General features: G+C 34.3%; 2 protein-coding genes across 3 annotated transcripts; one reads left to right on the forward strand and one right to left on the reverse strand.

Moving 5' to 3' along the window:
• Positions 1-393: 393 nt before the first annotated feature.
• On the forward strand, positions 394-6,344 carry LOC113493927 (BTB/POZ domain-containing protein KCTD1; the record flags this gene model as incomplete). Its single annotated transcript, XM_026871961.1, is given in 3 exon segments — positions 394-599; positions 2,808-2,962; positions 3,473-6,344. Coding segments are annotated over 2 exon segments (355 nt in total), but the record flags the coding sequence as incomplete, so codon positions are not given.
• A 4,976-nt stretch (positions 6,345-11,320) lies between these two features.
• Positions 11,321-81,621, reverse strand: LOC113493928 (neuronal PAS domain-containing protein 2-like). Of its 2 annotated transcripts, XM_026871963.1 has the most exons (11): positions 81,344-81,621; positions 68,683-68,866; positions 24,624-24,796; positions 21,227-21,384; positions 20,638-20,825; positions 19,161-19,329; positions 15,946-16,177; positions 13,846-14,114; positions 12,697-13,567; positions 12,542-12,612; positions 11,321-12,404 (listed from the first exon to the last, which is right to left on the reverse strand). In XM_026871963.1, exons 2-11 carry the CDS (start codon positions 68,853-68,855, stop codon positions 12,315-12,317), a joined length of 2,394 nt encoding a protein of 797 aa, XP_026727764.1. In that variant the 5' UTR covers positions 68,856-68,866; positions 81,344-81,621; the 3' UTR covers positions 11,321-12,314. The 2 variants fall into 2 exon arrangements, with proteins under 2 accessions (XP_026727764.1, XP_026727763.1); XM_026871962.1 differs by lacking the exons at positions 68,683-68,866; positions 81,344-81,621 and adding an exon at positions 63,571-64,670.
• Positions 81,622-120,943: the final 39,322 nt, after the last annotated feature.

Consider the following 120,943-nt stretch of genomic DNA (forward strand, 5'->3'; position numbering starts at 1 on the left):
GGATATGCCGCGCTCAGACCGCGCCCGCACCGCCGCCTTCGCCCCCCACACTTTTTCTTTTAATCAACTCACTTCAGGGCATAAATAAAATATTCAAGTCTAAAACTAAAGGGTAATTTTCCACACTAGTCCAGTGTTTGGCAACGTGCATCTAACCATTATTCTATTCACAGCAATAGCCTTTAATATGGTTGGAGAGCACTCAATCTGGAGCCATTATAAAATCTAGTTCACTCGAATCAACGAGTATAATATGAGCGAGTCACTGACGCACGAGCAATTTGCAACACTCGAGAATTGATCACACTGAACGTTCGAGATGTTAAACGACGGATGCATCGATTTGATGAAATGTATGTGCATGTATTGAGGGAGGTTGTTATTGGTGTGCAGCTACCCGGAGTCGCGGCTGGGCAAGATGTTCAACGGCACGATCCCGATCGTGTTGGACACGCTGAAGCAGCACTACTTCATCGACCGCGACGGCGGCATGTTCCGCCACATTCTCAACTTCCTCCGCAATAAGAAGCTGCTCCTGCCTGCTGACTTCCCATTCTACGAGCTGCTGCTCCACGAGGCGCATTACTTCGAGTTGGATCGTGAGTTTCACATTTATTTATTTTATTTATTTCTTTAGTCTACAATTTTATTTCAGTTGTTTTTATTGCTTTTTAAATTTTAAATTATTTTGTTTTTATTTTACTAATGCTTTATTTTATTAATTTCTTTAAATTAAAAATAATTTACAAAGCGATTACTAGTCAAAACTAACATTAAAAAAATATTTAGTGATTTTTAGTACATAAAAAAAGATTTTAAGGTTTATAGCTTTTTGACTTAGCTTTTGAGTGATTGTGTATCATCAAATTTTGAGTCTCAATCAAGCTCAATCTTAATCGATATACCTATTCGAACAGACACTGCTAAGATAGCAATAATTTGCGTGGATAACAAATATGCAGCAACCTCGACCAAACTGGCTTCGTTTCAAATACAATTTTATTCGGTGAAGGCCCTAAGTAATTAATATCCTAGCCTTTTATGTATTTACATGCAATTAAATGTTAATTATTTAGTGTTCGGAATAAATATCCACGCAGTTAATAGCAATATTACCGATAGGGTGTATGCTACTGCGATTTTAGGTAAACCTGCGATTTTTGTGTGTGCTATGTAATTATTTTGGCCGATTTATACGTGTACTTGCAAAGCCAGAAGAGCGATTGTCTATTTAAAAATTTGTAATTCTTTCGTATCTATTGTAAAAAGGTTATAAAATTACAAGGTACAAAATCCCGGGAACATTCGCCGCATTATAAATATAAGGAAATAATACCGAAATTGGAATTAGCACAGAAATTGTTACATATTTTGAGTATAGTTACTAAACTTCTGAGAATTTATTCTATTATAAAATTAAATATTTTATAACACACATTCAGTTGCTTAGGTTTTATTCAAATTTATATGGTGTTAATATTCCAGGTCACAAACCGAACAGGAGAGAAAACTGAAAATAGTTTTAGGTATAGGCTGGCTGTTAAATGGCATTGTTATAACTTTGTTCTATTTAATTGGCGCCTTCTGTAAACCAATTCGTGTTTTTTTAAGTTAGTATCGATAGGATGATAAACAATCTAGATAGGATCCTAGTTCCGCCAGCCTGTGCCCATGTCTATCATTTGCCAATTATAAGAGGCACCTCTAATCTTTCTATTATATAAAAAAAGTGGGAACATGAATCCCTATTTCCCTTGGTCAAGGCGGGAACGGCTGGACCGATTTTAAAAATTGCCCGGAAAATTTGAAAATACTTAAGCACCATAATATATTAGGCAATCCTGAGTTTTGCTTCGATAGTGTTCTGTTGGATCCATCTCCTCCCCCAATAATATGAAGGCACCGGGAACGAGACTTGTGTATGTATTCAAGCGGGTGAAACCGCGGGGCACAGCTAGTCACTTAAAATTTCTTGTGTCGTTAACGTCCATAGAAAACAATCACGTAAAAGTCACGTGAATTTTCGAAACTAAATGTCGTTTCCATACTTTTAACGGCTTTACTGTCGTAATAAATTACAATAAAAATGTCACTAAGCTATTTGATTTTAAATCGATCTGACTGAAAACAAATTTTGAAAAGCAATTGTTTTAAATACAGTATCGGGGTGACAGATTTGAATCGCTTAAAACTATTTTACCCATTTATTACTAGTTACAACCTTTTTACAAGGAACCTCATTATTAGCTAGTCGATCTGTATCCAACGGGTTTACATAACACAAATGGCTTACGAAAACTAAAAGAATGTTATAAATTTTAATAGTTAATACTCGGAAACAAGGCTGTGCGATGTTTTACTTACCTATAGAGTTTTGTTTCTGCTTCATCTGTTCTTTCTCTTTCTGTTTCTGTCTTCACTCATTGCGGTGTATTTTTTCTTGTGCTATGCTTTGCCTCAACTTTAAATCTGTTTCATAAGTTAAAAATGCTTGCGAAGGAATCAAATATATTCAACCTCTGCGCTACTTCAATTAGTGTACTAATAGCAGTAATGCCACTAGGCCATTAATGCCCACACCTGTGCAAAAGGCCGCTTCACGTATAGTGAAGGCTTAGCCAGTAATCACTACGCTTACTTTCTTTGGGTTGGTGATGCCAGCAATACTAGTTTAGACTTCATATATTGGAAGACTTAAGCATTCATCAACTCAATGTGAACAAGTGACATCAATGTGCCAAATCAAGATCCACTAAGCAATCTTAACCAGAAATCAATCAATTCATTGTTACCCTTGCAAATTCCAGATATGGTGTACGCTATAACTAAGGCTAAGACGGAGTACGAGACCATGAAGCACGACAGGGAGTGGCTGAGCCAGGCGACGGAGCGGCTGAAGCAAGAGACCGAGCTCTTCATACAGGAGCGAGACCGACTGCAGCAACGGTGGTCCTGAACGAAGGTATGACCTACTAAAATTTCTATCGTTAAGTCTAATGCTGTCAATAGAATTAATGGTATATCATAACAATAGCCTTTTTCTCTCTAGCCAACTGTGTTCCACTGCTGTTCAAAGGCCTCCCCCAAATCCTTCAACGATTCTCTATTCTGGGTCGCATGGAGCCAGCCCGTGGATAATATAAAGCATAGGATATTAAAATGTGACGAAAAATAATGATGTTCATTTGATAGATTTCCTCTTCTGGGAAGATGTGAAATGTAAAAAAAACGAATGATAGTCATTTAATTTTATTCGCGTCAACGCCATCTCGTTATTGTTTGGCAGCATTAATTTGCAACTAGCTCTAACTTACATGGGTAATTGAGTACTTCTCTCAATAGATGGCGTTAGCATCCGCGAACTTGTAGACATATCTTTACAAAAGTGACTTTTGTATTAGGTAAAAGAGAGAGCTTCCTATGTATTTAGTCAAATATTTAGTTTATTTAAAACCTGTATTTTCTTCTTCAGGAGTCAGGTTCGGGAGCTTCAGATACGGTGATGAAGAAACGTCGCTTATAAGTCGTTATCATATATTATATTATTTAATAACATTCCAAAGTGAATATTTTAGTTATAAAGTAACTTCAATTGTTATGGGTCAGGATTTCTCTTGTACCCTCAATGCATAGATAATATAATATACATATTCTTTTAAATATCGCAACCAAAGTGTTATCGTTTTTGTAATTGGAAATCTTGTTAGTTATTGCGTTTGTTGTTTAAGCTTTTCATAAAATTGACGATAAATATGACGTAGGTTATCATCAGATTATTTTATAATTATAATATAACGAAAAATATCTAAATATAAAGACATTCCATTCTAAAAAGACGTTGATTCAAAATTGGATTGTCAAATAAATATCCCGTACACTCCCGAATAACAAAAAAATGATGACTTGGATTGAAAATGGAAACTACTTTTACCTTTTAGCATTTAAGTAATTATAATCAAGAATTATATTCAATCAATATACAATAAACTAGACTAAGGATTTGGACAATGCATGCTGCAAAATTGAGTACTGTTTAAGATTTATAAATATCATGTAACCACATAATCAATTCATAATTTAAAACGCAACAAAGCATACCTCGATACGTAAAAGGTAGTCAAGCTATTCTTTTGTTTCCGTCTTCGTCTAAAACTGTCATTTCTACAAGAGGTATTCAAATGTATGGAATTGACATTTCTACAAAAGTCGCGTGACTTAGACGTGCCACTTCAATACATTGGCGAGATTCGTTCGTTCAATCCAGAGAACGATAACTACAATATGAAATGGTTAGTTCAAGATCATGTAACATCGTATATTAGATCGTTATCTACAAAATGAGGGCAAAAATGTTTGATCAGCAGAGACACAAGTAGAAATGACACTTATGTAATTCTATCTGTTAGTTACTCCTAGAAGCCTTTTTTTAGTTTTAGCTCTTGTTTTAGCTTTTAAGTGATAGATAGTTATTTTTTTAATATTTTCTTATTTTTTAAGTTAAGAATACAGAACGCTGTAAATATGTTTTGGACCCTACCATGACGAGATTGAAAGTAAAATTATTTCGATGTTAAAAGTATATAATGCATTTCTTCAGCATTTAAATAATATCTAATAATTGTTAAAAGAATTATAAGATGGAAGCAGTCATAAGTAGGCGTAAAAATGATTGATAACAAAATTTCTACTAATTTAAAAAAGTACGGCTTGACCCGATTAATTAAATGATCGATGATAGGAAAATCAAATTACCAATTCAAATGCATATCCTTATAGCTCTTGAAAAAATAAAACACCTTGTAAATAAAGCGGTAGATTTTGTCCCAGACAAAAGAGACCTAGTCCAAAAAGTTTCCAATTCACCATCTTTATAGGAACCTTGTATTATATAAGTCGTTATATTTTTTCAGTGGGTCTAATCATTTGAAGCAACGTTAACACATAGAATATGCAACGTTTAGTGAGCTTATAACATTTAGATCTAGGAGTTTTGTATTAAGTGAAGTTGGTAAAGTTTTAAAAGGCAAATCCTGTTTAATGAGTTGGACTGTTTAAAGCTAGAAAAAAAATGTGAATAAAAAAAAATAGCAATTAGTGACGTCACGCGAACTATTCGTGTAATACATGTTTGTGTCTGTAGTATTAAATATTAGTAGCATTTTCCACGGATATATACTCCAACCATTAAAAAGGTTTTGTATTCTGGCAGGCCGAATAACAGGGTCCAAGAAGAGAGAGTAGCAAAGCAGAGGAAGGAACATAATGATCTCATAGTTTTAAGTTAACCATCTAATTTTTAGATAGAGATACGCATTTACTAAATGTCACCTGAGAAGCGTACGAAATATGCAACATGAGCACATCTTTTTTATTAAGATAAGTTTAAGTTTAGTTGTAAGCCGTGATACCACAAAAAATTCTTACATTCAATCATATTGCTATCTGTGGCTATCAATTTTAAAAGAAAAAGAAGCTGACAATTTCAAAATTCAAATTGAATTAAATTATTTTTAAGTTAGAATAAGGCAAGCATCGAAAAAATAATTTTAATACTATAAAACTCGGTCAATGTTTTAGGAAAATTAAACTTTTGAGTTACTATCGGTTTAAAAAAAATTGTAGGCATAGTGTAAAATGATATTCAAAATTACTTTAGTTAAGTTTCATGATATTTAGTGTTTAGTCGTTGACGCAGAAGTCTTAAAAGCAGAACTATTACCGCTGTGAAAGCAAGAAGACGCTATTAAAAACTAAGAAATTGTATAGAATAAATACTTTTTAAATTTCGAATTGTATCTCATCAGTGTGCTGTATACGAGTTTGTGAGTGTGTGTGAGATGTGAGCTAGTTTTGAAAAAACTTTGAAAATTAGAGTAATTTTTATTTCTATAGAACTAATGTTATAAGTTAAATGTACATTTTTTAATGTACCAGTTGAAATGTGAAAGCTTTAATTTGTAGTGTCCCTAGTGATTTCCATCCTATAGAGGTGTGCGTTGTTGTGGTTCATTTAAAGTAAAAAAAAAATATCATTAAGAAAGCGTATTGTTAAATCCGAAGTAACATTTGATTTAAGTGATTAGAGGAAATGTTTTCAGATGATCTGCAATTACTAGTTTAGAACTTACCGGTGTCTAGGAGCCTAGCTATTCCAGTCACTCGGGATTTTGTCTCTGGATTTAAATTTCCAGTTTAGTACATCCTTATAGCAATTAAGATAAAGTTTAAGATTTCATTATAAGTTCGTGCCACATAGTGACACAATTTTGTTTCTTTTTTCATACATTGTATACTATATTCGATAATTATAACCATGTAATCTAAAATAAAACAATAATGCATGTTTTTTTTGTGTTTTTATTTACTACCCACAAAGATTACAGCTATTGATTAATCCAATGGTTTTGATTACATCTGTTTCTAATGAATAATTATAAATTGATACAATAGTTCAGGTAAGTGCGTCATATTGCAGGACTTTACTGGTTTACTGTATAAAAACAATGGCTGCAAACAAAAGCCTACTATAAAACCATAAAACTGATCTTTCTATAGTATTTTAGGGCCCCAATGAAAGCTATTTAATGAAGCATGAAAAAAGAGTAAAAGAATCGGGTCTTTCCCTCCAAAATGATGGGGAGACAAATATAAAAAAATACAGATGGATGGAGAACCTCCTCCTTCCCGAAGTAGGTTGAAACAAACTATTTTCAAAGGGCCATCGTTTAGTCAGACAGTTGTAGTAGTATCTGTGACGTTTTCAAGAGGTTTTCTCATCTTCTCTCTCTTTTGTAGCAGGATTCTTGCAGACGATATATTATGTATATTTCAGATAACCTTACAAAATTCTATCCTGACAATGAAAATTAGTGATTTTAAACAAAACAATCTAGAATATTTAAAAAAGAGTTAACTAAAAGGTTAAAAAACTATCCTTCCTTTGTCTTTTCAACTAAAGGAAAAATTGAAAACCAGTCGTGATACATGTTTGTTATGTTAGTAATTGGCAGTACTAATGTTTGAAAACCTTTCTTATATATTTCCGTACTAAACAATTGTTCAAATATGAAAAAAGACATTAAGGTTGTGCCTGACAAGGACTAGAGTCAATTAGAATTCTGTGAATATTACATAGATCTCATTTTCGAATGTTTTTAACTATGTTACCTATGCGACATAGGCATGCAGCATAGGGTCCAAAATTGAAAACTTCTTTAGACTAAGAATTTAGGCGAGTCAGATAAAAACCTGATTCTAAAAAAAAAAATACTTCTCTCATATGGTAATTCAGTGCTGTATTATTCAAAGAACACCGAAATAAAAATAGAAAACAAAAAGTTTGACTACAACTTGACATTTATGTAACAACGTCACAAGGATTAAAACAGAGTCAGGTTTTCAGCATTAGTACCCACAATTACACAATCCCATAGTCCCATAATATGGCACATTTACTGTAATTACAATACAACACGTAGATACATTTATAAGTCATAAACCATTGATGTATGAAACCCAAGAAAATCAGACTCCAACGAATGTAGCAATACACTGCCTTCAATACAGCGTCGGTTGTTAAACGAGCCCAGTTTTTTTGCAAATTCAATTTTATGAAGATGTCTTAAAGTTGTTTTTACGTTGTGAGATTTTTAGAGAAAAGTGACACAGATTTTACAGAATATTTGGACTTCTTGGTGAATTTAACGTTAGTAAGGTTTGTGTCGTACTGAGAATCTTGGGTTTATATACATCAATGTCATAAACACATATTATCGTAGGTAGATTTTTAATAATATTGTAATTCTTCACATTAAAAAAAAACAACCCGTCACATTCAGACTTTCCTCTATAAATTCCTCCGGACACAACCGTCCATGAAAATTCAATATTCGAATATTCCATCTCTTCAACATATTGCACAGACCAGAATGACATAAAAAACGAAGTTAGCCGTCAGTTTCAAATGACGTAAAGCCATTAGAAAGAAACATGTGTTTTTTAAACATTCTTCGGTGTTCGTCAGGATGTGCTGTATTACTTTAAGAAATGTGGGGTTACTCCAATCTGAACCTACTATGGGACAAATTTTGTGAACGTATAACTTCGTCCATACATTTCTCTGGCCTTAGCACCTATGTTACTTTTAAAAACGTTCCTAGCTACATTTCATTCTCAGTACAAATTTAGTATCAAAATTTCATCTCCACAAAGTTATTTAGGTACCTATTCTTTACATTTAGCCTTATCTTTACACATTAAAGCTTAACATTTTCAATTAGATGTTTTACCTTTTCTATCCAATTCCAGTCCCAGAGTCGCATTCTAATATATATTTATACATCGAATAAATCTTAATTATAAATTGTATGGCTACAATAATAGTGACACAACATCGTACTTACGGTAGACATCTACTGAGATACATCAATAACATCAATTTATTTTTATTCTAAGATACCTAAAAGCTCGAATAGCAAGTGATTGATTTGACGAGTCCGAAGGTCCCAATTAAAGTCTGTTAGATTTATTGGTGGCCAGCAATTTTAGGTATAGATCTAATTGACAACACGGGAGATAGCCAATCATGAAAATTGTTGTACATTGGCAAACTGTGAAGACTGTCGTCGAATCTTTTTTCGTGTTTTTATTATGTTCAGCTTGCAATCTCATCGAAATCCATTGATAAAATTACCAGTATACCTTAATTTGCGCGAAAACTGTGACACAATATTGTCATTATGATACCATTGTTTATTTCTGCGACAGACATCGAAGTTTCCAACGAAATGATGGTTGACCCTAGTGTGATTGATCGTGAGAAATGTTTTAGAATAACATACTTATCAAATACCTTATTGGGATCCTCGAATAAAGTGTGTTTTTTCTTGTCGGACATACATTATGGTCCGTATTACAGAAGGCTACTCAAGTCCAGTTTGATCTTAAATCACCTGATCATTGTTTAAATATTGAATCTGCACTTGAGGGTCATTCTTATTTCAGAACATTATTCAAACTTCACTCAGCTGAATCGGGATTCAAATATGTCTTGTCTATGAATCAGACTGTCTTCGTTTACAAATTAATCTTTCCCGAAATTCTGGTTCAACAAACGCAAAAAAAGAATTTAGTTTCAAACCGAATTAATAATTATATTGTGACTTAAAGACGATTAAGCTTTTTAACTGTAGGTTTTATTACAAAAACTAAATTATTGTTAAATAACGTTGCGTAACGTTAACGTTTAATAAATATCGTTAAATAAATTATCATAATAATCAAACTCTTCAAAAATATCTTTTATTTCTATTACAACACAATTATTTGCTTAACTCAAAGGAAAATCTCTGCTCAAGCGCTTTGTCGACCACACTTGAGTAATCACAGGTCAAATTTCTACTTGAGTATTAATCTAGAACTGAGTAATGATTTAGAATAAGATCTACACTCAGCTGAACTATGATCACCGAATCTATGCTTGAGGAGCATTCTAAAATGAAATCTCAACTCAAATCTAGTTTTAAACAGAGATTAGGACTTGAGTAGCCTTCTGTAATACGGACCTATAACTGAGAGGTGGATAAACTGTCCTTATGTGACTTTAAGTACCCAGTAAATTTGTTCTTCGAATTTTCTGGCCTATTTTAAGCCTTCGCAAATGTTATGTGGGTCGTAACTCGTTATTATTTGGTCCTCACTACTTGTAGTGACATTTAGGTAAGGTAGTTTGACTAAAAAAATGACAAAGTTCTTTCCCGTTTTTTAGTAGGATTCAGTATTTTATATTCAAACCACAATAACTATTCGAGCTTTCAGAGTTTATATCTACCGAAATTTCTACACAATTTGCACAAATAACAAACATACATTTAGATATATTTGCATATTGATGTCAATGACGAATATAGCTAACTGAATTGTTTATCTAGACACATAGTTTATAAATAACAACATAGTTGTCTACGGCATTAAACGGCTGGTATACGGCATTAAATTTAATGAAGTTTGACTCATCCGACCTTTTTGCTGCTAAACTACAGATAAACTGATATCGTAATTCCAGAACCGTCAAGTTACATTAGGTGCGTGATTAGGCGTTTTGTTATAAATTGTTTTTTGAAAGATAATTTGGAGTCATTTTACGAAATTCCCAATGATGTGTGCCCATAAAATGTACCACACTATACTTTCCACTTTTTTACCACGAATTTTAATGAAAGAGTCGGGTGGGAGCTTACATTTGTTGAATGATGAAGTGTTCTTAATTCAAAATTAGTCGTTTATTCTCCGTACCCTAAATTGGATCGTATATTTTGTAAGACTGTTGAAGGTAATTACTGATTAAGCAAAAATTTTCTGATTCGTAAACATGGCCACAAATTGAGTAAAAATTTCGTAAGTGCGATTACAAGCTACGTTAAACAATTGTCATCTTAGAAATTGATATTATCTACTTTTACACACAACGGTCTAATGTGAAATCTATTCTAATTTTATCCAAAAGATAGGTACCTACCTATTTTTTCATATATATATATTTGGTAAGGATAGAAGGATATCAAGAATAAGAGTTTTGTTTACTTTTGATCAAAAGATTAGAGTCTAAATTTCTAATAAAATATGTATTCATAAAAATACGTCAATAATAAAAATTGTCAGTGTATATTGTTATGAGATCTATACGTGTTTGTTTACACACTTAAAGGGGCCTAAGTCTCCAAAAATATGTAATTATACGCGTAAAATACGTTTTACACTTTATGGCTCATAACATTGGGGTTAAAATGCCAAAAATAAAAACAAAATGGCACATAGAGTAGGCCCCGGCTCCTTAACATTATCAACGATTGTACAAACTACGAATATGTTAGGTTTATGTCAAAGACGTGGCAATAACAGAAACAGTGGACTTTAACAAAAACCTTGAAAGGGCGTGACGTCATTATAATATTGAACTTATGAGTAGAAATAACACTTGTTTAATGAGAGGCAGACAAGACAACAAATTGTATAGTATTTGAAAACGTTGATTGAATATGTCTAACATACATTATAAGGTGATGGGTATCACTACATCGCTACAAGACCCAACTGTGCATGCGACGAAGCTCCAATGTTTTATAACTTAAAAACACATAACTTAACATGGAGTAATCAACTTATAAAGTACTTATTTCAATATCGTTGACCCTAAAATGGCTCAATGTAGGTACAAAATAAGGGACCCTAGAAAGGGTTACGAAAACCTAAAAACCTAAAATCAACTACAAAATGCTGAAACGTGTAAATCTAAATAAACACTTAAACATAATTTAAAATAACAATATCAAACAATTAAAAATACTCAGTCTTAAGATACGTAAAAAATAATATACGACAATCGAAGTTTTTTCACACAAAAGACTCGGATTATTGTTTTTTTTTTAGGTTATTATATCATCTTTTGTCTATAGGACAAGGTTACTGGTTGTCGTGACTAGGTTTTAAGTTCAACTTTGTTAAAAAAAAAAAAACAACTTTTTAAGAACTGTTCTGCTTTTCCAGGAGCAGTTTGATGTGAATGTAGTCGTATGGGCAGTTAGCTCGACATTACATAGGAGCGGCGTAGTGCACTCCAGGCATATCTAGTAATAATTTAAGCGATGTTTACGATAAATACGCGCTACAGCTACCACCTACACATTTATAATAAAATATATGCACGTCTACTATTCTAAATTCAAACAGTTTAAAGAGTGCCTGATCTATCTAATCCTTTGGTGTACATTAAACCGTTCGGGTTTACATTAACATTCAAACGTCTACTTGTCACTTAAGCTAACCAATGAATAGAGTACTAGACTACTATATTCTACTTCATAACGAATTTAATAAAATAGACAATGCTAAACATGAAGCGGTTACATATATTAAAACCTCTAAAAAACTTAATGTGACTATGAGAACCCGTAATTTTATCGTTTTGAAAGAAAGGGCAAACTAATTTTAATACGCTATGCTAACGAAACCTACCGTCTACCATTAATAAACCAAACATGATTTCAGAGATCTTTGCATGACTTTAAATAAAAGTATTTTTGATGACTAAACTCAGACATGCAATATTTTGAGTCAAAAACGTATTTTGTAGATACGATCGAAAAAACATTAACAAAATATCTTTTGGGGAAATTGGCTTGCGCTCATTTTCTCGGTATAGGTGTCCGAGACCCCTTGACATTTAACAAAATTCAAAAAGAACCATATTTCGTAGGTTTTTGATCGATCTAACATTTGTTCCAAAGCAATATTCACGTGCGATATCAGTTTGTCGTTTATTCAAAGCCAGTTCCGTTGAAATTTAGCTGCTCCAGTTCCGCGTCCTTTTCGAGTTCTCCCAAGATGCCCTGGATTTCGGTAGGGGTCTGAAATATTAGGGTTCTATGTCAGCAATATAGAAAACACAGTAGTGGTATTCATATGAATGTGGTTTTAACCAATCTGAGATTAAAATATTTTAAAATATTACAAAAAGTTGGCCGTAGGGAACCTAATAACTCACCAGTAAGCCGGGGAACGTCGGGTCGATGTTATCCAAAGAATCGATGGCCGATTCTATTTGGCTGTTGAATACTGAAATAAAAATAAAAATAATTTAAGCCATGTCAAAGAGAATATGATCAAAAATACCTTTTGATAGAAATAATAAATACTTACTTGTTTCATCAAAAAGCTGATCAAGGGTAGGAGAATCGAGACCCAAATTAAAATCTTCTGGCAAATTTTCCGTTATTTTCTTTTTGTATGTTATGTCCATTTCTTCGAATTCCCTTGGTCGTTTAGTGCCACATGCAAAGCCGTTCAGCGCTTGAAATTCACTTGATTCCTCGTCAAAGCTTGGCAGAGGAACATCTATTGACGAATTGGGTACTTCATAATTAAACTCATTAAAATCAGTTGTTACGGACGGCGGAATGATTTCCTCACCGTTCTGATTTATATTCGCAAATATTGAAGACATATTGGAATAGGTACTTGGGGAAGCATCGAAATATCCCAAATCAGGGGAAGATCCAGCATTGAAAATATCATCAGTGTTGAATTCATTTGCACAGTTACCGTTGTAGGCAATTGGCTCAATAGCGGGCGGCTCTAACGCTTGGGCGTAATTAACACAGTTATACTCTTGGTTCTGGTATGGTACTAGCACCTGGGGTTCGGGAGCCGGCAATAAATTTGTCGCATTGGATGTTGACGGAATCTCTGTAATCGACATTGGTTTTCGAGCCAGTTGAGCCGGCTCTACATCGCTGCTGGTGCTCTCAGCGCTCGATTCGTGTTCATTATCCCTTGGGAAGGTCTTGATGACGCTGTAAATCTTCTCGATGGCACTCACAATCCTTTCCTTGTTAGGAGGGATTATAGTAAGTCGATGTGTTGGAGACATGCTCTTCTCTGGTGATGCCGCTGTGAATGGGTCTTGGTCTTGGCCATCTGGTGGCGGCGATGGTAAGTTTGTAACCAAGTGTAGAATCACTTGCTCGAGGCGCCGAGGGTCTTCAACTGGAGCCGGCTGATTGTCATTGATCTGAAAATTTCGTTTTAAATATGAATTTGTCTGAGCGAAGTGGATTAGAGAAGATGTTTTGGAACCCGGTATAAAGAAAGCACTTATTGACGGTTTTCTTAAATAATGAGGTTTTAAACAAACCTTAATTTAATAAATAACATTTACTCTACAGTTTACCTCGCCTTTTAGTTCACCTTCTCAATGACAAGTGATTAAATAAACCGGTTTTACTAGCTAAACTTTAAAGAGCTACTCTATACCTAAATGTATTAATTAATATGAGTAAAAGAACGCACCTCATCTTCAGTTTTGATGTCATCTTCAATCTCTTCGATGGCAGCAGGCTTGGCATTATTCACCATCATCGTGAATTTTCGTCGCATCATTTTGATGAGGTGTCGACCTTCTTGTTCGGTGACCACCGTATTAGTGCAGACGAAGCTGGTGACAGCTCGAGAGTCCTGGTCAACATCGAGGCGACCGCGGGTCCTCATGTAGATGAACTGACCATTCTTGGTCATTAGTCGGTAGCAGGATTCGCCGAAGAGACGATGCTGGTCATACACTGATAACAAATAAACATCCACATTGAAGTTTACGTTATCAAATAATCAGGTGCAAAATAATCATCAATCGCATTAAGGCTATACGTAATTAATTCGCTAAGCTGCTCGGCAAATACACTACTGCGCAAAGTATTGAAAGTTCATTAAGATTACAAATTAGCATTGCAAACATAGCTTAACAAATATTGTGGTCGTACAAAGCGTAAAAGAATTATCAAAAGACATCTATATAAATAACTACTTATTATTCAAATGAATGCAGGAAGTCTAATACCTACCTAGTTTAGGTAGACACATAGGTATTTGTAATAAATGTCAACTGATAATGTGTGTATGTGTCTTGTAGATTATTATTCGTAACGTTGTCAATATGCAGTGCAATGGAAAAATAGAAATTAGTTATCTAAAGTTTACAGTTAATAAAATAGAGATAGACATGGCAGCTGTGCAGCTGGTAAACAAGTGCCATCAGATAATACAGCTCGCTTGATTAGCTAACTATTTACTTGGGCGTTAAGTAACCTTTCCATCTACTGTTTACAACGGAACTACGAATACTAAAGCAACTGTATTACAATAAATAAACAAAGGTGTCCAAATAAATAGAGCTATGATTCATGCAGATAAATGAAAATTCGCGAAACGCATAAAATATTTAGAAACAATAGTACTTTAGAATGATGTTCGACACCTATACAATATGAGGAATAAAGATTTGTTGCAGACGTAAATTATATGAGCACGCGGACTACAATAAGTTAACCAACTAGTCATTCTCTATTAGCGTATCTCTACAAGGACATGGGAAGTGTTTGTGCATCATGATCCAAGAGTGACAGAAAATCATCTACGAGGATAAGGTACCTTCTATGAAAGACAATACAAATGTTCCCAACAAATCCAATTATGGAATCCTCGGAACAAATCGTACGACGTAACACAACAAACCTTTTGAGATAGTTCTGTAATTAAATAATATTTGAACAGCTAATAATTGCCTCAAATTGTCTTCCAGGTTTCTGCTAAACATTAAAGGAGAATTTGTTGAAAACACGATTACTTTAATTCTTAGCTTCCTTAAGTAGCTCGCAGTTCTGAAGACTTCTTAATGTAATTACACTTCACCTAACTCTTACCTAACAGGTTACAAAAATCATTAAAACAAGTAACAACGTTAAAGCATGACATCATAATTTAAAGATAAAAGAAAAACAAGGACATTGGTGCATTCACCTTTAAAATAAATTACATATAAATGCAATTTTGAAATTCTATCTTGACACCTCACTGAAGTGTGATGCAGAGTGTATTTTAGTAATTTTCCATAGTATCAAAGATCGAAAGGTATACAAAGTAGGTAATGTAAATAGTATACCTACATTGCACATATTGCATTATCATTATGTCGAGATGATAACGTCGCAGACTGGTCACCTGTTGCTACTTTATGAGCCGTTGCACTGCCATTATTAACCTCCAGATGTCGATCCCACACGTGATAAAGTTATTCGCTTAGATACACGGATATAGATCATAACCCTAATTTGATGGACGTGCAATATTGGTAACTATGTTAGTAACTTTTTATTCCAGTCCACGTTTTTCAGATTCAATGTAAATCAGGCTTTGTAGGATAGTAAAGAGAGTAATCCTTTAAAAAGGTTTGATGTTTGTGTAGAGTTATTGGCATTTCTATGTTCTAAAAGTGGTGTTCGCAATCATGTTACTGAAATCATTGTTGGATGTTAGAGCGCTGCGTGGCGAGGGCGCGTGCTCGACGCAGCCTCGGCAGGCTTAGTTCACAATTGAGTGTTCGCCGGCGGCACTTACTCTCTCGCAGCGCGATGATAACCCAGCGTACGTCGTCTCGGTGCATGAAGTTCATCGCGTTGACCCCACTAACTTCATGCGTCATGTAACCCGTGACCAGGGCAATGCGCGACTCGCATTGAATAATCTCGCCGTCGATGGAGTGTCGTGTTCGGTACTCCATGCGGTAAGACTCCAGGGCACTCTCGTTGATGAATGTCTCGCTCGTGGGGCGCACGATACCTATAAACACCTAGAAGAGATTTCAATTATAGTAATTATCGATTAATACGCCGAGGTAACAATTTGTCGTTCATTAGTACAACAATAGGCAAGAGCATTCTTGTTATATGAAGCGTCATCCTTTGTGTAGCCTTGAGAAGGATTTATGTTAACAACTGATTTTATATCGCTTTACATATAAATACGGTTTAAAACATTTAAGTACATATATGGAGGTTGCGGTTTATTAATTTAACATATTCAACTGCGTAAAGAAAAAGCGCATACAGAAGGTACTATTTAGACATAGTATTACTATGTACCTAATGCTCATGTAGAAGAAGAGTTGTTTGCTAATGTATTTCATATCGCGGCGACGAGATTAATATGTTTTGAGACTTAGTTATACTGACGAGTTGAAGACTTTTTACACATGATAATAAAGTAATTTATTCAGTAGTTAAGTGGAAGGTCGTTGCATTTGTTATTGCATTTGAAACTCTAATTGTAATAGCATTGGGTCGGGGGATCGATAACAATTTCATACACATTATTTGATAAACTATCTAGAAAAGTTAGTGGATCAGACGGATAGAAGGTTCACCTCTGGTGCAAAAAGAATGTGATGCAAATAAAAAAAAAACCGTAAAGATAATAATCGTGAACTATTGACATCTAAGTCGAGTAGAACATTTAGATTAATTGCAATTTTATTTGATAAAACAAAAAAATAATAATCATTATATATTTAGGCAAGTTGAGATAACAGTCTTTTTATATGTTCATATAAAATTCTACTGTGCGTGTGTACGTTACTTAACTCCTAAACGGCTGAACCAACTTGAATGCGCCGAATCTGATAATACTGGGTACATATAACTTCAGCCTGTTGTTTTTCCATTGGGCAAAGGCATTACACGTTAAGAATGGATTAATGGCTAATTATTTTGAATATTATCCATGTTTTAGAGTAATTAAAATATTTTTTTTTCATTGTTACTATGCAAGTTCTAAAGGGTGACACATAAAAACTCTAAGGAACAGTTTCATTCATGACTATGATTGCTAAATAATGTAAGTAATTATACTCACCAACATAAATTCGGTTGGCATCTGACGTGTGACTATAAAAGTACTATTAAAACTAAGGGTGAGTACAGACTAGAGCATTTACTTTAACCGAATAACGAGCTGCTTTATGAGATGCCCTAGTGTTTCACCCTTTCATGAACAGCTCGCTCGCAGAACGCAGAGCAGCTCGCTGTTTTGTTACGACCTAATCGCACGTACAAGTTTATTGGTGTAACAGTTATTAGAGCATTTGCCTCAAGAGAAAGTAAATGTTAGGTATAAGAAATTGTGACTGGTAAATACATACTCGTTGAGAGCTTTACTCGAAATGAGCTCCGAACGTTCGCAAAGGTGTTACGTTGACTTAAACACTGAGCTTCTTCTTGTGATGTACCAGTCGTTAGAAAGGTGCATGAAATGGTAATGCTTTAGGTAATGCTCTAGTGTATATCGACCCTAAGGTTTCAAAATTTATTTTCATTTTCGGAAAAACCTATCAGGAAAACATACAGTCTTACTTAATGAATTGTACCATAGTATCATTTGCAGGTCAAATTCAGTTAAATAATAAATACATTAAACTATTAGCATTAGTACAAAGTATTTTATGATTGCCGCAATAGTTTTAATGTCAACTCTACTCAAGTACCTTCACTACTACACGACACGTTGAAATTCGATTCAAATAATAAAGGGAATCTACTAAAAGTTCCTGAAAATTACAAGTAATAAAAATATTTTTTTTTCTATACTTGACGTAAAAAAACATTTTGCTCTACAAATTTTTCGCTTTGTTCTAAATCCAATGCGTCAGGACAATTGGCTGGTGTAAAAATGCTGGCTCAGGAAAGGATTGACCGTAGCAATCCATCATGCCTTTCAAAGGGAATAAATAATACACGTGTCATCCGAGGCAGCCTAGACAATTTAGTACATACCATAGTTTGAAATGAGAACCGGACCTCTTTTGTTTACCCTTCAGCTATCCGTAGGTAAACGGATCCGAACGCATCTCCATACAAAATCGTTGTTTTCTATAGATTTTGCCCAGACCTGGTAAGTTCCTAACTTTAATCCAGTTACTGAAAAGAAAACTTAGAAAATTATCTTTAAATGTTTGTCAATATTCGCATGTGGTACAAAATAATGGGAATGTGGTTCCACTGACGATTTTAAGACATCACTCTAGGGACGAACGACGAAACTAAAAGTGCATCAGCTAGATGAGTGGAATGAGACGTATACGTTTATTTATTAGTGTAGATATAGTAGTGTAGGTACGTGAGAAGCTAATCGCAGACTGATTAACAATCGAATATTGAGCGCAAGAGCTTTGTTACCTAGACCGTCTTTTAATTCTAGCTACTTTATTCATTATCGATTCGTCGTCATCAGTCTAAAATAGTTCTTGGAGCTCTTCAAGTCGAAAAACGCCGGTTAGTTCCAATGAAACTTGGGAAACTTTTCCGCACTAAAACCACTATTCCAAAATGAACCGATTGCGCCATCGAGTCGCCAAACTTTCACTGTTTTCCTTTACGCAGTACGCAATAACTGAGATAAGCCGTTACCTTTTTGAAATAAACTTTGTTCGAGTAAACAATAGAAGATTTTGTTTACTGTTTAGATTTTAAAATCCTTAATCCTTAATTAGATTTCTTGCATTTCATCTGCAGTTCGACTTTGTGTCGACTACCTACTTTTTATCGTCACCCCAAATCATTTGGTTATAGAATACAGATTTATTTAATAACACAATTAGATTAAATTCATGGCAGCAGCATAGCTTATGCAGGATTCTTAGCTTGGCTGTCAAAAATCATCACGCACAGCATGGAATGAGTCTGATTTAATGGGATGAGCGTGAGTGTAGTATGATCGATGATCGCTCTGTTTATAAAAATAATTTACAAGGATACGTTTTGTTTCCGCCTTTTACTTACAATATCATTGCCACTGGCGCAGGGGTTGTCGCAGCGCGCGCGAGCGCGGCGCACCATCTGGCAACAGCGGTTGTAGCCGCGGCAGGCTCGGTCGCTCTTCCTCAGGGAACCCTCGATGTGGCAAGTCACGTACTGCCTCGGCTCTGAACGTTGGCCCATCTTCCTCAACCTGAGGAAAATATACCATTTATATCTACACATTCCCATAAGAACATAGCAAAGTAGAAAGTTTTAAAATCACTTTAAAGCTGTCTATACTGCTATTTTGACATCGAAATTGTTTCTTTCGATTTTTGATGAGATGGAAAGCTACACTTTGAATCTAGTGCAAGTAATATATCAATGTCAATTCTTGATTTAACGTAAGTAAGATACGACGAGAAAACAATCAAGTTGCAGCCTGAACTTGGCTGATCGGATAAAATGAGTACCTAATCAGTAAGAAACTAAAGTTTTTTTTCTATTACTCCTTTAAAAGATGCATAAAAATAGAGCTAAGGGAACATTTCGTGACCTATGGCATTTTGTAGAGTTCACAAAAGCGTAATATAAAAATGAAAACCCTTATGAAATACAAATTTTGTAAAATTCTCGTCAAAGAACATCGTCCTCGTTTTATCATATTTCTAGTAAATCCACTCAATCTGTTAGCATATTAGTTCACATACATTTTCCATAACAAGACTAGAGCTTTCCAGGATTCCTAGTAGTTTAAATTCACTGAAAGTGATGGATTATACAAAGATTTTAAAATATACCGTCTTTTACGTGGTTCATTGCTTACACGTGAACGCGTATCAAGACGCCATGTAGGTGGATTCAAAAAGAGCTTACAACGTAATATACGAGTACCTAGTATGCACTTATTAATGTCGTCAAAGGGAGAAGCTTTTTCTTTTTGATACTCAAGTTTCTGATATTGAATTTATGAGATTTTTTCAAGAGCGTATAAAGCGACGAGGCACGGCTGGTTTACATTCTGACATCAGGTTGTATATCAACCATACGATAAGTTTTATTAAAATTACAAGTCTACATTACTTTACCTCATGGGGTCAAATTATTATATGTGTTATTTTTGTTTACTCTTAGTTTCGTGCGACTGTTCTCTTGTATGATAAGTATAGTATAAGTTTTGATGACTATCAAAAGAAATAAAAATAAATAAAAAAGTACTACCAGCTACCAACTACGAGTTCTACCTCAACCTTTATGTAAGGTGTTTTACAATATGAAGAAACCGGTTCCTAACCAATAAAATCTTTATAATATTACTAGCTGTTTGTGTTCCATTGGAGGGATAAGGCCTCCCTTCTTTCTTTTAATTTTATCCTGGCTTACGGCTAACGTCGGCCAGTTTTGCGAGAAGAAACATGATTATCACATGTTACTATGTACATATTGAATATATATATACATACTATATATATACTATGTACATACTAGATCTTGAATCGTTTTTTGTTTTATTCCTTACCTTACAATGAACCGTTTCTTCTCTTGAGCCAGGGCTTTCTTGACTTTGCGCAGCGCGTTAGGTTCATCAGGAATGACGAGCTCTCCATTAGGGCCTAGAGTCTGGCTCTTAGGCATCAGTTGATCTTTAAGTAACGCACGATCATCTTCGTGTGTTATATTGAGTAGATTCTGGCCGAGCAGATCGAGCTGGGATAGAATAAAAAAGTTAGGTGCAGGAATTTCAGGGTGAGATAGAAAAAAAATGTTGACGAAGAAAAATGTAATGGAAAAATGGAAAATGGGCAAAGGAAAGTAAAAATAAAATTGGTAAAATGTATGTTGATTTCGTGACATTGGGAGATGAAACGAATCGTTTGTACAAATCAATTTCATAATCGTTGCTTAGCTTCCATCTTACTATTTAGTTTTCGTTTTTAGAGCTTCAACAGAAGTAAATTATCTATGAAAATAACAACTTTAAAAATGGGTAGGGAAAGTAAAAAACATGTAGAGGAAAATTAAAATGAGTTGAACAAAGTAGAAAATGTATGTACGAGGAAAAGTGAAATGAGATGTGAACTAATAATTAATTTAGAGAATTACATTACCTCAGAGTATCCAAGATATTGATTGACGTTCTGTGAGACGACTACAATGATGCCCCTGTATGTGGTGGTGATCAAGAATCCGTTGAAGAGGCTCAGCACTTTAAGCACTGAAGCCGGGTTGAACTGCTTCGCGGACTTTTCAATCGAGTCGCCAAACACTGCGATAGAATGCACTTCAACACTATTACATGAAAACAAAGTGAAATTACCATTTATTAACATTTAACACTTACAGCCATGATTTAAATAAACACACTCATTGAGACCACAAATGATTTCAGCAACACGATGAAAAACGATGAAAACTTTCGAGTATGATTGCGGCGTATGAAAAATGTCAGTTGTCTTTTCGAAGGTTTAGCCATGGGTGAAAATGAACTGAAATCCGTAACCGAGGTATGTTTTTCACAATGAAACAGACAAACAAATGCACACACATTTATACTTGAAGAAATAATTGATGTCGTTCCGTCGAGATTACACGTGCCTAAAGATCATTAGCAAAATATAATAATATATTTATTTGGTTCTACACAAAGAGGTTATATATACAGCCTTTGTAGAAAAAGGAAATACAACAGATATTTTGGGCGGGAGATTTTTGGCGGAAAAATAAATAAGGTGTCACACATTATTGACAATATAGGTATAGGTGTTTTTTACAGATTGATTTATTGTTCCACTTTGGGCACCAACTCTTCTCTGTAGTTTACAAGAAATATAGATCATAGATTGTTTTAATTATATCAATGTTTAAAATTATGTAAATGAGAAATTATATGCTGTTAAAATTAAAACAAATGCTTTATGATTATTATTTATGTTATGAATGAATTTTACGAATTGCAAATGCCAAAGTCAATACTTCAGAACAAACTATTTCAGGTATCTGTTCAATTAAACGAACGTGCTTTATAAAAGCACTGATGCTGAATAATCCAACAATCGTCAAACATTTTATAAAGTTCTGTTTTTGATTTTAAAAAACGCTATCAATACCTTATTTAATAAAACCAGTGTTTGTTCACCTAGCTGTGTATTTGTTTGTTTTCCCATTTTGTGCATTCAATAGATAAAATATCTCGAATTATTTACGTCAGACTAACAGAACTGTTTTCTATAAGATTAAAATATAAATGCTCAGTGGAATAATTACAATGTATCTATGTAAAAGATGATGATAAGAAAGAGCATCTCTCTTTGTTGATTGCAAATAATTTAATTGCCACCCAGTATCTATTCTTATTACATTCAATTAAAGTTCATTTTTGTGCTATAGATACTGATATGATTTTATCGATAGACGTGCTGCTATAATTGCTAAGCTAATTGTATGGTTGATGCATTGCTTACAAGAGTAGGCTATTTTAACAATTTCTATAACAGAAACGGCAGATTGTTGTCCTATGCAATACCTTTTTGTCCGTCGTCATATTGCATTAGGATCGTAAAGCAGTATTTAAAATTGCGATTTACCCATGTTGGATAAGGTTATGGCTATATTACGCCACTGGGTTACGACAACTTCACGCCGCTTACGATGACATTGAAACGAAAATAACTGAATTCGCAATGCAGTGTGCGGGCGCCCTTAGCTCAGAAGCATGGCACAGCACGTGCGCGTGCACACTCACGTTACTACACACGATCGGATTTTATATTGATAGACAAATATATGTTATACTGCAATAACTAATTGCACTAAATCCTATTGACTATGTTAACTGTTGTCTGTTTGTAACATATTTTTTTACGATACAAGAGTTTTAATCATACTGTATAATGGAAACAGTACATACAATATATTAGCAGTCCGTAGCATAAAGTATTATAATCATATTATTATTGAGGATTTAGAGTAACTCACTACATATAAATTATAATATTACACCGTGTTGTTGAGATAACGCATTATTCTGTAAAGCATGGTAATGTTACGCATGTAACGGTTCTCGGGCAAACTAAAAGTGACACGAATGTATGAGGTGGTACTATGAATAGATTTGCACTTTGCACTAGTTTATTCGCCGCGTCCAGTTACCGACGGGCCCTCATCACATTAGCCACCGGCCGTCCTGTCATAAAATGTTACATTCTAGTTTCCAACTCATCGCCGTGCCTCACAGTCATAACTGACATCGGATTTATTCGTCGTGCAAATACCTGGGCGGTGAAATGTCACTTTGTAGAAAATGACGCCGCAACAATGTTGTTACAAGCTACATACATTTTCGCGTCAGAATATTATGTACAGAGTGCTAAGTACGGCTAGGCAATGTCATTGCTCATGAACTCGTACTCATCGGTTGTCTAGCCTTGAACTCGGATGAGAAGACGCGACTTTATAGCTAAATTACCCTATTTGTGTTTACCTTTAAACGTTGTCTAGTCTACCTATTTGCTGTCTTTTATGAAATTATTATTCTAATTAAGTGAGTCATAGTGTTGTCGATATATTGCAAGTAGTGTAGAGATACCTGTTCTGCGCAATTATTGTTGGTACGTAGATATGTACACCTTGATTGTTTTTTAAGTGATTGTAAAGGGTTAGACGATGCGACTGATATAAAAATGTTTTTTTTTTTTTATAATTGTTGTTGTAATGATTCACAATTTACACAATTTACAATACACTCAGTAAAAAATACAAAAAATTATAAATAGTAGAAATTATTATGAATACATGGTTAAATAGCAAAAATAAACATTATAATCTTCAATTCCACAGTCATATAAAAACGTGACAATGTATTGGACGTTAATTTTCTAAATCATTCACCGCTGTCTCTTTATTTCATCAAAGTTATGCGCCCCTATGTGGAAAATGACATGCCATTAATAACACGATACAAAATGTGCGCACCTGCATCATTGTGGGCAACGCTACTAAATGCAATTTACCTTTAACACCACCTATAAAGAAGAGTTGACACTGTTGTAGGAAAGAGACAGCGCTCTAGACTGCGTAGCGGCGTCTCTTTTACACAACATTAATAATCTTGTCGTGTAGTTACCGTGGTTAGGTGACATGTCACACTTGCACTTCAATTTTGTCGCGTATGCCCATCGTAATAGGTATGGGTGGAGCTTGCATTCCAACACATAACAATTACCGTGTGGAATGCGGTGAAACTAGAAAATGTTTGCAAATTAAAGCGCAGAACTAGATCACTAAACTGCGTCACATTGAGACGTAAGGTGTTAATAAATATTCATTTTGATTGAGATAAGCATTAATATTAAATATACTTTAGAGGGATGGTAGGAGAAGTGTTTAAAGCTTGTATACAGGCAGCATGCATTCTAAATGATTATGTTAAATGCTTTTCTTCATGCAGTCTATACTTTCCTGGTTTAGTCCACATTTTTATATAAGTAGGACTTGTTGAGTACTCACCATACTGATGTGCCCTCAAGTAATGTGCAGTGAGTCTCAGAACTGTGGTCTTGTCGATTTTGCGGCGTGCGGCGACGACGGGTGGCACCATGGCGGCCAGCTCAGCCACGGATTGATTCAGCCTGTCTCTTCGCATCTTTTCTGCTTTGTTTCGCATTTCCCGCGGATTGTCCCTGTAGGAAAAAATATTTTAAAGTCTTTTTCATTCTGTTTAATAGAATATAGAGAAAAATTATTTTTGAATGTATGTAAATACTTTTTAAGTAAAACTTCTTTAAGCGGGACTAGGAGGTCACTGGACGACAATGCAACTTTTCGACAATCGACAATTATTTTATTTTGAGAATAGATAAATTAATATAAAAACAATTGAAGAAAGTTTTACTTCAATCGCGTGTGACGGTTACTCGCACTGTTTTTAATTTTGTAAGTCTCCTTCGATTCTATGTTTAATAAATTATTATTATTTCAAAATACTGTGAAAAGAAGGTGTAAATTATGTTATTATGAAGGGCTGTTGACAACATTCGATAAATATTATATTAGGTAAGAACTTTTCTATCATAATAACTAATTAGGATTATTCGCTCTATCTTTCACTTAAGATAAATACATTTTCCTGTTATCTACTTAGTAATAATTAGTCGACGAAGGTTACATTAATTAATTGGCGAGGAAATAAAATAAACACGAATATCGAATAACAATCCAAAAAGCCTATGAAAAATGATCCGTCCGTCGGTTTATATGTAGTTTTATTACTCATATGTTTACAACATGAACCAGTGCATCTAGGAATAGCCTAATTGAAAGTTTACAATTCATGACTTTTGTATAATCAAACATCCTGTTACTCGAACAAATTACATTGTAATGGTGTGGGTACGCCAACACAATTAAGCACATATTTACAATACATCCTGATTTTGTTGTGTATACCGTTACACACCGCTCAAGCCGGTTCACACACGGTCTCCGATTCTTTTTATGATTACAGAAAACTGGCCTATAAAGTTACTCAAATCTGTACGCTGCTAGTTAAATAACAAATATGAAAAATAGATAAACTTAGTACACCGTTATAGGATTTTTTTTTATTTTCGATTAATAAAAAAAATATTTATCCGAAGAAACGGACCATGTGCGAACCGACTCTTGGATACTCGACGTATTTTATTGCCAGCGTGATGTGCATGGACGAAACAGATATTGCGCTTGATATCATTAAATTGATGGCCAATTCTAACAACCACTTAGCGCGCTGTGGTCGCTGCTTGCAATATTATTAATTTAAACGGTGCTAAAACAAGCGTGGATAAATAGTTCAACCGTTTGTCATGGATATTTATCTGCCGAGAAAACCCGGAGAAAAATTATTGCGTAGTTATAGCAGTGTGTTAATCCCAGAGTTATAAGACTATGCATAAAAATCGGGCAAGAAGGCACAGATTTCTGTAAAATAAGGTAATGCATAAATTTGAGGACATTTAATTTATTGAACCCAGTTAATTTATGACGTTACTTAACCTCATGTCATTATGTATGCTGATCACTACCAGAGGACAATAAGTATATCACAAAATGTCAATTAGATAATTAAGATATCTTTCAATTATAAGTACCTATTATGAGTTGAATAATTCGCATAATTTTTGCACGTGGTAAATGTCAGGTAAAATCACGTGTAGTCTTAGACGAATTAAATCAGTTCTGCTAGAGGAACAATTTCATTTCTCGCACTCGACCCTAAGTCGCAGTACTGGACAAACTTCACCGGGTTCCCTCTTGCTTTCTGAGAAATATCTACGTAACGGCATACTTAATCTGAGTAACATAATATACTAGAAACAAGTAACGCTCGGGAAGTCTAACCGAACCAAGTAATATTCGTTCGTGAACGAGATTTGCTGTTCGCAGTGACCGCTGTATACGCATAGCACAGTATCGAATTAGGTACAGACCGATTGGTAAGCCACTGCAGTATACCAGTATTAATAACGGCAGTTAAACATTGTAGTCGAAAGTTCGCCTATGTTTATTCGAACGCAATTGCGAAGTGATTTATTTTCAATAAATATTTTTATTCAATAACTGTTGCAGGCGACGAGGAAATGAAAAATAAGAAACGTTGTCGGGGAAAGGTCGTCTTAGGTTATTGGATTCCTAGAAAAGATAAACCTTTTCGATTTCTATTCGTCGCTAGAACTGCACAAATCTTAAAAATGAGGAATAAATATTGCTGTAAACTTTACAAAGAATATTGTAAAACAATTGAATACAAGATCAAAGTAACTCAAAGGATTATAAACATCAAAGAGGTAAGTTTAAAATGAGTACTTGCTTTGAAATAGACATTGCAATTAAGGATATGGACTGAACACACACATGGCAATTTCATCAGCATCTGCTCGAGCGACGAGAGGGAGGTTGCACAATGTTACCCCACCAACTAATAAATATGCGCCCCAAGAGAAAAACATCTCGTTAATTCTAAACTTACAAATAAAATCAATTTAAAACTTCTTCTATTACTATTACACACAGGAGCCTATTTTCCACCTGCAATATCGGCCACACAGTAAGTATGATGAAGTTTGTGCCCAAGGGAGGAAGTGGTAACAATATTACGATGAGGAAGCTTGTAATAAGTAATATCAATATCTGTATCTGAGTCCTATTTTTCCTTGGGTAAAAATAATTTTAAATTACTCTCCTCGTGGCTCCGAAGCTGATAAAGTAGCAGAAATATCATTGATGACCTTAAAAGTTTCAATTGTTGTGGATATTATGCAGATAATGTTTAAATGCTTTCTTTACACTATTTGTGATTCTGCTGATGTGCGCTTAGACGGAATTTATTATCAAGTATAATTTTAATATCATGTAAAAAAATGAGACTCAAAAAAGACAGCAATGAAGAACGATAAACAAACAAAAAATTTAGGAGGTAAATAGTGTTAAGTTAAAGCATGAATAAAAATACTAATTTTGGATTAAATATCAGCCATAACGCCGCAGATAGAGAAGACAGTTCAGTTCGATTGCTGTGGCAAGATATTGGAGCAAGTTGCGGTAACTGGCGAACCAACTTTGCGACAGCTAGTATAATGGGGTCTCTATTTGCGAGAAACCGATATTCCTGGTATAACCTGTCCTCAGAAACTTTTGATAAGCACTGTCCCGGTTTGACGCCGATATCGGAGATGCTTTGGTCGGCGATAGTCATTTACTTTAAAGAACTATTAAATTTATATTAAGCTGCATATAGTTCCTTGAAACTAACGGAATTATTTCACTGTCTAGCAGATCGGTAGTATCACCCAACTTGCATAAAAAACGGGCAAGATGAATTATATCAAACTTATAACGTTATGGTAAAGATTGCACTGACACAAGACAGTAATTTCCCAAATTTACTAGTTCGAATTACAGGTTAGGCGATAGTGCTGCAAAATAGAGTAGTTAGCGTTCGTAGTAGTTATACTATAAGTGGGGTCCGAATACTTGGGAGTAGTATAAAATAGGAGTATATAGGTATGTGACACAGGACGCCTACATTTTAATAAAGAAAACATTTAGTATTGAAAGACATTAAAGTGTAAAAATATTTATGAATTTAAATGTAAAACTGCGTCATTAAGCTTCTGTGTTACATGCAAATAAAACTGAGAATAGTATTAATATATTTTCAACTTCCCTTCTAACAATTTTATTAAAATTTGTTTAGTCATTTAAGGGTCAAATTCACAAACTTTTACCTCTTAAGGTGACATGCAAACTCAGACAGACAAACATTTTTGCATGTGGGTAAGATCTTAAGTTTAACTATTTTCATCTTCGTCTAAGGGTTCTTTGAGACCACTGTTACATTTCGAATGTCTAACTAAATATAGTGTTTTGGTACACATCCTCATAGTAAAATATTATTACCTTAGAACAGACATCTTATTGTAATTACAGCTGTTTTATTTATGCACTCGCGAGCTTATTTATAGCGTAGTAAAATTACAAATGATATTTGCCCATTTATAGGAATGATAAATTGTAAACAATAGAAACAATTAATAGATCTTAGAAGCGTTAAATGTTATGAACATTTGAATTGTTATGAGTCAATTATTTACCGCAAAACATTGTTAAAAAAATATTAAAATATATATTTTTTTGTTAAGGAAAAAACATGATTTTCTTCTTCCTTTTAAATAAGAAAACCTTTTATTTTTAAATCGTGAAATAAGTCTGAACGTTACCTCAATAAACACAAACCACAAAGTATGAAAACTTATTAAGTTTCCATGAATAGGGTCGGAATCGTTGTATGTATTGCAAGGAAAAGCTTTGAAAGCTTTGAGTTGACACGGTTTCGTCAAGGAATCAGTGGAAAAGTTCAACTTAAACGATGAAACGTGTGTGCCGGTATGCATGTGCATTTGTATAACTACCAGTACTTTAAAACGTTCCGCGAACAAAATGAAAACATGAATGCAATTTGAGCTTATATTTATAATACTGGTCAAGTGGGAATCGCGCATGCTTTTAACAAGAGCAAAGGTTGTTTACTCATTTATTTCTTACCGACTTATCTGTACTTCGTATTGTTTTCCTACCAATCTACATAGGAATGTATATTTATTTTTTTAATCTTTACAGAAAATTACGTAATAGTATATGTATGTACATTAATACGCCGTGCCAAAGTATTCCAATGATTTTATAAACACATGTTCGACAACAGTGTCATAAGTGAGGATAACAGGGATTGCAGAAATGTAAAACACTGCAAAATATGGTATTCTGCTTAATTTTGTGAAAGAGCTTTCTATCCGATTTCAACATGGTTTGGAGAAATATAGCACAGTTTTTCGATAACATACCAAAGGGATCTTTATACGGGTACGTATCTATTTATTTGGATAGGTGAGGTATCTTCATAATAGAATATTTTAAATCTGATATTCTAGGATGTTCTTCAAGATTTATTTAATCTTCCTCTTAATAGTTTTCAAGTTTTCATAGTTTCTTCAGATATTGCATGTTAAAAACCTGGTAACAACAGGTGAATGACGTTAACCGTTATAAAATTAAGAAAATTATAACGTAAGACTTTTCCACTTAGGAAAACTTGTTTTAAACATGTTTAAGATTGTATAACTTCTTTGCTGCAAGTGATTTCTCTGGACCGGAAGAAAACTATGACGTGTGAATCGTAGGTTGGATTAACGTAAAGTGTTAGATATTCATTTGAATATTAACTTACATTAGCGCAATCAAAGTGCCGAGTCACAAGGAGAGACGCGAATAGCAATTAACATAAGACTAATTATTCAATAATTTACAGACGTGTACAATACTATTTAGATACCAAAGATACTTAATCTTATTTCTATTTCATAAAAGTCTATTTATTTAAGTATTCATCAGCTAATTCATATTTTAGTATATAATAATATTCCATATATTTCATTATAATGAGATGGACAAAATGTACTTTGTAGGGCACGCAAATATCTAAGGAGTCAGGTACAGGGCTTTATAGCTATTTAATTAAAACAATTTATATCTTTATCAAAATCTCAACTTATCGTACTTTATCAAATCATGTTTATTTCTTTATTAATTGAAGTAATACTTTCGGTAATTATATCATAACACTTGACGCGACACTTCTGCCACTTGTAATCGATTGTTTATCTGATATCGGTATAGCGAGATTTTCTATATAATATCGGTATCTAATACAGAACCGTATCATAGACAGTATAAAGTTAACTTCAGTATGGCAGATAATTAAGAGCTGTTCACGAGATATAGGGCACAGAACAAATGTAAAAGTAATTTGTCTTCTAACGTGTACTCGTGTAAGATTTTATAAGTTTTAAAGCTTATTAGTGCATTTAATGTTCGATATGAACGAACGAGTAGCTCGGAAAAGGTTGTTCAAAAAATAGAAAAGTTTGTAGTTTTACAGATTTTTCTATTGCTTTTCGCCTAAAGTAGTAAGTCATATATTTACCATTTACAACCTGCATAATATACACACAAAATAAGTCCTAAAACAAAAACAATAATTTAAAATAACGCGTCAAAAAATCCATCGGCGTCGCTGCCGGCTGGGAGTGTGCCCAAAAGGCTGGCAGCATTGCCACGTTCAATAAGTCATATTATTATCATAAGTTATACCGGAAACTCAGTATTTTTCTTAAATCTTGCAAAATAATAATTGTGAAGATATTTTGAATATAAATTTCGCTTGACCTCACTCCGTGCTACGATTTAAACCACGCAGTTATGTCTTGTTGCACTAGGGGATTACAGATGTAACACAGGCTAAGGAACACAACTTCAATGTCTATCACAAATATTGACACTCAATCAATTCCACGACATGTTCCTAGATCTCTCTTGAGAAAGCAGCTTAGATTATTGTGGGTATTAATAATAACATCAGCCTATATAAGTCGCACTGCTACACATGAATCTTCCTGCAATTATAGGAAAGGTTTGAGCATTCAGATTCAAATATTTGGTATTCTTTTTTACCATGTTTCATTTCACCGTTTAACCTTAAGAGTAGAAATATCGTGGATTTTAACGCAATATTTTGTGAAGGTTTACTTTGATGCAGTTTATATTTTGTAAATATATTTCTTAGAAACGGTCTCTTTAGCAGCTACAGGAAATTATTGGTTCTCTACATAACAGAGGCAGTACAACTAAATATTCCAACGATCAGAACGAGAGACATTCTGTCTGCAGTAATACGTTAGTCATTTATACATAATAATTACATCACTTACAAAGAAACCTTGAAGAAAATTTCTAATCTCCAATACAATAATAGACGTTAAGTATTTGCATTCTCACCTGTTTTTAAACGCTTATCACAAAGCACTGTCTGGCAGGTGCGAGCAAGTTATTGTATTATACAATTATTAATATACATTTGTTTAAAGTCTAGCCTATTGTTAAGAGTGTTGTACCATTTATCTACATCTCATATTGAGATGTGTTGCCAAGTGTCACGGAGTGCAAGGTCGCTGTGTATTGTTATGATAGCTCTGCGGATACATATTTCGTGAAGTGCTCAGCCGTAGTAATAGGGCCAATAAATTGGAGTCAAATCATGACGTTACTTTAAGATGACGACTGTCGCAATCGTCAGTTTCTAATAGTAGAACGTCTATTTTTATGATTTATTTTGTTAAATTATTTTCAAATTTGTATATGGTACTTTAACTGACTTTTTTAAATTAATCCTCGAGAAGTGTTGATCGTTCCGAATCATAAAAATTTCTGAATCCGAAGAGACTTATCAAGCATATTATAAAAGTAGGTAAGTAATAGAACTCTTGCCCAACATAACTCCCTTTGCAAGCATCGCGGCAGTCGCGAAAAAAAGAGGTTTCTATCCCCAACTCCGATAAAGTTATCCGGAGCAATACGACGCAAAAGTTATCTTCATATTAGCAAAGAGAAACCGCAATAATAAACATATAAAACCTCAACCGAGTACTTTGATCTAACTCTCTTGGAAACTTCACAAGCTTGTTTTAATTTTTCTTTTTTTTTCCGTGAAGAAATTGCAGTGCACTTGTCATAAGACACCTTCTTCCAGTCTTCTTTCATTACTCTGATACGCTTGTTTATAACGGGTTTTGCTTTCCAAAGGTAAATTCACAACACTATATTTTCAATTAATAAGGCTTTAGTGAGAAGCAATACACTGATTGCTTTATCCCCTAATACCAATGCTAATCATCCTAAAATCATGATTGTCAGGTACGCCTTTCATTTGAAATCCGATTAAATGTTATCTAATAATGGAAACTGATTCCTGTGATATTCTAGTTTGTTTGCCATTGAATCTGCCGTTTGTTTGTTGATAACGATAGCGTTCTAGTATTCGCACTTTGGGCACGTGTAAGGTCCTTGCGAACAAAGCCTTGGTCTTTTGACATCAAGTTCTCACTTATGAATAAATTTAAAAACATTTCTTTGACTATGCATGTCTGAACAGTCTGGTATTGTTAATTTAATAGTCTGTTTGAGCAAACGTAAAATCTTGTAATTTTTTCTCCGAATTTTACACTAACCGTGTTCAATCATCATTACGCACCTATGTTAATTAGGCAATAATAAAAGTTGCTTGAGGAGACAAACATATGATTTAATTTAATTGTTAAAGAAAACTAAAATCGAAATAATTAACCACTGTACAATCCCCTTCAAATAATTCAATTTAAATTTCTATTACATTCTATATTATTCGACAGATCTGGTTCCTATACGTAGGTACCTATGGGACGCTACCTATGAGACTAAGCCAGGATAATTATAGATACCTTGGATATAGATTAGCCTGTCAGAAGATTGGTTCTGGAGCTGAAAGCTGTCCCACGAGTGAGCAATATTCAAATGATCAAGCCATTTGAATATTGTCGTGAGTGAGTATATCATCTAATGCACTTCAGTGCCGACACAGTTTTAACTGGGAAAACCTGGGTGATTGGAAATGTAACTTAACTTAAATGTAACCTAACTTAGCTTGTAAATGTAGCGATTACTTCTGTAAACGCAAATGGATTAGGTAGAACCTTATTTCAAAATATTTATTTAATATTAAGACATTTGGTTTTACTTGTTATTAATTTTTAGTAATATTGCATAGTGCTTTAGACTGCATTTAATTGCTTTTTTACATTAGGTATACGTAATGAAATCGATGGTAGTAATAGAGATTTGATTCTGCCAAATTTTTGCTCCGTTTAAATGCTCCGGTGGTACAGATAGATTCATGCACAGCGTTCAAACTTAGAATGACCCTCTTTTTGCGTCCGAATTCGAAGATAGCGTCAATCATCAATAAGTAGGTGGAAATACAGGACTAACTTGGTCAATTTAGCTGGTGTGACAGCGACAGACTAGGTGAAAGAATGTTTTCCAAGCCATTAGTACGCTCGCATCAACACTATCTGGTACCGTTTCTATGATTAATGGTATAATCTAGTTTGTGTTTTAACGTCAAGTTGTATTGTCAATAAAGACATTCCAGCCAGTACTTTACAAAATGAAAGGTTTTCTTTCACCTACCATATAAAGTTTTAAACCTAGGAAATGTATTTTTGAGGTAGATATATTGTAGACGGAGCGTTCGTGTTCCACGAGCGCCTCAAAGAGATGTCAGCCTACCTACCGGGCCAGCGGGATTTTCCGAACGGCCTACGCGATACACCAAACGCAAAAAAAGGAACAAGGGCACTCATTAAAAGTCTAACATACCCTCCCGCTCAATGAATCACTTGATAATTTTCCATACAGAAAAAAAATGTAAGGGGTGGGTATGGGCTAGCGCTTCTTCCTGTAATAGAACAACCAACCGGTCTCTGATGAATTCTCGTGCACAGCATTTTCAAGAACCAAAATTCGAGTCCGTTGGCCGTTCTCACAAACAAACGGACTTCTTCTTGAAGCACTTCGTTTAGCGTTTGCACGATAACAGGACATGCACGGCGAGGTCCGAAATTAAAAAAGAGAATAAATATAAGGAACAACGAATTGTTAAGAGTACATGCACACTCGCTGTGATCATTACGCCGAACAGAGAGCGGAGCATTCGGCGGAATGTTACACTACATGAAAATTCTTTTGAAATTGAGCTTACCCGTAAGAACGCTAGAACCCTATTACTGAGGCATTGCTGTGTATGTGTCTGTTCTTTTGACAGATGATGTTTTCAAGAAAAATCTTGTTGTTATGGTCACAAATTTTTTTGACAGATGATGTTTTCAAGAAAAATCTTGTTGTTATGGTCACAAATTTTTTTGACAGATGATGTTTTCAAGAAAAATCTTGTTGTTATGGTCACAAATTTGTTTGCTTAAATTGATTTGTTATCTAACCGACTTAACATATACTCAAAGAAACAGCAATTTGAAGAATGTTCAAAAATAAGACGTAAAGTTATAGATCGGGCGACAAATCCAAACAACTTCTCTGATTCAAATGAAACCTTTTTTCAAATGATGTGACATTACTCAACTTAGGTGGAGTAAGTTTATTATATTAGCTGATAGTTTAAAAGTAAAATGCTACATAACATATACATAGACGCAATCAATAATGTGAGTACATACCAATATTCACTAATTAGATATAATGTGTTACACACAGATAAGATTTAAATATTATGTTTGTATGAAACTGTGTAACGTTGGCTTGGCGCCAGCGTTGATAATTTCTTCTGGATAAGTTGCTTTCACTAGTTCGCTATGATAGTAAGAAACTATGTTGGATATACCTGACTCTGATCAAAGAGTTTTTTAAGAGCTGTGGTTAATTTAAGTTCACATTGATGGGTACGAAAATATGTAAGTAATTATTTTGAAATGAAACCACTTTTACGGATTTTATCGCGGTTTAATTTTTGATTTTAGTTCCCGACGTTTCGACACCATTGCAGGTACCTATCATGGTCACGGGCAGATGACCATGATACCTGCCGCGATAAAATCCGTAAAAGTAGTTTCATTTCAATGTCTAACATTCGCGTAAACCTAAGAAACCACTAAGTAATTATTTATTGAATAACGGCTTAGTCACGAGTATTTATTGGGATAGCCAGGCTAGTTTCGGACCATACTCATAATTTAGGACTCCGGTTCTTTTTGAAACTGGTCAGGGTATGGATAATAATCTATGTAAGTACTTACTAAGCAAAAGCTTTTTTTAATTCTAGTATTCAATAATAAAAGGTGAAATTTTAATGCAATATTGCAGGGAATGGATTACGACTATATTTTACAAGGTATAATGTTCATCTCGTGAAAAGCATGTGACAGTCTTGAAAAGAAAGGGATAGAAGACCAGGAGGAGAGAGACATCTGCTATGCGTACTGGTGTACTTAGTCAATCATCACTTTAAAACGTAAAATGGTCTATAAAAATAAAAATAAACTGTAACATTATCATAACACAATAATAAATAGCTGTAATCCAATTATAAATTAAATTTAATCGATTTAATGATTTGTTATGTAGTGCTGGCAAGCCGCGTAATATGTCAATTAATTAATATATGACTTAGACGCGTGTGTGGGACGTTAATACGTACACTACACAGTAAATACACACATAAATATTTTAAGTCGTTTGTTTTCTTTAAATCAGTGAAATTATTCAAAGATTTTCTATTAGCTCGGTTATAAGCTGCAGAAGCAAGCGTAGAATCTTAGCGACAACACGACGACGGCAACGAGGAATTTTAACATTGCATTCTTTCTAAAAACTGTAATATCACAACAAAATTTTCCTTCCATATTACAGAGTAAAATTCAAAGACTTTAATCAACTGAAAATTGTTATTGAAAATCTCAAGAGATGTTTCAGCCAAGCCGGTGACGTTGTAATATAAAAATCTGAAACATGTACTAGACTAACAGACACCAATTTATGTGTCTAGTGACACGTTGATTCACAACTCTTGATTGAAGTGTATTATTACATTGAATGAATAGTAATTAATTATTTTTGACACTGGAAACATGCGTAGAAAGACAGTCGTATTAAATTCTCTATGTTTTCAAACTTGTCCGGAAAGTAACCCCTAAGAATAAAAATAAAAAGATTAGGTATTAAAAAAAAAACCTATAGAATTTTTATGCATGTACCTATAAGCCTCAACAGTGGATCGTGTAAACATTCATGAATCAACCCCATCACATTGTAATACATGTCAACAGAATTCTGAAACCTTTTTGTAAACTGATCGCAAATCCATAATAACAAGTGAACATTAAATGTGACATACTAATTAAGTGGGCTTGTTTACAAAAAATAAAATGGCCGCTTTTAATAGTCAGAACAATCGATAGTAAGAGTGCAAGTAGATGATTACGTTAAAGCTTATGTGGAGTGCATCGCGTACGCAAGCGATGCCAAGTTTTAAATATAGCGCGCCCGCTGGCCAGTACAGTGTATCACGACCAGTGGCCAAGTCACATGGAAAAAAATTGTTGTACGTATCATTTTAATGGATACGAAGAAATTTATAAAAAATGAAAATGGTACATTGCACTTTGAATGACACATTTTCGCAAATAAAATTGTTGAGTCAACCTGTGTGGAGTTTAAACGAGTACCCGAAATGGCATTATTTATTTTTTCATGTTTTCTGTTTACAATCTAATTCTGCATTTATTTCTTTACTATAAATATTTCGACTGCTTTTAGTACTGTATATATTTATACACATAATTTGTAATATGCCTCTAGCAGCACAACAAAGTGTTTACTAATCAATCACAGCGTGAAACTGAAAAACAAAATTGTCACAGCTGTATATGATACCTGAGGACAATGAATCACAATACTGTTTGTTTCTGACCTAGCTCAACTGAAAAGCACATAACAATACCATTAGACTGTGTTATCTTGGAGTTTTTACATAAAAATAAACCAGCATACTATTCTCGTAGACAGATCAACAAGGCCTCAGGGATGGCGTGAGATGAGATCAAATTATCCGAAACCAGGTAAAAGACGTCGATAACAAGTGTGGAGCAAAATGTAGAAAAAGAAAAAAAAAGTGATTTAATTATAGCTTTATAGAAACTACACAATAATCGAATGTATTCGATACTATGATTCCCTGGTACTGATAAATATAAGTATAGAAGTTCGGTAGCGAAGGAATTTGAGATTATTTGCATGGCACCTAGTCAAAATATTATTGGTAGGAAAATTATCTAGGAATATTTTATTGAAATTGGTTTCTAGTTGTTACGCAGACACACCTAGAGGAATTTGTGTGATCATTATGCATACAAATTCCAAGAATTGTAATGATACAGTCGAATTGTGTTTAATACAAATGGCTTTTTAGGCAAAGTTCTCTTAAAGCGCTTTTTGAAGATGATGAAACAAATACTGTGTGCTCCTAGTACGTCGTCGTTCTAGTAGTCGTTGCCTGGAAAACTTTTGATTTTAATGATATTTTATAAAAAAAAAACATGTTTTAGCATTTTACTTTAAATCAAAATATTGAAAATCTTAAAACCTCTATGATTTGTCAGTCAAATGGATTAAAATTTGCCACTAAGAGATTATCTAAAAAAAACACCTGCTACTAAAACTGAATGTGTATTACATGTTTTATGAAAAAAAAAACAGTTTTTTTACCAGGATGTTACCAGTGGGACACACAGAAGTTTACTGGTTTCGTATGTTGATAAATTACTTCGCTGTTATCGATAAATAAACTGCATGAAACTGAGAACTGTTAGGGAAATTACAATTATTTGCTTAGTATCTTGAGTAAATAAAGGATCTATTAATAATAATATTTTGATTGGCAAACAGTATTTGCTTTGATTCAATCGTATGGACGGTTTTGAAACTATAACGTTATCAGACAATTTAAAAAGATATCGTAATGTAAATTTATGATAAATTCCGCAGACCAAACTAGGGCCTTCATCATGAGATGACTGCGGTGGCAAGATTTCAAGTTGACGTAAATGTGTCAGAATCCTTCTTGTACTTGAAGTAAGGGTTTTAGGTGGCCTACCATTAGCTTGTCACAGATTTTTATGCCCTAGATTCTTGTGACCTTTTCAACTGTGTACTTTTTTAATTATTGTAAAACCACACTGACAAATGGCGACGGAAAACATTATGAGAAAGAATATTCATCACACAATAAGCGAGCGTGGTGATCAACCATAAAATAAAATATTTATTACTATTATTTATTTATTAAGACAGGACACTTTTAGGTACCAACCACGAATTTATACTGATAATCCTTTAGTGGAAAACCCTAACACGCTTCGAGTAGCGGCTAAAGAGAATTAGAAACTAAATATTATTGGTAAGGCCACCAAGCGGACAAAGGCTAGAGAAACTACCACTCTTAAAGTAAAATTATTGTCGATGTGGAAGTAGGACGCCGCTCTACGACATGTAATGCGCTATCTCCCTTCCTCAATTGCAGGAATGTTTTAAACGTGTTAAGTTTCCTCAGTTTATTTTAATATCCTGCTCTCGGCAGAACGACCACACTGCCCATAGATCCCACGTTTTGCTTATTTTCTCTACATCATCGATCCGACTCCAATAAACACAATGCAATGATTTACTCCCGCATTCGATTAACATCGAATGGAAACTGGTTCTATTCTATGTTCTTACTTTTAATAGCAAGTAATTGTATACAATACAATAATTGGAGCGATTTTTTTTCAAAGAAATGGAAATGTTTGTGTTCTACAATGATTGTTTGTAAATCTGCATTTAATGAAGTAAATACATAGGTACTTAAATACCTGCCCACCCCGATGACAGTTTTTATATTAACAATTATGTATAATTAACGTTATATTAAGTGTTAGTAACAATTATAATTACAACACCATGTGAAATAAACGTTAGTTGGTCAATTTGTACAGTGTCAGCAACACTTTTCTCAGCAAATTAATGACTTGTTTTCTATTAATTACCTTTGTTTTCTGTAATTATCGTGGAAGGAATTTAAAAAGTTTTTTTTTTATAATGACAAGTTGAATTACCAACGTGCTCAATTGACCATCGTAAAAGGAAGTCCATCGGTGGTAAAATTTTCAGCGACCAACAAATTATGAATTGAAAACAAGAGTTGATATAAATGAATGTCAATCAGGCCGTTGCACTTAATTAAAATATAAAATGGAATGTGTTGAAAATGGAAGAGAGAAAATAAATTAAACCGTGACAGGCCGCCGGTTCCGGTTTTCCGGTCTCTTGACGCTGAAAACCTTCACACCGTGGCTATTACAACGTCATATTCCAATGCAGTGATTTAAATTCTATCGCGTAATATTGTACGGGTTATCCACACTACATTTTGTTATTGGTTTTAGGTTTCACATAAGCTTTGCTCGAGCGCGTTCCACGAATAATCTCGCCATACTTGCGGCATGCGCCCTAAGTAATGAACTTGTATGCAGTAAACAGGATACACGAAATGAGTTCTAACTGAATATGCAGCAACCTAAAACTAATTCTTGATTTTCAGAAACATTAATGAGGCTTTAATTATACACGTCAGCGTGGGCTGTGAATCTGTGATGTTCATAATGAGGAGAGGAATATAAAACAGGCTTTACATGCGCCGCAACTGAATTCATTGACTTTTCCAGATAACCTATTCTAAAAGAGTTTGTCAGCTGTAAATTATTAAGCAGTCAATTGCATCGTAAATCGATATCTGTAAAATGGAAATATTAAAATAGAATAAGAATAATATTTTGAATGAAAACATTGCAGTAAATCACTTTAATAATCCTTTATTGCCATAAGAATATGTTTACAATAGAATTGAGTCCCTGACTCTTGTGCTAGGTGATATACCTGTGTTACATGAGCCAGTGCCCTCTCCGGTAATATGGTACTTAGTAACATTATTTATGGAATTAAAAAACTATTATTATATGTAGTAGATACATGCAAAATATCTAACCAACTAAATGCAAAAGAAAAGGAGGATACAAAATAAATCAAAAGATGGGTGGAGTGTAGGTGAGGGTGTGTGGGTAAGTGAGTGTGTTGAGGTGTGGGTGAAAGATCAGAAAATCATTCTTGCAGCATCCGTCTTGCAGATAAATATTGGCTTGACTGGATTAGAGCTTTAAATGAATAATGTATAGGGTATCCCTGAGGTAATAATGTAAAAGACTAGAAGATTGATGTCCTTGCGACCAAGTCCGAGGAGACGATGTGACGAAATAGATATCGATACACTTGGACGAATATAAATACGTCATATACAACAGTTTAATCAAAGTGATGTAAAGAGTGTGGACTTTACACTGATTTTGTTTTGTTGTTTTGGAAATGATGTTCATTTTACTCCGTATTAATCATAAAACTATTGTTAGTGTGGAGTCATGGCAGTTAGGGTCAACATCCACAACTATCCCATTTGAAGAGGTAAGCGTTGGACCCTAGGTGCGGCACAAATATTTGTTATTTTATTACTTATTACCTAATTAGACTTTGCATTATTCTATTGTTTCAATAGCCTAATAAGATCTACGTTGAAAAGCAATATGAATTTCAAAATAATAAATTGTATAGTGTTAAAATAGCTCTCAATATCGATTAGGTGAAGCAAAGTTAAGTTATGGTAAGCGAAGTATTTTATTGATTTTTGCGACACTATCTTAGCTTGTCTTAAGTAGGTGATCGGTATTGTTTTATAGGTTACCTGAACTTCAAGCTAAATAAAAACACTACAGATTTTTTATTGTTTTAGAAAGTTCTTTGTTAAAGTAGCGTATTTAATCTTCACTTTTTTTTTCTTAATATATGTCTTTCATTCAGTTATCAATTAACTGGTTATCTGTATTTTACAACACAAAGTGTCTTCTCTTCTTTAACTCCAGAAAAAAAAATACGATTGATTTTTAAATCCTAGCTTTAGACTAGGTATTACCGGTCACGCCATTATCACTCACAAATGATTCAGCGTAATGTCGAACATAGGTAATTGACAGTGAGAGATTTTCCGGAACGCAATGTAATTAGTACCTACCTTTATTAAAATACCGATCATTTCCCAGTGACAATCATGAGACATCGTAATTGTCACGTGAAATGTCACTCTTGTTAGAAGTGTCCATAATTAGTTTTGTTGATTAGCCAGCCTTTCTGAACCTATTAGAAACTACTGCTAATGAGTCTAGTATTAGAACTTGAGAATGTTAGTTGCACCTTGGCGATTTTCTTAAACAAAAGATTCCGAGAATCAGAACTCCTGATAACTGTCCGCGAACATCCTGTGAATAGAACCAACCTTCGCGGATATAAAAAATAAACAGCTTTTCAGTAAAGTAATGCTAAAATGGATAGTTCACAAACAAGACTACCACCCAATTACCACGTACCACAAATCTGTCATCAAAACCGACTGATAAATCACGGCTCAGTCCATCGGAAATTTCCGACATTGTTAGCGAAAATTGATTAAACACATGATGCTTGCAGGTAATACAAATACCGTAGCATACATCAAGATGATATCACAGCTTTTCGGTTTACGTGTTATTAAGTTCAACAATACTCAATCAAGTTCTCTTTTTACGGCAGCGCGCTGCAAAACATATTAATCGATTCACCGTTGTAAAATATTATCGTTACTCATATTCATGTCATATATCAGCCGAGCTTAAGCGGTTCTTTTCAGTTAAGGGTGATCACGAATATAGGAATTTAGCACTTTAGGAATACTGGATGAAAAACTGCTTATAAATTTATAAATCACAAAATCTATAAGTGATTAAAATTCGGTATCGATATAAACTGTTTTAATAAAAATGTTGATTGTTAATTATAATTATTTAAATGAGCAACTAGAGTAATTAGATGTGTAATTAGTATGTTTAAGGTTCTTTTTACTCTCACTTCGTTTTCGTTCGATTTTTAGGGTTCCGTACCTCAAAAGTAAAAAACGGAACCCTTATAGGATCACTTTGTTGTCCGTCTGTCCGTCCGTCCGTCTGTCCGTCCGTCCGTCTGTCAAGACCCTTTTTCTCGGAAACGCGTGGAGGTATGAAGCTGAAATTTATATCAATTACTCAGGTCTACTGCCCTTGAAGCTGTGAAAAAATCAAACTTCTAAGCCAACGCAATCAAAAGATACAGCCGTTTATGCCGCAAATTTTCGACACTTGCAAGGGAATCAAAACCTACAGGGTGCTTCCCGTGAACTCAAAATCTTGAAATTTGGTACGAAGCAACGTCTTATAGCATAGATAAAGGAAAAATTACGAAAACCATAAATTTTTAGTTACATTTCAAAATATATATTTATATGACTCGATTGTCGTAATGAACGAACTTTGTAAACCTTGCAGGTTTGTACGGAACCCTCGGTGCGCGAGTCCGACTCGCACTTGGCCGGGTTTTTTAGTTATTTCTACCCAAATTAAAATAACGTAATTTTGAAAGTTTATAAAGTATTTGTGAGGGACAGTACTGGGGAGAAGAGGCTAGCAGAGGTGAAATACACAGTCGCAAAGCCCTTCGGCAATCCCCTTAACAAACAAGACAAATAACAACGTCAGTCCACTTTTCTAAGAAGTCTTAGGTTATATGAGATGCACGCACTTCATCACATGACCTATTACCTACTACTACAACGGAACATGAGCTTCAAGTGGGATCGTTCGAAGATGTAACAGAAATCTTTATACTTAGTCATACTAGTTGGTGAGGATATTGAAAATACTTTTTCAGGGCTAACACAAATGTACAAAAAAATGGTAAATTAGTTCATTAAGCATCATCAATGAGGGTAATTTTTCAAGGAATATGGAGAATAAGTACCAATTTGCACATTAATCAAGAAATATAAGTACATACGACCTAAAACAGGTGACTGGCTCGAACTGGATGCGAAAAGCGGAGGACCGGGTGTTGTGGAGGTCTATGTTCAGGGCCCCGATCTTGCTATTTGGAATTAATGGTAATTAGTTTAAATGAAATTATTCATATTCTCTTAAAATAACTGAAAATTCATATTGATTTTGAGTGTACCGTCCCGTAATTAATTTCCATTTATTGTGTAGAAAAAATGCGTAACAGAATACGAAAATTAGCATTTTAAGCCTAATTTCATTAATTCGTCGGCCACAGTAATTGGGTTCCAGAAGTGAACTTTGACAGGCTGAACTGATTGATTGGTTGATACATACTTTAAGATATAATAATAATGTTAGTTTTCAAAAATCTATTTTGTAATTTACATTGAACCTGACAAGACATAATCAATTTAGATCACTTAGATATTGCTGTTTAACTTGATTATTATATTATACTATTATTGCATACCTACTTGCGTTAATTAAATGTCAGTATTATTGACTAATTGCCTACTCAAGCATGCCAACGCACATGAATGGATTTAGATTAGTTGCAATTATTGTTATTTGCACTTTCATTATGAACTAGAATATTGTTCTGATGTGTTTTTGTGTTCGTTGCGTTTTTTAATCATTCATTATTATGTACTCTAACTTTTACTATCTCAGAAACAGTCCATACAAGTTTTAGTAAACTTAAAATTAAAAAAATTAAAAATATATTTATTAAAAACATAGTTCACATTACTTAAATACATGTACGAATACAAATGACTCGGATGTAAAACCAGTAAAAATATCTTAATAGTCATAATCATAGGAGTTGAGTTAATCTACACCAAAACATAATAATATACGAGAAGGATGGTCTAAAGATAATATAGGGACACCCGAACTAGGTTTGTTTTAAACCTGTGTTTCGGGTTATCAGTGCAGAAAAATGATTGATGGATATTTTAATGTAATTCTATCACTTAATTGTATTATAAAAGACTAAGCAGGACAAGCTGTCCTGAATTATTTAATTACATTACCTGTACTTATTATTATAATTTCTAAGCTAAACAGTTTATTGTAATATTTCTAGAAATTTTTCCGTATCTGAGTAATTGAGGGACTGTAAGTATTCTGTTACCATTCTATTACACCTATTTAAGCTTACACTATATAACTTAAGTAGCCTGTTAAACTTGTTATATAAATAGGGTCCTTGAAATAAATAAAATCTGTTAGTAAAAGCATGTTGCGTTTGTGGGTTAGTGCAAACTAAATCCTTTCTTCTCTTGCCGGAAGGTACCGGGCTGAAACCAATTTCAGTATGCTGGAGTCGTACTATATGTAGAATAAATAACTGGCGTACTGTAAGTACTTTGCATTCCCTGTATAACTGGTGAGTAGGAAACCTGAAAGGACGAAAGGTGGCGACCTTTAGGATTGCTCTTTGAGCACGTTCTAGGGGCAAGATAATAGATTTAGATGCACCACCCCATGAGCCTATGCAGTAGGTAAGAATGGATTGGCACAAAGCCATATACACCTGGCGAATTAGATTAAAGTCTGCAATGTTGCGTAAGTGTTTAAAGATATAGATTAATTTACGTACTCTGGTGCATAATGAATCAATATGTTTACGGAAATTAAGGTGACTGTCAATAGTGACACCTAGATATTTAGTATTGTCAGTTTTTACTAATGTAGGGCAAGCGCATGCAGTCGCCGCGGACGCGCTCGTATTACACTTATGCGCATAAATATTTAGGTTAGTAGTCGACTTATTACTATTTCTCATTGAAAATAACATGTAATTTGTTTTACTTGAATTTAATGTTAGAATATTATTGTTAAGCCAGTTAGACACTACATTAAAACCATTTTGGGCATTTTGATAGACCTCATCCTTAGACTTGCCTGAGAACACAAGAGCTGTATCATCAGCATACGATATAATGACACCATTTTGCAGAGACAAATTGCACAGGTCGTTTATGTAAACTAGGAATAAAGTAGGTCCCAATATACTACCCTGGGGGATTCCGTAACTACTGCTGTTTAGTCCCGCACTTCTATATTGACCAATTTTTACGCACTGCTCACGGTTATTAAGATAGTCCGAGAATAATTTGAGCTGTGTTCCTCTTATACCAATTTTTTCCAGTTTATACAATAACAGAGAGCAAGCAATGGTGTCAAATGCCTTGGCAAGGTCTAAGAAGATCCCCATTGTGTACATACCTTTATCTAGACTTGTACATACATAGTTAGTTAGCTGATGCACCGCTTGGTTAGTTGATCTTTTTGATCTAAAGCCAAATTGGCGATCCGAAAGCAAATTATTGCTCTCAAGATATTTAATAAGCCTAACGTTAATTATTTTCTCCAAAATCTTAGAAATTCCTGATAGAACTGCAATTGGTCTATAATTGGTAATATTGTTTTTGTCTCCGGCTTTAAAAACTGGGGTTACTAAAGCCTTTTTAAGCAGATTAGGAAATATACCGTTCGATAAACATAAGTTAAATATGTAAGTTAGTGGAGGTGCAATTATGTGCTTGAATCTTTTTAGTACGCTATTTGGGATGTTATCCCATCCAACGGCACAAGAGTCTTTTAAACCATCTATAATACTAACAACCTCTTTAACGTCCGTATCTAATAACACAAACGAATATAAGGTATTAGGCGACATATGTGTAGTTTGTGGACAAGAATTTCGGGAATAATTTTCAGCTAAATCTTTACCCAAATTGACAAAATAATTGTTCACTTTATTTGCCGCTAGTATTGGAGTTACATCTGTTGCTAAAAGTTCTAGAGCAGAGTCTGATTTCTTAGATCTGAAAGTGTTACTTTTAACAACTTTCCATATCAGCTTACTGTTTTTGCCGGCTTTTTGTATTTGAACTTTGTCATATTGGGTTTTTATTTTTTTCAATAGGTTATTACAGAAATTCCTGTAGCGTTTGTAAGTAATGGAAAGCATCTCGTTATCAGGTGCAAGTTTTAGCTTTTGGTGAAGTTTATCCCTATGTCTAATGCAACGGACAAGGCCAGGCGTAATCCACGGCTTAATATTGCTGTATTTTCTAGGTATCATTTTGTTAGAGGTATTATTACTAATTAAAGTTTGTAATGAACCAACAAAATACTGCAAACTAATATTTGGATCACTAGAACTGTAAACGCGGTCAAGATTTAAGTCGCGTATGTCGTTTTCAAGTGTCGTCATGTTTAATTTTGTTATGCTACGCATACAGTTTTTTCTAGGTAACGAGGTTTGTAATGTTAGTAATATTGCTTGGTGGTCAGTAAGCGATGAATTCGTAATATAAGTTTTTGATGGTAATTTAGACTTTATAAATATGTGATCTAAGCATGAACCACTTTGGTGTGTAGGGTAATCATGAGCTGGCCATAGTCCATGGAATGTACAGATATTGAGGTAGTTATGTGCATGAGTGTTAATTTTCCCAGAAACAATGTTTATGTTTATGTCGCCTAAAAGTATGATATTATTATAAGACGAAAGCTGTTCTAAGATTATACTAAGCGAGTTTAAAAAAGTATCAACATTTTGAGATGGTGGCCTATATATAGCCAATGCTACTATGTTTAGGTTAATTTTAATCAAGAGGCTATTACAGCCTTGGAATAAGGGTTCTTCTACTGCTACTTTTAGGGTATTTTTAATATATATAACCAGGCCATCATTTTGATTGACATTTATCGCGGTTTTATACATAGTATAACCATCTAGCAATGGCAAATTATCTATTTGTTTTGATAACCAACATTCCGTAAGTACTATGATGTCACAGCTTATATCAAGGTTCTGTAGAAGAACTTCAAACCCACTAAAATTTCGGCAAATACTACGAATATTCTGAGTTAGGAAAGTTAGTAGTTTTTCACCAGTAGGAATATTCTTTTTGCAGTTTTCGACATTGCAGATTATTGCTTCAGATACGGAAAAATGATCAATTTCGCTTAAGAGATTATTTATCATTGCGTTAAGATGTAAATAAGTTAATACAAAAGAGAAGTAAAATCTAGTGTTTAAGTGCTACTTACAAGTAAAATAATCGGCGCTCTTAGGCGCCTTCATAATCTATCGTGTGTATATAATTGTCCTCTGCATATTTGCGTGCTGGGCAGTTCACATCGCCAGTAGGGTGGTCACATTTACGCTTGAATCGCTTGCAGGTTGCACATTGGGCAGGAGCGGATTTGTTGTTGCATTCTTTAAAAGAATGTCCCATCTCCCCACAGTGGTTGCAAGTAGGGCTTGTTTCGCGACAAAACTTGGCTGCATGACCAAACTGTTGGCAGTTAAAGCATCTGGTCACTATTGTAAAGTCTCTTACTGGGCACGACGTCCAATTAATAAAAATACGGCCTTGATTAATCAGCATTTTTCTAATGCTAGCTGGAACTTCAATGATGTAGTTACAGGTAGGACGATCTTTCTTACCCGACTTGTGGCTCAATCTTACATCACTTAGAAATGACGCACGCGTAGTATTCGGCAATTTTTCAGAGAGGTTTTGTTCAAAAATGCACTCCATTACCTCCGATTCAGTAAGGGCTACCGGGACACCAACGACTGCGATACGAGGACGGCGCTTTGAGGGTTCTTCGACTTTGAGGCCTGAAGAAACCAGTTTTTCTGAAGTTTTCAGCTTCTCAATGTCGCCTTTGCTGTCCGCACTGATAATAACTCCTCCGTTTTTAATTTTCTTCAAACCACGGACTCGAAGTTTCAGCTCTCCAGGCGAGATAATTTTCTGGACAAGGGTCTTGGTATCATCACTGCTCTGCGTCTTGTCATTTGGGTAAATAGCAAGAGAGCTGAGATTGGCTGGGCGTACAAATTTGTCCTCTCCTTTTTTTACCATATTGGCATATGAAGTAGAACCTGACTGGCGTTCAGCTGCTACAACCTGTCTTAGTTCTTGGAGGGAGTTCGCGATGTCCTGTTCTCCTTGCAGTTGTCGTATAGTAACATGGGCCTGGATTGCCTTCTGCTTCAGGGACTGGTATAGTACCGCCATCTGAGATGTCCCATGAGAGACCTTACGGCATAGGTTGGTGACACGGAGTTTCTGGTCGTTATTCATTTTACCTTCAGCTACGATACCACAAACTTCCGACATAATGGAGTCGATAGAGGTCAACCATTTCTGGATCTCCGGCGTAGAAACGTATTCCACCTCAGGCTCAGTGGACGCTGGCGGCTCTCGGTCTCCAAGAGTCTGGTGTTGTTCAGACGGCGAAGGCGTCGGCGGTGGACTACGCCGTAATAATTGGCTACGCCCAAAAGGGCTTATTCCTGGGTTAGACATACTAACACAGAAAACACTCTTTAGTACTTAATAAAAGTGCTTCATCTTGTACAGTGTATAAAGATGCATACACGCGACACACTTAATTTTTGCAGGTTTGCAAAAAAAGAAATATTACTAATTAATATTTGTAATTAAAAATGTCTCATTATAATCACAACAATAAGTACGTCCGCTTAGTCTCACAGCTCAAATAATCTCAAATAAACACATGCTGCATCTAAACAGTCGTATGAAAATTCATTCCTGTTCCATTTTACGATAAGTTTTTGACTAGCAGCTGCCCATACCATACTAACTTACCCTCGAAAATTTCAAACTTGATTGACTTACATTACCTATAACTTCTATTGAGAATAGTCCTGAAATCCTCATTGTAATCTAACCGGCTAAAAGCAGAAGAGTGATTCTTCGTTCTCAGAAATTCGGAACACTTTCAGACTATAAGCAAAGACTATGCAAAGACGCAAGAGTAAAGCCTGATGAAAAAAACAGAAATCAAAGAAGAATTTCAGAAACGTGAATGTTTAAACATGTTTAGTTTAATTAAAAAACTTTTCGCTTGGAGTTTAACGCGAGTCGTCTGCCAGGTCCTTAACGGCTGTGATGATTATATGTCGTCAGTAATGAATGCTCGCACTACGCGATTCACGCTTTGATGCACTTTACATTGAGGTTAAACTGAATTTGTGATTTTTAGGTTAAGATTTTTATAACGACATAGTCAGCAAAACGGATCTGTTTGCAGGTCAACAAATAGCCTAACATTTACTTTAGAAAGGTGTGCATTTATTCATTATGAATCTACTATAGAGTAATAAGTAGTAACTTATTAAATATGTCGATGCTTCGTATATTCTTAGGTTTACCTAGGTGTAATAACCCATCCCTTTTCTATACGAGTATGGGAAGGTGGGGTAAGACGGGGTAGCGAGGTAAGATGGGGACCCTCCAAAAATATATAATACAGTATTAATTGAAAAGTTATTTTGACGCCATCTAGTCGTATTTATCAGTACTTGTTAGAGTCGCAAAAAGTTTGTTCGAAGGAGCGCACGATTCTTCATGGTAAGTACATTTTTAAAATTTGAAGTGGTTTTATCTAATTATTGAAGCATATAAAGTGCATGACTGTTATAATGTATGATAAACATAATGTGTGACATATTTTTTTTGTTAATTTGTATTTATTTTACTATTGTAAACTCATTAATTCATGCCGGTTTCTTTTGATTTATAACCTCTAAAAATTCAATACAACTTTTAAGTCCAGTTTGGGAAAGATGGGACACTTATGTGGGGCAAGACGGGGTAGGTACCCGATCTTATCCGCTGAGTTGTTATTCAGTTTGTATTGAGATTGCATTCAACATTAACTATTTTTTTATAGTACAGTTCCAAAAACAGTAATGTTGTCATTTCCTGATGCTTAAATGGCTACACCGCCGTAAATCATTTAGCAAACTCTCCACCTCCACCAACTGCTTCAACCTCATGTCTCAAGCAGGCAACAGTAAATGATTATATAGATAATGATGCATTCCATCTGGTTAGCCCGAAAAAGTTAATGCCTTATTCGCGATTCGCCGAAAAAAGACCAAGACAAGTTCGAAGAAGGGGAAAAGCAGCTATTATTACTGCTTTTCTATATAAAAAAGAATGAGAGGAAAACTAAAATAGGTAGAAACTAAAACCACATGTAACAAACAAAAAGTAAATGACAAAAATAACAATAAAGAGAACTTGAAAAACCGAAAAAGCGAAAAGGCACAGAAGAAGAAGATACAGAATTTCTATACTGTCGCGGCTTGTATTCCGATTATCATACTTGTATCACTTATCGTACTTGAGGCAAGTGAGCGCATTGTGTCTGTGCAGGAGTGGAAGACAGCGATGACGAAGCTGAACATATCTGCCCGGTTTGTGAAGATGACGGCGCTTAAATAGTCTATACCCCATCTTACCCCAGGGGTATACCCCATCTTACCCTATAGGTGGGGTAAGATGGGGTGATTCAGTTATTTTTTAAAAGTTTATATTTTTATGAGAAGAACTTATTTTTTTTTGTTTTGACTGATTGTTATTAAAAGAAGAAAGACTGATTATTTAATTAATAAAAGTTCCTACGTTGTGCAATTAAAAAAGATGGGTTTTATTTATGAAATACCTTAAGGTCCCCGTCTTACCCCACCTTCCCCTACTATCTACTAATATTGCAAATTTGAATGTAAATTTGTTTGCTACGCTTTCAAGCGAAAAGAAACTAATCCTTGGAATTATTTATTAAATAACAAATCGATACCTCTCACTAAAAAAGACAAAAGAATTAATGTTATTTATCCAAAAAAAATATGTTCTTCAACGCCATCTAGCATTTCAGAAATGAAGGTCCAACTATAGTATCAACCCATAGTATTTTAGTACCAAGGTACTATTATACTATTGAACTAGTAGTAATCTCAATATCCAATCCAATCGATTCAGCTTCAACAAATTTCGAGCGAAGCTGCACTCCTATGCTAGTATATAATATTTCCGCAGCTTGAATTTCGGTCTCGGTTTCGGTGAATCTCACTTGTGTCTAGCTATTTACGTAGCAGATATTATAGTGCAAACACAGGTGCATTCCATGCTCCGCTACTCCACTAGCCCCGTGAGAACTCTCTGTCGTGTGTCCGTGAGGGAGACCTTAGGAACCTGGACCATCTGCTTTACGTGGTTTCCGAAGCGAATTATATTATGATTTTCAGGTTATTAATGTTGTATTGTTAGTTTGTACTTATGAGTAGTACATATGTACCTACATTTTAAGGATTAAACGTTAAATTTTTTGCATAAAATAGTTAAAATTTCATAGGTAATGATTCAAACAATGCTTAATTAAATGCTTATTTATTTTTGATAGCACATAAAAAAGTTAATAAGAAATTTATATGTTTTATAAGAAAGTCCGGTTTATATTTGATTTGGTTTGAGGATAAGCTTTTTAAGTTAAAAGCTCTTATAAACAAGTTTACTTTTAACTATATGAATAGAAATCGAATTCACAAAAAGAACTCTTCCTTAGGGAACTGGGTACCTGAAATGCACTCTCAAAAACTGTACTGGGAACTCTCAAAAAGCGACCTCTTTTCTTGCAATAGGATCAAAAAATAGTTGGCTCAAAAAACATACGTATGTCTGCTAATAATACAAATGCATTTGCCGTAAAAGGTATGAATGCCAAACGTCCTGAGTACAAGCACCCACAAAAGCGATGTAAAGACTGCACGGCACTCGCAACTCTTTTGATGAGGAATATAATACACTAAACTGTAGACCAACATGATAGGGTTGCCAGACCTTACTTATGTAAAGAAAGTAAGAGATGGGGACGGGAAATGTGTCGTGCGAAGATGTCAAGCTGTGTTGTGAAAATGTGTGAGGGTTTTCCTCGAAGCTTTGAAAGATGTAGCGGAGCTGTGAACATGCGCATCAATTTGCAGTGCGAGGATGCTATGCTAGCTGGTTTAGCAATGTCGTAAAACTCGAATTCTCTCATGGAAAACGCAGACTAACTCTGGATACCAAAAACGCTGTTAATATTTTTAACGGGAGGAAGTCATTAAAGGAAACCAATTCATTACACACTCAAAATTTCATTAGAGTGTGAAATGAAATCAATAAACCCTACTTCAAAATGACTACGAAGTGGCAACCCTAGGCCGAATGGAATACCTACGTCCTACATGTGTTACAAAAATTTTAATTTGTGTAAAAGATTTCAAAACGATTCTAGGTCGTATGATTCTTAAAGAGTTTGCTTTTACTATGACTTTACAGAGAATTACTTTCGTGATTAAGCTTTCTCTAAGTAATTACAAGGAATTAAATTTAACGTAAGCCCAGTCAATGTTGTATATATGTAGGTATTTTATCCTTGTATCACAGAGGCATCATAAACATTCAAGCGATTCGACACATAGAGACTTAGGATCGTGGATCATGCAAACGCTTGTCTTACACGGAGGTCGAACCCGCGATACGTCATACACATGTCGCAGTAGCAGGAAATATTCGGTATTTAGAAAGCTCACCTACCCCACACCCCAACAGAGTGCTTTAATAAGCAGTATGCCAATTAGAATACTTTTTTTTAATTCCGTACAAAGGCCGGTTAACTGCATAATTGTAACAAACTAATCCTACATTCTTGCACACTCACACACTCACACACGCTCCATTGCATCGGAATTTGAATGAAAAATTCTTTCAAAGTGGAAAATCAAAACAATTTTTGCGAATTCAGCCCAACAGCGTAACAGCGGAAGATTTTAAAACAGCGAGCTTGATGGCGCGTGGAACAAAAGTTGCTTTAACAAAAGCATCATTTATTTTTATATTTAGTCAAAGGCAAAAATGCATGACTTAATTACTTACTACGAACGACGAATTCTTTTCTTAAAACCCTTTATGAAGTCTCTTTGACAACAGATTTTGAAGAAACTTAGCGACAAGAACTTACCTGCTCACAAATTCTCTATTCTACGTTGCCTCGAGTACCTTGTAAGTGAGAGAACCTCACCACAAAGAAGAAAATTATGCGGTGATTAAAGCAGAACACCAATTTTTACATCAAATAAAATTGCATCTACTTCGCGTATTACATTCATAAAAACTTATTACCAACACAAAATAACCAATGTGTGTGCAAAGCTAATTTGGATGTGTAAACTGTAACGTACCGATTGAAAAAGTTGATAGCCCAATACCTTAATATTGGAATACAGCAATATACTGCATGAGTCTGCCAGTTTTAAGTTTTTTTTTTTTATCCATAATTGAACGTTCGTAAACAGAATTGAAAAAGGAAACAAAATCAAAACACTCCAAGCAAATCAATTCATGCAGGCTGCAACCCCTTTGATGGTTTTAAATTTTCGTATTGCAATACCAACGAAACGGAAAAAAATTCTAAAATTGAATGTCAAAGAAAATGATATCTCGGCGATTGAAAATCGGTAACGGAAAAACAAATGAATACGCCTGAGGTAAAAATTTAGAGCGGTATGTTAACGGATTTTAATTAAAGTCTTGTCAGTCAACAGATAGTGTATGGTTTGTAAAGTATTACCTCAAAAGAGAATATTTAGTATTTATTTTGAAATGTTTGCGCTGTTTCAAAATGTCATACCTGGATTACTTGCGATTACATGATTAAGTAGTCATTAAAAATCTATTCGCTATCCATTCGTGTTATGAGTGTCAATAAAATACTTTTGTTTTTAATAGAACCTTTTTTTTCTGTAATCTATTCCAATGGTACGTAAGGACATAGAAAAAGTTATTATGATAGTTTGAGTATTATAATGTATGACTGCATAAAAACTCCCGCCTTCTCAAAGTGCTATAAATTATAAAGACAATTGACGACAAAACATCTGTCTTCGACTGTTCTCATTGGTAATTAAAATACGTGACTATCAGTTATTGCAGTGTCTTAATAAGTGAATGAAAACTAGAATGAATATTTATTTTTTAAACTTTTCCTTTTATTTTCTGAAATCTTATTTTTAATTAACAATAATTCAATTTTAATTTCACAAAATTCCAGCAGATGCAAGAATTGCATGTACAGCCTTTATTGAACTCTGTCTTGAAAAATAAATATCATTTTTTTAATAAATAGTGTCATGAATTTCAAATTAAAGTGGAAGCAATTATTTGCATTTAATTAAGCGTGAAAAAGTCACGCACATTCAGATAAACTGAAAGAGTGTCTGTATATCTTGTTAATAAGGTTGTATATATCAAAAATAATTGGAAAATTAAATAAAACCTTCATCCTTGACCCTTGTTAAGACACACTTTTAAAGCAGTGACCACACTCCTACGTCGATTGTTTTTATTTAATTAAAGAATTGCACAACTGTTGGTAATTGTTCACGGGCGAACATTAAGAAATACTCGCCACCTAACTATCTCAAACTTTTATGACAGATTGTAATCACCAGGGTGACATTATTAACGTAAACTTTCTGTTCTCTTAGAGGTCTGTAAAGTTACAAAGTTCTTTTCATATTTTCTAGAACTTTCCTCTTAGGTCAACGGTATTTTAAGTCAAAAAGAATCTGTTCCTTAAGTCCTTAATTTAAAAAAAATTTCTTCCTTTTCTGTATTAGCTTTTGGTGATAGTTTGACTTTAAAAAACCATTATCCTTCTTCATGGTTAAGCAAGTTACAAAAAAAAATTTAATAAAATGAGATCAGATCAGTAGTTTAAGCATGAAATCGGAACATCCAACTCACACTACTATTCAAACATGAGAAAGCAAGCTGCATTTCGAGTCGAACTTTGAACGTCAGTCATTTGTTAATTATTTCGCCTTTTGCCTTGCACTAAGTACAATTAGTAGACTGAACTGATTCAGAGTGTTACTGGCTGGCACCTGATGATGACAAACAAGGGATTATCTGCGCATCGTCTCACATCCAGGAAGTGAGGCGAGGCGTGATACCTTTGGCACGTTTGAGCATTCTAAGGTGCGACAAAGTTATTAGGGGAATTGATTATGTATTACGTAATTAGTGAATATGTACCGTAATTGTATTGTATGTATTGAGTACCGTATTTAGTTGTTAAGAGTAAATCCATTGAAAATATTTGAGCATATTGTTGAAATGTTAAAATCTATATGAAATAAACCTAGACGATATTAATGGTAAAGTGCCTTTTTTTCGGTTTGGTAACATATAATCATATTCACCGTACAAGAACAAATTGACTGCCTTTTTTAGGGAGGCAAACTTTAAACAAATTTCATAAACCCATTAATTTCTTAACCTTATTTATATCGTACCTGATCAATGAAAGGCGCACAATTAAATTGCTAATTGTTATTGATTGCTTTACAATGACTCAATTAATATGTAATGATAGAATATAACAAAGTGTAAACAATGCGAGGATAATAAATAATACTGGCGCTATTTTTATGTCTCAACCATAAGCTGCTTAATAAATTATGTATGAATGCGCATGCTAAGAAAAATGTCAGTTAAAAACAAAATAAACAGATTACTCGAGTAATCGATTAAAATATCGATTTGTAAAACTGCTAAACTGATTTAAAAAAAAAAACATTTGAATATCGAACGATTTGACATTAATATTGAAAACTATAATTAATGTTATAATAGACGTATATTAAAAACAAAACTCAGATTGCCAAAAAAATAACGAGTTTGATTTTCTTTATAATCTTTTAAATATCGAACATAAAGAAAACCGTTGTAAAAAATATATAGATAAAAAAAGACAATGGTACAATCGCTCGCTAATTTTCCGACGTATAAAAATTTGTTGATATATTTAAATCAACTTTAAAACAAAAATAAACCCGTGTACGTCGAAGAACGAGGTAAAGAGGTCCTACACAAAGTAATATCATCTTTCAAGATTTATTTTTTAAAGTCTCTTGGTTGTAATATTGGACTTCAAAGGCTCTTAGTAAGTATATCATCTGGAATATTGCACACGAGATGAATATTATCAAAAGACTACAGAATATCAGTATAATTTCCTTACACGCGTATGCTAGGTTATTTTAAAAAGCAGGAGTCTTTTCAAAGAGTTTTCCGTGGAATTAAAACATTTTCGATTTTATATGCCTTTTGCAGTTTATTAAACTCCCACAATATTTCACTGTGTAAAAGAATTTCCATAACATTACCAGCTTTCAGAAAAATTTGGTAAAAAAAGGTTGAAGTAACAAAAGAATTTCAGTAAACAGCCAAATTAACGATAAGGTCACACCTACGTATTAATTAGAAAAGATTTTTAAAAGGAAAAAGTTTTTTATTTCAATTATGGCAGGAAAAGCAGGGAACGTGTACAGAAGTCAATAAAGGCGGCAACATACCTAACGGATAGTGATTTTAAACACGTGTTGCCTTAATATATGAATATGTTGTCTTTATGTTGCCCATTCAACAAAAAAACTTTTATTAATTACTATTATTAATTGAATTGGTTGAATTGTGTTATTCATTTCAGGAATATCGTGTTGATGCGTTTAATATCTCCAGCACTCTTCGTTTATGAAGACCAGAGAGCACTTTAATCAATTTCGAGAGCGTATGTGCACTCATGAAATTGATTGGATATTCGGATTAAACAAATAACCTGATTAACGTTTCTTAACTAGTTCATAGCAATACAATTTATGTAACTAAAAAGCGAAGTATGTGTTGACCAGAATTTATAAACAATTAAGTTTAAATAATATTGTTTTAACAACAAAAACGTACAAAAGACTTCAAATAAAAAAATATTGAGCCAAACTTTAAGAATTTTTTGAGGGATGAAATGATAGCTATTTCTAAATCGCATTATCCATTTCGAGGCCGACTCGTTACTTGAGGTAACAAGTATAATAAAAAAAATACAGACGAATTGGTAACCGCCTAATAATAGTAATTCTAAAGTATCACAGTTCATAAAAAGCTAACACTCACCGATGTTTCGATTTACCAGACATTTCCGCTTGATTAGTCTCGACTTGCGCATACATATGTATATATAAGCTAGGTACGCAGACACATGTTCTGCTTTATTTAAACCTCCTTTATAGCTTGCGACTAACTGTCACTAAAGAGACACCTTTATCGATACACCTCTGCCGCTGTATTGAGACCGACTCAGCCACCGTCCCACGAAAACTGTACCCAAGTCGAAATCACACTCATAAACTATTCACGACCTCTTCAACTCATATCAAAATTTATATAATACATGACGTCTTTCCCAGACAAAAGCGGCTTTACTGTAGTTATTTGTCGAAAGCCTTTCAATCAGACAAGGCTGCCCTAATTGGCTCAGATCTTAATATATTTGTATCAGGTAATGTTAATGATACTCGAATTAAAATTGGTGATGTCTAGACGAATCGTCTAGACAACTAATGATTGTACAATAATATAATCTGTCAAGTACCTATGTAGATAATTATTTAAATTGATTCTTAAGGAGCTTTATTTTATTCATTGAAAGAAAAATAAACATATTTTATTTTATGACAATATGTGTTTAATGAAAATACAGATAGTTTACACATTCTGCAATAAGAAAATTAAAAAGCTTTTCTCAAATTGCATTTGAAAATTGGGAAATCATTTTCAATCATCAGTAATACATTGAAAAAATACATGAAACAAGCATAAATAGAATGGCACTAATCAAAAATACTTTAAAGAAATTATCAAAATTATATTGTTATACATGAATGCATGTAACCAATCACCCCAATGAAATTTAAAGTCAAACGTACAAGACCAGTTGTCGTACTAGATGTGTAGGTACATTAGGTATATTCAACCGTTAACATATTTCTAAAATTCAACTCAATCCATGCAAAAATGATCAACCATAAACTATTTCGATTGAAATACAACGTTAAAGCAAGTGAACATAATAAATAATACATAAATTAATAACACATAAATTATTCGTATTCGTTTACATAATTACTCGTGTAGAAAGCTTCACAACGATTGCTCGATAAACTTTGAAAGTCTTAAGAAGTTCAATTGCATTATCAATCCAATTTTCCATCTGATTGCAATCGTTTAATGATAGATAGTTTTTAAATAGTGATAATATCGACAGAGACGCCATTTCTCTCCGTGTTCAGACTTTTAATCCGGACTTTTAGCGCAGATTGGCTTAACCCGTGACAGCTCATAGGATAGACGGTTTATCTGATTTTTTAAACTGGCTTAAGCACTCAAATGAATTTGCAGACCAGGTCCGCTTTTATGCAGGTTTTATTCAATCACGTGAGTTAGAATTTTAGGTTTCAACTTTGTTTTTTGTCGATTCTCTTTTTTCGGCTGGACAATTATGCATTGTTACTCTATTTAGTTGGTATACTTACGTATATTTTTATGAAATTTTATGATTAATGTAAAACTTAAAACGGTTAAAATAAGAGACGTTTGACGATTCGACAAATTCAAAAGACACACAGAAAGACATACGTGTAGTTAATAAATATAGCATGTTATAAAGCAACTTATAAGTATGCCGAAAATAATTTTGAAATTACCAAGAAATAATTTAAAATTGATTTGTTTTTATGCTCTAAGCATAGACATAAATTGTTAGTAGTTACGTCCTTGATCGCTGCAGCAAGGAACGTGGATGAGTTACAACAATATTTTACACCTACGCGAACATTGAGATTCTGTGTTTAGGTACAATCATGCCGTAGGTATACCTAGCTCACCCCTTATTTATAGACGATCAGTAAAATGTATGGGAAAATGAACAGTGACACTGTTTATAGATGATTTGCATGTCAATGGAAGTCTTGAAGTATTGTAACTTTTTAACACGAGCATATACAAGTTTTTGGGTTGGTTATTATAATACTTGTCATTCTTATAAATACCATTCAAAACAATCGGGTTCGGTTCAACCAAGTTTTGCTTCTTTAAGGTATCAAAAATGCAAAAAAAGTTTGTGAGATTGTAAACGGCTATATTGAGTATCGCTGTTGAGATAAGATCAATTTATGTCTGTGAAATTTTCATGTTTTAGCCAATGAGGTGAATTTTAAAACGTTACATAGATGGTAATACAATACAATATCCCACAAAACCAGTTCAGTGGTTTGACTGTGAGAGCACCGCTTTAGTTTTTTACAATTATATTAATTAAGTATCTTTATATATGTAGTTTACATTAATATAGTATTTTTATGCATGTAGTTAATTTATTATTGAAGTAGGTGCACGTAAAATAATAGTTTCTTCTGTAAAATGTTATACAATTAAATACACTTCCAGTGTATAGGATCAAATACTGATCCAAAGATTCTCTTATTAAACGCCTTTGATTAACTAACTCCTTTGTTGATTTAAAGATTAATTCAAGATTTCGTTTGATGCTTAAGTACTGGAGTTGTAGAAAATGAATAAAAGAAGTTTTAATTAAAAGCTGTTCTCAGTACTAACAAAAAAAATACTCGATATTAATTGCGCCCCTGAAACTCCATTCTGCTCGGTTTTTGATGAGTAAATTAATTACAAATACCTTTTTTATGAACAACGATTGTAAGAAGGACGATGAAATTTTAATTCGGTTCAAGTGTATTGATTGAAAATCCATTTATTTTTTAATAGGTTTTAATTTTTTAATGTCATTAATACTCGGCATGGTTTAGTGTTTTTCTGATTTCTAATTTGAATACTAGAAAGTCGAGGAAACTGATGGCTCGGCCATGTGGAGGGCAGCGGAAAGGGTGTCGAGGCAGAAGAGAACTGCATAACCTATTTGAGCATTATACCCAACAGTATGTTGTAAGCTGGTAAAGTTCTTTTTCAGCGCTTCCCGCAATAAGGAAAATCTTTACGTCTTCGCGGGGTAATTCATAAACATTTAAGTCACATGTACAAAGACTACTATGCTTGTCCTACGCGGGGATCGAACTTGAGGCACCTTGCGCTCATAAGCTGTTTAAAATATCAATATACTTTTTAAAGTAAAGGTCAAGCCAACATTCCGAAAGTAACTATTCCTTTAACATTTCTCATGTCAATGAATATTACAGATTCTTGCTTGCAAAAGACGATCAATTCGAGATGACTTCGCTTGAGGGCGGATCATCTACCCAGTTAGACCTAACTTCGAAGAGGAGCTAAACCAAACAATTGAATAACGGCGACTTGCAAGACACGCTCGCAGAGATTGAAAGGAAGTCTGTAACCTCCGAGGGTTAGGCATTTTATAAAAGGCATACCAGATTATGTGCGCTCTTTAATATGAATAGGAGAATGCGTACAAATTCTTTACAAACAGTTGAGTAGAACTAGGATTTATTCCTTAGAACATTTTCCAGGTTTTCATAGAGCGGAGAATTTCCTTAGTTGAAAGCAATTTAATCTATACGGTTTGACGTTACTTACATACATTAAACTTACGACTTCTATTACATAAAACACTGCATTTACTTATTTTAAAGTAAACGTCGTCATCGCTCTGATGTTAAAATATAATCCTAATAGAACCGCTATTATTTTATTCCCAAAATTCTGGATTCTCGTTTGTTTTTGGTTACCTAACAGATAAACCGGTGTTTTCCAAATTTCACTCAATACCTACGAAAATATAAAACTGAGGTGAGCTGGCATATAAATTCATCAATATACGAATCCCAAGCAGGTTCTATTCAATAACAAAATTGCATTATTATTCCAATCTTTTGCATGCCAATGTCTTACATAGATAATGATTATTGATTACCAATGCGGCAACTTTATTCCTATATTATTAACAAACGGCATGGCGGCGCGGTAATTAAGCCTTGTAAACCAGAGTGGTGTTTACAAGGCTATCCTTTACATGGAAATTGTGGACTCAACGAGAATTCGAGAATCGCATTCTTGTTTCAGCTTTCAATACCAGACGTTTCAAAGGTCTAAAATTGTAGTTTCGGTTAACCCGTATGCCATTCAATCAAACATGCGGACAGAAATGCAATTGCAGAATTTCTGCTACCTGTCTACAAATCCCTCTGTAAACGGGGACCGTTCGGGTCGCAAGCAAATATCAAGTTCATTTTCACTCATAAAAGACTGAGCCAATATCTCATCGCTGCTTTCAAGGAGTTTGTATTACAAGCCGAGTTTACTTATACGTCTGGTCCAGTTGCAGTTGTCCTGCGATACTAATCCAATATATAACTTGGTAACTTGAGGGTGTTTCTTGAAGATACACAAGGACTTATACTACGGTTCGCTGTCAGATAGCCAAGTGTAAGCTAGCTTAACAATCAGCAACTTTAAATTAAGCTCGCGTTAGGATATTCAAGTTTATCTTTGTGTATATACTGTAACAGTTTATAACAACTTAATATTGTACTATACAAACAGTGTAAAACATCGTAATAAGACCTGGATATGGTATCGGAAACGCAAAAGCGCCGAAGTAAAAGAATGTTCAGCCATCCACGGAGTAAATGCAGCAAGGAGGCAAAACGGCCAAAATTTATCCAGAGTTCCGGAGTATGTTATAAGTAGATTTCATTATCCAATTTTATATGATAATAACGAAATAATCTAATGATCGTAATAAATAATATCATTACGGTATATTTAGAACCAATCAGTAATCTCATTCTATTCTCTCTTTTCATAAAACCGTTTGCCTGACGATAAAACATATTAGCTATTGTATGTTGGCAAGGAATCGATAAAATTGTCCTGTGTCAATAAACTCTGAGGACTTTAAAGGTTATTTGCTATCATATAGCGAAATAAAATTATTGCTTTATCGAATTATATTTTCATTTTTACCCGCATTTTTCATTTAAGTTAGGATTCTTTAAATTTGTATTGGATTTATAGCTTTAGAGTGCTCGCATCTTCTCTGCGCTTTTGTAACATGAGGAACTTTTGAACATTACTGCTCTGCTCCTGTTAACCATTGCGTAAAGGAGTAGATCATATAGCCTTATTCGATTAATGAGCTATCTAACACTGAGAGTTATTTTAAATCGGTCCAGTAGCTTTTGAGATGAGGGCATTCAAACAAACGCTTCAGCATTAACATGAAGAATTCTTGCAGAGAAAATTTGACAGTGTAAATTTAATGTAAAAAAGCCGTACAGAGGTTTTTTAACGGGTTAATTACTTATATTATACTTGTGCAGGTAATTTATTTGAATTATAAAGAACAATACTGACCGAAATGCTCAACAAACGTTTAAAATTTCGTTATAAACTAATACCTACCCGTGGCCACATTATATGAATATTTTACATATCTATAAGTTTATTATTGTTTTAATTATAAATAAATTAAGAAAAACCGTTCGGAGGTACCTGACATAGCTTCCTACAACGTCAGAAACTTATAAAACTGTACTATATAATTATTGAATTGAAGAAGTAGACATACAATCTAATAACATTTAATTCAGATCATTAAAACCTAAAATTCAATTAATTCCATTACCTACGATACACAAACATCTCCATCCGTTAATTGTTATTTTTTTCGACCACCCATTGTTGGGTAATATAATATTATGTCGAAATATGAGAGGCTGTATTTTGCATTCACAGCAAATACAGCGCGTAGCCTCAGGTCAGTGAAACGGCTACTACGTATCAGATCTAATTAGGCGTTTATGTTATTGTTGAGAATCAAATTACTAGCAATCTGACACCTCGTCCTACCTGCTGAGTGAATTTAAAGCCATTTTTATGCTTACACTTGAAGATATCATGAATAATGTCAAGCGTGAAAGTTGGCTCTTTCTTTCGTTGTTTATGCAATTACGATTAAATCACTCTTACAGATATTGTAATGAGAGTGAGGTTGTGGGTCGAATTGAGGGTTATACTATAAAAAAAGTGGAAGCTTCGAGGAGAGGCATTGGCCCTGCAGTTGGTTAGTGCTAGATTAACCGTATTAATATTATAAAGCCCACTCGTGTGTATTATTACATCCTGCAGGCTCAAACGGTAGACTCAACATTGATAAAATGTTTTATAACGGTAGCAAGCACGATGTCCCCGCGAGTTACGCATTAGGTAATCCTTTGCAGCCTTTTTCCCTTGACTCATTTATTAAGCGGACTAGAGTGATAAGTTTAATGTTAAATCTCTAAAAATCAAAATAAGCATCACCAACTTAATGTGCGGGGTAGAGCTAGTTAATTATAATTGTATGGTAATTACTTGCATGTTATCACTACAAGGTCAAAACCATGTTTGGATTATAACGATAACAAAACATATTTAAAGTGCCGGGTAATTAATACTATTCTCAGTTAACGTTTTGGTAGAATTAAGTAAGAGACAAGATAAAGATTGAGTATTTCTTAAAACACAATTTAAATTTATATAAAATTACTTGATTTTTTATATAAACCTAAATAAATAGTTAATATTATTTTATAGATGTAGGCACATTTGGTTTATTAACGTAGATAAATTATTATGCTTATAATAGCGCGTTATCAACCCTTAAAAGATTAAAGTCATAAAAACAAATCAAATAGGTGACGCCTGTTAAATTAATTTATTATCTAACGATAGAATCAGCGGAAAAAATGTTTCTTTATAGAACTGAACATGGAAAAGTTTGAGAAAACTTGTGAAAAGTTTTCAGAGAGCGTTTACTTTACGACGAGAACTGGACAGGGGAAAGTATTTAAATTTACTTACGGCCGTGGTGGTGGCGGCGGCGGCGGAGGGTTCACGTAGGGCATCTGGGAATGTGAGGCCAGCTGGAGAGCCATGTTTGGTGGTGGTGCCGACATGCAGGGTTGCGCTTGCGGCGGCTGGGCCGGGGGCACACACGTCACAGGAATATTTGGATAATACGACGAATAATTATTCGCGAATTGATAAGTATTGTATTGGTTAATCGGGGAGTCGAGGTCGGGCAAGGACCATTCAGCCATGGTCTGCTCTTCGACGTAGACGAGGGACTACTGCGCACCGGCGACACACGCGTGCATCGGGCGAGGCAACGCGCGCGCACTGACGCCCCGCTCGCGTCTCCCGCTCCGATGCAACGCATAAACAAACTGCAAATCCTTTATCTGGCCGCTTCACGGCACTCGCTGATGTACGTCGTTAGCCGACTACTGATAAAGGGCGGTCTTGAGCACTGTTCACGCCAAACTAATTAGTCACTATGCAGCCGCCGCTATCCTTGCTCTCCTATTACAAACACGACATGCAATTTTTTAACATTCTTACGCGTCTTTTTGTTATGTTTTGTTTACATTATTACGCAGTTTTAGCGGCTACGATAATAGTTTCGTCATAGTTTAGGTATACGGTTATTGGAATAATCATGTTATGCATGGATTATAGTCGCTGCGTTGACCGTGATGTTGTATAGCAGTTAACTCATAATAAATGCCGGGAGACCATTGTACCCGTTATTGGCGGCTTGCAAATAGTTATAATCGAATAAAATGATAAATGAGGTGTGTATTTGATGAAACTTGCAAGATAACTTACAACACGTACCTTTAATTAATTATTTTTGGGTACAGTTACATGCTCAAGATTGTAACAAAGTTGTGAAATGAAAACAAGCCCTGTTTACCCATAAATCTGCTAAAGTCTACATGTATTAGATAGGTAGATACAGTAAGTACCTAATGATTAGAATAATTATAATGAGTATGATTATTTTATATCACAGCTGCATTAATTGATAGTGACAGTTACACAATTTTCATAAACATAATATTAAACGTTATATTAAGAATACATACAAGACGAATTCTTGTTAATTAGCATAAATAATTAAGCATAATATCTGCCCTTGTTGTTATTAAAATATTGGTAGTAAAGGGTACTAAAATATGTATATTCAAAACTGAAATTGCGGTTTATAGAAGGTTGAATAATTAAGGATAATTATGAACATCGGGATTCTCACTACCTGGAGTATAAGTAGATAATGCAAGCACACTCATATTATTTTTATTAACAAACATCTAATCGAAAGTTTTGACGAACTATACACAAATAGTTGATATATATATATGAATAATCTGTCTAGTCTTGCAACTAGATTTTCCCACCCTGAATAATTTAGTAAGAACGGGCGCTCCTAAAATAAAATGAAATCAATAAAGTTGCACAACGTTGATTTCAATTTATTTTCTTTCTCTCTCGCCACCTCAGTTTACAAATCACGTGAGGTAACTGTTCGATACAGGACTTTTAATTTCGAAAATGCGTTTATAAACTTCGTGGGTCAGAGTTTAGCCGGCAAATCCGATTGGATGAACTAATATCAACGATATTAAGGCGCAGCTAGAGCTTAGTTTGGTTTAGGACTTGCAGCATTTCATTCCGTGGAACTGTCGGAGTTAATTTAGGGAGCGGGAGTGTGCACGCTGCACGCCAACGTTCTCCTTTTTCATGGAGTTTTCCGATGCACGCTAATGAAACATTTTACTTCTAATTAAGCTGCCAGCGCAATCTCGGTGCGAGTTTTAAAAAGTGTACCGGTGCAGAACGAAAATTTGTCCTTACGTCCATTCAATGGCCATGAGTTTCCCAGAGTTGTTTTTGTGGGAGGAGGTGGCGGAAGATTAATTGACACCAGGTAGGCACGTTTCAAAGTTATAAAATCTGAACTTTATGACAAACTAGCTGTTGCCTGCAACTTCGTGCGCGTTTTCTTAGAAGGGTAGGTAGGTTATAAGTAGTAGTATAGTAAGTTACCAGAAAATAATGCGACTGCAAATTGAGATTTAAATTTGATTGAAATCGGGAAAGAGGTTTAGGTTTAGGAATTTATATAAACAAGTATTTAGATGTGTATATAACTGATATTTGTTTTTTTATTGTAACATTTTATGAAACAGAGGTTTATTAGACACTACGGTATTGTGTATGGTTATAGTGCCTAAGTTAGTGGGTTCGACAACTGATAAATTTCTTTTTGTGCACGTATTCGATATGACTTGATTGTGCATTACTTAACAGAGAAGTTCTATTTTTGTAACTTTGTTAATAAAGAGCAGTAGAAAAAGCACAATTCACGTGATATGCAGATAGATATATAAACTAAAAATCTTCAGTTCAATTAGAAAAAAGAACTAAATGATGACTGAATAGAACCGTAAAGGTAGTACTAAGCACAATTGCTTTTTTTACTGTTCTGCTATTTACAGGCTTGGAAATGGAAAAATTTAATATGTACCTTATAGTTCACTAAAACCTATTTAAAGGTCGTTTTAGTTTCTCTGAAACTGTGAAAGTGAAAATCGAATCGAATATAACGATAAAAAAGGATGAAATCCTTTTTAATATTATGAAAATCATTGAAAAAGTAAAAAGTGGTACAGGTAACTATCATGATCTATCATTTTATGAGACTGCAGCGTGACATAGCACAGCCCTTAAGAAAGATGAACATAAAAAAAAAATAAGAAAGTGTGGACTGTTGTGATCATCAGCACCTGCCTTATACCCCCAGCTGTCTTCACATCAAGGTCACAGAATCATGCTGGTGAGAAATATGTAAAATAATTTGCTTTATGCGGTAAGTCAATGGGGAGAGTACAACCGTGCACAATAGTGCAACACTCGACAGTTAGGGAGCCTGACCTTTTCAACGTCACTCAAGCCATTCTCTACTTACTTGGGGATCACTTTTTTATTCAACTGTACAAGTTTGTTACAGCATTGTTCGTCTTAGTATTTACATTCAGCAGTTTAGATTGAACTGAATTGACCAAAATTATTAATTTGTATTCATGTATGTCGTTGCAATTGAACCGTTGCGTACGAGCACTTGCAAAAAGGTTTTTAGCGTTTCGTATTCTGTTTGCTACATTAGTGCTATGTTATAAGAAAAAAGCAAATGAATTAATGTTAATTTGAGGTAATTTACGTAAATAATACCAAAGAATAAAATTATATACTTGCTTTCACTGATTATCGACATACCTACGTTTATGACAGTATTCCTCTTTGAGAGTTAAATTTCTCGAACCAAAAATAGTTAAACAAGTCTAGACAACGTCCAAGGTTTTCGAGAAACACGTGGAAATCATGAAGAGAGACTGATATGGAATTACTTTTTTGGGGCAAAAATAATTGGTCTGGCGCTGTTGCGAAGCGCCAAAAGTCTTTGATATTTTAGGTAAAGAAAATACATATTTATCAGGACTATTGATAAGGTTTTATTTGTAATTGGCTTGAACCCACGTTCCTCGATTCTCCCGTAATTAGGAAGACGTCTGGGTAGTATCCGGGCGTAGTTTTCTGTAACATCCGTTTTAGGAAACTGTCTCCGAATAGACTAGACGTTCTTCGTTATTTTGAAATTAATTCAATTTATAAAAATGATGCAGCAAAATCACAGTTTTAGCTGCATTTTCATGACTTCATTATAAGGGTAGTTCAATATGATGTTCGATTTTGTTGAGTCTGTATTTCAATTTATTCAATTGCTAATCGAAGCCTAGCAGAGGTATCCAAAGTCTTTGTTGTCTGATTGCTAACAATTTTTATTACTTGTACATTCAACCTCATACTAATATTCAGTTTTCGCCTCCTGAAATTACCTCAACACTAAAGCGATATGCTTTCAATAACTTTCATCGAAGTAATTGCCGCCCGGGTCAAAATTCAGACAGAGTAAAAAAACTAAAATTATCAGGAAGCGCATTTTAAAGCTCAGCTAATTGGCTCCCAAATTTGATTTACGGCGCGAAACGATGAAATAATCACATTGTGGATATTTCGAAACATTTTTGCTTCATACAGCTTATCAACCGTTTGTTGTGATGGCGCTTTATTAATTATTAATTAACGTTGCAGTTAATGTTAATTGCAATGTATTGGCATATTTACGTTTTATTATACAGTAATTTATTGTCGCGATCTCCCAGTAAATGACATTTGCTGTTTATTTAAAACTGCACTCAATTTAAATGTAAATTATGTGTATGCTTTTAAATAGTTTTTACTACTTCTTTTGGGTTTATTTGGTATCTATGTATTTAATTGGTTCACAAGAACAGCAGTTTTTAGGTAGGTATACATATAACAGAATACTGTCTACTCTAACTTATAAATAGCTTTGATAACTTTCATTTATGATTGAAACAGAGATACATGGAAATCTTTTCTTATCAGCCTGAAATGAATCACTATACCTATATACCTTCACAGATTTTTAGCAAATAAAATACGAGTACACAAAAAGTGATTTAGGCACGTCCCTATTCACACTCTATTTTCAGGTATTACTCACAGCCGCTATTTAAATATCTTAGTAAAATATTTTGAAATCGAGTTAACAATGTAGGCATAAAAAATAAAGCTTACGGCACGGACTGGCTTAGCCGGCAGGAGAGAATTAAACATCAATGCAATATTTATTAACTCGACGCGCCTGATTTTAAGCCTTTTGAGTAATATTCCACGCTCAATATTGTTTATTGACACGTATTTGTGGTTTACAGACAAAGGGACGGAAGGGTTGTTTCAACAGTGAAATAAAAAATAATTTGCTTCAGCAGGAATTACAATGAGTACTCGAATCTACAAAAGAGTGCCATGATATTTTGTTTTTTTAGTTTAGAGTTTAAAATTCGACAACGAATTGTAAAATAAAATTGTTTTTTTTAACTTTTGTCGGATAAATGACGATAAACTTATAAATTATTTGATCTGCTGCTGTTTTTCATTGCGTCTGTTTCGGCTAGTCTTTTTTAATTCTACCCAATTTCACAAACTCTCATTCCTATATTTTTCTACCTTTTTATATTAAATATTTACAATATTTTTTCTGACCTTGTCGTGGACACTGTGGAGGAGTCATCGTCGCCAGACAGAGTGGAGATGGGTGAAGTTGTGCGGGCTTCCTCCGAGTCCTCGGGTGACGCTGGAGCCGGAGACTCGGGCACCTGGAGGTAGTCCCGAGTGCTGCGGATCACGCCGGGCGTGTGGCTCTGCGTCTCAGCCATGGCCGCTAAACCTGGGGCCGAAATTTTCGAATTTGGTTTACTAAGGAAAATGTTCCAGGTTGAATGATTCTGTGGGTCTATAAATATTGATCGGACAGACTGACAAAACTGTTGGCTTGGTTAGTGTCGATGTTATATTATGTTTAAAAAATATGTGCCTAACTGTAACTTTTGAGGTAGAAAAGAAATTATAATTCACTGTACGTTTGAAACCCGTACGAAAGTTCTGGACTTACGTTCTGGTAAGCTTTTTTCATTAGATCATGTTGTAAATGTCACATTGGACCAAAGCGTCTTCTCATATAGAGAAGCAAGTACTGATTAATACTTTGTCCACTACAAAGTATTGTACTCCGTAAAAAACCTATTTATTGAATCAACTTAGCAAACTGAAACGTACCTTGTTCATATTCTTGATAAACATGGCATCGAAAACGTGTTTCGCCATAACATTCCGCCTGAATAATTCCTAGGATGCTATTTATTCAGTTCGACGTCTGAACACTGCTTTGAGGTGAGGTATTTGAACGAAACTTTATCTCAGTGAGGGAAACTTTAACGATAAAGTCTTTACAGCAATGAAAATTTAATCCTTTGACCGGTAATTATAATTAACTTGTAGTACAGTAGTCTATGGATGTTTAATTGAATTTGAATTTAGTTTTGTTTTCGTGAAATGCAATTAAATTATTTGGTGAGTAGTTAGTTAGTGAGCCCCATCAAAGGGCTTTGATGGGGCTAGGGTCAGAACAGGTTGTAGTTAAATAAGACAAAGTTGGGCACAGAAGTAAAAATCTATCTCTCTTAAGCGGAAACTCATCGATGCGTTTGCCCATCCTACATTACGGCGCCCAGACCTGCTCGCTTACCGACTCCCAGAAGTTCCGCTTTGGAGTTTGTGAAAGAGCTATGGAACGATGCATTATTGGTCAAAACTGGGATTACAGACATCGGCAAAAAGGCTGCCAAGCTAAAATGATATTAGGCGCATTGGCAGTGACAGCTGGGCTAATGTCACCATAATGACGCCGTGGGCCGACCTAGAAAGCGGTGGCGGGACGATCTAAATGCCTCTTCTTCTACTTGCTTAGTCCAGGACCAGGAGTCGTGGAAAAAATTGGGGGAAGCCTATATTTGCTCAGTAGTGGAACATGGTGGGCTAGATGAAAAATCGTAAGCGAGAGATCGAACTTGAAAACAGAATTAAATAAAAGAAAGTAGCGAATCCGGACACGAAGTACGTTAGAAGCTGAAATGACTGTCCCCACAGATTTATTGGAGTTCGGAATTTAAAAAGTAACTTTGATATGCAGGTAAATTTAGTAATCTTGTATGACATAATCAGATATACATATAAGCGATAACGGATTGCTGATTTACGCCACGTCCGTTTGCCAATCACCCTTCAATCTCTAGCGTTTATCCTTATAATCCTAATACACACCTGCTTAGTAGTAGAAGCTTACTATTACAATTAAATAAACGTCATTTTCGTTATGAAAGCGTGACAGAGCAATACACGGCGCTAACCTCCTCCTACCTCTTTCTTCCACAACTGCATTAATGTCTCTAAGACGTAACTGTAAATCAGTGATTCAGTTCTCAAGTTTGGCAATGTACGTTATTGTTCGATAAAAGATTTGCAGTGAGCGCTAGTTCCCTATTGTCACATGAATGCAATTAAACTACGTCATCCAATTAGTCAATCATTTCACTCGCTTTATTAGCGGAACAAACTTTGTGTATATCGAAAACAGTCAAAACATTGCTTTGTTTTTGCGATAGGTAGATCGGTACCCATGATTCCATTCTGTCTGAACTTTTGCGATGTCTAATGGTTTGACCTTGAAGTGTAGCTTCGTAGCAATTTTACTAATATAATGCATCATACAGTTTCAACTTACTCTACTCATTTGTTAATTATTTTGGGCGCTCATTAAAACTCTTGGAGAGAGAAATCCTTCATTATAATGAATGCTATGCTAGATTCTAGCGTAAAGAGTAGGCACGAGTTGGACAGACAGGTATTAGTCTAGAATTTGATTTTAAAACTTAATTATTAAATTATATTTGTGAAAGAGGTTTTCTCTTTTAAGAACTCTCATGTTTATTGTTAGGTAGATTAAGGGATGGCGTTACAGTATAAAAAGTATATTTTTAATCCATCAGATATTTTAAAAATATGTATAAGACTTGTATTTTTGGCTCTGCGTGAACAGTAAAAATTGTCATAACGCTTTTTATAGACAAAAAGTTGTATAGAATATTTCCTTTCACTGTTATGTGATCAATTTATGTTTGCATTAATAAAATATTTATTAAAAAATGGAGTGGACTCCCGCAGTAAGGAATTTAATAATTGTGTCGCGGTCTGTTTTACAACCATACACACACTGTTTTACAATCACGAGCATAAAGACACCCAAACTCAGGACTAGCATTAGTGGATCACACAAATGTTTGTCCTACGCGGGGATCGAACCCGCAACATGTCGCGCTCTGTGTGTTTTTCGTGGCGACTCAAACCACTCGGCTAGCTCCGTCCAGTGCTTTGACTTCATTATGTGGCTATGTGAATGTATTAAGCTGCAGTGGTTGTGGTTTCAATCTCCGCAACAGATTGATGGATATGACTAACCTACATGTTCTCTGGTTGCAGGACATAATAATTCTCACAATATTACCATCCTTTGGAATTATGACACCCCATATTCCATTCAAGATTATCTCAAAAATATCGCATAACTTCAACGATCGGCAATTGTTTCTTTCTCACATTTTACGTCATCTGCCTTGAGTTTTATCGACTACGATGGGTTCGGTTTCCAGTCTAACTGGATGTAGCTAAGTACCAGGATTTTACATGACTGTCAATCTGACGTTCGTCGGTCCCATTAAAAAAACGCAAATACGTGTATATCCTATAAGAATATTTTAAGCATGCAAATACCAATGAAAATTGTTGAGCGCGTGATTGAGCACATCTTAGGAATATTTGCCAACAATTTCATATAAATTCTCACCTGTCGTCACATATTCGCATTCTGTATGATTTTACACTTATGTAGTTCAAAATTCCTAGTTCAATCAATTGCAAAATTTTCTTATAACTGACTATTTATACGGGATGTTCAAAAATGTACGCACGGATTGGTTTCTCTTAGGGGTATCCTTATCGGTATGTTTCATATTAATTAAATCAATTAGACGAAGTGACAGCTATTCCACGTTAAATGAAAGGAGAATCAACGAAATCGGTTCATCAAATCCGAAGTTCTGAGGTACCAAACTTGTTTACAGGATACAATCATGTAGGCAAACGTCCCGTAATAAGTTCATAATGCCATGGTATCTAGGATAGGCGCATCATTAACCACCTTACAAAAAGAAGCTCGTGGCTGAACAACAACGGCACAAGTTGATCGATCACAGGTTTAGCTACGACTAAATTCGTCGGTCCGTAGATGACCATCTATGTCATAACGAGTTTGTCCGTGTTTCGGAAGGCACGTTAAATTGTGGGCCTCGGCATCGCTACGAGTAGTCAGAAGCTAGAGAGCCTGACAACCAGTATATGGGGTATCGTGTTGCCCATGTAACTGCGCTGAGGAGGTTAGACAGGCAACGCCCCTTGACAAATACTGATACTGAGCTGCATCCAGTCAGATTGGAAGCCGACAGTAAAATAATTGGGAAGAGGCAAGATTGATGATATCTCAACTAACCATCAAAAAATACTACTCGTAAACAGGGGTGATTCTAGTATCTCTAAGTGTCCTCTATCTCTGGGCACCCACTCGTCTTTAATTTCAAGAACACTCTGTAGAGTAACCTTTGAAATACCAGTAAGTTGCATACAACATTAATCGAAATAAGTGAATCGGAAGATCGTAAGTCATGCGAAAGAAATCTTTACACTAGTATTTGATGCGAAATACATTTTACGTTTTAAAATGCTTGGAGCCTAGGAATGTTCCCGATTTGTATATATTTATTGAGCTATATATCTTCGTAATCTTGGCGAAAATTTATTCTGACTATTAGAATAAAAAGGAAAAAAATGAGATAATAAAGCAGGTCAACAAATTATATAGCCGTAACAACCGCTGCTTAACTTCGATCATTAGTAGAAACTTGATAGTGGTAATAGGAATACGTTATCTGTAAAATTTGAACTGTATAGCTATCACGATTCATAAGATATAGACTGAAGACGGACAGATAGCTGGGCTTCAGTAATACATGATTGCTGTGCCGGTCAAACTGTAGATGAAATTGTTTGAAATATCAAACAATATTTCAACCAAATAACGCATTGATTTACAAAAGCGGTCTAAAAATATATTAACAGTGTCCACAATTTTTTAATACTACCCATCATCCATTTAGCTCCATCATACATTTTCTGAAGGCACACTAATTGTAATAGACAGGAATGTGTACCTTTTTCTCTCTCTCCACAGCCTGCCCGTTGTCTTGGTAATGGGAAATAGACATGAAGGCTGAAATAGCAAAATCAAGCAAGCGTGAATATAGCAGAGTGAATTATTTAAAAAAAATCCGAGCTTCTATTTAATACGAGCTGTTGCCCGCGACTTTGCCTGCGTGGTTAAAAGAAATAAGTTAGGATTTTTTTGAACAGATGAATATTTTTCCCCGTTTCCACATTTTCCATTGTATCATCGCTCCTATTAGTTGCAGCGTGTAGCCCTAAATCTTCCTCAATGAATGGTCTATTGAACACAAACAGAATTTTTCAATTTGCACCAGTAGTTCCTAAGTTTAGCGCGTTTAAACAAACAAACAATCTCTTCAGCTTTATGATATTAGTATAAATATTCACGGTGGATTAACTGTATGTATTATAGATAATTCACAATGGAAAATATATATCAATGTTGCCCAGTTTACTTTCAATTGAAACTTTTATATCTTTACAGTACGTGCACTTTTACAAAAAAAGGAAAAGAAGTTTATACTCCAGAAAAGTAATCAGTCACACTCTCATTTGCAGTAAAACCAGTGTTTTCTAACCGTAAGGAACAAAGTATAATAACGAACTTTAACATGTTGCAGTCTTTATTAAAGTAGAAAAGCTATAATAACTGTTTACTTAGTTTACTGGCAGAGCGAAGAAAAAATCCACAAATTTTCTTTGTAAAAGTTTTCAACCGATGTTAAATAGGAGGTGGTCAAAATTTCTCTGTATTATTTTTATGTTTGCTGCCTCAGTGCTTGAGTATGGATGATTTTGTAGATTTAGTAATTTAACGTGAAATAGCTGTCATTTAGTTCCATCTAAATTTTATCAAGTTTGGCTTAGTTGTTTTTATTTGAAGTCGGTTGCAATGAAAATGTTTAATTATTATTTTTTGTTAATTTAAAATAATATTACATTCAAAACTTATTTGCGAAATAGTGTAATAAGTTACACATTTTTTTGTGTTTGATAATTTTTTCACCCAATTACAATCCAGCTAGGTAGATTTCGTCAGCAACTAATATTTACAGCCTTTCAGAACAACATACTTTATTACTTAACGTATACCTAAACAACGCTATTAAATTCATAATGATATCATTTATAATTCATATCCTTCAAGCACGACAATTGCAGTTTAAGAGCAACAAAGGGTTGTCATGACAACATAATGCTTTAACCACGTCGCTGTCACGCTGACACAGCTGACTGTTACACAATTCTTTTATTTATGCACATTTACGTACACACTTCATGCAATCTAAAATTAAACCCATTTTACAAAGTTGCATCCTGACAGGAGACGTCACGTTAAACTGCAAATGCCTCCGGACTAATTTAAACGTGAAAAAAAGAACGACGAAAAAAAGACAGAGAAATATCAGTTGACAGGCAATTCAGTTGCTGGTAGTACTTGGTAAGCAATATCTGACTATCTCTGTACCAAAAACAATATAATTATCAAGATAAAACCAATAATTGATGTTATCTAGAAATAATTATTCTTTTGGTACGAGGTTGGAAAAGAAATCTGGTAAACTGAAAATTTACACTTTTTTTTATATTTAACATTTTTTCTCGCCAAAACTACGTCAATTGAAGAGTGGTCAAATACGGTAGACATTTTGGAAGGTATAACCAATGTCTGAAGAATACCTTCGAATTAACTGGCACAAAACCTTGACGACCTCTGAAAAAAAACTCTGAGAGCATCTGAAGCAATCAGGTCACGAGGTTTCGGTTGCCATTTTGCAGTAGTTACAATTTTTGATGGTAGCGAACTCGACTTTTCGATGCTATTTGGTTTTTTTTTCTGCTTTTTATAACGAAAACAGTCGTATGTTACGTTAGTTTTTAATTATTTTAGTGAGTATGTAACACTTGCTATCCAATATTAAATACCCTTTCTCTGGTATCAAAAGTCAAAAGCTAACAAAATAAAACAAAGCTCCTCTTAGAACACCTGTTGAATATTTGTTTGTCTAAACTCAAGTAAACTTTGTAAACAATTCCGAATGGAAGTTTTCTCTGGCTTTGCTGAAACAAGGTTGCAAAAACCTTTCTCCCTTCAACATCAATATTTTATATTCTCTTGCAATCCACCACTGAACATAGTTCTTTATCAAAGAGTCTGGTCTATGATATGGTCCGCTTGATACGTCCAGCAACTAACGTTTTTCACTTATTTTTAATCTTCAATGGGTTTTAGTCTGCGCTGTTGGTCCGTTGGATAGTGGCGATTGCTATACCAGAAACCAGGGGCTCGATTCTAATCTAAGACAAATGTTTGAGTGGTTATAACTTATGTTTTGAGTCTGGGTTCAACTTATATCTATAACATATTTTAAAACATAGGAATGTTATAATTATGTCCTCTACTGCTTACTCATATAACCAGTTTTGCTTATTTTAGGACTAGGTGGTACTTTCAATGAAAGTGTTGTGAAAGTATAGGTAATAATACTAATTAAATGTGAAACGTAATAAGTTTTAAAATTGAAACGTCTTCTTCGAATTTGCGTTCCTTCGAAGTTTGAAGAAGTCCTTTGACACAAGTCTGGCTAACATACTCGTACGCAAGAGTTCGGCGCCTGTGCTTTGTTAGGTCTTCTTTGACAGTTGAAGTCAACTTTGACGAAGTAATTAATTAATGGACCTCTTTCACATCACCAGCTTTTAAGACGACATGTCTGGTCTCTTCAGACCATGATCACATCCTATTAGAGTGGATTAGTTAAAGGAAGAGCAAGACTTTTGAACACTCCGGATGAGTTAGTAGATTAGTGCCCTATCACACTATACAATCTAAGCATTGCAGACATTTGGCGTAATAGCAATAGCAATGAGTCAAAAATAACGGAGTTAATTTTGGCCCCGATCTATGTTGCCCCTATATCTTGGATGCCTAGTTTTAACCCGTATTTAATACGTCTGCATCGTTACCATATAGGTGTATAGATGGTCGTACCCCTATCGGTCACAATGTAGACGTGATTACCTTTAATACAATGCAGTTGATTCCCAAGTGCAAGAGTGTCATCAATATGCGTAACGTACGCATCTCCACATCCTAATCCAGTCAACAACTCGGCAGCAAGTCTATGGGTATGTAAATTCGAAATTTGAAAACCGAATTCTTTGTTTATTTACGAGTTTTTATGCTGAGGATTGTATTTTGACCTCTATTATAATTGAGGATTAATGTAACCTTTATTATAGTACTCTAATACGCTGGGTTGGTGACCTAATCGCTATTAATTTGTTAATATTTTCTGTTGAAAAGCAGTGGTAGGTCACTACCTCGTTTACAAAGAATGCAGTTCGGGTATAGACGTCAAAAAAATTCGTCTTCACTAAGAGAACGCTTTTACTATAAAATAAAAAGTTTAAAAACTACATATCTCCCATAAAATTCAATGACATACAAATTTGATGTTACCCTTTTCGCTCGTCGTATTTTGCTGGAATAATTTTCGATGGAATAATTCATAACGATTATTATGGTTCAAGAACGAAAGCAATTTTTGCGAATGATCAATTCAAACGCTTTGCGCATAATATGACGTTGCTAATTAGAGCTTTCGAGCATCTATCGTACATGATTGATAAAGTATGATAAGACTCGCCCGTGTGCATTTTGTTTCAATTCGTTAATTTAATTGTGTATAAAATTTCTTTTTCAGATGGTTATTTGTGTGCAATTGTATTACTACATTTTACACGAACTACAGAATACCACGGTAGATAGTGCTTGCTGGCAGAGCTTCCGCTTGAATTCTCATGAAACTTTTATAACTCCTGCGATAATTGTGCTGCACAGTGCTTTCACAGATTAAAGTGTAACGGGTTTTAAAAACAAACATGAAAAAGAAATTTTATATTATATCAAGGGTAGGTACTTAAGGGTAGGTAAAAGAAATTTTATATTATATCAAGGGTACCTACCCTTGATATAATATAAAATTTCTTTTACAGTACTTCTACAGCGTCTAGAAGTAAATATCGATCTAGAAATTTTCCACCTGTTTAAAGTGAACTTAAAAGTATACTTCAGTTTTAAATTTTCGTCTTACAACATTTTAAAGTAAAGAAATAAAACCTTTTTACTGATAATGGCATGTAAAGTATTTTCAACCCATTTAACATCACCTTTCATAAACTTTATTTTTAAATTGTCGTCTCTACGCTGACTATCCTTCAAAATCAAAATTGAAAAGTAAAGAAATAAATCCTTTTCACTTATTAGTAAATTGAAAAGGGAAGAAATTTCCAAGTCTTTCATTTATTAGAACAGGTATCCAGACTAAAACATGGAACACAAATTATAAAGCAGAAACTTAACAAAAATGTATCAAGCAATTATCCAACAATTTCACAGTTCGAGAATTTGATTGCAGTAATAAAGCCAGGCACAAGACACTAGGTAGCCAGAAGACATATCGTCGGTGGAAATCGCTTCAAATATTCATAGACCGTCTCCTTAATTGGACCGTTTCGGGCATGAGTTCGTTCGGCTTTCGGCGTTCTACGAGTGATATGAAATGCAGTTATTGCAGCTTGGTCTAGGTGAAATTAACAAGGAATTAGACAAGTCAACTGATTATAGTTTATTCTGATTTTAAGTCAGTGCTTAGAAAACTGTTGCATCATCCAATCCTACTAGTTCTACCTTGAATATCTATTATTTTGACGAATATTGTAATAATAGGCGTATAAAATATAATATTCTGATGCTTTCAGCTTACAAATATTTTATTTGAGCATGACGGTACGAATTTATACACATATTAATAGCAATGATTCAGTTTCATTTAATTATTTTCAACATACTTAAAATAAATTGCAGAATCAACAAGGGGTTGGCTTATAAGCAAGCTGTTTCCAACAAATCCTATTTTCGTTACCTTCTTGTCTTCGTGTGGTTAATGTACAAAATGGTGTAAAGTGTAAGCTGTACGCGCACGCCTCTGACGTGACTTACTTCTATACATGACAAGCCACCTGGTACCTATTTTACCAATACCTTTTTTAAAACAAAAATATTGTGTCGATAAAGAAAATAATTGCAAGTTATCTAATATCAAACCTTTCCATCCATCACTTAGGCTACTTATGCAATATGCGTGTACAAAAGGTACCACAGTCCATGAAACACATTTTCCATTTCAATTTGACACGCCACCGCCATCTTGGATTTATGAAGACGTCCATCAAAGGGCTGCACTTTTCAATTATTCTCACATTTATAAGACGGGGCTAACCTTTTGATTTTTGTTGCTTCGATTGTATGCATTTTTAAGTAACTTTGGAGGCACAAAGCACCTTTTAAAAGGTTAATAATCGCGTGTTACTTTCAAGCCCCGTGCAGTACCTGTAGGTAACCTATTTTTGGATTGATAGACTTAAAAGTAGTAAAGATGTTTTACTTTTCTCCAAGTTAGCAAAGGTTTTGAGTTATGAAATCAAGAAAAAAAAGTGACTCCGCATAATCCTTGTTTAGGGGGGGGGGGGGTTCAGAAACATTCAATTCACGTGAACAAAGACACGAATATCTTGTCCTGCGTGGGTAACGAACCCGCGAAGTTGGGACTATACCACTCGGCTATACGAGACTAGACTAAGAGATTGAGAGATTCTTTAGGTGATTGTTCTTACTGACAGCGGCAATTTTCGATTACATTTAAATTCAAATTCACACAGTTGGATTGTCTAAGCTTGTAATGTGTTTTTTCACAGCTTTTCTGACATTTTCATTTTGCGAACCTAGAAGAGAACGTGATGCTGAGGGTTGTTTGCATAATTTCTTCTATACTGTTGGAGCACTTAGAAAATGGCAAAGAATAAATGATGGAATGGCATCAAATGGTCCTTTGGGGTGCTAACTTTTAAATTGATTGACCTCCACAAAGCTCTAAGTACTTTCTATTTTGATTTTTATTAGGCACTAGCTGTTGCACGTAATTTTGTTGGCGTGGCTTTTAAGATAAAAATTAAGGAATTAAACAATCAGATTAATAGTTTTATTGTGCACGCATCCTCTGCCCTTTTCGTGACATATTGCTTTACTGCTTCACAGTTCTATAGCGTTCGTCTATAAATGGGCTATCTAACATAAAAAACAACTCTTGAAATTCGGATTTCTAAAATTAACTCGTTCAAACAGACGAACAAATAAAATAAACTCTACAGCTTGATAATATTGTTTACATTATTGCTTTTGGGGAAGGTTTTTAAAAAGGTACTTCTTAAATAAATCTCGGATCGCACATTCAAAAAGACTGAATGAAACTAATAGGTACATTGATGACACAATCAAAAACCAGTTTCTTTTCAGGTGATTGTGGGCAAAAAATTCAATGATGATAAAATAGGTCAAGCAACAAGACTTGGGGTGTTTTTTTTATAGTTTCGTGGCCTTCATTGTCTGGTTTCTTTATTTTGGATAGGTATTAAGATTCTTTTTAGAATACATCTGCGTCTTGATCGCGGAGAGTAACAATAGGACTTGTAGGTAGGTACCTACATGTTTCTTTTGACGTGTCGTGTCTTATACAGGGTTGTCAATTGGATAGCAGATGTTAAACTTTCGGGTGTTCCTATTTTATTTGAAAAAAAGCGTAGATTTGAGTTGTAGGAAATAGGAATGATATCCTGGGTAAAATATGAAAAAAATATAAATATGTATCATACTCAGTTTATAAAGATATTGATAGCCCTAGCCGAACCTTATTTACCACGTTTGCGAGGATTGAACGTATTTTTTTTAAATTCCTTACTTAATGAGTAAAGACGAACCTTATCTTTAAGTTACCGCTGTCTGTCCGTCTGTCACCAGGCAGCATCCTACGAACCAGGGCCAGTCTTTTCATTCTTAATTAAGAAGTTATCGTTTAGTAACATGGGCGCCTTAAAAGACCCCTGACCTATATTAAAATGGAATGACACTGATTGGTCAATGCGTATACGTAGTACTGTTCTATACTCTGTGGTGTGACCTTGATTGAATAGAAGCAAAACTCGACCCCAAATTATGAATAAAGATATTCATTCATCTTCTTCCTTTAAAATAACACTATATCTACTTAATATGGGTAACTACGTATTTGTATACAATTTCAAAAGATTTTTTTTGTTAAAAACTTGTAGGTACGATTGTATAAGAACATACACATAATTGGGAAAAAAATTAAAAACGGAACTTCGTAAGCCACTTAAAGTTGCCTATTTACCTGACATCATAAATGACTCGTGTGAAAATTTAAAAGCTAGAAAAAAATTAACTTGTTCTTAAAATTAAATACCTTACTCATGAATATACATATGAGTTTGTAATATTAAAAAAAAACTGAGTGTTAGAACTATAAAAATATTTTTTTAGTCATTTTTCGAACAGCACTAATCCCTCCTTCCCTACTAATATTATAAATGCGAAAGTAACTCTGTCTGTCTGTCTGTTACGCTTTCACGTCTGTACTGATTTTAATGAAATTTGGTACAGAGATAGAGTTGACCTTGAGAAACCACATAGGATAGTTTTTATCCCGGACTTTTGAAGAGTTCTCTTGGAATAGCGATATAACTGACATCGACGCGGGCGAAGCCGCGGGTGAAAAGCTAGTTGCAAATAAATTATATTTTTTTATTTATCCAGAAAGACCGCTAATATTGAATAGGAAATTCCAACGCAATTCCTATACTTTTTATTCTATTTAATTCGTATTGATAGAGTACTTGAAACAAAATGACCGGATCTAAGTGCGTGTACTCAGCGGCCGGGGGTTCGTTGCCGTGACAACGGACTGCACCGCGCTCCATAGACCACTCCGATATAGAGCAGGGGTCATTCACCCGAGCTGCACCCAAATAAACACCAATCTCTTAAACATTTACAAGCACTATTCGAAAAACTATAATATTACACCGACATACGTAAAACAATTGCATAATTTGGTTCTATTTACACATAATAGTAGATAAAAATTAAGCAATAAATGCGTTTTTGACATACCTTTGAGCGGCTTCTTGGTTTAAACATAATAACTCCTGTTAGAGCTCCTAATATTTTCAATTTCACCGAATTTATTTGAGATATATTCATAATAACGTTATATCACACGCAACACACATTATGGAACAATTTAAACTAACTTTAAAGGCAACAGGAGCTTGTTATCTGATCTTCTCCATTATTTACCAATTGAAATGTTTTGATTGTCTAAACTAGGCGAACTAACAACAACAATGGTAGCGACATCTAGTGTCATTTAGTCTAACTATTAAGCGGTACCACTTCTCTAAAGATTAATGCTTATCGGATTCGGCAGATGTCGTATTTAACGAAAAACGAAAACCATACATTATTATGAAACACAACATCATTTATTTTAGTTTATTTAAAATAATTTACTGTTATTGTTTTCTTTGTGATATTTTGTGCTTTAATTTGATGTTATTTTGTTCATCCACCGTCGTCCTTTCATGTAGTTTTACCGTAGTCTAACAGCTGGCGCTGTAAAATAGTTGCGTCAAAGTTTGGCAGATGGCGCTGTAATGAAGTTTGGCTGTAAGTAGTTTGAAGTGCAAAGACCGACACTGTACAGTGTAAGTTCTACTGCTAACGCTATGAAAACCAAAACAAGTCACTTATAGTCATTATGATGATCAATAATGGTGTGCTTGCTCAGACATGTCAAATACCATTTATAATGACAATATAAAATTAAAAAAGAAACTTGAGGGTGCACGGGTGTTTAGAAAGCTTTTGAAATTTATTTTTGTAAAATAGAAAATCTTTTGGTGTTTCCAAAAGATTTTCTATTTTAAAAATGAATATGTGCAATATTGATTTATAATTTGGGTAGATTATTTTGCAAATGCGGCTCTTTTTATTACCAAGCCCTGCCAACCTACACTTTTACGTACCTAGGTACTTGCAATAAATTAACAACGAAAAAAAAATCTTCCAATGATCAGGCTTCTTGTTACATCATTGTAAAATTATCCTTTAAAGTCATATTGCCAATTCAAATCATATTTGCGCGCGGGGTTATGTGTGGGTAGCCCTTGTTAATACACAGTGACGTTATGTACTAACACAGCTTTGATTTGTGTGTCACTGTCACACAAATTAAAGCTTCCGTAATAAACAGTCGCTGTCAATCACAAGCACACATACCGCCGCGAGCACAAATGAGTTGAATTGTTTGTAAAATGTCGTAAACAAATATAATAGCTTGTAATTCTATGTTAGGACTGTAGGTCGGCCGTGAGGCACCTCAGAGGCCTTCCTCAATCATTACCCTTTGATGTTGAGTTACTATGCAGAAAATGCCAATACTACTATGTATGCTGTTATTAATGTATCTAGGTATTATTGTGGGACTAGCTGTTGCCCGCAGGCCCGCCCTCAACAAATCAAAAATGATCCCAAGGAAACAAAAAATCCATATCCTTCCCACAGAAGGATAAAAGTCCCGTGTTAATCCTGGTTATAAACTATCTGTGTACCAAGTTTCGAACAAATCCGTTTAATGGTTTTTGCGTGAAATAGGAACAATCGTACATACAATTTTTCGCGTATTATTAGTAGGATATAAATAAGTAGGTACTCAATACCGCGAGTTCTTTGTTTTAGATTCATTGAATTACTTAGATAACGGTTACTGCTACTGCCAAGAGAAGAAGGCATAGGAAAATGAACAATGCCGTTGTTAAGAACGTTCAGTATCGAAGAATCCCGTCTATGGTATCAGAAATCTCGGCGCAATCATTAAAAGCATAATATGTAGTAAACAGGATAACAAAACTGAAAATAACCTCCTTCTTTTAAAGATGTATCAAATCCCTAGGCTAATTGTAAAAAAAAATATAAACCCTTTTATTATATTATCTCAAATAAAATGATATTGTCACTACCTATAGCGTAACCGCTTTTGCGCGGACCCGTCTTGAAATGATGAATGTGTCAGCTAAACTAGGAATCCACTTAGAGGGCCCTCACCCTTATGTCAACCTGTACTTATTTTTATGGTGTTATGTTTCGGGGTTAAAGAAACCAAGTTAACCTTTAGATATTTTAAGAATATCACCCGTTTTGTAACTTAAATTTACATTATGTTTAGACCAAGTTGCTTTGTTTATTTTTATCTTATTAAAGATTGAGAAATGTATGTACCTCTTTTTGGACCGAGACCATGAGCTGAAGGTTAAGTCATTATCTGTAGAAATCCAAATTGACAGAACTAACTCTACCAAATTGTATCAAAAAAGGCCTACCTGAGACTGAAAATTAAACAAATCTCATCACATCTCATTTCAACCTATAGCTGTCTCCTGCTGGACATGGGCCTCTCCGATAAACAAAATAAACAAATATTTCGCCTGAATATTATTAGTCTAATAAAACGTGATATTAATTGATCTAGTAGGAAAATAAGTCAAGTTCACAAAAGAAAATGTCAATAATTATATTATAATAACCAGCACACTGCTTTCCGTGTCGCTTGAGATAAAGATTGTTTACATTAATGTACGATATTGCACAAGTTCAGTGTTATAGCATAAGCCTTACGAGATATTCACCTTCTTGCCACTGGCAATGACATGAATCTATTTGGGGATAGTTCTTAAAACTTAACCTCTAGGAAGCGAGAGTATCTTTTATACTAACTACTAAAAAAAATGGTTGTCCTACGCCAGGATCGAAACCGCGAACTGTCAGCATCATCCACAGAGGTTTTCCTTGGTTACTTTTTATCTGTGCAGCTATTCTGTAAATTTATGACCTCTTCAAATCAATCAAGTTAGCAAAATTTATATCGGAAGTGGGAAGAACAATCGGAAATTTTTCTCTTTTGGAGAAAATTTATTATTCCCGTGCTTGGATTCACCATAATATTTAGATTTTAGTACAAGTTAGATGTAAAAAACGGTACCTAAGTTGTGATTGCGAAGACCGGACGTATGCGACTTGGTTAGTCAGCTAGTTGCCTGTTACCAGTTACCACGCTCGAATACTTAGCCGGTGCAAACGTTATCTCACTTCCTTTTAGATGAAGGTCCACTGATACCGATCTACCGAAAAATAATTAGTCCACTGATGTTAATAATTGAGTTCTAATATTTAGGAATTAACTTAATTTACTTTGAAGGTTCTTGTAACTGTGTTGGTATTTTAATGGAAGACCTTATAGGTAAATGTTTGTACTTGTAAAATTGCGTTGGGAATCCTATTTTCGTTGTCATGTTAATTAATTTATTTTTTCTTTTATTTAGTAATGGGATGGGAAATCAGACTCTTTCCGGTTTCGGGTTGATCGGAAGGGATACTCTTCTCGGGATTCTTGTCATTCTTATTCCAGACTTCGACTGACTAAAACCCAACCACGTTCCTTTCTTTGCTTTTCGTGATCAGAGGCAACGGAAGACAACCTTTTCGAAAAGCCTAGTAAAAAACTAAATAGTAGGTACATGGTTTATTAATAACTTTGGTTGCAACTAAACAAATTCTACATCGCAAAGAAAAATCGCAAAATAAAGTTCAAGGTGGTATCATGAAAAAGTATCGTATTATAATCAAGCCACAATAATTAGACCGCATTCTTATGATACAAGTTTAAAAATCTTATTAGTATTAATGTAGTGCAAGTACTGGTTTTTGTTGTGTTAAAAAAAGATTAGTTAAGAATTAGATTGCTATAGGTTCCAAAATGGTTGCCATGGAAAAACTCTTTAGTGTTTTCTTCAAGAAAGAGCAACATTTAATAATTAATAGATTGGAAAAATCTAAATCCCCCGTTTTTAAATGTCATTCCATTCATTTTTTTTGTAAATTGCATTGTCATCCGGTTTGAAGCTACCCTGAAATTTTCAGCTTGCTAGCTTATCGCGAAGTGCCTCAAAATTGAGTTGCAAAAATCCATCCGTAACGACAAACAAACAAGAAAAGTGCGTGTATGAAAACGGGGCAAAAATAGACCACCCCTGTTGATTAAACCACGCCTGGTGTAGGTAGACCAAGAGGACCCTAGACCATTCCGATGTTAGCCCGATTAGTCAGGACTATGAAAATTTTCGCGAGGTAATCCAGTTTGCAGAAATAAATTTTGAAAACTAAATTAACAGTTAAGAAATGCTGTTCAAAAATGGTTCTCATCTTCTTGCAAATCTAATTGCGACCAGTCACAATGTTCTCATAGCATTGGTAGTCAAAGTCACACATAATAAGTATCTACTGAACTAAATACGCTTTGCAAACTTTTTTCTTTGAAGGTCAAACTTAAACATTTCCTGGTCTGTCGACACAGATGCTGATTATTGCGCCAGAAAGCAAGCTCTGGAACCACTGACCGATCTTCGTCTTGAAGGTCACTAAATTCCTAAAGTCCGTTTGATCACGTAGGCCTATGTAAAACAATGCGTCATATCTTACTAAATGTCGATTTTAATTTCTTGGACCGTTTGAGATCGTTTGTTTGTGATTAAGGCCCCTCTAGGCAGTTGGTTATGAAATCAATTCAATTGTTTAAGTTGAGTTTGCATTGAAATTGGCTATTCCAGTACTCAGGGCAAAATGGAAATAGCTCTTTCCCACATCCCATTCTGATCAGGCATCAGTTTTTTTATCTCCCGAATCCAGTGGACTCCCCTTTAAAAATGTATTCCTGTTCACCTCGCATAGTGAGACCTCCTAAAATCTTCCATTTACTGTCCATTGCTGTTATTTATGGCTCCGTCAAGTTCCGTTGACACGGTGCCTTCAAAAGAAATAATCATTATTAATTTATGGACCGACACTGACTTACAAGTAATAATTGAGTATTTGTTCCGTATTCACATCCTGTATGACCCGCGTCTGTTTTTATCAAGTCTATATTTAGTAACTATTAAGCGAGCTCTGAAAAAATGCAAACAGATAGTTTCGATCTAAATTATGTTCGGTTTTTGTGTCATCAAACTGGTCAATGATAATTATGTCTGTTGTTGTTATATTCTACTTTTCCTAACCTCATTTGTTTTGGTAGTATTTTCTTTTTTATTTTTCTTCATCACTTTACATTATTGTGACAGTAAATAGTCATTTTCTTCCTATTTCAATATATTTTACCGGATGCAAATTATAATAAATATTACGAAATATTTTAACAAATTAAAATACATTTGTGGTCAATCCACGTCACATATTCTTTGATGACGTCAGTGAATACAGTTGCATATATTTATCCGTCAACTTAAGGTCTTTGCTCTAGATTATTTGAATTTTAATGATTTGAGACCAAGGAGACAGCAGTACCTACTTAACTATTATACAATTCCCTGGCTTCACCCGCGCAAGCTTTAAGTATCACGAGAAATATACAACCTCAACCTTTTTGAGGGTATGAGCTTTCTCTATATAAAATTTAGACGGTAATGGTTTCCAAAAAACTAGCACTTGATAGAGATTGACTTGGCTTTATTATTTTACAGATTTAGACAAGGCATTTAGAATTCTTTCCTCTATCTCCTAATTTACGGTAACAGCGACCTTATCATCCCTGCCTTGCATACTAAACAAGGTAATAAGACCTATTTACATGGAATGGTAAAATTGAACTAGTTAAATAATTCTAGAAATAATTGCATCCACTTTTACTAAGTTAGGTTTAGGAGATGTAAAAACATGATTAGAGAAGCTTTACAAAATTAAATTAAGTTGGTATTGCGATTTTACAAAACTTATCCGCCATACTGCATGCTACAACTAACAAATGTGATGTTTTCTCCTTTTCATTGATCTTAGCCTGAGGTTGTATTTGTCACTGTAAAACAATGTTGTTTAAATTGGGGAAATTATTTCTAAAATTATTTCCGTTCTTTTACGAATCCGTAAATTATTTTGTTGCACTGGTTTTAACAAACATTCAAGGCATATGAAAGAAGACACCCAGACTCAGATCACACGTTGGGTTTGGCATTGCGACCACAATCACTCAGCTCTCCGTGTACTTCGAATAGTTATATTTTTATTGTATGTCTGTCGACAAATAAAAAAACAAGTGTTATATTCTTACATAGAATGGAAAAGGAGTTCCGATTCTCCGTGGAGGTTACAATGCACAAGTAATCTGTCTAAAAGTGGAATGTTTTGCTACCTAACAGTTTTTGCGGCAATGCGTAATGTTCTCAAGTTAGCTTCTAAGAATAACCTATGAGTAAAACAAATGAAGTAGCAATGATTTATTAGTCATTATAGTTGTTACAATTTTAGTTTAAATTATTTATCGTTGAATAATCGCAGTCTCAAGCCGGACATTAAACCAGTACACAATACAATTTCGTAATGACTAATAATTTATTATTTAGACATTCTGGAGACCTACCACGGCCTTTAAAGTGAGACTGTTGCTGTTGTGTAAAAGAGACACCATGCTGTCTTGTAGAGCGCCATCTCTATCCTACAACACTTGCCGGATCATCTTCTGTTATTATGGGTTCTAAGTATCTTAATTAACTTAGATTTAACAAAGTTCTTTACAACCTTCGGTTGGACCTGTTGACCAAATTGCCTTTAACGAATGCTTATTAATTAGGTTATTGTACTGACAGAGGTACATTGTGGAGGTCTAAATGATAGCTTTCATTGCAAACGGTGCAAGTTGAAATCAGCAAGGTACGGAAACTTAAATGGTCAAATCGTTGACCAACTCTGGTGCTACTAGCAGAAGTGCTTGACTGATAATTATAATTAGTGACAATTCAAAATTAAAAAAATGAGGTTTTTACTTGAAATGTCTCTACAGGCTTCATATAGGCTTCATATACCTCTACTGAGGTCATAAAGCCGCATCTCAAAATAAAATTATAGCCGTTATACGCAAACACGCAAAACTTAAAGACGTTGCATCCTATCCCATTTTAAGCAAAGAGATCCTACTACTATTATAAAGGCGAAAGTTTGTAAGTATGGATGTATGGATGTTTGTTACTCTTTCACGCAAAAACCACTGAACGGATTTAAACGAAACTTGGTACACAGATAGTTTATAACCGCTATTCACACATAGGATAGTTTTTATCCCGATTCTATGTTTCTGTGGGATCATTTTCGATTTGTTGCGGGCGGGGCCGCGCTTAGCAGCTAGTATTACAATTAAGAGATAAACTAAACTTAAATTAATAACGCCAACTGACACAAATAAACCAACAATATGTTCTTGACATTGTTCAATGAAATTTAATACCATATAATCAGTTCCTAGTTTCCTATTTTGCGTCACGAATACATATTAATTATAATTTTATTTATATTTATAGTTAAGTAGGCATGAAATTGTAATCGGGCGTGAATTGGAAACTTAAAATGACACTGACATTGTAATCGCCTTGCTCTACTAATTACAAAACAACTAATTACCACAGTTTAATAGAATTTAGTCTAAAACATGGTTCGAAATAATTTTCTTTAATATATTATCGGAAAAGCCTTAGTGTAATTTGGACTCGTAACTCGCGGGTTAAATTGCCATATCGGTCTACCATTCAAATTGATGACCATGAGAGCCGTGGCTTAACCTCCTTCATTGTTACATGTTTTATATTAATAGCAGCAGTAGAAATACAGTCATAATCTGTGAAAATTTCAAGTGTCTAGCTATCACAGTTACCGAGATAATCTGGTGACAGATGGATAGACAGAAAGCGGAGTTTTAGTTGTTGAGTTTTATTTTATACTATTTTTATTATAGTTAATTTACCATGTTAATTAACCAATACTATAGGGTATAAGCGGGATCCATTGCTTTGTACTAAATACTTCATTTGCACTCCACAAAGTATGAATAAAGGTCTTATGAATTCAATGGCAACAATTATCTATACTTCTATACTAATATATAAAACTGAAGAGTTTGTTTGTTTGTTTGTCTAATCTCAGGAACTACTGGTCCAAATTAAAAAAAATATGTTTGTGTTGAGTAGACCATCCATCGAGGAAGGTTTTAGGCTATAAACCATCACGATGCGACTAATAGGAGCGAAGATACAATGGAAAATGTGAAAAAAACAGGGCAGGTATAAATCATAACTTATATCTTCTACCCACGGGGACGAAGTCGCGGGCAAAAGCTAGTATACAATGTAAGGCGTACGGCAAAAATTATAGAGGATATGAAATTAACATAAATTTATTATCTAAGGGGAGACACTACCTATCTAAGATCTCTCCTTTCTTTAATTTTGCAGAGTTCATAATACATTTTTCGTCCTAATAAATGAAAAACCATATTATGTGTGTAATATCGGAATCTGGGGCTGATCACATATCTCTGACAAAAAATCCTTAAAAAAATCAGCTAGTAAATAGTATTGGTAGTGCAGGGATTGTTAATTTAAAAGTCGTACTATGTACTACAAATTTTGTTATGTTTAAAATAAAATTGTTCGTTCATATAATCGTATTTAGGTACTTTATTCAAAATCTTCATTAGTCCAGGAAATCAAGGCATCGTTGCTAAAAATAATTTCAACTTATTTATAATTAATGCAGTTATTGTTTAATTAACATTGATCTTGAATATGGTTGATGAATGAACATACACTGCTTAAGATGTACATTTTAATTTTTAATACAAAGTGATTAATACGATTGTATTAATTTAAAAGACCGCTCTCCGTACTGAAATAAATGATGGATTTTAGATCTAAATCTTTATTACAGTACTAATAGGTATCGCCTTCTTTATTACAGTAACAACAAATTTCGGGTAAATAGGTTCCAAGGAGCAAGGAAAAGAAGATGAAAGCTCTTATTAATAACTAGCTGTTGCCCGCGACTTCGTCCCCGTGGGTAGAAGATATAAGTTATGATTTATACCTGCCCCGATTTTTTTCACATTTTCCATTGTATCTTAGCTCCTTTTAGTCGCAGCGTGATGGTTTATAGCCTAAAGCCTTCCTCGATGAATGGTCTATTCAACACAAAAATATTTTTTTAATTTGGGCCAGTAGTTCCTGAGATTAGCGCGTTCAAACAAACAAACAAAGTCTTCAGCTTTATATATTAGTATAGATAATTTCAACCGTAGTTACAGAAAAGACTAAAACAATAAAATAAAAATCATTTATTTAAATCGGGCCAGAAGTGGGACTTTTTAAACGTGAAAAATATTCAAGGGGCGCCATTATGAGATACCTAGGTACCCTTCACCGTTTCTTGAACGGTCTTGCACAGTTGCTGAAGAAATATGGTGGTGCATTTCCTGGGCTGCACGTTCTTTCACTTTCTTTCCATTTACCATCAAAATAATACAACGAATCAAAATATTATTTAATTAATTTGTGTATTTTTTATTTAATTATCACAATTTTTACTGAAGTGAATAAACTTAATCTGTCTTAAATCAGAAATATTATATAGATGCTTGTGTTTAGCTTGTTTTTACTTCTGTCCTGGCAGTAGTAGCAGAAGTTTCGACAATAAGTACGATGAAGGAGTCAAAGCTAAAGGATTAAAAAAAAATATCTCTGAGCAATAGGAGTATCAAAAGCAGAATTAAATACTAAGTTTGATTGAGTAACAATCTTACACGTCTAATATGCAAGAAAAGCAAAAACTCAATAAACTATTAAGCTTCAACAGTGTGTTAATATTGACTCGGTGCTAAATACAATTTAGTTTAAACATTCGCAGTCGGTTAGAAACACGTAACAAATAACAAGTTAACTTAAAACTAATTATCATCAATTTAAAGTTTATATTTGATTACAGTCATTGATTGGTAAATTGATATAAAATAACATATAATTAAATAATTAATGTTGTAAAGTTGTAATGGAGCTCAGTTTTAAATGTTTAGACCTGATTGACAGATATGTATTAGTTCAGTATTTTTTGATTGGCTTGCTCAATAACTGTATTATATCAAGCTGAACCAACAATAGGGATGATGACAATTTTTTTTTGCTGTGTCCGTCTTGTAGTTTTTTGTATAATAATGGATACGTATTTTTTATTTGCCCCGCACAAATAAATTGACCAAATTACAGTGAATGAAACTTACGCGTGACGTCACGATTGAGTATAAGTTTTACTCTATCGTTACGTCACAAGCCCCCTCTCCTAAACTTTAAAGCAGTTAATCTGTGTCAATTCTAGTTTTTCTGAAAAAGGAAAAAATACGTGTCTCATACTTTTCAACTATCTAACTGAGGGACTAATGAGATTTTTCTTTTCATACCCAGTCATCATCCCTATTGTCTACATAGTACAACGAAATTCAATATAAAAAGCCCTGGAAGCTTTTATGATGCCTACGACCCTTAAGGGTCTATTTTACGACCGACTTTTCGTGAAATTCGTGAGCTGGATTGACAAGTACCTACTTAACACCTGCAAGACCAAACTAACACCCACAACAACGTGTGACGCACTTCCAAAGGAATAATAATTATGTAAATCGCAACCAATTCAACTTGACCTCTCTGAAGTGCTTTACAACATAGCAGTGTCATTACCTCGTATGCATGCTATCAACTTTGTGCAAAGCCCAACTTCACTAAGTTCAATTTATACTAGCCTTCCTGTACCGCGGTTAAACCCACTAATGATAGTGACGACAAATCTTATTTCAATATAATTATACAGTTTCTAGGAATACTTACTTAAATTCAGATTTACGTCTTCAATTTATTATTTATTTATATTTTAATTGACTGAGCTGCCACGGAACAATTTATACTAGTACAAAATCAGACTTCTTATTGTTAAAAACAATTATATAAAATCTGGTTAATAGATTATTACAGCACTGCTCTTACACAATTATTTGGGGATTCAATGTATGGAAAGTTTTGGAAGTTGAATTTCCAATTATTGTGTTGAAAATACATTCATTGTAAATAGCAGAATTGGGGCCCAGCAATAATATTATCAATTCGTCGGCAGTCCCTCGCTTCTTAAGGCCAGGTTTGAATGTCAGCGTCTAATGTGCATAAGATGTCTAGTCAGGTAACGGGAGGTTATTTTATACATACACAATAATTTGTCCGTTAATAATAATAATTCACCACAACTCAATACCAAATCATTAGTCGACGTGCATACCTAACAATTACGTAACTTTATTTATAATTCATGCTTCATGTTACGTATTATTTATTTTCATTCATGATTTCATGAGAAGGTATGCAGTTCTTTAAAGGTGTACACAGGGACACAGGTTCAACATGCAGAATCCTTGTCGAGAACTTGAATCTAAAATGATATGGGGCATCCCTCCGTGGAATATAAAGAGTATATAGAATATCGTAGTAATATCGTTCTAAGGTAGCTACAAAACTATGGTAAATTTTAAATTAAAATTAATTTGTACTATTGGTAAAATTATGAGTAATTACCTACATTTAAAATACTCATAATTCAGTTTATAATGTATGGAAACAATGGCATCTGCCTTTAAACATATAAAAATCAATTAATTTAAAATGACAAGTGGTTACTCGCCGGTTCCAAAACGGGCCCTCATTATACCGTATGATAGGTTGCGGGGGCTTATCATCTAAGTAAGCTAGGGGTGTAGAGAGGTATGATACCGATTTCACCATCGTGGGTCACAGACCCGAAGCGAGTTTCCTCGTTATTCAACGTAATATTATTAGTAGGTACCTACATTATTTTAAATTATTATTTAATACTTTGATTGTTTAATTAAAATGCGCATCACAACGTAGCTACTTCCTTAATTAGGATTCACATTGTTTTTATATAAATAGATTTACCTACTTGTGATGACGTTTATGTAATATCAGTTAAATATACTCGAACATATAATAATAGCTTTTTGTGCTCTCAACTTAACTCTTCAAAAGTCCGGGATAAAAACTATCCTATGTTCTTTCTCAAGGTCAACTCTATCTCTGTATCAAAATTCATTAAAATCTGTTCAGTGGTTTAGACGTGAAAGGGTAACAAACAGACAGACAGAGTTACTTTCGCATTTATAATATTAGTAGGGTCTAGTAGGGATAAGTAATACTTCTGTCATAAATAATTTTCAATTAATTACTATGTATCGTTCAGTCTCAGCTGTATTTAAATACAGCTTTAAGATTATAATTCTATAAGTGTTGTATACTAAATTATTGGGCCTATTACTGTAAATACATATTCATTTATTTTGTGTTGTATCCTAAGTTACTAGCGTTGTAATATATTGCTAGCAACACGTGATTGTTTTGTGGTGCTGCGGTTAATTTATCAAGATTGAGGTACTTACAAAGAAAATTATGGTGTTTTCCCCCACTGAGTAAAATGGGTGTTTAAACATTTTAACAGCACGTCAAAATCCACGCCAATATCCACGTATGCTTGTCTTGAGTCTGGGTGTATTTGTGCATGTCACTTGAACGGCCGGGCATCCCCCGCGAAACAGGATTTGTATTTGTGATTAAAAATGCGGGACAGATTAACAAAAAGTAGAAATTTTACTATCAAAACACTGAAAAATGACGTTATCCCACCAAATCCATACCCAGGTGAAACCTGTTTTGAGAACTAATAAGTCTCGTTTTGTATTTTTTTTTATAAATATAATATCATTCAATAGTTTCGCTCTCAGAACACATTCCTCTATAATAATGCCGGTTGATAGATGTCCAATGGGCAAAGGTTTCTTCCCATTTATTCAAGAAAAGGAGCATAATTACCACACTTGCTCTCTCTAGTCTTCGCATAGAGATCGGTTAACATTTAAAAGAGTAATACTTCATTGTCTTCGAATATAAGCAGGTATTACTTAAATGTTTCTTTTTACAAAGCAGGTATATATGAACGATTTTGTTTTCCAGTGCTTTTTGTAACAATTAACAGTATTATTACTCCATTGGTCGTATTACTTGTTGATAGCACTGTATCAAAAATCTACTAACTCATCATCTCGTTTTAATTTACCAGTTACGAATCGTGTCAAAATATAGAACACAATAATCGCTTTCATTAAAACAAACTCTGTATACAAGACACATGAGTATAAGAATCCAAAAACGTGTACAAACCTTCTCTTCCCATTGTTATTTCAGTTTGCCACTATGACCTGTGTCCTGCCTCGGTCGCGTCACGCATCGCCAAATCGGAATCCCAGTGCCCTTTCTCACGTAGAAACAATGACCGAAATGCTTTGTGAGAGTCCGCTCAATTCCGAAATCTTTAGGAGATTTTGTAAATGTAAGAAGTTCCTTGACCTTAATTAAATGCGTTTCCTGATTCTGCCATCACACTTAACCGTCATTTGCTTTTGCAACTTTTGTATCCGTAAAAATAAGTAGGAAATGTTATTCGCTAGATGCGCAACTAAAGCTGTAAGTAACTTTTCGTAAGTGCCTCACGAAGGTTAATTTAAAAAGAAATGTTTTCCGGCCTAAGGATTTTAGTCCTTGTGAAGCGGGATCTTCAAAATATTCAGGTCACATGCACAAATACACCCAGACGCAGGATAAGCATTCGTGTCTTACACGCGCTTATCTACCTTTCCTAACCTGCGATACATGCGAAACGATCAGAATCTTTGGAGGCAAAATAATTCAACCATTATCTTTAATAGATAAAGTAGAGCAAAATATTAAAATAATTTTGTAAATATTACAGTAGACACCCACGCCTTAATCCATTTTCAATGTTCATGACATAGGATTGCGGAGACCTCATGACCGGTTTAGGTAATTTCTTAATAAATTCCTTGTTATTGATCTAGAAATGTAAATGATGAATGGACTACTTGTGCGTTTATTTATCTTGGTATCGACTGGTATTTCTTGTTTGCCATCGGCAGCCAAACTTGTCATGCATTGCTGAGATCAGGTAAAATATCCTTTCTGAATAATATACAGTTTTTAGGTCCGTGCGCCGGATAAGCTGCCTCACGTCTGTGCGGCTATTACCAGGCAGCATCTTATGAAAATGTTAAACGGATTTTTTGACGAACGTAACGTCGACGTATTTCTGTTGCCGCTTAACAACAAATACTTTTTAGAAATAAATATCGATATTTTTACGGTTGCATTGAGAAGATTTTCATACTAAATAAGTTGATGAATAAGTTAAATAATTATTTGAAAACACTTCTTAAACACGAAAGATAATGTTGTGCCTAATTCATCTGTGGTACCAGCATTATACCACATTTTCTCATAAGTGAAGGTACTAGACCATGTTATTACGTACTAGGTCTTTCCCAGTTGTTTAGTTTGAGTTATTTGACTAAAAAGATCTGTCTTTACGTCCTTCTAAAGGAAAACCGCAACTTCGGACAACGTGTCCAAGTGGAAAGGTGTTTATTTTAGCCATTCATCACTATTAATGTTTGAACTAAACCACACAATGGATCATCTGATATTGCTAGTATAAAAACAAAAGTCACTAATAAGGTCCACTATTGAAGATCGAATTTTGGATCTTATTGACATAGAGGAGCTTGTGGCTAAGCTATAACCGTGAATCGATCACAGGTTAAGCTATGCTTGACGCGGTTGGTCCGTAGATGGGTGACCATCTTTGTCATAACGAGTTCCTCCGTGTTTCGGAAGGCACGTTAAATTGTGGGTCCCGGCTGTTATTCCTACATCTTTAACAGTCGTTACAAGGTAGTCAGAAGCTTGAAAAGTCTGACAACCAGTCTAACCAAGGAGTATCCTGTTGCCCAGGTAACTGGGTTGAAGAGGTCAGATAGGCAGTCGCTCCTTGTAAAACACTGGTACTTAGCTGAAACCGGTTGGACTGGTAGCCGACCCCAACATAGTTGGGAAAAGGCTAGGCGAATGATTATGACATAATTACAAAAATACCTTACAATAAACGAAAATAAAATCTTCATGATCAGCCTCGCGTTTTCCCAACTATGTAATGTAAGTATTAATTTTACCAGTGTTTTACAAGGAGCGACTTTCTACCTGACCTCCTCCTAGCCAGCACGATACCCCTTAGTAAGACTGTGTGGCAGACTTTCTGACCAACCATCTTTATTCTTTATTTATTTAATTCCTATTTCGCCTTATATGAATATATTACTTTTAATAACACTAATGAATTGTTTATTTTAAATTTAGTGGTCCTTATACCTGATTATTCAGTTGCCAGTAAATTATTAAAACGGAATCTCATTTGGCTAAAATGTTCATAATATACGATACGATCACGAGGTTTAAACCTATCTTCAGTCCAATCAATCATCAGGAAATTGTAAGCGGTTCTGTAGATACCACAATTTAAATTGAAATATGGATGTATATTCTCAGAACCAGACTAACACTTATTGCATTACAGCGTGCCGCAAATATGTAACACTGGGACGCTAAGGACGATCTTAAATATCACTAATAAGGTCCACTTTTGTATTTACAATTAGGTACTAACATGCGGTGAACTGTATTGAGTATTGAAACGTATTTATGAATTAATTTAGTTTAATAAAATGCTATGTTAATTTATTTAGCAGACTTATTTAGGTTTGCTGTTAATATGTTGTTTCTATTCGGTAGTATGTGCAATATAAAGCGACAAAATTGTTGAAGGTGTTATAATTAAGTTCCTTTTCTGTGTTGTGACTCTTGTTTTTGTGTTAATCGCATCACACCTCGATGGAAATTCCGGGGCAATCATTCTTTATTTTCGTTTATGACAGAGACTGGCAGACACTAGATTGTTAGTCGTAGCTAAAAAGTAAAGTGATAACCTTTATAAAAATACAAGCAAAAGGTCTAATTAAAACCTTTAGTCATTTTATACTTAAAAAGTACATTTTTATCAACAAGTTAAATTATTTTTTATGGCCAGAAAACATGAAACACTCATAGAATGACTAATAACAGTTAATGAAGATTAATTACTGTCTGAAACCTTCAGGTATAAGGTAAGATAATGGTAATAAATTTAACAGATGATAAATAAGAAGTCAGTTCTTGAGTTGACACTTTGTTTTAAGTAATTTCAGCTCCTGTAGAAAGATTGCCAATGATGAATTGCTATGCAATATCTGGTGTGATATTGATATATTTTATTTTTCCTTAAAAAATAGTAAGTAAAATTTATTATTACGATTCTGAAAGCACATGAGAATGTGTTATGTCTATTTTTGAGGTGAGTTGGTGTTCAATTAACTTATCGATTCCAATAATACTAAGCAATGTGTCGACGGTATACAAACGATTTTGATGATGTTCTAAACCGAAATAAATCTCTTTAGTCCAAGTTCTATTTAGTAAACTGACTCAATCATCCCTCATCAGCTAACTCTTCTTACTATACATAAGTAAGGAAATGAGCTAAGAAAATTAAAAATTAAGTTCTAGAGACCACAAAGGTCAAAATTATTTCAATATTCAACGTTTTCAGCGAGTAATAAGCAGTAAGTGGTTTGTCATGTCCTTGTTATTTTAACAAAACAAAGAATAAGGTTCGTGTTATGGAAATGCTCAATTATTTTTATATAGAATGTAATATTCTCGAGTTTGAATTAAAATGAGCGGACATCCTCGCTAAATAAAGGCAAAATCGAAAGGAGGGCGCATTACCACGCTCTGGCGCACCCTGACTGATTGCTTTGCCATTGCCATTGTAACTGAACCTAACCATATCAAATCAAAGAAAACTATTCGGTATAGCGTTTCCAATTTTAGGGTGCCGTAATCCTAGAATGAGAATGGAACCCCCTCTGTCCGTCCACCATCAGCCTGAGCGTTGATAACAAGAAACAGGTACTAAATTGAGGTTGAGCAACAGTTGGAACGGTCATGAATTTGATATGTCTCCAATTTACTTTCCAAATATAATTCAATCGTACGATCAGTGTTACTTGACGAGTTTTTCTCATATTAAAGAACTATTAGCATCTGGAATATATCTCTATCTTTTATCAGGAGCACTTTGGAAGCACTGACGATTTAAAACTAATAACGAACTTTAAGCTAAATTTATAAGAATATTCTAACCAAACTCCATCGATAAAGTTAGATTTCCATTTTATTATGTAAGTAATTCACAGCCATTTAGTCTAAGGACCAATTTATATCGCGTCACACACAGAATACTAATCGAATAGTAAAACAACCTCAACAGCAACCTTGGTTCAATTCTCTTAAGGCTTTAACAGTTAAACAAATTGTGTTAAGTAACAATACGGACTTCTTAAAGGTGTTTATGAAATACTAATTCATAATAATTGTTTATTTCCTCGTCTGTTTGTATAAACGTCTGTTTACTACGTCCTTTGAGCTCAGGAAGTCCTGTTTCCGTCTTATCCTAAAACAATCTTACTTGTTCAGATATTTGGGAAGCTGCAGAATAGTGATTAGTCCCCACATCCTCAATTATTTTACTTGTGGATTCGTAATTCATTGTATTCCTTCTATTATAATTAGTAATTATTAAAAAAATACAAAATAATTTGATATAATTATTTTGTATTTTTGAATATTTTGAATTTTGAATTTTGAATTGAATAAAAAAGTAACTATGGAAAATAGTAGTTAACCTTTTTTGTAAATGAGTTGCATTTTGCAGTATCAATATAAAAATCTACAATTTTGATAGTGACACAAAGCGGAAAATGCGGAAAACTGTATAAAGGACACATACCTCTTGTAATTACATAAAACCTCACTTGTTTCGTAAACAATGGCCGTGATCAGTGTTTGCGAAACCGTCTAAACTAAGGCGCACTAGCCGGGTGAGGTGAACTAGCCGATGCCCAGTAACAATACTAATGATCTAATCATATTCATTAGTTATCAGCAAGGATAGCGCGGCACAGAAACTAAGCATCAATATAATTGCAGTCATTGTTCATCTTACCACTCATTTGCTTACTTGAAACAATAGACCTCTTTCGTTGTAAAACGCAGACTGAACAAGCAGAGGAAGGAAAATAAACCAATTAAAAATAATCAGACACGAGTTCCGTTCGGAACCCCAATTACGAATGCTATCTAGATTTAGAATTATATTGCTGAATGTCTGTGTTATAAATACTTATTTAATTCAGTATTGCAACGCAACCTCCTCAGTAGTAACGATGTCAAAATATGCTTTATAAATACTTGATATTTATTAACCGTATGAAACAATAACAAGACGAAGGCTTCGAACACAAACAAAACTTCAAACTTGATCAGATCCCACTGAGTCAAAAATAGAATGTGTGTACGTGATCGAGTTCTGCGGTGAACATAACAAACAGTTGAATGTAGACCAGAGCTAAGAGGTGCCGCGAGATGGACGTACTTGACCGCCGGGGAGACACGACCACTCGAGACCTTAGCCTGAATGTGCATGACTCGATTTTTTATGCGAAGAAACCTCGCCCCAGTAAACACCGAACACGACTCGTCCTCCGGACTGCTCCATAACCTGGACGACATGCGACAACACTCCCACGCACTTGACAATTAATACACTCTAAAAATTATGATGCGGCTGCAATACACGACGGCCTCAGCAGATATGCTCGTTGACTTACCCAAAGATCTCTTTGGGTAAGCTTGTGAAGTAGCTACCAATTTAAATCTTGCCTCATGATTGTGCAATCCAGTCTTAAATGTTCCGGTCTTTAAGAGACCTAGTATTGGCGTTAAAGTAACTTAGAGATGAAATAGTTTTCGTAATTTCAATCATTATTGATGTAGTCTGCATGTTGCAGCGTGCCACTTGTGTACTGCACATATCGCCTTGATCCGTTTGCCCTGACTTAAGTCAAAGAGGACAAGGTTATACTTTTCAGTTCTTGCCACGATCACAATCTGAACAATCTGAATCATTTGCGGTAGCCGCGTAATTATACTTTAGCAATTAACAATTTTATGACAGCGCTATGAAGAATTGGCTATAAAACAGGATTAAATTGGGTCCAGGTTTTCAATAAATAATATATAATGCTGTAATTGTTTGTGTTGGTTATCAAGTTATAAGATATCTGCCGCGGTGGACGGACTTGATATTCGTGATGTCTTCTCTACACTGATGTTTGAGTGTGTTATGTAACTCAATTATGTATGAATATTCAGCAGTGAGTAACGAGCAGCCTCGACATTGCCCCGGATAGCCATGGACGCTGCGATGCCGGAACACGGCACACTCGCTCTTGAGAGGGTCACACATACTAGTAGACGAGGTAATTAAGGCACAATACATTATGTAAACACATGAAGTAATTACAAGTACATGAAGCATTGCTGATATATTACAAGCATGCATAATAATTTCCGCACAAAATGCATTTATAGTTTTTATACAATGTCACACAATCATCTAGGAATAAATAATTTATGTGAGGTTTTTGCAATCGGGCTTCTAGTTATTTGATGATTGAAAATGGAATATAGTTCCATTGTTTTCGAAAATAAAGTTTAAATGCATCTTATTAAATGTTCAAGATCACTGATCTGTGCGTGTATAAAACGTTTAGTCTTTTAAAGGAATATTATCGACACACATGTGAACTATAATAAGAGGTTGTATGTTTTTCGCAAGTGATTCTCTAGGCCTTTGTAGCAACAACCCATTTATACCATCCTATAAATCTTTTTTGTAGAGTCCTTTTTGCGTATCTTTTTGTCTCCGATGTCGCTGAACCTAATATAATAGTGCACAAACATATTCATTAGTGTTTTATAAGTCATTGAACTGAGTATAATTAACCTACTCTTTAAGGATAAACGTCTCATTCAGGCTAAGATGTTTTGTTCACTAATTTGTTATAGCCAGGCAATTGTACAGTTATATACCTTAATGCCTCTCTGAAGTACGTAATTTATCAATGTTCAGGATCTTAAAGTAATATTAAATCCTCACATTTATACAAGAGACACACTTCAGTAGGAATGTAATATATGTTCGAAAGCATTTCAGAGCTCTTAAAAAATAAAACGCACACAAAAATTTGAATCCCTTCTCTTAAAGTACTGAAAAACAATTAGTGTAGTTAAATTACTTACATCTTTAATTACTTACATTCTCGCAAACCAAGAAAAATACATTATTTCTCCACTTCGAGATGAATTTAAACTGTGTTTTTGGAAACTCTTGGTAGCCTGGCAGGTCAATGCACTAATTTGTATATACGAGGTTGCAGGTTCGAGCTAAGGTACCAATGTCAATGTGACATCATCAAAAATACATGTAATTTCATAGCAGCTTTGAAAAACTTGACCAACTTTGAAGAAAATTACTTACATTTCAAAAGTTTGAATATGAAATTGATAACCTAAAAACAATGAAATATTAATAATGAGGGGACATAGAGTGATTGATTAATAATGCTCTACTTGAGTCAACGAGAAGAGCCCTACGTCCAGGATTTTGATCAACCCCTTAACCGAATGTTAATTACATTGTACAAAAGTTAACGTGAATAGAAAATGTATGGAGATGACAGATCAAAGTCACGTGACTTATTGAAAACAAACCTCTTCAGCAAGTAGTAGGTAAAGGACAAAACGGGGTGACAATTGTATGTTGTTTTTGAAAACGTTAAAAAATTGATGTTAGTTAAGTTAGGTGCAATTTTCATTTAAAAATGTCTAGTAGCCTATCTTGAGTAAATCAATTTAGATTTAAATTGAAACACACACAAGATATTTTTGTCACCTTTTTATTTATCACTGACCTACCTTTTTATTACTCTAAACAGATCTAACCAAACAAGTCAACATAGATGCTATAAATAGCCTCCTCCAAATTACTTCCTATAAATTATATTAGACGCGTTGACATCTAAATTATCTTTTTACATGATAATGTACGCATAATATAAACTTGATTAATGAAGGTAAATTCTTAAGTATTCCGATATTAATTCTGATTATATAAATTGAATGAGCACAGACCTCGTATTGACGCTACACTTAAATTACATTTAAGTTACGGTATATACGGTCTTAACAAGGGGTTATTTTTCGAGCTAACCTCCACTAATTGGGGTAAGTTAGGGAGTAGATGAACCTCCTTGTGACATTTAATAATAACTTTGATGTGACCCCGTTACATAATGGTCCTTCTGGTTTAATCTCAGATTTCAGAATTATATTGATGTTCATTTCTTTACGTTGGATGCCGTGTTCCAAATATTTGAATCTGGTTTTTTTTTTATTTCGGGAATACGGAATACGAAGAAATTAGTGCACCATAACTCTTCATAAAACACACTGTATCTGTTGGACCACCTAAAAGAAACTACAACTTAGCATCATCGCACTTTTACAGTGATACCATTTTACTGTTAAAGGTGGTTTTACCTCTGCCTTTGTCTAATTTAAATACAATATAAATAATCTAGATTAGTCTATGATAATAAACAACTGAGTAATTCAAGTAGAAAATATTTGAATCAGAATGGAACTATCGAAATTTTGATTGCGGTTAAGCCTGAAAGGTTACTCACATAACCTTATTATTTAGGATCTTCTGTCTGTCCATCTGACAGTAGCCTTCATATGAAACATGATAGCTACATGATGACGGTTCAAATTTACAGTTTTTCTATGCGTACAAAATTTTGTATACCTAATTAATAATTATAGTACATTGCAATTTTGACGCCGCTTAATTGCCGCTTTTCTTCCTGGTAATATCTTACTTATGACGCCGATATTAGTTTTGCATACGTTTTCCAAGTTAATATTTTTTGGCTCTGTGGATTATGTAAAAAGAGAGGAGTTGTACATATTAATAAAAAAAATTGAAGTCTCTGGAAACAATCAAACTCAGCGTTGATTCTATAAGAAACCAATCAGCCAAATTTAACATTTTTAATTGTTTCGCTTTTAAGTGTAGATTAACATTTACCGCTAAATCTAGTCGCAATAAAACGAAAAACAATAGTCCAGCAATATAATATTACAGTTGCCAAATAATGTAATTAAATATAAGGCTTCAGCAGTAAAATAAAACAATCATATTTTTTCAATACTTTTTTTATTCAGCTTCTCGAATAAAGTCCAACCACAAGCTAACCTTGAAAATTAAAAACAATGAAAAAGTTTCGTAAATTACAGATTTTGTCTTTGTTTACGCGTAATGGTTTTCGTTTCAGGTCTTAATACCGATATCGCTCAAAGTAATGACTGATAAATAATATTCAATTTTATTACTATGTATCTATAAATAATACAAAAGTCTATTCTAATATGGTGTATTAAAGCTCTTATTCCATTGTCATGAGTCTGTAAAGTTCAATTCGAAGTTTCTAGAACAAATGCTGAAGGTAGATGGTTGTACAGAATTCGTAGGTATATATCACGTATATACGTAATAATTGCATAACTATATCAATTAGTTAGTTTTACCTAAAACCTCTAAAACTATAAATACAATTGAATCGTTTATTTTGAGTTCTTAGTATTGTTTTTAATTAATAGGTCATTAGATCGTAATTTGGCTCTTTAAAAGGTATTTAATTATGTTAATTCTCGTGTAACACATCAGGTTTTTATGCACGAAGCGTTATTGAATCTGATCGTGACTAATTGTGATACACGATCTTACAACGTGTGGGTATATAGTGCATAATGCCTTTGAGCTGGTTTTTAAAGTTTCCTCATTTTTTAAATTCCTGCACAACTGTAGCTATGACAACCATAAAAACGGGTCATAAGCTTTAATTCAAGTAACGGTTAAACGGGATCGTCACTACAAGGACCATTTTACTTAGATCCCTACATTGATACCACGAGGTAGCGTCATGTACGTAGCCGGCGGACCTCGATCGCTGGCTACCAGTCAGTGTTGTACAATACTAAAGTACTCCACCTTGGGTGAAGTCAAGGTTGCAACGTAACCAACGTAACGTCCCGAATCACGTCGTGTGCTGCGAGCCGCGCTCCATGTCGAAGGTGAAAGTCAAGGCCACACGTAACGCTGATCTAATGGACACCATATATTATGTAACCGGTAATCGACCAATTTTCGATAAAAGCCGCGATTGTTGCAGCAATTTAGACAATTGTTCAATCAATCGTGAATTTGCACGTTTATTCTATTGTTTTAAGTTCCGTTTTTGAGCATTATAAAAATAGAACGGTTGGCCAGATTTAATTAAGAAAAAACATTGTCATTGTGAGTTGCTAATGTTCTGGAACATTAAATTTGTGATGGAATTACGAAAACCGCGTCGCGTTGTTTTTTAACCCGTCAATTTATTTAGGGATTCTACTCTAAACGGTTGGCATTTAATAACCCTTTCAAAAACTATTGATTATACACAACCGCATATAATGGTACTATTAATTACTGTGTACACACTCGAAAATAACATATTTCCGTCAGCAAAAAATGCCGGATATCATACATAAATAGAATAAGACAAGACGCGGTACACAATTAATTCGTAGATATATGGATCTTTGTCATAAAGAAGTACTTATGCGAGTAATAATTAAAAAAAAAACAATGTACATGCCAATCAGCACGTACAGCCAGATTAATTATTTAAAAGTATTCGCCCACTACATTTTCACGTATGAAAAAAATAATCGTAACTCGGTCCACTGGCCCTATTATCCAAGGACTAAAAAAATCTCGTTTCCTTTTTACGCTTTATAAAAAAAGATTACAAGTATTTTGTAGGTAATTATTATTATTATAATGTGCTCAAAGATCTTGTACCTACTTAGTGGTGCTCATATTAGTTTTTCAATTGATCACAATTGTAATTTGAAGATTGAAGAGCATGAAAAGATCAACTTCTTTTGCGTACTTGTATGTATATGTATGTACGTACATGATATGTCTTGCCTAGTGATTATTTACAGCTGTGTGATAATTTGATGATAATAGAGCTTTGGGTCACAAGTTGACTATTCCTTAATTTTCTTTTCATTAAGATAATGTAGAGATGACATGATACTATTGTGCAAATGTAATATAATCAAGAGTGAAAATAAAATAAGAAAAAATACAAATAAACCAAGCGCAGCTGACTCGGCCAGACCCTCTCAAATAAAGCCCTCGGCAGCTGTCTAGCCGGAACCTTAACCTCACTAGCACAAACAGTGGCTACGGAAATCTAAAAAAAAAAACAAAGACATAAATAAACATTAATGTTGTTATTTACTTAAACTTTAAATTGCTTGTTATAGAGCCTCATAAATAACGTTAGAATTGCTACGTAGAGTTCCAATCGTTTTAAACCAGCTTTTGTTATACCGTTTGCTGGTCTTATAATGCTCAACCTACCATGACTAACGGACGTAAAACACATGTAAAAGCGTGTTAACAAATTTGACAAAGATATTAAAATCAATTAATTGTAATTACAATCTACAATTATATCAAAATGTTCGCTTTTTCTTTCTACTTGATCAACAAAGGTTAACATTGATCGAGAGGCCATTAACTTTAGTTTGGCGTAACTCATTTAATTTTATGTTCCGGATTTGCACGTATTGGCTACCGCTGAACAGTAGCTGCGAGTAACCTTGACATCGACCTTATCTCAAAGGAGTAAGGTTTAAATTTGTCTCTAGTCGTTATTGGTGCATTGTACAGAACAGATAGACCGCGAATCAGTTTTTGTATTATTACTGCCAGTTGTTATTACAGTAGATTCTTGAAGGTACAGTGTCTACGTTAATTAAACTAACTAGATAATTCTCATAATCGTTATAAAAAATTATGATTGGTACTTTGTTGCGATAACTACGATAATTGGTGATCCGAGAATCTATGGAAAATATTTTATATAACTTAGTTAAAGATATTAAATTCCCTGCATACCGAAGTTCCTATACTTTAGCCAGAACCTATTTGAATTTGAATTACAGGACTTCGATACACAAAATGATCTTTATTTATTATATTTTTATTGTTGGCCCTTTGATTAATTTATATTTGTGCACAGCACAAAACCCATCAACTCTGATAAAGATACAGAAATTTTCAAAAATGAATACCAAATTGTGTTTTGATGGTAAAATACCTACAAGTATATAGTCCGGCCTCATTTTCCCAATAGGGAAACAAAAAAATATTTTTGTATCACTATTGGGAAAATGAGGCCGTCAGATATTAAAAAAAACAACTTAAAAAAAAAACTTGAGTAAACGTTTGATTGCGTATTTAACGTTCGATTTATAAATCTAAATGTCTACGTGAAACAGTTTGATAGCATCAGAGGTTTTACTTCTGAACTTGTACCAAAGGACCCAATATACAATAATGTAACGGAACAAGGTTACAACTGTTAAAGCCTGATTAGTCAGTTTACACTACTACGATTAGTTTAAAATAGTTTAATTTGAAGTCAAACTAAAAAAAAACTATTCTAAATCTATAAAGTGTAATTTTATACACAAATATTATTCTATCGGTCAATAAATAGTGGGGCCTTTCACTAAAAAATTGATTAAAACATCTATTTACTAAAAACAAAAGCCAATCGTTGTCTACATTTCATTGTTAAGACAAGGATAGTAAAATTGTGTAACTAAATTGCTCTCTCCTTCAACAGCTCAAAGAATAATTAACAAAAATTTTTGTCATTGCACTTTAAACCGTGACACAGTGTTTTTTAAGTACTTTCTACATTGTATCAAACAGACAAAGCCTCACGTAGCCTTTGTCCTTTATTATTGCGAATAAATAGGTGCACTTGATGAACGTAGGCCGATAATATGACCTCAATGTTTAAAGCCGCTTTTCTCGATACATTAGTTTTATAGGTCGGGTAATGTAAAATACTTATTTACTTTTATTTAACCACACGTTTTATAGTATGCAAGGTAATTAGCGCATGATCACATCGTGAAAGATAATTATTTTATTACTTATTAAGAACATTGTGTTTGATTTTTCCTTTGTTTTGGACCTAATCCATGAGAATTTATGAACGCCCGTTTGTTTCAGAAGTAGCCTAAGAAAAATGGAGTATCCATTATACCATCATTTTACAGTCAATTCTTCAAATAGATGACTTTAACAGATACATCTTAGTTATCTTAACTTAACTAGGATACTAAGTTTAAATTTAAACCGTTTACTATGCACACGTGGAAGGCTCAATGTCAATGGTGCAAAAAATGTTTATATTTAATCGGATCTCTCTCTCTCTCTCTCTTAATCGGTCCCTCATATCTGAGGATCGTGGTCAGCATCAGGGCCTCATTTGGAGCGGATGATTTTCCTCCATCGGTTTCGATCCAGCGCATCTCTCATCGGATCACTAATCATCAAATTAAGTTTAACATAATATACATAGTTTATAACTATGTTTGCGTGGAACTGTATCTGTGTTGTAAGTGGAGCAAATTCTAAATACAATGGAGAGACAAGATCCGCTACCCTTTACAAAACCTTTTTCCCAGAATACTTTTTGCTGTCAACTTTGCACGCGAACCTCAGATTGATGAACAAAAAGATCGGATGACCGGGTTTTTGTCTCTTTTACCTTCAAATGTTTACTTAATCTGTGCTATAATTATTTTAGATTGTTATAAAAAGTAGATAAAGAAACTTCGCGGTGTTGACTGAGATAGAGGAATTCTTTTGAGTGATTAATTCTGAGTTTATTGAGACTCGATTAGCAAGAATGCGTTAATTTAAATATTATTATGTACAGCTAGTGAGTACTGTAGGTGTAGGAATTGTTAAATAAAGAGTTCCGCATCGAAAATGTCATTACACTGTTTTTTTACCCATAAACATTAATTATAATTAAACAGGGCTCCAATACTATAAGAAATTTAGAAAAACAAAACATCACTATCACTGTACCGACATACCGACCAGTTTCACTCAAAATGTCTGCCAAAATGTGAGAAAAGTAATTCATTTTACAAAACAAATAAAAGTAGTCATTTAGTTAGTTGTTCTCAACATTAACTCTCAGTACTCTATTCATAGAACGGAATTCAAATTCAAATGGCACGCCAGTTACATACTCAATCGTATGTATATTTTTTTCACATGGAAGTGTCGAGATGACGGCCCAGACAGTTTCCTAACTACTTATACCCGTAAGCTCCGTCGCGTGTGACCCCATGAGGTGCATGCTTAAAATATTACGACTAGTTTTTTACAAACATAATCTTACGTGTCTTGCCCATTGCATAATCATTACCCGATGGTAATTTAGCTAAAATACTCTGTGTTTAGCGTAACTCAAGAGGCTGACATATATGACGCATACCTGTCTACATAAATTACAAAGTATGTTGTTAATTGCACATCTGTCAATCTGTTTCGTTTTCTCACGCAAAAAATAGATATAGGTCAGTGTTGATAACTTAAATGGTGTCCTTCAGAAGTGAGTTGCAGTATTTGAATGTTTACATAAAATAAGGAAGGATCACGTAAAGTTGTGATAATTACTGAATAAGTTTTAGCCGTCAAACTGGTTGATTGATGTTAATCACAATGCAATAAAATACTATACCTAAAGCACTTTTTTAATTTGTCTTTGTTTGCATGTCTGGGCAAAAATATTTATATTCAGACCGTATTATGTTTCATCGCGGGCACTTGCAATTTCCTGGTTTGAATCAGGTTTATTTGCTCAAGTACTTCCGAAGTGCAATAGACCCAATCAAATGTCCATTTAAATAACGACATTTAATATTGGAATCGATCAATATTATAGCTTAATGATCTTATCGATTAGGCACTTTTGTGAAAACCTTCAGAACGATCATTGCTCTGATTCTGGATACTTCTACATGCCTATAACTAGTTTGCTAAATCTACACGATAAAAATAAAGGGAATCCCGGGAACTGCATACGTGCCTCTGAGTTGCCAGCGAAAGAAAAGTTATCATACACATAAAGGTGAAACTTTCTAGGGTTTTTCCAGTTGGTAATTGAATAAGCTGCCTAAATACATTGTCCTGTTTTAAGTTATGAAAGGAACAAACCGGTACGGCGAGCGCAGTATGTTTCCTGAGCAGCCGCCACTCACGCCCGCTGCCAGCCCATTGCTTGGGTCAAGGCGACAGCCACGTTCAACTTTATTGTTAAATTGCTGCAATTTATATTATTTGCTTTTTTAGAATCTCGATTACGTTAGATAAGGTTAAACGTAATTGTTCTCGGCTAGACATTGGCGCATCTGAATGGAGCTTGTACGTAAGTACACGCTAAAGAGAACCAAGCACTCAATAAATAAGTTATTTTTTATTCGAAGACAATATTTTCAAGTCACATATTCGTACCTATAGTTTTATTTATAAAATATTAATCTATATTGAGATTAATAGTTTCGCGACAAATTCAATTACGAATAAGTACATATAAATGGCATAAAATAAATTGTTAATTAAAGTTTGTCGAGCTTGTATTACGAAATATGGAGGTAGGGACTGTATTACCGGGTTCTATAAAATGGGTAGAGCTATTGATCTATAAATTGTGAGGCGATTTGTAATAAATTGTCTGTGGTCTATGTCGGAAATAAATTCGCAACGTAGCTTCGTGACCGGAAGGGTCCTTGCTGTGACCACGAGCCAACACCGTCTCTGTAACACTCTTCAATGGCACACAAATTATCTCAAGCCTTCTGGGATCTAACTCTATACAGGGTGTAGTTTTTCTCCTAATTACTTGGTCAGCCTTGGCTTTGACCCTGACAAACGGACTCATTACCTACACCCATCAATCTCAGGAGTTATCAACACAAGAGACACATCGGTCGGTACTTTATAAATTAACATTTTTTTGCCCTGTGATCAATACAGAAGTATCTCCTTCGACCTTCAACCGACAAATTAGATACAACAGTTAACATTATAATCAAGCGTTAATTATCCGGCCACCTCATCTAAGTCGTCTCAGGCATAGATAATAACATATTAACGTATGAAAATAATATAAAATTCATATTAGTAACGGCAGCTTGTTATAAATATCAACTTCCGCGGTTTTTTAATCGTAATTATATGTAGTACGACAAAGGCACGAGACAGACAGCTATATATTTTGCAATTTGCCTTTAATGGTTTGCACTTATTTAATGTAAGAATGCACGTTATGTTTTACTTGTCCAGGTGTCTTTGTAGATCTGATTCAATCTCGCAGTGCCGACATGGCGCTGGATACGGCATTATTAATGGCCAGTTGCATTCCTTAAAAACTTTGCTGAACTTAGAACAATGGAAGCGAGCACTGAACTTGCTAGACTTACTTTGGTTTTGTATTAAAGGGTCAACGATGGTTGGACGTTTTTGTTTAGATACCCTATCTAGCTTTTCAGCTACCTGGATAGCGGCTATTGATGCAAAAACAGTACCCTCCTTAGTAGTAAGAGACTAGTTATTATCCAATATGACAGCCATTTTAATACCTAATTTCATCGTTATCGGTCTAGTCGCTTGGTCCACTCTTTTGAGCGAGTAAAGGTTACATAAACCTACTTCGTTTAACATAAAAAATGCTGACTTGCTTTTTATCCCCAAGAGATAATAAAAAAGTCAGAAATGTTAATAATCTTTTTATTTGATAGAAATAATAAACAGTGGTGTATTTACTATAGAAATGACGGGTCATTATACCTTATACCTACCAAGGCCACGTCTAGCGTATGTGAAAGACACCTATACTGGTTTATAGTAAAGATAATATAATTTATGACTTTAATCCGTTTTTTTAAGCCCGTTAATATATATAAAACATCAAAACTAACTAATTAGGGTAAACAAAATATACACGGAAGTCGGAACCAGCCTTAGGTTCCGCTGTCTGTCAATCTGTCCATCCGTCAGTCTCCAGGCTATCTCATAAATCGTGATAGATAGACAGTTATATTTTTGCAGTTATATCACACTTAAATTGAAGGTTAAGCAACGCATGTTTCGGTCATAAATTTCGTTTGTCATAATTCTTATTGCAGATATGTTTTTATTCATCTTATTTTACGGAGCGATTAGAATCAGAATTTCGACTCGCACTTACCCAGTGTTACTTTAAGACTAATGGAATTTTGCGTGAAATAAAACGGTCATATTATGTTGGTATATCTTGGTTCTGATGAATTCCTTCATTTTTATTCTAAAACAGAACCTAAGGCACTGAGACACGCTAAGGCTGGTATCATACATTATTATGTTACTTAATTAAACAGCATGACAGGCTCTATATAATTCGTAATCTTTGTTTTAAGGTTACATCGCACATTAAAGTTTATAGCAACGACAAGGCTCCCCTCAAAAATGGTTTGGACCTTGACTGAAAACTAAAACCTATTCTGATAAATAAATATATAATGATTGACCGTAGGAGACCTTAGAATGTACACAATTTATAATACTCAGAGTTTTACGCTGTTTGACTCGTCGAAATATCGAATTGACGAGTGAAATTCACGTCACTATCAATGTTCTAAAAGGAATGTTATTCTCATACATTTGGAGGATTTTATCAGAGCCTATTCTTGTAAAATTTTAACTAGTCTACGATAGGGTAGCGCTTACAGTAATCAAGTTGCGTTTCAACAGAATTTAATCTGGTTGGTACTACTACTAATGGCAGGAGTTGGCTCTACATAGTGTATGGAGGATTGCAACGCATTGCCATACACCGACACAAAAACGCAGATGACGTAGGAAGGCAGTTCAGGTTTAGTCAGTAAGAGTCTGACACTATCCGCTCGCTCCCCCATGGGTGTCCCTGAGGATTCCTCGCCTTTCCAAAAAAAATAAGTTGACTCTACACTCGACGATACGCCAATCGACATCATACTGATCTAATAACTACTGCATCTTAGTAAGGTTCGATAGAAAATAAGTGTTTGAAATTCAAATTAAAAAAAGGTATCCAAACCAGAATTGGGAGTAAGATCCCAGGCCCTCCAATCGACTATCCACTTATGAGTAAGTGTAATCTTTCTTCTTTATACATACAAGAACATGTTTTAAGGTAATATAAAGAACCAGCGGATTATGTGAAAGTGTTACCCCGGCCCCCGAACACCAAGGGCAAAGGAGGAATCGTGGGTAAGTTTCTGTCAGTAAAAGTCTGACACTCCCTTCTGCTCAACCCAAAGCGGGAGCAGCCATTTGATGATTCCCATCCTAAAAAAGTCAAAGTAAAGAAAGTTGTTTACATAATAAACGAAGAAAAAATAATTCGTTATGTAATCATTGTTTTAAATAATGATAACAGACAGACAATGATTCTTGTAATGTTTGTTGAATCGCGAACAATGAATGAATGCGTCTCACAGTTTGCTTTGAAGCGATTGAACTGCGTGAACGGTGTGAAAAAGACTAGTTCTTAGTACTTTTCACTTTCCTTTTCTTCGAATTTTTTTAAGGATGTTACCGTAGTTATAGTCTTCTGATTTTTATTTCTTCGCATTTCTAAGAGAGCCCTAATTTAAAACGAGTTGGCGGATCGCAAAGGTGAAATAACGAATGCTAGAGTTCATTTTAATATGTTGCCACAATAGAATGAAGAAAAGTCGAAGCAAGATTGTAATTGTTTCAATGACATTATGAGATAACGAATCAAATCCTCCGTTATGTTTTACTATGTTTTATTCTAAGTAAGTGTACATATAAATAAATCGTGTAATTTATATCGTACCTAAATAACACGATAAAAGATGTAAGTATATCATACGCCTCGCGTTAAGATTAGATTATATATACATAAGTATTGTATCGAGGCACGTAGTTTACTATGAATTAAATTTATATGCGAATGAAGCCACATTGTTTAATAGGTGACGTTGACCGTTCCTAAAATAATGACTGCAATAGGTAGGCACGTATGTATGTACGTTTAGTAGGTACATACGTAGTGCCCATTGTTTTAAACTCACGTTGCTTAGACCATGCGTCAAGAAAGTGGATACACGTTTCGATAACCATGTTATTTATAGGTTCTGCTTCTTATTTTTAATAGAAAAAAATACATTATTATTCTTTAGCAAGTGGATAAAAAATCATATATTATTTATTGTAACTTAATATAACTGGCCTGCAAACGGTTGGTCTAGTTTTTGGTGGCCTTGACTGCTTTACCGGAGGTCGTGGGTTCGATTCTCATCCAGGACAAATGTTTGTGTGATGAGCACGATCATTTATTCTAGTATAGTAATTAATCTACATTATTTATGTATTTAGAAACATGTAAGTATATGTTTAATACTTTTTCCTTCGCCGTTTTCAGAAAGAGATCTTTGCTGTTCGCACTTAAATTTGGAAAAAATTGGACTTGAAAATCGGGATACAAAAACCACATAGACTTGACATCTCAAGTGCCATACCATACTAGTATTAATGAAAATATTAAAAGCAGAGGCAAATACACATTCAACTTAATCACCCTGTCCCAAATAGATTTTAAAACTCACATAATTTTTATCAATCAAATTAGATACAACTGATTAGAGTATTACATTTTTTGTTACAATTTAGCTTATCAAAATGGGTATAATGCATAATAGTAACGTACCGACGTACACAATTAGTCTTGCATCGTAATGAAAATATCACTGATTAACGGTACGTGCAACTGCATGTTATCTAAGTACGTAAGGAAACGTAGGTACACTGGGTATATAAATAGGTATTATTACGTTATATTTGAACATCGTATAATAAAGCGAAGAAGAGATTATTGTGCTTTACCTAATAACTTTAAGGCTAAAAGCGAAGATACTGACGGAATTACTGAGGCTCTGTTGTCCGTCTGTTCGTCTACACATCTGTCTACGTCCATGTCACCAGGCTGTATCTCGTGAGATAGCTAGATGATGAAAAATAAAAGTTTTTCTGCTGCTGCTTAGCCTTAGAGTATACATATTATCAATTGACTTTATTAAGACTTTTAAGAAAGAAACCCATGAAACTTTTAATTCATCACATTTTCTTGCCGGTTCATTTTCATAGCCAAGACATTTTATAACCGTGCACCTAGAGTCTAGCGCTTTGCTATTGTAGATTTTTAAAAGAGCTTGAAAAACGGCCTACTTAAACTAAAACTTTGGATTCAGCTGAATAATTTTACTATTTAAAAATGGATTCATTTTTTTGTTGAATAATAGTACATTATCGTCAGCCCTTCGTAAACCGGTAAAGCGTGACTAGATATCATATAACAAGCAGCTCACTGAATTAATAACTGTTCACAAATGCATCCTGTACGTTTAAATTAAAACATAATATAGTTCCGTATCCGTCTAAATGATAATGTTTTTTTTTTCATTTGTGGCGTACTGATTAACTTCCTCGTGTCAATTACATGTATTACCTACTAGGCTTATCTAAGAATTCTGTTTCTGCCTATATTAATATCTACTTATGTTTCACGCAATAGTTCCGTGCTGAGAAGAAGAGCAAAAGTGAAAAAAAATATGAACTTTTTTATTTTTAACTCATTTTCAAGTGAGGTTAAGTTTGATTCTTCACCTCGTTAGCCTGTAACCTTCTTTAGCTTTAGAACAAACTGTGGATCTTTAAAAAGCTTAGTAAGACTATCATTTGTTTCAAATTAAAGCATGGATCCTTCAAACAGGTTTAATATCTAGTACGTACATTATTAAAACCTACGTCACACCGGATCAACATATCAATGAGTACCGCTATTAACATTAGAGTAATGTTTTATATCGGCTTCCTCCTTGCCAACGACCTTGCCACATATACAGATCGAATAGGACGTCGTTGGACCTATAAAAACATACAGCTTCTTAACAGCGTACCTTCTTTCTTGGTAGACTATTAGCACTAATTGCAATAAGTACGTGGCTTATTGCCGTAGGTTCTTACGTCAAGGAAACTTACAAAACATATCGCAGGGGATTCACAACATAAATTTGGGTATTTCTAACCTCGAGATCGGATACTAAAAAGTGTTTGTAAACAATTTTCGAATGAAGCTCAATTGGAGGCGATTCCCCTGCTCAGGTCTCAGTTCTAAGAACAATCATTAATAAAATAAACGATATTGATATTGTACTTTGAGTTGTCGCCAACTGAGTCATTTACTGGAAATCGGAGCACTGGGATTTCACCTTTGCGGAAAAACTCGCTTCTATTAGTGAGATTAATAGATTCAATTCTGCGTAGAGGGTGTATGACGTGCGTACCGTGTCACCTTGTCACCTTGCTAATGCTTCCCTGTTGTCCTAACAATGTCACACTCCATTCTCCTTGCAAGTCGCTTTAGTCTTATCAAACTATATCAGTAATGTATAAATTAATTTGTTTAATAAACAAAACCCATTTATTTACTGTTTTCAGATCGTGCAATAAAAGTTTAAGTCGAAGGTCGTGTGCGGACAATTTGTTTATATTTTTTATTGATAAAAGCAGTTAGTCAAGTTTCGTTTTTATGATTTGGGTCTAGGTGCACTGGTAAGATGATGATCAAAACTGATTAAATGCTGCAATAAGAGTAGGTAATAAAGCGATAAACAAATAAATGAATAATTAAGAAAGAAACGATAAAAAGCGGAGCCTTTGTTTTATAACTTTTCGACGCGCGACATAAGGAGGACCTGCGTCGACCAGTATCAAAAAATGCTAATTCACATTGACCCCATTCAAGCACGACGTCGACTACTGTCAACAAACACGTAAACATCTCTTAAACCGGGCTACACAAAATCAAAGGAAAAACAAATGAATACCTGGGAAAGAACCTTTTCTTGACAAACATTAGGTGCGTACCCAATATTATAATAAACAAACATTTAATTTTCCTCAAGGAAAAGTAACTGTTACTCTTAAGACTGAATCAGTAAAACTTCCGCATGAATCATGTTGCCGACAGGTTTATGATAATTATGCGGTTTAACAACAATGCCCTCTAAATTTCCTGAAAAATAATACTGGTGTGGGAATTTCGTTATCAAATTTAAATTTGTTTGCATCTATAAACAATATTATTGATGCATGAATGATGACTAAAGGATGTTAACCTAGCTCTATTATAATTACATTTAACGGAGATATAGGTGTTATAGTCGTAGCTAGTAATTTGGTTAATGGAGGATGGAATAATTCAGATCAAATTAGGAACAAAAAAAACGTTGTTGGAATAGTCTTTCCAATGTTAACACTTTAGATTTAAGTAAACAAATCACAGATAAATCATTGTTTTTATTATACTACATACTGCAGCTATTGAATTAATATTCTCTGAATCTAACACTGCTCTTAATGATCATTATAAGTGGAAATATTTTATTGGTCGTAAATATCTGAATCTAGCTCTATCTCGTTCTCCTGACGTATACAATAAATGATTTGTTTTAAATCATATTTTACTGATTGGGAATTCCCGTGCCGCTCCCTTTTTTACGGTTTAAATGGTAGTGGTGGGTAGTATGTGGGTAGTTTTCGTGCTTCGTATAGATTAGTATGCACAAAGTTCAAGTACGATCCAACGCATACAAGTTCCTATGTGAAGTTTTCAAAGTTATATTTTGTTATCTGTAATCTTCAATGAAAAACGGTAAAGGAAAATATCATGACCATATCTGGATTTTAAATGCTGTAACCCTTCACAAAACGGGAAAAATGTGTACCCAGTGGGGTATCTAAAACTGGTACGATTAATTATAATTTAATTGCAAACCGGGCCTTTAGAAAGTAAATCTTACATTGAGTTTGATTTCAACAATATTAAACATGCCTTGAACCTTGTAATGACCGCACAAGCTTTGAAGTTCGTGTCTATAAATCCGGCCCATTTAACTGAGCAACGACGTGATTTTTATACTTAATGGAACAAAAACAGTGCATAGGTTGGTGACCGTAAAACCAGGCCGCCAGCAACGCTACCAGTCTCCAACGAGTATGGTCAGAAACAGAAGTCGGCTTACGCAGACAGATTCCCGAAACAAACAAAATAAAATTCAAAAAGTTTCTACTTAGCTGTTCGGTAACCAAAAAAGCTTTACATAGTATAATAAAACCTGACTGTGACTGTCACTGAAGAATACCAGCACTTTATGAATCGTATTTTGTTAAAAGAATTCTGTTACAGACTGTACAGCGATATATAGTATGATATATACTGGACTTATTGAACGGTTGTCGAGACATAATCGAAGGTCTCTATAAGCCTAATACAGGCTGCGTTCGCTGTGCACTACTTCCGACTATTGCAGAGCAAAATGCACATAATTTCTCAAGGGAGAACTCCATATCTCGTTATAGTCGTACCTCTCAGTATTCATGGAATAAGTTCCGTTAAAACCGACCCAATTGTAAGAGCAACATTTTAGATACAAAATATATGTACTTATTTGATTCGTTTCAAAAGCTTTCGTAAACTTGTCATAGTAGCTTTATTTCGATAGTCCCAAATTTCTTTACCTTGTGCAAAGTTTTAGCACTCTACGTTTGCCAGATCATCAAATCATTTACAGAAGAAAGCATGATCAACTTTGATCTTAGTTTAAAGGAACTCTACTCTATATTATCTCGAGTTTAATCGTTCCATCGCAACATACGCACAGACTAAGGCGATAAATAAATCGAACTTGTCATGTCACTCTACTTTTAGCACAAACTGAGGTCAACATTGTCTGACCTTGTTGTTACTTGCAATTTGGATTTCATATCCCCTTTTGTTCAATTATTACGTAACGTTACTTGTCCACCTTATACTAGTTTACCACACATGGTCAAGATACATGCAATGTGAACAATGTTATATTAATAAGGCACTAAATCATTGTATAATGATATGTGCACTTGAGAATAAGGCTGGTACAGTATTCTTTGTGCGGTAATGACGGTATTAGTGTCATATTTAAGGTATTTCGGGTTAAAATAAGCGGGCATTGCTTGAATCGTTGCTGTGCGTTTTTTTTTTAAATTGCAATGATTAATGTTGGTTTACAAAATAAGGTTATCTTCTTACATTTTCAACCGATTCCAAAAAGGTTCTCAAAACTTCAGGCTGGATGAAACGATGACCGTTTTTTTTTTTTATTTGACTGGAAATTGCTGTCTTTTTGTCTCATCAGTGCTCACTTTCCTACTCTGGCTCAGTATTTTTTTTTAAGTCGATGGTGATGATGGTACTATTTTATCTTACCTATCTCATTAATAGAAGACTAATTATCTTAATTGTTCAAAAGGAACTAACATAGACTTTGAAGTCGATATTTGTATATTTATTTTGTTTCTTTTCCACAACGCCATTGATATTGTATCCACACCATAAAGTGGACTGTACGTAGGTAGATATGTATGCAACCTTCATGGAGGTAAGTATCTATAGAGATTTCATTAGATTGCGCAATCGTTGCATTAATTCGCACATCCGGCTGTCAACATTGCCTAGTGCCTGATTGATGATCTGTAGCTGCCAGTCAAGATTAACCTAACTACTTAAAATGTTCTCGCAAATCTTTAAAACCTACGTCATAATTTCCGAGTTAAACGCCCATGGAAACACGATGAACAAACATAAGTATTTGGAATGGTTTTATCAAAGAATGATTGGTCTTCCTGAACTACGAAATATATAATAATTACACATATTAAAGAATATTCACCAATTAAGATCATACACCGATAATCACAGATAATTTTCTTTTCTGACCCAATACGTCTGATTAGAGATAAGCCCATTCAAAACATTGACACCAGCGACACCGACAAGGCTATCCGTATATTTATCAGTCCAACTGGTTATGTGCAATCAACTGATAGTTGTGAGAACATTAAAATATTTCTTCAGGACATTATCTTGAGTATCAAGGCTTTGCCGAGTAGCCTACGGGCCTAATACAGCGTAATGACTTGCTGTGTCACTTGCGAACAATGTCAATAGGATTGTAGCGATTAATCAAGTTCTAAAATGACTGCATAATCACAAACCCGGTAAGCATAGAAGTACCTGTTTAAGTAAGCTGCTGGGGGAAAGAGATGCTGCTCTGCTCCGTGTAGCACGTTGTCTCTTTTCTACATGAGTAACAGTCTTATCTAAGATCAACGGCTAACTATCGGCTCAACTCACGATCAGTTCCGGTGTTGTTCACGATTGTTCACGATTCCTCGACTGTCATTAAATTTGTTTCTTCCTTAATATATTAACCACAGTTTCTGATAGCCTGCCATCAGAAACTGGCACTTAGGTAATAAAGATGTAATTATAAGTTATGTGCTAGTTATTACTTCTCTTAAAAGTTATGGCCGTTTTGTAAGCGTCCATTAATGCGCAGTTGTTTCTCATCTTGTCAATCATTTTGAAATGAGAGAAAACTTTCCTTCCCGTGTTCACGGGTGTAGAACGTCTTTAGGAGAGATTTATAAATCTAAAAGTAAAGCTAACAAAGCAATTCATAAAGGAAGGACATAATATATCTAACATGAAAAGATCATAAACTAATTTGTCACATCAGTTGGTCTGCGCACCTTTAGAATCTTTTTAAGGCTTACAATGAATACAGCTACTCTTGATAACCTTATTTGAAATACATAGCCTGTAAGTAAAACTTTAAACAACTGTTACTGATAAATCGGAAGCTTATTTGACTGGCAAGTAAAATAGTCACGACGATTCGCAATATATCTGTGAGGCGCGTAATTAATAGTGAATTACTTCTTAAAAATGTAAACGAAACATGCCAATAGAATTCATTTTTTTCATGCTAATGTTGTTATAATATACCTACTTATTTTAACTTTAAATCATTGTTTTATATCGAAATAGAACCCCTCAGTATTCATTATCTTATATACTGTCAAATCATTGGAAGTAATTTAATAATTAATTTTGTTAAAACATTATCACTTTGTACTTTACGTGTAGTTAGTTCCGTATTTTTTGTAGTTGATCCGTAAACGAGTCGAGATTGATTTACAAACGCAATTATAACCATTAACAGTGGTCGATGACAATTTGTCTCATAAGGTCAAAAGGACTTTTGCAAAGGGAACAAAGAAAAAATAGACACAAAAACCCCTGTGTATTACATGTATGTTGATATAAGTAGCCCAAAATGGTACATGAACATGAAAATTAGTATCCAAAGGGTTTTCAAAGTTAACGCATGTTGAATATGTAAGTGAATAGCTATTTGTATAAGACCACAAATCTTCAAAGCTAAAATAATTAGAAACAATCGAAGGTCAAACAGAAAACAGATGAATCTCTTAGAACTTGATCCATGTTTCAACCACAATGACACACGGTTCTAATGGAAAATATACCAAAGTATTCTGAGTACGGAAAAGTACCTTGAATGTCCAAAAAAATACAATTAAAGTGCAGTAAATTTTGCCAATATAATTTCATCAAAGGATGGAATGGAATATTTTTAAATTGGGTCTGGTATGGCCAACGCAATAATTTTGCCGCAAACTGTGCGTACTAATCAATTCCGTGTAATTTGAATAAAAAGGCCAAGTCTTTCGATGACTTTTCGGAATACACTTGGGTCAAAAAAATATTATAAAATTGGAATGACAGGACTCATTGCAGAAGAACGTTATAAAATTTGGGACATTTCACAAATTTTACGAAATTAATTTTCTCTTATCTTTCAAGATTTCAATGAAAAACGTGTCGGATTTTATTTCACTTTGTATATGTATAGATACAAACTTATGAAACGCAATAGTTAATATTAAATCGCAAAGTTGGACATACAAACAAAAAAACCCGTTATTGTAATTGGTTCTAAATATACGTTA

The sequence above is a fragment of the Trichoplusia ni genome, chromosome 5 (genome assembly GCF_003590095.1).
Source record: "Trichoplusia ni isolate ovarian cell line Hi5 chromosome 5, tn1, whole genome shotgun sequence".
NCBI classification, from domain to species: Eukaryota; Metazoa; Arthropoda; class Insecta; order Lepidoptera; family Noctuidae; genus Trichoplusia; species Trichoplusia ni.

What these genes read in the sequence shown, in the direction of transcription:
- LOC113493928 (XM_026871962.1), bottom strand. Translation starts at nt 63,809, where the DNA reads ATGGCTGAATGGTCCTTGCCCGACCTCGACTCCCCGATTAACCAATAC. An exon ending in TCAGCTTTTTGATGAAACAA is followed by an intron (nt 12,613 to 12,696) that starts GTAAGTATTTAT and finishes TTTTTATTTCAG; the next exon opens with TATTCAACAGCCAAATAGAA. An exon ending in CGACGTTCCCCGGCTTACTG is followed by an intron (nt 12,405 to 12,541) that starts GTGAGTTATTAG and finishes CTAATATTTCAG; the next exon opens with ACCCCTACCGAAATCCAGGG.